The 144,179-nt window shown below is 45.0% G+C and overlaps 2 protein-coding genes across 3 annotated transcripts; one reads left to right on the top strand and one right to left on the bottom strand.

Annotated features, from left to right (window-relative positions):
- The first annotated feature begins 9,005 nt into the window (after window positions 1–9,005).
- On the top strand, window positions 9,006–10,870 carry LOC134338750 (G-protein coupled receptor 12-like). 2 transcript variants are annotated; one of them, XM_063034793.1, is made up of 2 exons: window positions 9,006–9,134; window positions 9,562–10,870. In XM_063034793.1, the coding sequence occupies exon 2, from the start codon at window positions 9,574–9,576 to the stop codon at window positions 10,549–10,551; it is 978 nt and encodes a 325-aa protein (XP_062890863.1). In that variant the 5' UTR covers window positions 9,006–9,134; window positions 9,562–9,573; the 3' UTR covers window positions 10,552–10,870. The 2 variants fall into 2 exon arrangements, with proteins under 2 accessions (XP_062890863.1, XP_062890864.1); XM_063034794.1 differs by having other exon boundaries at window positions 9,099–9,153.
- Window positions 10,871–35,152: 24,282 nt separating this feature from the next.
- On the bottom strand, window positions 35,153–107,926 carry wasf2 (WASP family member 2). Its single transcript, XM_063034827.1, has 9 exons — window positions 107,812–107,926; window positions 74,300–74,465; window positions 58,846–58,980; window positions 49,223–49,376; window positions 46,662–46,779; window positions 45,065–45,195; window positions 42,208–42,366; window positions 39,266–39,780; window positions 35,153–36,482 (listed from the first exon to the last, which is right to left on the bottom strand). Exons 2-9 carry the CDS (start codon window positions 74,430–74,432, stop codon window positions 36,328–36,330), a joined length of 1,500 nt encoding a protein of 499 aa, XP_062890897.1. The 5' UTR covers window positions 74,433–74,465; window positions 107,812–107,926; the 3' UTR covers window positions 35,153–36,327.
- Window positions 107,927–144,179: the final 36,253 nt, after the last annotated feature.

The raw sequence follows: 144,179 nt of genomic DNA, 5'->3' as shown, positions 1-144,179 counted from the left end.
AATCAGCCAGCATTGATGGATTCCAGTTGCCCTGATACTGTTTCTCCATGACCACAATGTCCTGGTGAAACCTTTCACCATGCTCGTCACTGACAGCGCTAAGATTTGCAGGGAAGAAGTCTAAATGGGAAAGCAGAAAAAGAATCTTTAGTGACATGTTGCACCTCATGGTTTTGTATGCTTGAAGCATGTTGTCAACCAGCTGCACGTAGTTTGATGCTCTGTAATTGCCAAAAAAAATCTCACAACATCCTTGAATGCCTTCCATGCGATTTTCTCCCATGCTACCTGAAGTTCTTTGAATTGCCTGTCATTGATGACCTGTTTGTGGATCAGAAAAAAATGCCTTCCTTAATCTTGGCATCAGATATTCTGACTTGAAGTATGAATTGAAATAATAAACAGAGGTGGTTTCAAAAAATGGTGTGTGGTGGGGAAATTTCATGATGATTCTCATGATCAGCAGGAGGCATGCAAAGGTATTCAGGAAGCAAAATTTTTGTTGTCCAGTGTTATTAATTAAACAACAACCTCTATAAAGATTTTAAGTTGAACTTCCCTTTTCTAAAATTATCACCTAATAATTTTGTGAATCCTATCTCTCACACAGTCCTAAAATAATTCTCTTCTCTGAGAAAGGGGTTCCTACTTTAATTTAATCCTCAAGTTAAGATCTTTCCTGATATCTCCCATGGTGACAAGTCATTTGTAGCATATCTACAAATAGAAGTTTTGATTTCCAGTTCCACTCTAGAGATATGAGCACAAATGTATCAGCTGTCACTCTGGACAGCTGATCTTCCTCCCACCCACGCCGCACGTTCTCCCTTCACCCTTCTCCTATCGGGCAGAAGATACAAAACCCTGGAAGCACGTACCATCAGGCTCAAGGACAGCTTCTATCCCGCTGTTATCAGACTGCTGGACGGACCTCTTGTGAAACAAGTCATGACAAGTTTATTGCCATTTACCTGTGGATGTACATGTATACTGCCAAACGAGGTAATGTTTCTCCGGACCAGTGTGTAAAGCACAGTAGGACACGTAACACACATATAATGTACAGTAACTTCGGAAAGTAAGAATTAAATTTGCAAATAAATTATGCATAAGTAAAGTGCATACATTAAATATCATAGGGTATGTTGCAAATTATCCAGTGACACTTCAAATACGGTGTTGCAGGGAGTTCTGAATCCTAATGGCCTGAGGGAAGAAACCATTTCCCAGCCTGACTGTTCTTGTTTTTATGCATCGGAGTCTCCTGCCTGATGGATGAAAGTCAAAGAGGATGCTGGATGGATGGGTGGTAAGGGCCCCACGTATGCAGCGCTCCTGATAAATGTCCCCGATGGATGGTAAGGAGCCTGTCCTCAATCAGAAACAGGATCAGGTTTAATATCACCAGCACATGTCATGAAATTTGTTAACTTTATGGCAGCAGTACAATGCAATACCATGATGAATAAATATAGAAAAAGAAAAAACTGAATGACATTAACTATATATATATATGTCTATTAAATAGTTATGTTCAAATAAGCAGTACAAAAAATGCTAATGTAAAAGGTAGTGAGGGAGAGTTCGTGGGTTCAATGTCCATTCAGAAATCGGATGGCAAGAGGGGAAGAAGCTGTTCCTGAATCATTGAGTGTGTGCCTTCAGGCTCCTGTACCTCCTTCCTGATGGTAACAGTGAGAAGAGACCATGTCCTGAGTGGTCGGGGTCCTTGATGATAGACCCTGCCTTCCTAAGGCACTGCTCCTTAAAGATACAGTATCTTGGATACTATGGAGGCTGGTTCCAATGAAGGAGCTGACTAAGTTTACAACTTTCTGCAACTTAGTTAGATCTTGCGCAGTAGCCACCACCCCCCCCCCCCATACCAGACGGTGATGCTCCCCAAAGTACTTCTGTAGATGCTTCTGAGCGTTTTAGTTGACAAACCAAATCTCCTCAAACTGTTAATGAAACATCATCACTGTCTTGCCTGATTTATAGTTGCATTCGTATGTTGCACCCATGTTAGATCCTGAGAGATATTGATACCCAGGAACTTGAAATTGCTCAATCTCTCCACTTCCTCATTTCGATCTTGCACTTTATTGTTTACCTGCACTGAACTTTCTTGGTAACTTTTACACTTTATTCTGCGTTGTTCTTGCTCAATGATCTGATCTGTATGATCAGTATCCAAGACAAAGTTTTCACTGTAAATCAGTACACGTGACAATGATAACTCAGTTCCAATGTTGATAACAGTACCATATCAGGGCGCACCTACATACACAAAGGAAGAACCTTTCGAATGAGCTGGTGAGCTGAGGCTCCATCTGAACTCACAGGCAGACAGAGGACAGAATGGAATAGAGTTGCTCAAGGCAACAAGATCGCTGTGCTAGTCCAGTCCGTGCAAAACAGATATTTACAATGCGTGTGGTACAACTTAATTTAAAAGAAAATCCCATACTTACATGCGACAAGTGACTTCAATAGTCCATACCACTCAAAGCCGGGGTGTTGCATTATTCAGCTGCACACAGCCCTGGGGAAGAAGCTGTTTTCCAATCTGACTGTCTTGGCTAAGATGTTTCTGTATCTCCTACCAGATGGCAAGAGATTGAACAGACAGTGTTCTGGGATGGGATGGGTCTTTAATGATGTTACAAACAGCTGTAGGCATGGAGATTTGCAGATTGTCTCCAGGTTTGGTAGTTTAGTCCCAGTGATGTGCTGAACCGTCCTAATCACCCGTTGCAGTGCTTTGTGATCTGCCTTGCTGCAGCTAAAGTCCCACACTGTCATTCCGTATGTCAGTATGCTCTCTGTCGCACATCGATACAAGCTGGCCAGCAATTTTTGGGGCAGATTAGCTCTCCTTAAGCGCCTCAGATAGTACTTACTTCCTGCCCATTACACCACTGGTGATTAGGGCAGCAATAAATCTCCCTCCATCTCTGATCAGGGCTTCCTTCATCGTGTCAGTAGCTTCCTCTCGTTTTTACTACTGTCAGTCATGCAAGTCACAGGAGACTCAAGAATACCATCACACTCGGATGTAGAAGGATTCTTCATTGCAGTTTCTGTAACAATTTTGGTTGACCAGTCAGGGTTGTTAGCCCCGAACTGAACCCCTGAAGCCGGAGGACCGGTGGACCACTCTTAGTCTGTCCTCCACCCTTTGACCTGTTTGGCATGGGTGACCCTACCAAGAGCCAAAGCATGAAGCCCTGACTCCAGCCAGCATCGCTCTCCGGGTCATTGAGGCACACGAGCCTCCAAACCCAATGACAAGGTTGTGGTCCTCTTGGAGAATCCTCAGATGATATAGTCACATAAAATATTCCATGATATTAATCTCGAAGAAGAGCAGTAAATTCCGCACGCATCTTCAGGCTAACAATTATCCCTCACACTGCTGCTTATGGGAGCTTGCTGTGTACAAGCAATGTGGCGACAGTCCCTGGATCACATTTGTCTACAACGAAACATCCTGAATTCACAACAGGTGCCTCAGAAAGTAAAGCTTTGACAAAAAAATTAGTCAAAACAGAATTATTTTATGAAGGCGGATGGGATTTATTTAGTGAGCAGAATGTCAGTTACATAATTGCAATTTCCCTGACAGTTCAGTTAACTCAATAAGAAGAAACGTTCTGATAAATATGTATTTTGCAAAAATTATACAACAATACATACCACACACACATGTGAAGCAGGATGAATGATGAGGGAATGCATTTGTTGACTGGAGCTGAATGAGGAAAGGTCAGTGCAACCTTGCTCAGTTTGTTGTCTTGCATATTCATCTGATATTCCTGCCTCGCTTTGATCACAGACCCACACGGGGCTCAGAGCTCGGTCTCGGTCTGATCACAGTACCACAGACCCACACAGGGCTCAGAGCTCGATTTGTTTCAGTACGTGATTCACCAGGGAGCACTCACACAGCACAACAGGTGAACACACAGACACATACACACATACACATACACCTACACACACACACATATACATACACTGACATACACACACACACACACACACACATACACACAAACACACACACTGACACACAGACATAAACACATACACTCACAGCATGACAGGTGCACACACACACACACACACACACACACACACACTGACACACGACATACACACATACACTCACAGCACGACAGGTGTACACACACACACACACTCACACTCACACACACACACACAGACACATACTCACACACACTGATACACACACATACACACTCTCACACACACACACACACATACACACTCACACACACACACACACACATACACACACACACACACACACACATACTCACACACACCGATACACACACACACACACACACACACACACACACACACACACACACTCGCTACTCAGCAGCTCGGTCTCACACCTCTGCTCTGAATCACCTGGCCTCAGTGACTCTCTCAGAATCCACGTGCAGGCTACAAGCTGTGGCTCACTCAGCTTTTTGACAAGTTTCTCTCAATATCGTCCTTGCAGCTTTTACAAGAATGACAATAGAAGATGCTCAAGGTTGAAACAATTTACAATTTCCAGTGAGAAACTTCAGACTTCAGCTGAGGATTTCTTAAAGGACTTGATACCAGGGCAACACACACAAAATGCTGGAGAAACTCGACACGTCAGGTAGCATCTTTAGAAATGAATAAACAGTCGAGGTTTTGGGCCAAGACCCTTCTTTGGGGCTGAGAGGAAGGGGGAAGACACCAGAATAAAAAGATGAGGGATGGGAAGGAGGCTAGCTGGAAGGGGATAGGTGAAGACAGGTGGGTGGGAAAGGTAAAGGGCTGGAGAAGAAGAAATCTGATAGGTGAGGAGAGTGGACAATAGGGGAAAGGGAAGGAGGAAGGAATCCAGGGGAGGTAATATACAGGTAAGAAGAGGTAAGAGGCCAGAGTGGGGAATAGAAGAGGGAAAGGGAGAGGGAAACATTTTTTACCAGAAGGAGAAATCGATGTTCACTCCATCAGGAAGGAGGCTACTCAGGCAAAATATCGTCTGATACTAGAGAATACATTTAATACAAGAGGACATGCATTTAATGTAGGAATTGGAATTGCTGTACTGAGATACAATGAAAAGCTTGTCTTGCACACTGTTCATACAGGTCAGATCATTACACAGTGCGTTGAGGTAGGACAAGGGAAAACAATAACAGAATGCAGAATAACAGCTACAGGGAAAGTGCAGAGTGGGTAAACAATACGGTGCACAGTCTTCATGAGGTAGATTGTGAGAACAAGGGTTCATCTTTATGATACAAGAGGTCCATTCAGTAGTCTGATAACAGAGGGATAGAAGTTGTCCTCAAGCCTGGTGGTACGTGCTTTCAGACTTTTGTATCTTCTGCCTGATATAAAGTCTGGACATACATCACTACAGAGGAAAGGAACTGAATTTCAGTAGGTCCTTACCCATCCTTTCCAGGGCACCTCAAAGGGACTGCAGTCTATGAAGCACTTGCAATAATGGTGACCATTATGGTAATGGTGCAGAGGTACAGGGTTGAAATAATGGTGACCATTATGGTAATTGTGTAGAGGTACAGGGTTGCAAGTGTTGTAGACTCAGCCAGCTCCATCACGGGCAACACTGAGGTCATCGTCAAAAGGCAGTGCCTCAGGAAAGTGGCTCCATCATTAAGGTCCCTCACCTTCTGGGTATTGTCCTCTTCTCATTGTGACGGATATTCGCTTCCTGGGCGTAGCTCGGCTTTGTAAACAGAGCCGCTGCCACTTGTAAGGGTCAAAAAGTGTAAGTTAGACATCCAGCTATATGCATTGTTTAGTTTCTGATCATAAACGGGAGCCATTTTTCAGTTCTTAAAAGGTAAATGGCAAGCAGTAATCAGTTTGCAGTTTGAAAAGACAGCTTTGCAAACAAGCAGATGCATTATCCGGAGAAAACAGGACGTTAGACAGTGCACCTGGCTTATTACTGCTTGAGAGGCGCTATATAAGACAATCGTTCGTTCATTCATTATGTGCCGTGTCATATGACATGGGCAAAATCAGTGGTTTGCTATTGTTGCTTCTGGGCAGTGACTTTACAAGACTGGTGACCCCAGCCATTATCAACACTCTTCAGAGATTGTCTGTCTGGCGTCAGTGGTTGCATAACCAGGACTTGTGATGTGCACCAGCTGCTCGTACGACCATCCGCCACCTGCTCCCATGGCTTCACATGACCCTGATTGGTGGGGTGGGTGGGTGGGGGGGTGCTAAGCAGGTGCTACACCTTGCCCAAGGGTGACCCACAGGCTAGCGGTGGGAAGGAGCGCCTTACACATCCTTTGGTAGAGACCTTACCGTCCATAAGACAGTGGGTTATTTAATTTGGCTTGTTTCCAAGCAGACAACATACACTAATTTGCTTAATGTAATGAAACTTAGAAAACCAAGTTGATATCAACGCTTACCCTATTAATAATTGATCTATAATAAGCACGGAAAATTCTGCAGACACTGGAAATCCTGGGCAACACACACAAAATGCTGGAGTCAATGTTTTGGGCCAAGACCCTTCATCAGAGCTGAAAAGGAAGGGGGAAGATGTCAGAATAAAAAGATGGGGGGAAGGGAAGGTGATAGGTGAAGTCAGGTGCAGGGAGCTGGGAAATGTAAAGGGCTGGAGAGGAAGTAATTTGATAGGCGAGGAGAGTGGACCATAGGAGAAGGGGATGGAGGAGGGGATCCAGGGGGAGGTGAAAAGCAGGTGAGAAGAGGTGAGGGGAGGAGGAGGGAATTGCTTTTTCTGGAATGAGAAATTAATATTCATGGCATGCTGTTGGAGTTTAACCAGATATGATATAAGGTGTTGCTCCTACACCCTGAGGGTGGCCTCCTCATGGCACAAGAGAAAGGCCATGGACCTTTTGTTGGAATGGGAATAAGAATTGAAAGTTGGCCCTTGGGAAGTTTTGCTTTTGGTGGATGGAGCAGAACTGTTCGATGAAGCAATCGTTAGTAAGTTTTATGTACTCAAGGAAGTTAGCTTCACAGCATTAAACATAGGTAGCTGGGAGCTGTGTCTCTGAGAAACCTTTAGACTGTTTGTGTAGGAAGAGCATCTGAGGAAATACCACTTGCATGTGAAGTCACCCAAGTGGCAAAGAAACTGTACAAAAGTAGAGAGGAGTCCGGGCTTATTAGGAAGGGGAAAGGAATATCAAGAATTATGAAAGAAACACAGGGTGAAGCATTGCTCTGCCTTCGATCTCTGCGATGGATGATTCATTCATCAGCATTGTCGGTATGTCTTTTCAGATTTCAGGAATTGTACTTGTGCTTTGGAAATCCTTAATGCTTAATCTTTTGAGTTTAGGAAACGCTTTGTGTTTGAGCAATCCTTTGTGCTGAAGAAATGCTTTGTGCTTCGGAAATGCTTTGTGTTTTAGAAATAGTTTGTATTTGGGAAGTGTTTAAGATAGCAATCCATTGCGAGTTTTAAATGTGTTATAAGAATGTTGTTTGGATTTAAGTGCATATCACTGAAAATAAAAGAACTGTGTTTAAATTACCCTGTTAGCTGGAAGCATCTTCACCATTGGTAGGGAGCATGGACCCACATCATTCAGATTGTGGGTATTGGCAGCTAGACCCTCCAAGGAGAATGAACAGGGAGGTGAACTGGTCTTGAAGATTGGATAGTTATTGTAGAAACTCCTTTTAGTGAGGGTAGCCATTTAGAACTTCACGGTCACCAAACCCAATATCATTTCGTCATCACCTACCATCAGGAAAGAGGTACAGGAACCAGAAGACCCACACTCAAAGATTCAGCAGCAGTTTCTTCTCCTCCAGCATCAGATTTCTGAACAGACATTGAGCCCATAAACATTACCGCACTATTCTGTCTTCTGCCCCTTTCCTTTCTTGGGCCTGTACTCACTGGAATTCAGAAGAATGAGGGGGGATCTCATTGAACCCTATCAAATACTGAAAGGCCTTGATGGAGGGGATGTGGAGAGAATGTTTCTTATGCCGGGAGAGTCTAAGACCAGAGGACACAGCCTCAAAATAGAATGGAGATGAGGGAAATTTCTTTAGCCGACAAAGGTGAATCTGTGGAATTCGTTGCCATAGGTAGCTCTGGAGGCCAAGTCATTGGGTATATTTAAGGTTGATAGGTTCTTGATTAGTCGGGGCATGAAGGGATACTGGGAGAAGGCAGGAGATTGGGGCTGAGAGGGAAAATAGAATAGCGGAGCAAACTCGATGGGCTGATTGGCCTAATTCTGCTCCTATATCTCATGGTTTTATGATCTTCCTATTCCTGATGAAGGGGTCCCGGCAGGAAACGTCCACTGTTTATTCCCCTCCCGATGCTGCCTGTCCTAGTGAGTTCCTCCACCATGATGTGTTACTGAACACCACTACATTTCTTTTTTTTATCTGCCGGTTTATTTTGGTAATTTATAGTAATGTTATGTCCTTGCACTGTACTCATGCAGCAAAGCAACAAACCTAAAGACCCATACTCATGGATTCGGAAACAGCTTCTCCCCCTCTGTCATGAGATTTCGGAACGGGTCGATGAACGACACCTCATTATTGCTTTATTCTGCATTTTTATATATTTTGGAATTTATGTTAATTTTATGCCGTTGCCACTGCAGAACAGCGCATTTCACGGTGATAATATATCAGATTCTGAATCGATTGGCAGGCAGCGACCTTCCACAAACAGGGAATGCTGAATGCACGATAGAGTTCTGACCTAACGTTCGGGTCGGTGGACCCCGGCCAGTTTGCATGCGGTGCGGTGCGGTCAGATCGGACCCCGAGGACCCCGCCGAGGGCGGGAGTCCCGGCTCGACTTTATGAATGAAGCCTCATTTGCATGCAGCGCGCGTCCCCGCCCCTGCCGGGCGATGACGTCACCGAGGCGCTGGAGCAGGCGAACGTTGCTGGATCAATGTGCCACTTCCGGGAGCCGTGAGTCAGGGGCTGCGATACAAAAGCACTCGGCAGCCACGGATGAGGCAGAGAGGCATCGGCGAGAGCCCGGAGTCCCCTCACGCCGCAAAGCCCCCGCTCTGCAAACTGGCTCCGATGTGCAACATCTGAACCAGCAGGTAAAGGCTCAGATTTCAAGTAAGGCGATGCATCGTTTGCCAATAGGCAGCGAGTTACTCTTAGTATTTTGATTCCTGAACGGTCCGTGAACAATATCTCGTGTTCCCTTTTTTGCATTATATATTGACTGTTTATATATATATAATGTTTTGTGTCCTTGCACTGTACTACTGCCGCTAAACAGAAAATTCCACGTCCTATATCAGTGATTATAAACGCGATTCTGATTTTTGTTCCCAGTGAACCGTTTTCAATTGTAAACAGGCTGTACCTTGTGCGTTGCAATGCTCCTGGTGTGCTGCTGCAAAATAGACATGAGGCGAGCATATATCATCAGAAGCTTTGCAAACTAGACGGCGGGGTAGACTGGGGTTATAATATTCGTGGCAGACGGTTAAAGCTGATTCGCACTTGGGTTTGTTGCAGGTCGCTCCCGCAATGAACGAGAATATCTCCAGGAGCTCGGCGGATGCTCTGCCCGGCTGGTTCGCTGCCGGCGAGGAGCGGGCGACGTTAGACCTGGCGGCCCAGGAGCCCTCTCTCAATCCCTGGGATATTGTGCTGTGCGTCTCCGGGACGGTCATCTCCTGCGAAAACGCCGTGGTGGTGGCGATCATCTTCTACACGCCGGCCCTGCGGACCCCCATGTTCCTGCTGGTCGGCAGCCTGGCCACGGCGGACCTCCTGGCCGGCCTGGGACTCATCGTTCACTTTGTATTCCTGTACTGCCTTCAGTCGGAGCTTGTCAGCCTTGTCACCGTGGGTCTGTTAGTCTGCTCCTTCACCGCCTCTATCTGCAGCCTACTCGCCATCACCGTGGACCGCTATCTGTCCCTGTACAACGCACTCACCTATTACTCGGAGCGGACGGTCACACGGACTTACCTCATGCTGCTGCTCACCTGGGGGGTCTCGGTGAGCCTGGGCTTGCTGCCCATCCTGGGCTGGAACTGTGTCAGGGACGCCTCGCTGTGCGGCGTGGTCCGCCCGCTGACCAAGAACAACTTAATCATCCTCTCCGTCTCCTTCTTCATGGTGTTCGGCATGATGCTCCAGCTCTATATGCAGATCTGCAAGATCGTGTGCCGGCACGCCCACCAGATCGCCCTGCAGCGGCACTTCCTCGCCACCTCCCACTACGTGACCACCAGGAAGGGCATCTCCACCTTGGCCGTCATCCTGGGCACCTTCGCCGTCTGCTGGCTCCCTTTTGCCATCTACTGCCTGATGGGGGACTACAGTTACCCGAGGCTGTACACGTACCTCACCTTCCTGCCGGCCATTTATAACTCCATGATCAACCCGGTTATTTATGCCTACCGTAACCAGGACATCCAGAAGATCCTGTGGACCGTTTGCTGCGGGTGTTTCTCGTCCAAGCTCCCCTTTCGCTCCAGGTCGCCCAGTGACGTCTAGCTGCTCAGAGGGGTAAGAGGGAGAGTGTCCCCGCCGCGTTGTTGAGCCAAGGTCCGGTCCCCGGGAGCTGATCCAGTGTGAAAAAAAAACAATTGCACTACAAACCAAAACCGACATTGGGAAGCGAACGAGGGGTCTTAGCACTGCCTTCGTGTTTGCACAGCGGACAGTACCGAACCACAAGACCGAATGCAATGAAGAGACTTTGTGTACTGTATCCGAATTTGCACATTAGTTTAAAACAAACTGTACCACATGCACTTTCAATTCAGTCCTTATCTGCACAACAAAGTTTATTAAAGATAGTCGTTCGTGATTTTTTTTTTGGAAGATATAAAATGTAGTCTTGTTTATAATCATCAATAAAAAAAAGTCATTACTTTGTGATAGAAACGCGATGGTTTTGTCTGTAATTCCACTGTACTCCAATGATTCATCGTACAGGCCATAAGACATCGGAGCAGTGTTGGGCCGTTCGACCCATCGAGTGTGCTCCCGCCGTTATCCCTCCCAACCCCATTCCCACCTTCTCCCCTATAAGCTCTGATCAGAATCAAGTTTAATATCACCGGCTTATGTCGCGAAATATGTTGAGTTTGCGGCAGCAGTACAATGTAATACTGAATATTAAAAACTGAATTACAGTAAATATGTGTGTGTGTGTGTGTGTCTGTGTGTGTGTGTGTGTGTGTGTGTGTGTGTGTCTGTGTGTGTGTGTGTCTGTGTGTGTGTGTGTCTGTGTGTGTGTTAAATAGCCAACTGAAATAAGTAGTGCAAAAACAGAAATAAAAAAGTAGTGAGGTAGTGTTCATGGGTTCAGTGTCCATTCAGAAATCTGATGGCAGAGGGGAAGAAGCTGTTCCTGAATCGTTGAGTGTGTGTCTTCAGGCTCCTGTACCTCCTCCCTGATGGTAACAATGAGCAGAGGACATGTCCTGGGTGATGAGGGTCCTTAATGATGGATACCACCTTTTTGAGGCATCGCTCCTTGAAGATGCCCTTACTAATGAAGAAAATGTAACATACGGTCAGTATATTACTTGCTCGCTTATGTCCATTGCCCCTACTGGCCGCCGACAGCAACTCGCCAGAATCCTCTGTCCTAACTCCCAGGGGTGAGGTCTTCAGTTGGTGTTTCGGTAGTTCTGGGTTTATTTTTTAAACGGAGTGGGATTGCTAGCACCGTGCCCAAGCCTCCTCCCTTTCCAGCCACGCTGGGGGCTGACCATGGCGGAGAGGGCCACGCACCGTGGGGCGGAGGGGTGCCGTAGTGGTTAGTCCTATGCCCGCCGCTGCCCGTGAGGCATTGCTGTGATCTCCCCGTGACTGTGCCGGTCTCCTCCCACAGTCCAAGGGTGTGTAGGTTGTAAACTGTAAATTGTCCCGTCGTTAGGCTAGGATTAAAATGAGGGATTGCCGGGCAGCGTGACTTGAAGGGCTGGAAGGTCTATTCCGCGCTACATCGAAATAACCAAACAAACAAATAAATAAATAAATGCAGTGGAACTTGGTTTATTATCGTCACGTGTACCGAGAAAAACTTTCGTTTACGCCATCCGGACAGACCAAAATCAGGTTTATTATCACCGGCACGTGTCGTGAAATTTGTTAACATAGCGGCAGCAGCTCAAAGCAATACATAATATAGAAGAAGAAAAAAATAAAATAATAATAATAAATCATGCCGTCCGCAAGTAGATGGAGGCAGTGAAAAGGGAATGAAGGGTTTCAGTTGCAGACAAAGCGGGTGGACAAACAAAACGCGAGGGAGATTGGGAGACCTCTCAGCTTCTGTGCGTGAAGTCAGTTGAACATGCCACAATAACACGTGAGTCAACTAAAACATTTTGTTAAATTGAAATATTAGATCTATAACATAAATGCTCAGGGTTTTGGATTTTCAGCTTCTGCGGGCTATTTTTAACTTCAACTTCAAAATAGATTGATTGATGTTGTTTATTGATTGATTTAGAGATTCTAGGAGGAGTAGACCCTTCCAGCCCGACGAGCTGTACAGCCCAGACAACCCAGCTATTTGTAACACACAAGACACAGGAGTAGAATTAGGCCATTCGGCCCATCGAGTCTGCTCCGCTATCTCATCGTGAATGATCCATTTCCCTCTCAGCCCCAATCTCCTCCCCGTATCAATAGACAATAGGTGCAGGAGTAGGCCATTCAGCCCTTCGAGCCAGCACCACCATTCACTGTGATCATGGCTGATCATCCACAATCAGTACCCTGTTCCTGCCTTCTCCGCATATCCCTTCACTCCGCTATCTTTAAGAGCTCTATCTAACTCTTTCTTGAAAGAATCCAGAGAATTGGCCTCCACTGCCTTCTGAGGCAGAGCATTCCACAGATCCACAACTCTCTGGGTGAAAACGTTTTTCCTCAACTCCGTTCTAAATGGTCTACCCCTTATTCTTAAACTGTGGCCTCTGGTTCTGGACTCCCCCAACATCGGGAACATGTTTCCTGCTTCTAGCGTGTCCAATCCCTTAATAATCTTATATGTTTCAATCAGATCCCCTCTCATCCTTCTAAATTCCAGTGTATCCCTTCATGCCCTGACTAATCAAGAACCTATCAACCTCTGCCTTAAATATACCCCATGACTTGGCCTCCACAGTCATCTGTGACAACGAATTCCACAGATTCACCATTCTCCGGCTAAAGAAATTCCTCCTCATTTCTGTTTTAAAAGGACTCCCTTCAGTCCTGAGACTGTGACCTCTGATCTCAGACTCTCTCTTTCCCACCACCCATAGGAAACATTCTCTCCACATCCACCGTATCGAGGCCTTTCAACATTCGATGGGTTTCAATGAGGTCGCCCCTCTTCTGAATTCGAGTGAGTACAGGCCCGGGAGCCATCAAACACTCCTCATGTTCAATCTATTCAATCGTGGAATCATTTTCGTCATTTTCGTCAGCACATCTCCTCTAAGATAAGGGGTCCAAAACTGCTCACAACACGCCAAGCGAGGCCTCACCAGAGCTTTATAAAGCCTCAGCATCACATCCTTGCTTTAATATTCTAAATGTAACTGTCCTTGGCCCCGGACTCTCGCATTCGCAGATATTCAGTCGGGACTCGCAGATTTGCTGTCGACAAAACGTTTGGACATCAGTCAGCTGAAAGCGTAGAGCGGGTGCCCGGCCTGTATTCAGGTAAACCGACAGATGGCACATGTGGCGGTGTCTGAGGGCGGCGGAAATAACTCATCTTGCAGCGGCGGGTGGAAGCGCTCCCTCCGAGCAACCCCGTTAGCCCGAGAGACCGTCCCCACACTTATAAATCTTTGTACGTGATTCCTCAGCCGCCGCCTCTTCCTGTAAAAGCCTACCTGTCCACAGCGATTACAAAAAACATTTTCCACGGTAGGGTTCGGTGCCAACTCGCATTCCAGCCTGATTTTGAACGTGCATATTAACCGAAGGGAGAGAAGCCGCCACATCTGGTGATCTCCCCCCCCCCCCACCACCTCCCCACCACATCTGTAACCCTGCCCCAGATGTTGACAGCTGTGGTCTCGTTCGGAGTAGCCGAGCCAGACTCTCGCTCCCTCTCTCTGCCCCGACTCCCCGCCGATGGCAGAGGCAGGTTCCCGTTCCCTGTGCCGTCTCGCACACTCCCCGGTCTCCCGGTGGGAGCAGCTCTCTCCCTCCCACTGAACAGCCGGCATCTTCCTTAACAGCCAAGCTTCAACGAACCAACCCACACAAAATGCTCGGGGAACTCAGCAGGTCCGGCAGCATCAACGCTCGAAGTAAATGTTATTCTCAGAGTTCAATGACGTCACCATGTACAACCCTGAGATTCATTTTCCTGTGGGCATACTCAGCAAATCTATAGAATAGTAACTACAACAGGATCAATGAAACATCAGCCAGAGTGCAGAAGACAACAAACTGTGCAAATGCAAGTATAAATAAATAGCAATAAATAACGAGAACATGAGATAGTGAGATAAAGAGTCCTTAAAGTGAGATCATTGGTTGTAGGAACATCTCAATGGAAAGGCAAGTGAAGTTGAGTGTAGCTATCGCCTTTTGTTCAAGGGTCTGATGGGTGAGGGGTGGTAACTGTTCTTTAACCTGGTGGTGTGAGTCCTGAGGCTCCTGAAGAGATGCAACACAGAGCGTCATAGGAAGTCAATCCTGCCTGTGGCCATCAAACTTTACAACTCCTCCCTGACACCCTGAGCCAATAGGCTGGTCCTGGACTTATTTCCTGGCATAATTTACATATTACTATTTAATTATTTATGGTTTTATATTGCTATATTTATACTCTATTCTTGGTTGGGGCAACTGTAATGAAAATCAATTTCCTTCAGGATCAATAAAGTATGACTATGACTATCAACCTTCTACCTGATGGCAGCAGTGAGAAGACAGCACGGCCTGGGTGGTGGGGACCTCTGATGATGGACGCTGCTTTGCTGTGACAGAGTTTCATGTAGATGTGCTCAATAGTTGGGAGGGCTTCACCCGTGATGGACTGGGCCAAATCCACTGCCTTTTGCAGGATTTTCTGTTCAAAGGCACTGGTGTTCCCACACCAGAGCAATGGAGGGGAATAAACAGTTGACGTTTTGGGCCGAAACCCTTCATCAGGACCAGAAAGGAAGTGGGAGGAAGCCAGAATAAAAAAGGTAAGGGGGTGGGGAAAGTGAAGCCAGGTGGGGGGAGGAGGGGGATGAGGGGATGAATGTAATTTCATGCGGGGGGGTGAGGATTTCATTGCTCGCCGAGGTGAGGGGGCATCTCCCGTTGTCCTTCCCTGTTCTCCCATATGCCCAAGCTCCTGGCATGCCAGTGAGAGAAGCTGAAACTAGTCGGAGCAGCCCCACTCCCTCACCATCGGACACAGGAGGCAGGGGACGCCCAGAGGAAGTGGAGGGAGATGAGCAGTCCATGTTATGGGTCCGGGACAGAAAGAGGGGAGAGGGGGCAGGAGAAAGGCGTGGAAAAGAGTGGGGCAGCATGGTAGCGAAGTGGATAGCACAGCACTTTACAGTACGGGCGACCAGGGTTCAATTCCCACCACTCCCTGTAAGGAGTTTGTACGTTCTCCCCGTGACCACGTGGGTTTCCTCCCACAGTTCAAAGACGTACAAATTTGTTAAGTTAATTGGGCATTGTAAATTGTCCTGTGATTAGGCTTGGGGATTGCCAGACGGTGCACCTCGAAAGGCCTATTCTGCTCTCTATCTTAATAAAGAAAAAGAGCTGGCAGGTGATCCAGGTGAGAGTGGAAAGTTCAAAGTGGACTTGTTACCAAAGGTCATATACTGACCTGAGATGCAGGTTTTCAAAGAAGCACAATAGAATCAGTGGAAAACTTCTCGCAACAAAGATGGACAAGAAAACCCAAGTGGGAAAGATAGGAAACTGCAAATACAGAAAGAATAAAAAGGCAAAGCAATAATATTAAAGAAGTAAGCAATAAATTTAGAGAACAGGAGATTATGAGATGAAAAGTCCTTGGGAGTGAGTCCACAGGTAGAGTTAAAGGGGTCAGAGCGAAAAGGGAAAATAGATGATGGGGTGGAAGTTGGAGACAGAGGGGAGTGGTTTCAGCAAGTTCCCGAAATGGATGAAAGTGCTGTCAGGTTGGGGATTCGTTAACCCTTTTCTTCACCTCCTCCTCACCCTCACGATCTGCCCTTCACTTTGCATTCCTCCCTCTGGTCTTGACTTACGTGTGGTTCTTAATGAATACTTTACTTCAGCATTCACCAGTGACAGGGACCTTGAAGAAGGTGAGGTCTGAGCAGAAAAAGCTAATGTGCTGCAACGTGTTGCGGTAAGAGAAAGAAGGTTCTGGAACTTTGGAAAAACATTGGACGCCATGGTCGTGTAGAGGTTAGCACAACACTATTTCAGCTCAGGGCGATGGAGTTCAGAGTTCAATTCCAGTATTGTCTGTAAGGAGTTTGTACGTTCTCCCCGTCAAGGTGTGGGTTTCCCCCGGGTGCTCTGCTTTCCTCCCACAGTCCAAAGAGCTACCAATTAGTAGGTTAATTAGTCATTGTGGGTTGTGAGGACAAAGAGGTATACAAAATAATGAGGTGTATAGATAGATAGGGTAAATTCAGTCAGGCTTTCACAAGGGAAAGTTTAGGTAGGTTAAAGGGTTAGCACAATATTGTGGGCCAAAGGGCCTGTACTGTGCTGTAAAGTTCTATGTTCAGAATATCCCACCACTCCTTCAAAAGGGGGCGGGGGGGAACAATTCTTGAAGCTTTTGTGAGATGACATCTCCTCTTTCTAACTGCTTCATAAACTCTATAGTCCCTGGATAGACCACACTTGGAATTTCATGTTCAGCTCTGGTTGCCTTATTATAAAAAGGATGTGGAAGCTTTAGAGAGGGTGCAGAGGAGATTTACCAGGATGGTGCCTGGATTAGGGAACATATCTTATGAGGAGAGGTTAAGTGAGTTAGGAGTTTTCCCTTTGGAGTGAAGGGGATGAGAGGTGACTTGATAGAGGTGCACAAGATGGTAAGAGGCATAGATCAAGTGGATAGCCAGAGACTTATTCCCAGGGTCATCATCATAATTATGTGCCATTTTGTGGGAAATTTTATTGGCAATTTTTTTTTGACGGAAGTGGTTTGCCATTGCCTTCTTCTGGGCAGTGACTTTACAAGACAGGTGACCCCAGCCATGGTCAATACTCTTCAGAGATTGTCTGCCTGGCGTCAGTGGTCACATAACCAGGACTTGTGATATGCACCAACTGCTCGTATGACCATCCACCACCTGCTCCCATGGCTTCACATCACCCTTATCAAGGGGGGAAGGGGGGCTTAGCAGGTGCTACACCTCGCCCAAGGGTGACCTGCAGGTTGGAGGAGGGAAGGAGCACCAGGAGCACTTTACATCTCCAGAGGGGTGTCTCCATCCCATCTCCAGAGAGGTATCTCCATCCCACCACCCTAAAGCAGAGTGACACAAACAAAGTCCTGGAGGGACTCAGCAGGTCAAGCAGCATCTATGGGGGAGGGGGTTAAGCAGGTGCTACATCTTGCCCAAGGGTGTCCTGCAGGCTTATAGAGGGAAGCTCCTTTACAACTCCATTGGTGGAGATGTGTCTCCACCCCACCACTCAGTGTAGAAATAGTTAATATGGGGGGGGGGTGGGAAGAGGGAAAGAAGGAAAGGAGGAATAATCATAGGGGATTGGAGAAAAGGATAAGGGGATGCCAGAGGTTGTTTTTTTACACAGACTGGTGGGTGCATGCAACACCCTGGCAGGTCTGGTGGTGGAGACAGATATGTTATGAACATTTAAGAAACTCTTACGCACATGGATGATAGAAACATGGAGGGTTATGTAGGAGGGAAGGGTTAGATGGATGTTGAAGCAGGTTAAATGGTCAGTGCCAAACTGTGGAGAGAATAAACAGACCAATACAGCACCCGGGATTCCAAATGTGATCTTATTGTCTTATTGTGACAAGAAGCCTCGGTGAGAATGGTAAGGACCCAAGTGCTGGAGCATCCGAGACTAGAATTGAGACATAATTTCTATACTGAGACGAGAACAGGTTTCTTGACGAGATGCTAGACAAGAACCTGACGAGACTAGACGAGAATCCAAACGAGACAGAAATCCTAAAGGCAGTCACAGACTGAACTTACGGAGCTGGTGACGGAGCACCGAACCTGAATTCAGGTGCTCTTTAAATATCCAAATCTTGGTGCCACAACCTTGTCGTAGGGTTTGGAGGCTTGTGTGCCTCAGTGACCCAGAGAGCCACGTCGGCTGGAGTCAGGGCCTCGTGCTTTGATTCTTGCGAGGGGTCACCCATGCCAAACAGGTCAAAGGGTACAGGCCAGACTAAGAGTGGTCCAGGTTCAGTGATATTAAACTTGGCTGGTCAAAAGCAGTTGTTATGGAAACAGCAATGAAGAAACTCTCTATATCTGTGTGGGATGGTATGGCCAAGGACAGAAAGAGATGGAGGACCTTCATTGTCACCCCGAGCACCATCTGCATAACGGACAGTAAGTAAATACACTGCACCACTGCCAAAAAACAACAAATTTCACAGCATTTGTCAGTGATTATAAACCTGATTCTGATTCTGAAAATGGTGTGTGCACGAGATTATTGAGGAAGACAATAAAAGAATCTTACAGCAAAATATAACAATTAAGACAATGAAAAGATGATATTTTAATGCTTTGATGGAATTACATTTGCACGCGACATGACAGGCCAGTCTCAGTAGGTACACGTGGCATTCCCTTTACCATGGTGAAGTGACACCAAACTGTTCTCGCTGGAGATCAGGACTGGGTCAGAGCAATTATTGATTAGTATGTGAACGCGAGAAAGGCTGTAGGTGCTGTAAACCCAAAGCAACACACGCAGAATGCTGGAGGAACGCAGCAGGTCTGGCAGTGTCCATGGAAACGAATAGACCTCTCGGCCTGAGATCCTCTTTCAGGACTGGAAAAGAAGGGGGAAGCTGCCAGAATAAGTAGAGGAAGGAGGTTAGCTGGAAGGTGATGGGTGATAGGTGGCTCTGTTAGTGAGTCTGGGTGAGTACATGATCAAAGAGTTGGAGGGCAGTAGATATCACCAAGGGGGAGCATTGTTTGTTCCTTTCCGTAAATGCTGCCTGACCTGCTGAGTTCCTCCAGCATTTTGTGTGTGTGTTTTACTCTGGATTTCCAGCATCTGCAGAATCTCTTGTTGTTTGTGATTTGCTGCTCCACTGCAAAGTCTCTTCAAGGGATGGCTACCCTGAAGAAGTTTAAATCTTCTGTTCAACAGGAGTTCAGTGAGACCCTCCCTCACTGCTTTCCCTCAGCGATCTCTTTGACCATGGGCTCCTTGACCCAGACCTGCTACCACAGCCACGCATCCTTCCTGGAAACTTGTCTTCACCACCCCCTCCTCCTTCCCTTTCTCCTATGGTCCGCTCTCCTCTCCTACCAGATTCCTTCTTCTCCAGCCTTTCCAACCCACCTGACTTCACCTCCCACCTTCTAGCTATTTCTCCTTCTCCTCCCCCCACCTTTTCATTCTGCCATGTCCCCACTTCCTTTCCAGTCCTGAAGAAGCATCTTGGCTCAAAACGTCAACTGCTTATATATTTCCATAGACGCTGCCTGACCTGCTGAGTTTCTCCGGCATTTTGTGGCTGTTGCTATTGACTAATATGTATTATTTTCATCTGTAAGCAAAGCCTTTTAAAGGGTCTCGCTGCTTCATACAAGAATCATCCAAATGGGAACACAAGATTCCTATATTATCAATACAGCATAGTTAGTTATTCTACAGAGATCAACTCATATTTTTGGAAAGACTGCTTGGGAAATTCAAAGCCAGAAATCAAAGTCGGGTTTATTGTCATCTGCACAACTACACGTGTGCTCAGGTTCAGTGAAAAACTTACTTGCAGCAGCATCGCATTCATACCGCTTCAGATAAGCAGCATTCACAAGTAAAACATCAATTAAATATAAATTATAAAAAGGTTTTACTAGAAAGAACACAGTTAGTGGAAAATAAAGCTCAGAGTCCATTATAGTGCAGAGTGATTAAGTTGCCATCGTGTTGCTAAACTATGGTGATTCACATTGTGCCGATTGAATCAAAAGCCAAATGGTTGAAGGGCGCTAACTGTTCTTGAACCTGGTGGGATTGGACATCAGACTTTGGTTCTTCCTGCCCGATGGTAGCTGTGAGAAGGTGGCATAGCTCAGATGGCAGCATTCCATTTCTGCTGCTGTCTATAAGGAGTTTGTATGTTCTCCCCATGACCACATGGGTTTCTTCCAGGTGCTCCGGTTTCCTCCCAGATTCCAAAGGCATACGGGTTGGGGTTAGTGAGTTCTGGGCATGTTACGTTGGCACGGGAAGCATGGCAAAACTTGTGGCTGTCCGCAACGCAATCCTCGCTGATTTGATCTGATACAAATGACACATTTCACTGTATGTGACAAATAAAGCTAATCTTTATCTCTGCCCCTTTTTGATGTGTCAACATATGTCAGTAACATAATTCTAATTCTGAAAATGTATGAGATGTGTGGCAGCATCAGACTGTCTGACAATGAAAGAGGACGGCCACAAAGGTGCAGAGTTGGAGTGTGACACGGTTTAATAAAGGAAGTCTTGGATTTGAGGATGGAGGTGTTTGTAAATCAGGTGTGTTTACTGTCAGCAAATGCAAATCCAGACATACAAGTCCAGAACGTTTCATTCATATCGTCCCTCCTCACTTTCTCTATAACTTAAAAACTTGCTTCTTTTCTAGCTTTCTCGGCACGAAACGTCGACTGTTTGTTATGTCCACAGATGCACCTGACCTGCTGAGTTACTCCAACATTTTGTGTGTGTTGTTGAAGATTTCCAGCATCTGTAGAATCTCTCTTATTTGTCATTTTTGTAAGGGCCTACTCCACGCTATTTCTCAATCAATCAATACATACATAAGCTTATGACAGAAAGATAGGTAGACAGATAGATAGATTGATAGATAGGCAGACAGATAGATAGATCCATAGGTGGCTGGATAGATGGATAGATAGATAGATAGATAGACAGATAGATATATGGATAAATAGGTAGATAGATGGATAGATAGACAGACAGATAAATAGGTAGACAGACAGACAGATAGATAGATAGATAAATAGATAGATAGATATGCAAATAAACAAACAAATAAATAGATACCTTTTCTCATTTCTGAGAAAGGGCAGTGCCCTGACACGTTAACTCCATGACTTCTCACCAGGTGCTGCCTGGTTCCAGCACTATTGGTTTTGATTTCACAATTCCAGCACCTGCAGTATTTGGCTTGTGGCTGAATAATCATTTGAGTTTCCTGAATGGCAAGTTGCCAAGCTGAACGGATCAAAACACTTGGAGACAGAATATAAGAAATTGTTGGATATCTGAGAAGGTTTTACCAGGTGAATGGTGGTGGGTAGGTACAAGCCGCTGGCTGATGAGGAGTCATTTTCCACCATGAATCCTCAGCTTGTTCGTTCACACTCTCTTTGGGATTGTTTACATGGAAGACACTTAAATTATTCCAATTCGTCACGTGTGGAAGGCTTTAACTCGTTCCCTGGGGATGAACACCAGACAGATTCTGCTGAGAACAACAAGTTGTGTTTGTATAGTGCCTTTACTGTATCAAAATGCCCTTGTTCTTTACTGGAAAATTATCAATGAAATTTGAACTGAGTGACTTCCGGATACATTAAGCCAAATTGACCAAAAACTTGTTCAAAGTGTTTTATATAGAAAATAGAGTATCATACAGTACAGAAAAATACAGGTCTTTCAGCCCACAAAGTTTGCCAACCTTTCAAATGACTCCAATATCAATTTAAGCCTCCCCCCCACCCCCCGCCACATAGCCCTCCATTCTTCTTTCATCCACGTGTCCATCTAAGAGTTTCCTTCATTTGGAGCCTCCCTGTTGGAATCATTTTACCAAACCCATTGACTCTGGAATTCCATCCCTTAACATCTCCACTTCAAAGTTCAAAGTAAATTTATTATCAAAGTAGGTATACATCACCACATACATCCCTGAGATTCATTTTCTTGCAGACAGTCACAGTAGAAACACACTCGGAGAATTCAGGCTCCTGATTGGACGCAGCATCAAAGGTTACCGGGAGAAGGCCAGGGAGTGGAGCTGAGGAGGGGAGGAAAAAAAGAATCAGCCATGACTAAATGGTGGAGCAGATTCGATGGGCCAAATGGCCTAATTTTACTCCTATGTCTCACAGTCTTATAGAACTGTGTTCAGTTCTGGTCATCTCATTATAGGAAGGATGTGGAAGCTCTAGAGAGGGTGCAGAGGAGATTAACCAGGATGCTGCCCGGATTAAAGAGCGTGTCTTATGAAGGTAGGTTGAGTGGGCTTTTCTCTTTGGAGTGATGGAGGATGAGAGGTGACTTGACAGAGGTGTATATGATGATTAGAGGCATGGACAGGGTGGCAATTGCTAATACGAGGGACATAATTTTAAGGTGATTGGAGGAAAGCAAAGGGGGGTATCTGTAGGCCGTAGTGGTAAAGACACACTCAATAGAAACAGTTATCGCTTCTGAAACTACACTGCTGTTTGTTTTCTATACAGCAACAGGAAATGGTGCGGAGTGTTCATCATTACATATTCAACATCTTTCCCTCTTTAGAAGGAAAAGAGGAAGGGGGAAAAGGGGGAAGAATTATTTATTTAAGAAGCTGTGCAAGATGTGAGCTGGCTGGCCCTCCTTGCCAGTTTTAAAGTTTTGTAAAAGTCTTAGATTAAAATAAACCCCAAGCAGAAGGAAATGTTCTAGAGTGAATGATGGCATTTCTTGTTTTCCTCCAAAGAACCAAACCTGAAGTGTGGTGAATGAGTCAGGAGCCAGATTCAGCCTCTTGAACTTGCCCTGCCACTCTGGTGTTGGTCTTTTTTTTGATTGGGTTCTTTCGGGTTTCTTTGTCTTGTGGCTGTCTGCGAGCAGACAAATCTCAAGATTGTATAATTTATAATCCCTTGATAATAAATGTACTTTGAATCCATTCAATAACCTTGTGACTATTTGATGGTAACATTAGCCATATGTCTAGCTGCCATTCTGTCACTGTTTGCCCCTTTGCTTATCAAGAATTTATTTACCTCTGCCCCAATAATATTTCAGTCTCTGCTTCCACTGGCCTTTGAAGAAGCAATTTCCAGACTCACAATCCCCAGAAAAAAAAACTTTCTCCAACTTTAGTTGGTAACCATTTATGTTTAAACAGTTTCCCTGATGTGGAACATTGAAACAGCGGGCAGATAAAACCCAACGCACAGCTCTCAGCTCTAAAAGATCAGTTAAGTACTCCAGAGAGAAGTTTAATATTCAGACGATATGTAATTCAGGGTGGCTGATGCTTGGGTTGAGTTGTCCTCCAACCTTGGCAATTTACTTGTGAATGTTTTATCACCACGTGGGGAGATATCGTTAGTACTATTAACCGTGCAGTAATGATGTCTCCTTGTACGGTGACGAAATGTTAGCAAGTAAATTGCCAAGATCGGAGAACAACTCAACCCAACCAGAAGTTTAACATCTTAAGATAATAAGGCCATGAGATATAGGAGAAAAATCAAGCTATTTGGCCCATCGAGTCTGCTCCTCCATTCCATCGTGGCTGATTTATTATCCCTCTCAATCCCAATCTCCTGCCCTCTCCCCACAACCTTTTACACCGCAACTAATCATGAACCTGTTAACATCCATTTTAAACATACCCAATGACTTGGCCTCCACAATTGTTCGTGGCAATGAATTCCACAGATTCACCACCCTCTGGTTAAAATTCCTCTTCGCCTCCGTTCTAATCGGACATCTCTCTATTCTGAGGCTGTGTTCTCTGGTCCTAGACTCTCATACTGCAGGAATCATCCTCTCAACATCCACTGGTTATACCACCATCTGGCATACAGGATTGGAAAAAGCCCAGCATTGAAGACACCTTCAAAAGCTGATGCTTCAAGAAGATGGCATCTATCATTAAGGACCCTAATCACCCAGGATATCCCCTCTTCTCATTGCTACCATCAGGGAGGAGGTATGTGATCCTGAAGACAGACACTCAGTGATTCAAGAACAGCTTCTTCCCCTCTGCCATTTGATTTCTGAATGGACGTTGAACCCATGAACACTACCTCACTATTTTCATTGCGCTCTCTTTTTGCACTACGTACTTAATTTTATATATATATATTTATCTATTATTGTAATTTATTGATTTTAAAAATTATGATATACTGCAATGTACTGTTGCCGCAAAATGCCAAATTTCGCGGCATATGCCAATGAAATTAAACCTGATTCTCTATCTCGACCTTTCAATATTCAATAGGTTTCAATGAGATCCTCTCCATTCGTCTAAACTCCAGAGCCATCAAATCTTCTCATATGTTAACCCTTTCATTCCCAGAATAATTCTTGTGAATCTCCTCCGAATACTCTCCAATGCCAGCACATCTTTCAGATAAGGAGCCCAAAACTGCTCACAATATTCCAGGTGCGGTCTGATCAATGCCTTATAAAGCCTCAGCATCACATTCTTGATTTTATAGTCTGGTCCTCTTGAAATAAATGTTAACATCCCATTTGACTTCCTTACCACTGACTCAGGGTGACAGGGTGGAGACATGTCTTTACCAAAGGAGGTGTACGGTGCTCCTTCCCACTGCTAGCCTGCAGGTCACTCTTGGGCAAGATGTAGCTCCAGCTCAGCCCCTGATCAGGGCCACATGGAGCCATGGGAGCAGCTGGTGCACATCACAATTCCTGGTTATGTGACCACTGACGTCAGGCAGACAGTCTCTGTAGAGTGTTGATAATGGCTGGGGTCGCCCATCTTGTAAAGACACTGCCCAGAAGAAGGCAATGGCAAATCACTTCTGGAGAACAATTTGCCAAGAACCATCATGGTATGGAAAGACCATGATTGCCCACGTTATATGACTGGGCACATAATGAGCAAATGAGCCACCAACTCAATTTGCAAGTTAACCTTTACAGAATCCTACACGCAGACTCCCAAGTCCCCATGCACTTTTGATTCTTGAATTTTCTTCCCATTTAAAAAATAGTCTACACCTTTATTCCTTCTACTAAAGTGCTTGACCATACATTTCTCTACACTTTATTCCATCTGCCATTTCTTATACCACCCCTCCACCCACCTTCATATCATCTGCAAACTTGGGCCACCACGAAACCATCAATTCTGTCATCCAAATCATTGACATATAATGTGAAAATAAAAAAATCTTGCACAAAGGAAATGAAGCTTTTTACCATCAATCTGAAATAACCAAGTAAATTTAATTGTACTTAAGCATCTCAGTCCGATCTTACTTGATAAGTATCAGCTGTCTTTGTCACACTTATACACCAGAACATCGAAATATACTGTGAAATACGTTGTTTGAATCAAGAACTAGCAGAGTCCGAGGATGTGCTGGGATCGGCCCACAGATTTAAGCCATTCAGCCCTTCAAATCTGCTCCACCATTTCATCATAGCCAATTCATTTTCCCTCTCAGCCCTAATTTCCTGCCTTCTCCTTGTAACCCTTCATGCCCTGACTATTCAAGAATCGATCAACCTCTGCCTTAAATATACCCAAAGACTCAGCCTTCACAGCTGCCTGTGGCAACAAATTCCACAGATTCACCTCTCTGGCTAAAGAAATTCCTCCTCATCTCTTTTCGAAATGGATGTCCCTCTGTTCTGAAGCTGTGTCCTCTGGTCTTAGACTCTCCCACAATATCCACTCTCTCAAGGCCTTTCAAGGTTCAACAGCTTTCAATGAGATCCCACCTCATTTCTTCTGAATTCCAGTGAGTTCAGGTTCAGAATCATCAAACACTCCTCATATGACAAGCCTTTCAATCCCAGAATTGTTTTCATGAATCCCCTTTGACCCCTCAATGTCAGCAATCCTTTCTTAGATAAGGGGCCCAAAGCTGTTCTCAATACTCCAAGTGAGTCCTCACCAGTGCTTTATAAAACTCAACACTATATCCTTGCTTTTATATTCTTGTCCTCTCAAAATAGATGCTAACATCACATGTTCCTTCCTCACCACAGACTCAACCAATCACCGAGCTTCCATCACCACCAGAGGATGCCCACAACTTACCAACCCTCACCCACGCATGTTTGGACTGTGGGAGGAAACAGGAACACTCGGAGGAAACCCACGCGGTCTCGGGGAGAACGTCCTTACAGATAGCGGCAGGAATTGAACCTGAGTTCCTGGCACTGTAAAGTGTTATGTTAACAACGACGTTACTGTGCTGCCCTGTTTGAAAATCTGGCTTAGAGAAGTCTATCACAACATTTCCCTCCAGTCATTTTCACATCTTAAATTCTCCCCTGCCCTGTCAAACAAAGTCAGTCAGTCAGTGGGTGCCGTCCCGAATCCAGGGTTGGTGGCTATGCACCTCCATCTTCTTCGATCTTATGACAGCACCGAGTACAGCCTCTCCTCCAGTTTGTTCTCGCTGGCCGCCTTGGCACTGCCCGCCAAACTCGAGCCCGAGACCGTGTCGGCCTCCAGCCGCGGCCACTTCTTCGAGCTCGGCCCTTCCTCAGGCGGAGGCCTTGGGCAGGTCCAGGCACACGGTGCAACGCCCAAGTTCATCATCTCTCTTCTAACTAGGTGCATCGCATACGATTCGTAGATACGTGGTGAGGCTTTAATCTCTTCCATGGAAGATGGCCGTTGGCTCACAAGGAGCTCATCCGTCCTTTGTCAGGTCTTGTTTTTTTTAGTCCTGCTGGGTGTCCTCACACCCTCCTCACCAGACCAAGTCCGGTGGGGGCAGCCGGCCAAGTCGCCGACCACTCGACCACGGCCCCCGGCTGAGCGCTGGGCACCCACCCCCGTTGAACAAAGACATGCCATTAAATCATGAACGTGTCACAAGTCTTTCATTTTTATTTACTTATTGAGTTACAACACAGAATAGTCCTTCCGGCTCTTCGAGCCACACTGCCCAGCAAGCCCCGTTTTAACCCCAGCCTAATCACGGGATAATTTACAATGACAAATTAACCCTCCAACCGGTACGTCTTTGGACTGTGGGAGGAAACCAGAGCACCCGGAGGAAACCCTTGTGGTCACAGGGAGAAGGTACAAACTCCTTACAGGCAGTGGCGGGAGTTGAACCTGGACTGCTGGCACTGTAAAGCGTTGTGTTCACCACTACCCTACCCTGCTGCACCAAGTCACAGAGTTCCACAGTTCAGAAGCAGATCCTTGGATATCTGCTAGTCCCTTTCCTGTCCAAATGTTATATAAGATTTTCAGGAGCGCTCTAGAATGGTGCATCTGCGGGCTCCTGTGTCTCTTCCCCGATGCTGCTAATGAAAGGAGAGTATGTCACCGCTTTACCAGATCTACAAGGATTGTGTCCGGATCAGAGAACTTGTCTGACATGGAGAAGTTGAGCGAGTTTGAGCTTTTTCCTTTGGAGTGAAGGAGGACGTGAGAAGGGTTGACAGAGGTGCACATATGGTAAAGTTCAAAGTAAATTTTATTATCAGCGTATATATATATGTCACTATATACAACCCTGAGATTCATTTTCCTGCAGGCATACTCAGCAAATCTATAGAATAGTAACTATAACAGGGTCAAGGAAAGACCAGCCAACTAGGGTGATTAACAGGAGTGCGAAAGACAACAACTGTACAAGTGCGAATATAAACAAGTAGCAATAAATAATGAGGACACGAGATGAGGAGTCTTTTCTTCCAAGTGAGTCCGTTGGTTGTGGGAACATTTCCATGATGGGACAACTGAGGCTGGGTAAAGTTTTCTCCTTTGGTTCAAGATGGTTGAGGGGTAGTAACTGTTCCTGAACCTGGTGGTACAGGTCCTGAGGCTCTTGTACCTTCTTCCTGATGGCAGCAGCGAGAAGGGAGCATGTCCTGGATGGTGTGAATTCCTGATGATGGATGCCACTCTCCTATGACAGCGTTTCAAGCAGACAAAGGGGGCTTTACCCAGGACGGACTGGGCTGAATCCACTACATTTTGTTGGATTTTCCATTCAAGGGTATTGGTGTTTCCATACCAGGCTGTGATGCAGCCAGTCAATATACTCTCCACCTCACATCTATAGAAGTTTGTCAAAGTTTTAGATGTCATGCCCAATCTCTGCAAACTCCTAAGGATGTAGAGGCACAGATTTGTACTGTACCCAGCAATATTTAATTTAGAGACAGACTTTTCCCATGGTGGAAATGGCTAATACGAGGGGGAAGAATTTTAAGGTGATTGGAGGGAAGTATAGGGGGAGGTAGATTTTTTGCTCACGAAGTGGTGAGTGTATGGATTGCATTCATTGCCGGGGTGGTGGAAAGGTAGGAAAGGGAGATACCACAGAGATAGGCAAATAGATGAAATTAAAATGGAGGGCTATCTGGGAGGGAGGGTTTAGACTGATGTTGAAGTAGGTTAAAAGGTCAGCAAACAGGTGAGTCGAGGTGTCTGTATTGTGCTGTAACGTTCTGCGTTTTATGTCAAGTTCTGTTTCAGTCTAAGCGTTCCTCGCGTCCTTGCTAGTTCACCGGTTGTCAGAAGAATCAGTGTGGTGTTACAGCGGTGCCCTCCAGAGGCAGGGAGAAGACATGACCATAACTGCGCCACAACCGTGAATCATGTTTAACGTCAGACTGGAGTGCCGCAGCAAGGAATTACAAGGGCAAATATCAGACAGAGCACAACATGCAAGGATATTGTCATTAGTGTAATGAAGGACTACTTTTCAATGACAGATATAAATCTCTGTCTGAAAAGCAGCTGAACTTCAGAAGTTGAATTTAAATCACTCCATGATTGGCTAGAATCAGAATCAGACGCAGGGTCATTATCAAGTCAAGTCAAGTTTATTGTCAATTAACCAGATACAATCAAGACAATGTTTCTCCGGACCAGAGTGTAAAACACGGTAGTACACATATAACACACAGTAACTTAGGAAAGTAAGAATTAAATCTACAAATTAATACGCACGTATAAACAAAATGAAGTGCATAAATTAAATATTGTTGGGTACAGTACAAATTAACCGATGACCCTTCAAATGCGATGTGACAGGAAGTTCAGAAGCCTAATGGCCCGAGGGAAGAAACTGTTCTCCATCCTGACCGTTCTTGTCTTTATACATCTTGTCTTGTATCCTGCCTGATGGTAGAAAGTCAAAGAGGATGCTGGTTGGACAGCTGGGATTTACTGAGTATGCCCGCAAGAAAATGAATCTCAGAATTGTATATAGTGACAAATATGTACTTTGATAATAAATTTACTTTGAACTTTGAACTTTAATGGCACCTAGTTGTGACTCCTTTGCTGGCATCTTCGGAAACTGCTCCATTTCCATCTTTAATATCTCTATTTTTCTCTTTCAGGGTTATTTTGAAGACCCTGACCTGGAGTTACGCGCTGACTTTGGTTCTTTACGGGAATGGGACCCGTTCTCGGGGTTTCACAACCGGCCGTTGTTGTTTGGAACGCCTAACAGTCCAGCTCAAATTCGGAAGCCTAGGATCTTGAGGCTCTGGAGACGGGCGGATTGAGGTCGGTGTCACGGCAGGAGACCCAATTGTGTTCCTGGAGACCCGGGATCTTTGCAATCTTCAGGCACAGCGCTCGAAAAAAGCGACGTGGTGGACTTTTAATATTGTAATCCAGCGACTTTGTCCTGTCTCACTGCTCACCGTGAAAACGGAGACATCTCTTTCTCCCCTATTAGGGAGCGAAAACTTGTGGTATGTCGAATACTGGGTGAAACGCAAAGTCTTTCGGGAAACTGCAAGTCTGTGTCTTAAACACAAAATAATCTGCAGATGCTGGGGTCAAAGCAACACTCACAACACGCTGGAGGAACTCAGCAGGTCGGGCAGCATCCGTGGAAATGATCAGTCGACGTTTCGGGCCGGACTCATCAGTCAGGACTTTGTCAGTCTGTGTCTTTGCTCATGCTGAGTGCTCGGTGGGGGATGTCGTTGCTTTGCTGCTGTTTATGCATGGGAGGGGGGAGCTGGGGGGGCGCTTTGGGGTTCTAACATTTAACTGTCATTCATTCTTTGGGGCACACCTCTGTTTACGTGGATGTTTGCAAAGAAAAAGCATTTCAGGATGTATATTGTATACATTTCTCTGACATTAAATTGGACCTTTGAACCGTCTGCAGCTTTTTCAAATGTGCACATCCACTTCTGCTTAAATAATGTTTTGCTGCCTTTTTGAAGCAAGATTTAAGTTAATTTAATTTTATTTGATGCAAAGGAGAGGAATAGGTTTAAAGGGGATCGGAGAAATTATTTTGCCCAGTTGGTGCCTTCAGTCTGGAACACACTGCTTGAGTGGATGGTGGAACTAACAATATTCAAATATCTGGATGTGCATTTAAATCAAAAAAGAATCAGAATCAGGTTTAATATCACCAGCATATGTTGTGAAATTTGTTAACTTTGTATCAGCAGAACAATGCATACGTAGTAATAGATCAATTGCAGTCAGTAGATAGATGCGTGTTAAGTAATTAAATTTAAAATAGTGCAAAAACATTAAAAAGTGAGGCAGAGGTCATGGGTTCAGTGTCCATTCAGGACTTGGATGGCAGAGGGGAAGAAGCTGTTATTGAAATACTGAGTGTGTGTCTTCAGGCTCCTGTACCTCCTTTCTGATTGTAGCAATGAGAAGAGGGCATGCCCTGGGTGGTGGGGGTCCTTAATGATGGACACTGCCATTTTGAGCGGTCGCTCCTTGAAGGTATCTTGGATACCTCAGAGGCTAGTGCCCGTGATGGAGCTGACTAATTTCAGAACTTTCTGTAGCTTCTTTCAGTCCTGTGCCGCACCGCCCCCCCCTCCACCCTCCACCATACCAGACAGTGATGCAGCCTGTCAGAATGCTCTCCACCATAAATCTGCAGAAGTTTTCGAGTGTTTTAGGTGACAAGCTAAGTCCCAAACTCCTAATAAAATATAGCCTCTGCCATGCCTTATTTATAGCTGCATTGATATGTTCGGACCAGGTTAGAATCTCAGAGACATTGACACTCAGGAACTTGAAATTGCTCACTCTCTCCAGTTCCGATCCCTCAGTGAGGATTGGCTTGTGTTCCCTTCTTGAAGTCCACAATCAGCTCTTTCGTCTTGCTGACGTTGAGTGAAAGGCTGCTGCTGTGACACCACTCATCTAGCTGGTATATCTCGCTCCTGTACGCACCATCTGAGATTCTGTATCATCAGCAAATTTATAGATGGTGTTTGAGGTACGCCTAGACAGACAGTCATGGGTGTAGAGAGAGTAGAGCAGTGGGCTAAGCACACACCCCTGAGGTACACCAGTGTTGATCGTCAGCAGGGAGGAGATATTATCACCAATCTGCACAGACTGTAGTCTTCTGGTTAGGAAGTCGAGGATCCATTTGCAGAGGGAGGTACAGAGGCCCAGGTTCTGTAGCTTTTTCATCAGGATTGTCGGAATGATGGTGTTAAATGCTGAGCTATAGTCAATGAACAGCATCCTGACATAGGTGTTCGTATTGTCCAGGTGATCCAAGGCCATGTGAAGAGCCATTGAGGTTGTGTCTGCTGTAGACCTATTGTGGTGATGGGCAAACTGCAGTCAGTCTAGGTCCAAGTGTTAATTCCAGCCATGACCGACCTCTCAAAGCATTTCATCACTGTAGATAAGGGTGCTACAGGATGATAGCTGTTAAGGTAGCTCACACTACTTTTCTTGGGCACTGATATAACTGTTGCCATTATGAAGTGGGTGGGAATTTCTGACCATAGCAGTGAGAGGTTGAAAATGTCTTTGAATACACCTGCCAGTTGGTTGGCACAAGTTTTTAAACTACCAGGTACTCAATCAGGGTCTGCCCACCTTCCTGAAAGTCAGTCTCTGAGACAGATCATAGGGTTACTGGGTGCAGCACGGATCCTCACAGCTGCAGTCTTTCAAAGCGGGCATGAAAGGCGTTGAGCTTGTCTGGTAGTGAGGCATCACTACCAAAGGAGGTGTAAGATGCTCCCTCCCTCCGCTAGTAGCAGGTCACCCTTGGGCAACTTGCAGCACCTGCTTAACCCGCCCCGCCGATCAGGGTCACGTGAACCCATGGGAGCAGGTGGTGGACGGTCGTATGAGCAGCTGGTGCACATCACAAGTCCTGGTTATGTGATCCCAGATGCCAGACGGACAATCTCTGAAGAGTATTGATAATGGCTGGGGTCACCCGTCTTGTAAAGACACTGCCCAGAAGGTGGCAATGGCAAACCACTCCTGTAGAAAAGTTTGCCAAGAATGGTCATGGTCATGAAAAGACCATGATCACCCACATCATAAAACATGGCATATAATGATGATGATGGTATCTCTGGGGATATCCTGTTTTGTGCAGGGTCCTATGTTATGCAGCTGCTCAGAATAAACCTCAACAAAGACAATGGACATGGCACATTGCACACTCATCCGACCATCGGCAGTATCTGCAGAAGACATTGACCCATGAAGATCTCCACCATCTGGTCCATGCCATCTTTCTCAATGTACTCAGGATTGTTTAACACCATTTCCAGTACACAGGGGTAAAGGAGAATGAAGTAATTGTTACTCTGGATCTGATGTAGTACAAAAAAAACCATGAAAGACCACGACAATAATCTTATATACATAGATTGATTGTATGTCCATAAAGTGATGCTCGGCACAAGAACGTACATCAGGTGACTCTGACAGGAAGTTATAAAGTAGTGGTGGTTGGGGGTGGGTTAGTGGGTGGAGGTGTTGATCAGTCTTACTGCTTGGGGAAAGGAACTGTTTTTGAGTCTGGTGGTCCTGGCGTAGATGCTATGTAGCCTCTGCCCTGATGGAAATGGGACGAACAGTCCATGAGTAGGCTAGGTGGGATCCTTCATGATGTTACTGGCCCTTTTCCGGCACCTTTCTGTGTATGGCGGGTTGGCTGCTGCCGGCGATGCGTTGGGCAGTTTTGACTACCTGTTGTGGAGCAGTCCTGCCCACTGCAGTGCAGTATCCGTACCATGCAGTGATGCAGCTTGCTCGCGTGCTTTCTACTTGGCTCGTGTGGAATGACTGAGTCAGCTGATTATGGTTGCACTGTTTACTCACCTGGAACGTGGGAAGCTTGCTCTCTCATTCTTCAAATTCCAATGAATTCCCTGTATTTCCCACCACATAGACCTCGCTGTAGAATCGTGTTTGAAAAACTAGCCAAACCTGGGGAATGTTAAAGTTCAAAGTAAATTTTATTATCAAAGTACATTTATATCACCATATACAACCCTGAGATTCATTTTCCTGTGGGCATACTCAGCAAATCTATAGAATAGTAACTATAACAGGATCAGTGAAAGATCAACCAGAGTGCAGAAGACAACAAACAGTGCAAATGCAAATATAAATAAATAGCAATAAATAACGAGAACGAGATAATGAGATAAAGAGTCCTTAGAGTGAGATCACTGGTTGTGGGAACATCTCAATGGATGGGCAAGTGAGTGTAGTTATCCCCTTTTGTTCAGGAGCCTGATGGTTGAGGAGTAATAACTGTTTTTGAACTTTGTGGTGTAAGTCCTGAGGCTCTTGTACCTTCTACCTGATGACACCATTGAGAAGAGAGCATGACCTGGGTGGTGGGCTTTCCTATGAGTGTTTCATGTAGATGTGCTTAATGGATGGGCGGGCTTTATCCGTGATGTACTGAGCCAAACCCTCTACCCTTTGTAGGATGTTCCATTCAAGGCCTTTGGTGTTTCCATGTCAGCCCATAATGCAGCCAGTCAGTATGCTGTTCACTACACATAACTATCAGTTAGTTGCTATGCAATAAAAAAAATTAGATTTAAATACTATTTGCAGCATTTTTTTAAAATGAGAAATAATTTGAATCTGGTGCATTTAGTTTTAATTAGACACAATACCGACCATTTTAAACTTGGATCCATTTTAAGGGTAGTAGTGATATTATACGAGGGGTTTAGATAGGGTGTCATATGGCGTGGGTGATCAGAGGGGTTTAGATAGGGTGTCGTATGGCTTGGGTGATCAGAGGGGTTTAGATAGGGTGTTGTAGGGTGTGGGTGATCAGAGGGGTTTCGATAGGGTGTCGTATGGCGTGGGTGATCAGAGGGGTTTAGATAGGGTGTCGTATGGCGTGGGTGATCAGAGGGGTTTAGATAGGGTGTCGTATGGCGTGGGTGATCAGAGGGGTTTAGATAGGGTGTCGTATGGCGTGGGTGATCAGAGGGGTTTAGATAGGGTGTCGTATGGCGTAGATGATCAGAGGGGTTTAGATAGGGTGTCGTATGGCGTGGGTGATCAGAGGGGTTTAGATAGGGTGTCATAGGGCGTGGATGATCAGAGGGGTTTAGATAAAGTGTCGTAGGGCGAGGATGATCAGAGGGGTTTAGATAAAGTGTCGTAGGGCAAGGATGATCATGCTCTTTCCATGACCATGATTGCTCTTGGCAAATTTTTCCATAGAAGTGGTTTGCCTTTGCAAGAGATTGTCTACCTGGCGTCAGTGGTCATGTAACCAGAAGTTGTGATATGCACCTGCTGCTCATACTGCCAGGTAGGTGACAGTAAATCATGTGTTGCTGTCACCTTCCTGACAGTTTGAACTAGTCTGACCATTCTCCTCTGACCTCTCTCAACAAGAAGCATTTTTGCCCACAGAACTGCCACTCACTTTTCTGTCTCTTACACCATTCTCTGAACTCTAGAGACTGTAATTGTGAAAATCCCAGATCAGCAGTTTCTGAGGGAGTCAAACCACTCAGTCAGGCACCAGCAATCATTCTATGGTCAAAGTCAATTAGATCACATTTCTTCCCCATTCTAATGTTAGGTCTGAACAGCTGAACCTCTTGACCATGTCTGCATGCTTTCAGGCATTGAGTTGCTGCCACATGATAGGTTGATCAGATACTGCATTAGCGAGGTGTACAGGTGTACCTTACAAAGTGGCCACTAGTGTGCGTGTTGGAAAACAAAATCAAATCAATTAAATTTTACATCGTTGGTAAATCATTTATTTCAAGGCTTTGATATCCATAGCAAACTTTAGTTACATAAAGTTCTAATTAAATACATTTCTGGCTGCACATTTACTTGGAATAATCCAGGAAATCAAATGCAATTCCCCACTTCTTAGAAACATCAAAGAGGGGAGGAAATTATAAAATTGCAACCCAGCTATGTGATTACGAACACGTTATTACAAAATTTTACCCCAAAGCAGAATGAAAATAACCTGATAAATTTAGATCAGGGCAATTTGAACCCTACTGTGTTAAAAATAATAAAACCAGTTAGTCTAACTAGTGCTAAATTTGCATAGTTTGCCAGTGAAGCTGTCTCTCTTCACAAAAGATTATTAATTGATTGCATAAGCAAGATTTAGAAACACCCATAAACTGATGTAAACAAAGCAAAGATTTAATTGCAGCACTCTCATAACATGTAGAGTCATTTTTTGGTTGGCCAGGTTCCTTACCAGGCAATTAATACAAGTAATTGGTATCCTGTTTTGGCACCAGTATGCCATATTCAAAAATTAAAATGGTTAAAAGTCAGGAGATTTCTACAAAGACAGGTTCCATGTAAATTTCCCCCCCCATAATGCACTTTGGTGATGCTAATTACACAACAGGCAAATTGGTTTGATTACTTGGAGATTTATTAAGTCTATAGCAATGTCTTAAAAATATATATAAACCTTTCAGCACTGGCAAATGTGTGAATATGGATTCATTATAACCGCATATACATATTTACTGTGTGCAGATTACAGAATCTCATTCTAGCTACTGTACTTGATTAAAAAGCAGTATACCATTAATAAAAATATTGGCTGATAAATACATTACTCCAATTACTGGATAATCGTGTGCACCACCAATCTAAAACAAGGCAGCAAACTGCTTCCATTTTAATAATCCAGTGATCTGTAACACACTTATCTATCTTCCTGCTGAATCATATACATGGCACTTCATTTGATATCTGCCTGATTATAATACCGAGTGTTTTCCTTGTCTGACATCTTCCCCAACACATTCACAGCCTGTGCAAATAACACGTTAGAGTACTACGCCTATGTGGAGAGGCGTTGTTGGGAATGGTTTGGCTTTTTAAAACAAGAATTTTGGCTGCTGGTGACTGGTGTGTTGGTGTTGCTCAGCTCAGTCAGACCACTCCTCGTCATCGAATTCTGATTCTTCGGAATCGCTGTACTCGACTGCGATACGCCGTGACAGGATTGTGGCCACATCATTCCCAACACGGTCCCGCTTTTCCTCCTGTTCTCTCTGCTCTTCAACTTTACGAAGCTGGAAGCCTATTGAATACATAATAGGAGTGAGACGTCAGTGTAGGAGCCATGTATTCTGTATTATGGTAACTAGTCACATGACTGAAGGCATGGCAAAAGCGAAGGGAATAAGTTTCGTATTCTTGCTTATTTCGTGGCAGCTTGTAACTCAGGACCGGTGGAGGTCATATATTTGCTGACCACTTAATATCACTGAATAACACTTAGCTTACACTTGGATACGTTTAAATTCATTGCTTCAAGATTGTATGTTTACTAATTGCTAATAAAGATTCAAAATAAGGAATTCGACACTTTGAAACAATCATTTCATTGGATGAAGGAGCTGAGGGAATAATGCAATAATAACAACCCTGTGGCAGTTACAGGCTAGTGGCAATTGTTTTGTCTTGATTTTGGATTAGTTTTGCTGCTCCAATCAGGTGTATCCTTTGAACACGTTCAATCCCACTCGGCGGAAGCTGAGAGGAGATCTGATAAAGGTTTGTAAGATCATGAGAGGCATAGATGAAGTAGACAGGCAGTGTCTTTTTCCCTGGGTAGAAATGCTTAGTACCAGAGGGCATGCATTGAAGGCAAGAGGGGTGTGAGGGGCAAGTTTTTTTTAAACTCAGAGTAGTGAATACCAAGAATGTGCTGCATGAGTGGTGGCAGAGGCAAATATATTAGAGGCTTTTAAGAGATGTTTGGATAGGCACATTAACATGAGGAAGATGGAGGGATATAGACATTGTGTAAGTAGGAGGGATTAGTTGTTGGGGTTTTTTGATTTTCTTTTTAGTAGATTTCGCACAACATTGTGGGTTGAATGCCCCATTCCTGTGTTGTACGCTTCTATGTTCTATGTTGATAACTGAGCACTCAGTTACATCTATAAAACCATAAGACATACAAGCAGAATTAGGCCATTCAGTCATCAAGTCTGCTCCACCATTCTATCATGCCTGATTCATTAACTATCCCACCTTCTCCCAGTAACCTTTGACGCCATTACAAATCAAGAACCGATCAACCCCTACTTTAAGTATACCCAATGACATGGCCTAGACAGTCATCTGTGACAAAGAACTCCACAAATATAACACCCTCTGGCTAAAGAAATTCTTCATCTTCATTCTAAAGGGACTTCCTTCTATTCTGAAGCTGTACCCTCTGATCCTAGACTCTCCCACTATACTAGAGGTTCCCAACCTTTGTGATGCCAAGGACCAATACCATTAATCAAGGGGCCCATGGAGCCCAGGTTGGGAACCCCTGAATACTATAGTGACTATAGGGAACATCCTCTCCACATCCACTCAATCGAGGCCTTCCAATTTTCGATAGGTTTCAACTAAATCCTCCAGATCCACCCCAACCCACCGAGTTCCTCCAGCAGATTGTTTGTCACTCTAACCTTCCGAGATCTTCAGTATAACCCAATGAAAGCAGAGTGGCATGTTTGTAAAGTTGTGGGGATGATACGTCAGCGCTGGAGACGTGATACTTGCAGGCTTTTCCTAGCATATCCTCGACTGTATCGGTTATTGACACAAACAACGCATTTCACTGATGCAACAGATTCTGCAGATGCTGGAAGTTCAGGGTAAAAGAATTCTGATAAGGGGCTATGGCCTGAGAAGTTGATTTTTTTTTTTAATTCCTCTCTTTTAGGGCGTATTCTGGAGTTAGAGTGTATACCAAATATTAATTTCACCAGCAGTCAATCTTTAGATTGAATTGAGATTGCAGATTGAATTTAAAACGCAGCTTACAACAATCAGACTTGAGACCACACCTGGAGTACTGTGTGCAGTTTTGGTCTCCAAATTTGAGGAAGGACATTCTTGCTAATGAGGGAGTGCAGCGTAGGTTCACAAGGTTAATTCCCGGGATGGCGGGACTGTCACATGTCGAAAGATTGGAGCGACTGGGCTTGTATGCTCTGGAATTTAGAAGGCTGAGAGGGGATCTTATTGAAACATATAAGATTATTAAGGGATTGGACACGCTGGAGGCAGGAAGCATGTTCCTGCCGATGGGTGAGTCCAGAACCAGAGGCCATAGTTTAAGAATAAGGGGTAGGCCATTTAGAACGGAGTTGAGGAAAAACTTTTTCACCCAGAGAGTGGTGGATATATGGAATGCTCTGCCCCAGAAGCCTGTGGAGGCCAAGTCTCTGGATGCTTTCAAGAAAGAGATGGATAGAGCTCTTAAAGATAGCGGAATCAAAGGTTATGGGGATAAGGCAGGAACTGGATACTGATAGTGGATGATCAGCCGTGATCACAGTGAATGGTGGTGCTGGCTTGAAGGGCCGAATGGCCTACTCCTGCACCTATTGTCTATTGAGATGCCTGCATATGCATGAATGCAGCCCAGAGTCTGTGAGGGTTAACATTCATTCTGGGTGTCTGGAGCGTGGGTGCGAAGAAGATAGCGTTTGAAAACTATATGTAATTCAAAGAAAGCATTGTAGATACATTGTAACTGTGGAATTGTCTTGTTACCTTTGATCTTTAGCATATAAAATGTCATTTAATATTGTGTCGAGCAGACCTCTTCTTCCAAGAGTGTCCCAGTATGATGCCTGCTGCTTGTTTTTGCAAGAATAAACACTTGTATATCTATTAGCTTCAGTGTCTCAGCTGACTTTGTTCAGTTATTACATTAGGGGGCTCGCTCTCCCATAGGTGCTGCCTCATCTGCTGAGTTCTTCCAGCATTGTGCGTGTCACACTGCAGTTCACCGTAATTTTTGATGCTCATGGGACAAATAATAAAAGAAAATGTCTTTACACCCAGTTTTACCTTGCCGAATGGCTGAGAGCAGGTCAGTCCGGGCATCACTCACAGGCGGCAGAGCTGCTTTCGGCTTTGAGTCAGAGGACTGCGGTGGGGGGGGTGGCACCGTGCCACCTCCAAATGACATCGTGGGCCCGGGAGGTGGTGGGCCAGGGGGCGGCGGAGGAGGAGGGGGAGGAGGAGGAGCAGCCCCACCTCCTCCCGGTGCTGGGAATTGGGCAGGGGCGGCAGGGAAGTGATCAGTGGGAGGAGGGGGAGGAGGAGGGACTGAGGGGGCATCATTGGAGAAATGCTGGTTAAACTGCATCGGGGAAACTGAGGGAGGCGGTGGTGGGGGAGAGATAGGAGGCCCCTCGAGCCCCATGTATGGGGGTGGCGGGGGTAGTTGAGTTGGGGCTGGTGGCGGAGGTGGTGAAAGTTCACCTATCGGTGGGCTGGAGGGAGGTGCTGGAGGAGGAATAGTCGGGCTGACAACACTGGTCCTTTTAAGGGCTGAAGTGTCCTGCTTGTCCATGGCGTAACTACAAATAGAAAAGAAAACACAGTCAGGCGAGATGTACAATCTGAACACTCACTGGAACAACCTTGCAACACTCCACATTCTCTGAACTGTTACCACCACGTAAAACTATCAATAAATTTTCTAGACACTGGAGTAATAATGATTTACAAGCATCTTCAAGTTTGTTTGGTCCTGGTGGTCAGAATGAGCTTTATCATCGACGTCCACTTTGTTGTTTTGTGGCAGCAGTACAGTACAAAGACAAATTGCTATAAATTACAAAGGTTCAAAGGTTTACTGTATTATCCAAGTATCTAGGCAGAATACAACCAAGTCCAATTCCTGACCTTCACCTGTGGTTTAGCTGCTAAGCCCAGCTGAACCGTCTCTATTGAGAGGAGAAAGGGGAAGGGCAGGGTGCTGTCACCTTAAGACCAGTTACTTCGGGTAGATGGAGCTCACCAACCATGGTTGGCAGCTCATTTAGTAAGGATAACTCTAATCTTGAATTTCCGCTGCCTTGCAGCCATATCCACTCACAGGGAGGGCTTCAGAGGTAAACCCCATGGCCATAACCGGTGATGAGATCCCTAAGGCAGTCCTGTGTTGCGTTCAGTGCTGACTGGCAACTCCCACAATGCCACTGGTGCCAAACTGTGTCAGTCTCTGCCACTCCTTTGGATTCCTCAGCCGCGTGGAGAGCGGGAGCCTGTTGCCGGGGCAACAGCTTGCTCGCCATTGCACTGCCCGGGCACGCGTATAACAGACGGCTAGGATGCAACATCCACAACATGCTGGAGGAACTCAGCAGGTCGGGCAGCATCTTGATCCAGGTCGGGTTGATGCTGCCCGACCTGCTGAGTTCCTCCAGCGTGTTGTGAGTGTTGCTTTGACCCCAGCATCTGCAGATTATTTTGTGTTTAGGATGCAACATCCACGGTTGACCCCGAGCAACTGAGGGCCTCCCTAGTAAGTTGCAGTATCAATGTCCAAAGTTCAAAGTAAATTATCAAAGTACATACACCTTACCATATACAACTCTGAGATTCATTTTCTTGCAGAATTCACAGTAAATACAAGAAAAACAATATCATTGAAGAGCAGTGCAACAGGACGCTGTTCAAACTTGCTAGAATAACCATAAGGCTGGTACGGTCGCCGGTGCTGGCAAGTAACATGTTGCTACTCCTCATGTCCATCACTCTTACTGGGGCATGGGCAGCCAACAGCAGCTTGCAGGAGTCCTATGTCCTGCAACAGTCCTTCAAGTTGTCCCCAGATGTAGCTCATCTCTGAAGATCCTACCCTGCCCAGGGATGAGGTCTCTGGAGATTCTGTAGGCATTTCTGTAGCTCTGAGCCTTTATGGGATGGGGCTACTAGCCGCACGCCCAACCCTTCTTTTGCAGCTGCTCATGTTGTTAAGCTACTGGGGTTAAACCCCTGCTGCCCCAAGGACTCCGTAATGTATGCTCTGGCCCTGACCTTGTGGGTTTCCTCCGGGTGATTTGGTTTCCTCCCACACTCCAAAGATGTACAAGTTAAGACGAGTAAGTTGTGAGCATGTCATGATGGTGCTGGGGTGACACTTGTGAACTGTCCCCAACATGTTCTCTGTGTTGGCCATAGACTCACAGAGAAGTACAGCACAGCAACAGGTCCTTTGGCCCATCTTGTCTGTACCGAACCATTTAGACTACCTACTCCCATTGACCTGCACTGGGACCATAGCCCTCCATACCCCTACCATCCATGTACCTATCCAAATTTCTCTTAAATGTTGAAATTGAGCTTGCATACGCCACTTGCACTGGCAGCTCGCTCCACATCCTCACGACCCTCTGAGTGAAGTTTCTCACATCAAAGTTGCTGGTGAACGCAGCAGGCCAGGCAGCATCTGTAGGAAGAGGTGCAGTCGACGTTTCAGGCCGAGACCCTTCGTCAGGGTCTCGGCCTGAAACGTCGACTGCACCTCTTCCTACAGATGCTGCCTGGCCTGCTGCGTTCACCAGCAACTTTGATGTGTGTTGCTTGAATTTCCAGCATCTGCAGAATTCCTGTTGTTTGAGTGAAGTTTCTCCTCATGTTCCCTATAAACTTTTCGCCTTTTACCCTTAACCCATGACCTTTGATTGTAGTCTTGCTCAACCTGTGGAAAAAGCCTACTTGTATTTACCCAATCTGTACCCCTCATAATTTTGTATACCTCTATCAAATCTCTTCTCAATCTTCTATGTTACAAGGAATAAAGTTCTAACCTATTCAATGTTTCTTGACACAATGGCATATTTCTGTTTCGATGTGTATGGGAAAAATAAATCTAAACTTCCTCTGAATAAATGAGCAAATTTTACTTCACACCTTTATTTGGTTGAAAAGAAAACTATTCATTATCGGATGCCAAAGCGTGTACTCTACCCACTCGTATACCTGTTAATTGATCTTACCCAAAATCAGGCGGTGGTGGAGGCAAGTCAGCTCCTGGTGACATTGGAGGAGAAGGTGAATTGACTGAATCACGATATGTTCCATGCGTTCTGTAAGCAAGCTCCTCGTTGGCATTTGAGCCTATACTTCCATTAGAACAGATTTCATTGGCGTTCGAGCTGAAAGGCAGTTCAAATAACCATAAATACACAAATGTAAAAGTCTGCTCCTCCAATGTTGCAGCTGCATTTTATCATGTTCTGCAATCAGATGTTCCTCCAAGAGGACCATAACCTTGTCGTAGGGTTTGGAGGCTTGTGTGCCTCAATGACACAGAGAACTATGTTGGCTGGAGTCAGGGCTTTATGCTTTGGCTTTTGGTAGGGTCACCCATGCCAAACAGGTCAAAGGGTAGAGACAGGCTAAGAGTGGTCCACTGGTCCTTTGGTTGAACAAGTTGGGTCTTTATTCTTTGGAGCGTAGAAGGTTGAGGGGGGACTTGATAGAGGTATTTAAAATTATGAGGGGGATAGATACAGTTGACGTGGATAGGCTTTTTCCATTGAGAGTGGGGGAGATTTATGAGTTAAGAGTTAAAGGGCAAAAGTTTAGGGGTAACATGAGGGGGAACTTCTTTACTCAGAGAGTGGCAGCTGTGTGGAATGAGCTTCCAGCAGAAGTGGCTGAGGCAGGTTGGATGTTGTCATTTAAAGTTAAATTGGATAGATATATGGACAGGAAAGGAATGGAGGGTTATGGGCTGAGTGCAGGTCAGTGGACTAGGTGAGAGTAAGAGTTCGGCACAGACTAGAAGGGCCGAGATGGCCTGTTTCCGTGCTGTAATTGTTATATGGTTATATAGGTTGGGGGGGGGGGGGGCGGTAAACTCAGGGCCAATAAGCCTGACTGGTAAAATGAAATTGTTATGGGAACAGCAATGAAGAATCCTTCTACATCTGAGTGTGACTGTATTCCTGAGTCTCCACCCGGAACTTGCCTGACTGACAGTAGTGAAAACCGAGAGGAAACTACTGACATGATGAAGGAAGCTATGAACACCGTCAGAGATGGAGGAACTTCATTGCTGCCCTAAGTGGCATAATGGGCAATAGGTAAGCAAACGTTGTATTCATATGTTATTCACTGTTATGTAATCAATTTCTTCATTCACAGTATGTGCTAGCATTCACAGGATGAATGCAACAAATTAATTTGCATCTCCTCTGCCACGATGAGGTCACTCTCAGTATAGCAGCCGTGTCACACATTTGCAGGTGTGTTGTACGTTTGTTATGTATACTCTGCTAACCAGTCACGAGTGGGGGTATGGTAAAAGAGAAGGGAATAAGTTGCACATTTGTGGCAGTTTGTACCTTGGGACTACTGAGGCTACATCTTTGCTGAGATAACATTCAATAATGTTTAGTTGTATGTTTGCTAATAAAAGATAGGAATAGGGAATTCGACTCTGTGGAACAATTACTGGAGTGGTGGGCTGGTCACGCAAGTGTAACAAATCCGTGGGGTTGCAGGCTGGTGGCAATTGTTTTGTTTTGATTTTGGATTAATTTTTTCCGCTACACAGATTGAAGGAGTAAATTCTTTTGAGGTAGCCTCCAACTTGATGGCATGAACATTGATTTTTCAAATTCCCAGTGATCCTTTTCACCTCTGTCTTTTTCAATTCCCCATGCTGCCACCCTCCCCCCCCCCACATGCTTATCGTCTCATCTGGGTCCCCCGTTTCTTCTTTCTCCTACCTTGTACTCTCCTCTCCTATCAAAATCCTTCTGCTCCAGTTCTTTACCTTTCCACCCATCTCCTTCCAGCTAGCCTCTTTCCCCTCCCCCTACCTTCTTATTCTGGCACCTTCCCCCTTCCTTTCCTGTCCTGCCTTGAAGAAGGGTCTCAGCCCGAAACATGGACTGTTTATTTATTTCCATAAATACTGCCTGACCTGCTGAGTTCTTCCAGCATTGTGTGCATGTTTTGCTCTGGATTTCCAGCATCTGCAGAATCTCATGTTTAAAATTAATTTGCTTTATATTGTACTGTCTCACATTAACCATTCAAATTGAAGGAAAATGCTTATGATTTGGATCTGCCTCAAAAATATCCTTGATTACAAGTTCTTTGAAATGTGTTATCGGGTTTCTACACTGCAGTTGTCTGAGGCAGCATCAGCAGTTTGGTTCAATGCCCCTCAGATAAGCGACAGTTAGTAAGATTGTTTTAGTGTTATCCATGCCGGAAGCAAAGTTGAGTGGACAAAGGTGGCAGTTTGTAACACACACAAGATGCTGGAGGAACTCGGTAGGTTAGGCAGCATCGTTTTGGGCCAAGATCCTTAATCAGAACAGAGACCATCTATTGTTATTGGGCAACAGATAAAATACAATTTTCCGTACAGAGCAATGTCTACTAAAAATCTGAGAGTGGCTTGAATCCTGAAGGGATGGGGTTGAAGAAAATCACTCCGAGTTTGAATTCAGCAAAAACAAGCTGGAAAGGGAGGGGAAATTTGCTGAAGTAAGGTGGTGCGAGGGGAAGGCCGACAAGCTAGAAGGTGACAGGTGAAGACAGGTGGAAGGGGAAGGGGGGTGGGGAGAGGGAAGAAAGAAGCTGGGAGCTGATACATGAAAAAAGTACAGAACAGGAGGAGGAAGAATCTAATAGGAGAGGAGAATAGACCATGAGAGAAAAGGAAGGGGAGGAGAACTGGGAAGAGGTGATAGGCAGGTGACGAGAAGGGGTAAAAGGCCAGAGTGAAGAATAGAGGAGCTTGTCAACACTCAATCTATACTGTTTTGTCATAAACTGATTACCACTGCACAATGTCAAAGCACAATATCAGTTTCAAGTAACAGCAAAACTTACATGGAATCTTCAGTAACAGATTTTGCTTCCACGAATTCCTTGCCCATTTTCAACCGCTCCCATTCCTCTTTCCTTGTTCTAATTTTCCGTGGGTTCAAATTTCCTCTATTTGAAACTTCCCTTTTCTCTTTCTAGATGTCAAACAGCATTGAAAATAGATTTAGTTGTAATGCTTCGGAACACTGATCTTCAGACAACCCAGGAGGAAGCAAATTCATCATACAATGAAACATATATGTTTTTTAAAAGTGTGACCACAAGTGAGTAATGAATGACATCTCATTTGCATTCAATTATTTTTTATCAGTTAATTGCTTTGGAACAAAATTTATGCAATTAACATTGAAAACACAGATTTTAAATAATAGGGATGTACAATATAATCCCCTGCAGTGTGGGTGTTACAGGGGATGATCTATTAGCTATTGCTCTGCTGGTATGTTTCTGGTTAAGATAGCACTGGTGAAGCTCAGTTACTACTTGCTGGCAGCAAACAAAACACAGAAAACAACCATACACTAAATTAATCTGGGAAATGATCACTGCCAACAACAGTCTGTGCCTTCCCTGCCGGAGTTGAGCTTTTGAACTGCCTGTACAACCTGGCATTTTTACAGTGTGAACTGAAGTCTTGAAGGTGCAGGATGGTTGCACCGTGGCATGTAGGAGCCAAATCAGGCAGCGGGGTTTGGGCTGGAGAGAGGGGAATGAGTTAATGCACGACCATTGCTGGAGCAGATGTGGAGACAACTTGATGCGGTAGCAATGAGGTGAGGCAGAGTCAAGGTCCGAGCCTGAGTGAGGAAAGACACAAGGTGGCGGGCCTCAGGCCCGAGAGCGTATTGAAGCAGCAGGTCCCTGGTCTGAGGCTGAAGAACAACCTGAGGTTTGAATGATTCAGACACTGAAACAGAATGTAAAGGTCAGGGTGTCAGGGCCGGAGGCCAGGGGCAGGCCGTTTCAGCTCGCTGCTCTGCAAGGTTTATTTGTCTCTGCACTGAACCAGGCTGTGGCCTGCAACTAATGGGCTCCTGAATCGGTTGCAGTGACGACTGGCTTCATGGCTATGACTCACTGTTGTGAACTTCTGTTCTGAATGCTAGTTGCTTACTTTTTTTGTTTGTGCAATTTGTCTTTTCTCTCTGCATACTGGGTGTTTGACGGTCTTCTTTTGTTTTAATGGGTTCTATTGGGTTTCTTTGTTTTGAGGCTGCCTGTAAAGAGGCCAATCTCAAAGTTGTATATGGTATACATACCGATAATAAATATACTTTGAACTTTGAAATTCAGAGCAGGTTGACCGAGAGCCACCCAGTAACAGATTGGAAGAGCCACTGGGCCACCAAGAGCTTTAGAAGGTTATATAACAAAGGTGTATAGTATGTTGAGACAGTGTTCATTTAAAAGAAGCTTCCACCTGTCTCAGTGGTATAAATAGACCAGAGTTTAATACTGACAAGCTGCTCTCCATTTTAAATACCAGGGATAACTAAACAACTAAGTGAGAATGTTAATAGAGCAGTTCCTAACTGTAAAGAATTCAGATACTATGCACGAAGGGCACATTCACTCTTAAGGCTAAATAATAATACAGTACCCGGTGTTTCCTTTTCTCTTTCATGATATCCTTTGTGTCCTGCAACATTTTTTCTTTCCAGAGGTCAAAGAAGTAAGAAGGATCAGTGTAAAACTTAAGGCTGTCTTTTCCATCCTCTCTGTAACAAAAAAAATGTTAACATCATTAGAATCTGAAAGGCTACAAGGATTTCAACAGAACTGAATCAGAAACCAGGTTTAATATCACTACCACATCATGAAATCTGTTGTTTTGTTGTAGCAGTACAATGCAATACATAAAAATACTGTAAGTCACAATAAAAAATAAATATAGCTTAATAAAATTAGTGCAAAAAGTGTGTGATAGGGTGGAAATACGTCTCCACCAAAGGAGGTGTATGGTGCTCCTTCCTCCCGATATAAAGTGGATCTTTTACCAAAAGGCCCTGCTTAAACATCCCTCCAAGGCTTGTTTCTTTGCTTTCATTCCTGACAGGAAATGCAGCAGAGTTATGCAACTATGACACGTTGGAATTAAAGCTGTTGAGAAAATGATTTCCGTAGAGTCCACGAATTAAAAATAATTGCCTAATAATAGTTTTGTGATTTAAACTTTAATATGTAGATTTGGGTGGTGGGGTAGAGATACGTCTCTACCAAAGGAGGTGTAAGGCACTCCTTCATTCCACGAGCCTGCAGGTCACCCTTGGGCAAGATTAGCACCCTCTTCGTGCTCCCCTCCCTCACCAATCAGGGTCACGTGAAGCCATGGGAGCAGGTGTGGATGGTCGTATGAGCGGCCGGTGCAAATCGCAAGTCCTGGTTATGCAACCACTGAAGTCAGGCAGACAACCTCTGAAGAGTATTGATAATGGCTGGGGTTACCTGACAATTTTATTGTTGGCGATGACTACAGGAAGGGGATGAGGCAGCAGCTGGCAGACGATGAACGGAGCCAGGTGAGGAAGGGGGGTGATAAGCAGACACAGCCAAGTGGGGGACAGGAAAGTCAGAGGCTGGAAGGCGATAAGTAGAATACAAAGAGGTGCATGTTCTGGAATCTGATAAAGGAAGGTGAAACACAGTGAGACGATGAAAGTGTAGCTTGATTGAATTTGTCATTCAAGAGTGAATGAATCATTTTATGTATAAGCATCTACATTATGTCTTTGTTCTCAGTGAACAAAAAATATAGCAGGGCAATCCAAAGTCAGAAGGAACACCAGTCAAGATCAAATACACCTTTCTCCTGAAACACCTGTGCACTTCGACTGGCCGTCCTAGACGGGCTAATATAGAAGTGATTGTAAAGTAACAGGAGGCATAGAAGTAAATGAGTGCATGAATTCCAGTAAACAAATTCCCCCCCCCCCCCAACTTTCCTCTATTCCCCACTCTGACCCTTTACCTCTTCCCCCTGGGCCCTCTCCTCCTATGGTTCACTCTCTCCTACCAGACTCTTTCTTCTCCAGCCCTTTATCTTTCCTGTCCAACTGGCTTCACCTATCACATTCCAGTTAGCCTCCTTCCCCTTCCCCTCATCTTTTTATTCAGGAATTTCCTCCCTTCCCTCTCAGTTCTGAAGAAGGCTCTCAGCCTGAAACTATTCATATCCATGGATGCTGCCTGACCTGCTGAATTCCTCCAGCATTTTGTGTGTATTGCTTTGGATTTCCAGCACCTGCAGACTTCCTGCTGAAAATGTTTGTGACACAGAACTTCGATTTAATTAGCAATTGAACAATGCTGCAATCCATCACACCTGGAGGGAGAATCGGTAGAATACACCAGTGGACAAGGCGATCACAATAAAGGCAAAAGCTTGAAAGTGGTTTGCAAACACATGGAAGTTTTCAAAGCAGACAACTTCAGTCAATAGCCAGGAAATCATTGCTGCCCGAACAAAGGAATTGAGTAAACACAAGAGACTGCAGCTGCTGGAAATCCAGAGTGAAACACACAAAATGTTGGAGGAACTCAGCAGGTCAGGCAGCATCTATCCTCAGGATCTGATGAAGGGTCTTGACCCAAAGCATAAACACTTAGATGTTGCTTGACCTGCAGATTTCCTCCAGTGTTTTGTGTGTTACAAAGGAATTGAGGATGCAGTTTTCAGTTGAATTCTGAGAAATGTACTTGATGGCACAATGCAGACAGGAGATTAGAAATCCTTTTCAACACACACAAGATGCTGGAGGAACTCAGCAGGTAAGGCAACATCTTGAGCTGGGACTCTTCAAGACTGAGAAGGAAGGGGGAAGATGTCAGAATAAAAGGTGAGGTGGGAGGGGAAGGAGGCTGGAAGGTGATAGGTGAAGCCAGGTGGGTGGGAAAGGTAAAGGGATGGAGAAGAAGAAATCTGATAAGAGAGGAGAGTGGTTCATAGGAGAAAAGGAAGAAGAAGGGGACCCAGAAATCCTTTCATCGTGTTTTAACTTTTATCAAACCAATCCTGTGCGTTACAAGTCTGAGTTACAAATTACAAGAAATATTTCCCTTTCCTTGTTCATTTTTAAAGATTGAATTTCATGACAAAGAAATTCATTATGATTTTACTTCCAAAAAAAAATGACATTTAATCTTCTGGTCAGTTTTGCATACCTGTATGGAGTCAGAATATGAAGGGGTGGTGGCTTGTCACATGTGTTATATGTGTCATTGATAGGAATTGGCAGGGAGGTTCGACAAAACAATTGCTGGTCCTGATTTGTGGAGCTCTTGAAGGCTTTCCTCAGGTTAATAGTCTGCAGGGAAACTAAAAAGAGAGCAGAATGAAAAGTCAAATGCAATCATGTTCCTTTGTTCGTCAATTTTCACAATTCCCGACAATCAAAATTCTGTAATCTTCCAATGTGCAGTATTGTCCAAGTAACCATGTACAAACACAGCCAACATTTCCCTTGTGTTTTGGCTTGCTCTTTCACACACTTAAAAACCACAGACTTACTTTTCTCAAATGAGGGAATGACATTTTGGTTAACATGCTGTCTACTTGAGCAAAACTTTAGATTCAGGTAAAGTGATAGAAGATAAAACATAGTGATGCCAATAGAATAAAACCAAAATGGCTCCTGAATGCTCAGCACAGTGCAATACTGAAACAGTCAGGTTTCAAAACTCGAAAGTTCAAAGTAAGTTTTATTGTCAAAGTACATACATGCTAGCATATACAACCCTGAGATTCATTTTCTTGTGAGCATATTCAGCAAATGTATAAAATAGTAATTATAACAGAATCAATGAAAGATCAACCAGAGTGCAAAAGACAAAGTGTGCAAGTGCAAATACAGATACAAGGGGTGATTGGTACGTTCATGGCCTAAGGTAGGAGGACTCAATTTTGGAAAACCTAGCACATTGATTTTTCCTACACTTACACACTTAGTCCAGCGGTTGTGGTGCATACGGATCCCTTCTTTGTAGAAGTTGACGTCTTGGACCTCCAGAAGTGGTCCACAGCAGGGGTGATTGATAAGCTTGTGGCCTAAGGTAGAAGTTGAGTTATTAACTTCAAACTTTTTGCATTTTCACTTAAAGAGTTGAATTGCACGTGCATGTAATGAGAGCAGTATAACTCATCTCCTTCTACCACGAACTTATCAATCGCCCCTGCTATGGACCACCTGGAGGTCCAAGATGCTCTCATTACATGCACTCTGAGTGATAATGCAGAAAGTTTGAAGTTAATAACTCATCTCCTTCTACCTTAGGCCACAAACTTATCAATCACCCCTGCTGTGGACCACTTCTACAAAGAAGGGATCCGTATGCTCCACGACCACTGGACTAAGTGTGTACACGTAGGAGGGGACTATGTTGAAAAATAAATGTGCTCGGTTTTCTAAAATTGACTCCTTCTACCTTAGGCCACGAACTCATCAATCACCCCTTGTAAATAGCAATAAGTAACGAGAACATGAGATGAGATAAATAGTCCTTGAAAGTGAGATGATTGGTTGTGGGAACATTTTAATGATGGGGCAAGTGAGGATAGTCATCCCCTTTTGTTCAACAGCCTGATGGTTGAGGGGTAGAAACTGTTCTTGAACCTGATGGTGCAAATCCTGAGGCACTTGTACTTTCTACTGGATGGCAAGAGCAAGAAGACCTGGATCGTGAGAATCTCTGATGATGGACGGTGGTTTCCTAAGACAGCATTTCATAGGGATGTGCTCAATGGTTGGAAGGGCTTTACTCGTGATTTACTGGGCCGAATCACTACTTTTTGTCCGATTTTCCGTTCAAAGACATTGATTTACTTTACTTGTGGACATTTAAACAGATTGAGACTTTGGTAGCAGTGCCGTCTCAGCCACTACTCCTAAACTGGAAACCGTAATTCTGAAGATGGGTCAGAAGTTATCCAGTTTGGGGTAGTATGTTCAGTTCTGGTCACCTACCTTCAGGAAAGATATCAATAAGATTGAAAGAGTACAGAGAAAATTTACAAGAAAGATGCTGGGACTTCAGGAATTGAGTTACTGGGAAAGGTTGAATAGGTTAGGCCTTTATTTCCTGGAGTATAGAAGAATTCAGGGAGATATGATAGAGGTATAAAAATCATGAGTGGTATTGATAAAACCACACTAAACTGGAAGGAAACTTTCTCCACTGAGGTTGGGCGAGACTGGAACTAGAGGTGACAGGTTAAGGGTGAAAGGTTGTTGTTCAGACCAAACATCAGAATGGGGAAGAAATGTGATCTAAGTAACTTTGACCGTGGAGTGACAGTTGGTGCCAGATGGGGTGGGTTTGAGTATCTCAGAAACTGCTGATTGCCTGTGATTTTCATCCTGTCTCCAGAGTAGGAGTTCCCAACCCTTTTTTTATGTCATGGACCCCTACTGTTAACCCCTACCAAATGGGAAGCACTGCTCTAGAGCTTACAGAGAATGACACAAGAAACAAAAAAAGCATCCGGGGAGCAGCAGTTCTGTGGGTGAAAACAGCTTTTCATCGAGAGGTGTCAGAGGAGAACGGCCAGGCTGGATCAAGGTGACAAAAGGTGACGGTACTCCAAGTAACAACACTCCCAAAAGTGTGCAAAGGAACACAACGCGTCCACCCTTGAAGTGGCCGGGCTACAGCAGCAGAAGACATACGTTCAGTGGCCACTTTATGAGGTATGGAGGTACCCATAATGTAGCCACTGCGTGTATACCGCATTAACAAATTAGCCTACTGAGGCAACACAGTTAGCATAACACTGCTACAGTGCCATCGAGCTGGGTTCGTTTCTGGGTTTCCTCCAGGTGCTCCGGTTTCCTTTCACATTCAAAGATGTAGAGCTGATGAGTGTAATTGGGCAGGGCAGCTTATTGTGCTTTATGCCACATTCTCCCAAGGTGACTGATCATTTTAAATATGCTGCATCTACTAAGCCTGCACACCATTACCAATATAAGTGAAAGTACTTTTGAAACAGCCCCATAATATATTACAGTAAAGCACAAGTTTGGGAAATCACAACCCACTTAATATCTTTTACAGAGAGCTATAAAAACCGCAGTGGAATTGCATTACAAAAATTGGAGAGGAATTTGAACAACGTTACTGTTAGAAGCTCAGCCATCACAATCAATTTGCAACCAGAAAAATCTCATTCCTATTCTACAAGAGGTGCAATAGCAGGATATTAAAAATTATGATTTTCTGTAAAGGTTTTTATTAGAATAATAAATATTATTCAGTCTGTTATACTTTCAACCCTTCCTATTTTTATCGTCTGGCTCTTCTTTTCCATCTCTTGGTATAAACCATCTACTGATACCATAATCCCACTAGGGCAACACGGTATTGTAGCAGTTAGTGTAACGCTTTACAGTGCCAGTGATAGTGTGGGAATTGAACCCCTGTCTGTCAGGATTCTGTACATTCTATTCATGATTATGTGGTTTCCTCCCACAATCCAGTCAAAGGTACAGGTTATGACAGGCGAGTTGCAAGAATGCTAAACTGGCGCCAGAAACTTGGTGACACTCAAGGGCTGCCCCCAGCATATCCTCAGACTGCGTTGATCGTTGATGCAAATAAAGCCTTTCACTGTTCGTTTCTATGTACACATGACAAATAAAGCTAATCTTTTATCTTTACAGCTGATGTCACCCCGAGCCGGAAATGCTCATTTTCTACAGATACCTGGATTGTATCATTCTACATTTGGGCAGATGGGGCTCATTAGCTCATCTAGAAGCAAAACTCTGATCTCAAACCTCCGCACCCTTGTAGCTACACCCACTTATGTGGAAGGCTTCGGGAGTAAATCCAGAGGAAAAATTTAGACTTGGGAGTCCCTAAGACAGTCCTACATTGAGTTCAACACTGCCTTCAACTCCTGCGACATGACTGGTGCCAAACTGTTTCGGTCTTTGCCATTGCTTTGGATTCATCAGCCGTGTAGAGAGGGAAAGCCTGCTGCACGGACAACAGCTTGCTCTCCAAACTGTACTGCTTTGACTTGTATATCATGTAGATAGCCAGGACACAACATTCATGGTTAATTCTGACCAACACAGGGCCTCAATCATTCTACATAACCGAAATTTCAATTTCAATGAGCAGTCAACAATACATTACCAATAATTAAAGTAATGGAAGACATCATATCCAGTTATACTAATTTACTTAAGAGTTATGGAAAAGTACAGCACAGAATCAAGCCCTTCAGCCCATCTAATCCATGCTGAACCATTTAAACCGCCTACTCCCATTGACCTGCACCAGGACCATAGCCCTCCTATACCGCTACCATCCATGTACCTATCCAAACTTCTCTTAAACGTTGAAAGTGAAATCACATCCACCACTTGTGCTGGCAGCTCGTTCCAGACTCACGACCCTCTGAGTGAAGTCACCCCTCATGCTCCCTTTAAGCTTTCCATCTTTCACCATTGACCTCTGGCCTTAGTCCCACCCAAACTGCTTGCATTTACCTATCTATACCCCTCATATTTTGTATACAGCTATCAAATCTCCTCTCAATCTTCCATGTTCCAAGGAATACAGTCCTAACCTATTCAACCTTTGCTACAACTCAGGTCCTCCAGACCCGGCAACACCCTTGTAAATTTTCTCTGTACTCTTTCAACCTTGTTCACATTTCTCCTGTAGGTAGGTGACCAAAACAGCACACAATACTCCAAATTAGGCCTTGCTAACATCTTGTACAACTTCAACACAATCTTCTCCGTGGATTGTCACCTTGTCGTGGTGGAGAAGCTTGTGTGGTCCTGTGATCCTGAGAGCAATGCCGTCTGGAGCTATGCTCCTGGTGGGGTCACCCATGGCGGTAAGGTTGAGGGCGAGGTCCCCGACATAGAACAATCCAACCAAGACCTCAACGGTGGAACAGGCGGACGAAGTTACTTCGAACTCAACGGCTGTGAAGGTGGATGAAGGCTGCAACAAATCCATCAGCTCCAATCGTCGTGGTTTCCGTGCCATTGGAATCAGTTGGTTGATTTGTGAAGTATCGTGTGCTTCTTGGAGTGCAACATCAAGTACACGTTAAACAAATACACGGACAGGTGTCTTCACTCTGTGGGTCACTTCTTCAGAATGAAGACCATCATCCTCGACCTCCAGGGATAGCCACGACGACAACAATACTTTGATTTATGAAGGCCAATGTACCAAAAGCTTTCTTAACAACCCTACTTACCTATGTCGCCAATTTCAAAGAATTATGGACCTGTATTCCCACATCCCTTTGTTCTACAGTAACCCAGTGAATAGCATGGAATATTACTAGCTTGAAAAGTGCTTTGGAGAATTTGCATACAGTCTGTTTTCCATGCGTCAGGTCATCCATAACCCAGGAAGTCCCTGAACCCCCTAAGACCAGATTTCTGCCCCACCTCTGGCCCTGATGCCTACACCATTCCAGTGAAGCTTGGCACAAACAGCTTCATTTTTCTACTGGGAATGCTGCAGCCAACCAGTCACTGTTAACTCATTCAGTTTACTTTGGAATGTTCTTGATGAGAGAATGGTGCTCCTGTATGGCATCAACATTCATTCCATGCTCAGTCACTTCAATCACATTTCTTCCCCAGTCTGATGTTTGGTCTGAACAACAACTGAATCTCTTGACCATGTCTGCATACATTTATGCATTGAGTTGCTGCCACGTGATTGACTGATTAGATATTTGCACTAATGAGATGTACTCGTGTACCTAATAAAGTGGCCACCGAGTGTATATTATAAACACGAGATAGTCTGCAGGTGCTGGAATTCAAAACAACACACACAAAATGCTGGAGGAACTCAGCAGGTCAGGCAGTGTCTATGGAAGTGAAAAAAAAGTCAACGTTTTGGGCCAAGACCCTTCATTAGGACTGAGAAGGAAGGGGGAAGATACCAGGACATAAAGGTGGGGCAGGGGGAGTGGAGGAGAAGGCGGCTAGCTGAAGCCAGGTGGGTGAGAAAGGGAAGGGGGAGGGATGGGTAGGTGAGAAGAAGTGAATAGAAGGGAGGGGGAGAGAATTTTTTTTTTAAAACTGCAAGGAGAAATCGACGTTCATGCCACCAGGCTGGAGGCTACCTAGACAGAATACAAGGTACTGCCCTTCCACCCTGAGGGTGGTCACTTCATGGCACAAGAGGCGGCCATGGACTGACACATCAGAACGGGAATTGGAATTAAAATGTACATTCACATGTACTTATGATAATCTTGTCTTTGAAACAAAGACTGCTTCCTTTCATTTCCACAATAATCTGCTTCTGTCACTGCCTCAGCCTGCCTTTCACAAAAGCCTTTGTTCCTATCCTCATCTGCAAATGTCCTTAACAGACTGGATCTACATTATGCAGCTGATCTTGCTTATCTACAAATAAAAATTAGGCAAACTGAATTATTCTTTACCATATTTTACTGGTTGCTAAAAAATACACGATTAATCTTTTCTTTTCCTTTTTTTTTACAAGCACTGAAGTTTTATGATTTTAAGTACTTTTCATTTTCCAGAGGTACTGCATTTATTATAATAGAGACTCAAGATTTCTGCGATAATTCTGCAGAAACAAAGCTGATAGGGCACATTAAGCAGTTTGTCCACATTCATCGAAACAATTTCCTGCTTTTGCCTGCAGGCCTGAATGGTCAGAAAGAATGGGATGTACTATTTAAAATTTAGCTAAGGTACTTAATATGAAAATGGGTTATTTAATATTTTCAATGTTTGTACATCTAAAGGTTATTTAAAGTAGAGGTTGATAGATTCTTGATTAGGAAGGGTGTCAAAGCTTATGGGGAGAAAGCAGGAGTGGGGTTGAGTGGGAAAATTAAATCAGCCATGATGGAATGGTGGTGCAGACTTGATGGGCCAAATAGCCTTTTTCTGCTCGTGTCTTATGGTTTTATATGAAGTCTTATTAGCTACCATTAATTATACCTTTAGTAATCAAAAGGTATACAAGATTCTGAGGGATATAGATAGGGTAAAAGCGAACAGGCTTTTTCCACTGAGGTTGGTGGGACTACAACCAGAAGTCAAAGTAAGGATGAAAGGTGAAAAGTTTAAGGGGAACACGAGGGGAAACTTTTTCACTCAGACTCATGAGAGTCTGGAATGAGCTGCCAGTACAACTGGTGTATGTGAGCTCAATTTCAACTTTTAAGAGAAGTTTGGTTGGGTACATGGATGGCCATGGTCCTGGTACAAATTGACGGGGGCTAGGCAGTTGGTTCGCAACAGACTCGACGGGCCAAAGGGCCTGTTTCTGTGCTGTACTTTTCTACGTCTCTAAAATATTGGGCAGTTAGCATAATGCATTACAGCACCAGAAATCAGTGATCGGAGTTCAACTCTCTCCATTGTCTGCTCTCTCGATGACTGCGTGGGTTCCTCGGATGCTCTGGTTTTCTCCCACATTCCACACACATACGTTCCCTCCTTTCCCCTTTTCTTTCTCCCGTCCCATGACCCTCTCATATCCCCTTTGCCAATCACCTGTCCAGCTCTTGGCTCCATCCCTCCCCCTCCTGTCTTGCAGAATGCCCTCAGCACATCCTCATACTGCATTGCTCATCGACAAATATGACGCATTTCACTGCACGTTTCCAAGTATGTGTGACAAACAAAGCTAATCTCTATCTTTAAAGCTGATTTACATAGCCCATGCAACCTGCATATCAGTAGGATAACAGAATTTCCTTGCTACTTTTAGAACCAAATTTCTAGACAAAATATTTAATATATATTGTTTTTAAACACTTAACTTCTCCAGCAAGCAATCACAGTCAATATAGATGTCTGCTCATAAAATTCAAGTTTACTTAATATCATTTCCAGTACACAAGTGTAAAAGGAGAACAAAATAATTGTTACTCCGATCTGATGTAATACAAACAACTTCAATAAGATAAAGGACAATATTTGAAAAACAACAGACGTAAGCACACAAGATAGCTTATATACATGGATTGATTGTCTGTCCACAAAGTGACGCTAGGCACAGGAGTGTCTGTACATCAGGTGACTGACAGGAAATGATAAAGTAGCACTCACAATGTGCTGGAGGAACTCAGCAGGTCAGTCAGCATCAGTTGAAAAGATTAGTCGACGTTTCGGGCCGAAACCCTTCGTCAGGACTGAAGGAAGAACTTTGGGGAGGGTTTGAAGAATGCTGGTAGTTGAAATAAACAGTAACTTGAAAGACAAAGGGGTGGGGAAGGGGAAGCAGGGAGGTGATTGGCAGGAGAACAATGCAAAGTAGTAGGAGGCAGAACTATGAGGGAGGTGATGTGAAATAGGGATGCAGGAAGGGAGGGGGAGGGAATTACCCGAAGTTGGAGAATTCTATGTTCATACCAAGGGGCTGGAGACTACCTAGACGGTATACATGAAACCCGACGCAGATTGGGGGACCGCTTCGTCGAGCACCTCCACTCCGTCCGCCACAACAGACAGGATCTCCCGGTAGCCACCCACTTCAACTCTGCTTCCCATTCCCATTCAGATATGTCCATACATGGCCTCCTCTACTGCCATGATGAGGCTAAACTCAAGTTGGAGGAGCAACACCTCATATACCGTCTAGGTAGTCTCCAGCCCCTTGGTATGAACATAGAATTCTCCAACTTCCGGTAATTCCCTCCCCCTCCCTTCCTCTATCCCTATTTCACATCACCTCCCTCATAGTTCCACCTCCTTCTACTACTTTGCATTGTTCTCCTGCCAATCACCTCCCTGCTTCCCCTCCCCCATCCCTTTGTCTTTCAAGTTACTGTTTTTTTCAACTACCAGCGTTCTTCAAACCCTCCCCAAAGTTCTTCCTTCAGTCCTGACGAAGGGTTTCAGCCCGAAACGTCGACTAATCTTTTCAACTGATGCTGACTAACCTGCTGAGTTCCTGCAGCGCACTGTGAGTGTTCCTTTGACAACAGCATCTGCAGATTATTTTGTGTTAATGATAAAGTAGCGGTGGTTTGGGGTGTGGAGGGGCGGGATCATGGTGGAGGTGTTGATCAGACATTACCTGGGGAAAGTAACTATTTTCCAGTCTGGTGGTCCTGTTGTAGATGCTACACAGCCCCCTCCCTGATGGGAGTGGGGCAAACAGTACATCACCAAGGGAGGGGGGTGGGATCCTTCACAATGTTACTGGCCTTTTCCCAGACCTTTATAAAATGTCCTCGATGGTGAGTAGGTTGGTGCTGGTGGCATGCTGGGCGGTTCTGGCTACCTGTTATAGAGCCTTCCTGTCTGCTGCAGTGCAGTTTCCGTACAATGCTGTGACACAGCATGTTAGGATCCTCTCTAACAAAAAGAGAAGATGCTCTCTGCGGTTGTGTCCTGTTGATATGGCGTGCAGAGGTGAAGAATTTTATCCCATCTTAAGGAGCTAAAATCAGGATGAAGTATTTTTCTTTGCACAAGGATCATTTAAAATGACTCACCACACACTTATTTACAAAGGCAGCACAGTAGCGTAGTGGCTAGCACAACGCTTCACAGTATAAGTGACCCGGGTTCAATTCTTGTCACTGTCTGCAAGAAGTTTGTACATTCTCCCTGTGACCAAGTGGGTTTTCTCTGGGTGCTCTGGTTTCCTCTGATAGTCCAAAGATGTACTGGCTGATAGGTTAATTGGTCATTGGAAATTGTCCCATGATTAGGCTGGGATTAAATCTGGGGTTTGCTGGGCAATACGGTTTGAAGGGTCAGAAGCCCCTGCCACATCTCGATAATAAATAAATAAATACATAACATTCTTACCATCTTCTACTTTGGGATCAAGCTGTGTTACTTTAACTTGTAAACGGTCAATCCGTTCTCCAAGACTGTTCACTCTAAAAGCAAAGCTCCCCGCTTCCCTGAACAGCTCACCGAAGATATCTTCAGCATATTTACCTGAAGAAATAAAGAGAACAGATAGGCAGATGAGACTTACACGAAAATGCTCACCTCACAATGCCTGAATTGCAGTTCTTTAGCTATTTTATTGCACTTGGGTGCAAACATAGCCCAGTGTGTCCTGCCCTTTCAAACTCAGTGTGCCCTGTGTAGCCTGCCCATTCAAACTCAGTGTGCCCAGTGTGGCCTGCCCATTCAAACTCAGTGTGCCCAGTGTGGCCTGCCCATTCAAACTCAGGAGCTGCAAAGTGGGAATTCAAAGTGACTGCCAGGAAGAAAACTGAACACAATCTTCTGAGTACATAAAGAGAACTGAGACAATTTTGAAGGGCTGGTGGCAAGTAAAATAAGATGAGAATAGTTTTAAGGAGTACACAGATAATATAATTGTGTTACCAGAAGGCCTGATTGAATAAAATTTACGGATGGAGCTATAAAATGAAGACAACCAGTACAACTCCATGGCCATGTGTTAACATGGCAATGAAAGATACAGAATATTTATATTATATTATCTTGGCCCCTTATCCAAGAAAGGGCATGCTGTCACTGGAGAAGGTCCGGAGGATGTTCACAGAATGAACGGGTTAACTATGAGGAGTGTTTGATGGCTCTTTACCTGTACTCCGCAGTTTAGAAGAATGGTGGGGGGGTAGTTGAAATAAACCTATCGAATATTTAAAGGCTTATCTAGAGTGGATGTGCAGAGGTTGTATGCAAAAGTGTGGGGGACCTCAGAATACAGTGACACCCCCTTTAGAACAGAGATGAGGAGGCATTTCTTTAGCCAGAAGGTCGTGAGTTGTGGCATTCATTGCCACAGGTGGCTGTGTGGCCAAGGCATTGTGTATATTTAAAGTCGACGTTGACAGGGCTCTTCATTTGTAAGGACATCAAAGGTTACGGGGAGGAGGTCGGAAAGTAGGTTGAGAAGGGTAACAAATCAGCCATGACGGAATGCTGAGCAGACTTTATGGCAATCGTTTTAAGAGATGAAGCATAGATAGTGTTACAGGAAAGACTGATTCAGGGGGTGGGGGGAGACACTATAGAATGAAGCATACCATTCCAACTTCATTGTCCTGTGATGTAGTGTTAACATGACTATTAAAATTACAAAATATTTATATTAAACTACATTTACATTTATAAACACTTTGGAAGTGCATCAGTGTACTTTCATACAAATACACAAATATGTCAACATTTCCCCTGCTAATCTTCAAAGACAAAACTTGGGACTATGGAGTTCCATTTCTTCCATTTGAGGCAGATGGCCAAATCTGACACCACCTGTGATCCTCAATAGCTCCTTCATTCCAGATCACTGAACTCCTCTTCTTCGATAATACACTTATTGGGCGGCACCACGCAAATCTACTGCTGAACAAGATGAAGTGCTGTGACAAATGGACCATTGTCCGCAAGACAGAAAGCACAAATAGTTAGCAGACAAAGAATGGGAGATGCCATAGAGATTAAAGTCGCCCAGACAGATGAACAAATAAGAGTTCAGAACATTAGACACAAGTCTCCTTATTGTTGAGCAGATTTATCTTAAATGTCCGTTAGGTTTTATTTCAGAATCAGATTTATTATCACTGGCATACAGAAGATAGAACAGTACAGCACAGGAACAGGCCATTTAGCCCACAGTGATATTCGGAACCAGCTAAAAAGCAAATCAAGAACATACAAACAGCAATTCCTCCTACCTACACAATGTCCAGATCCCTTCCCTATCCTCACACTCATGTGACTATCCAATTGTCTCTTAAAAGCCTCTAGTGTATTTCCTTCTACCACCATACCAGGTAACATGTTCCAGGAATAAAAAACTTGCTTCTCATGTCCCCCTTTGAACCTACCCCGGCTCACCTTCAATGCATGCCCTCTGAAATCAGACATTCCTACCCTGGGAAACAGACACTCTGTCTACTATACCTATGCCCCTCATAGTCTTGTAAACCTCTATCAAATCTCCCCTCAGTCTCTGCTGCTCCACTGAAAGCAACCCAAGTTTATTCAGCCTTTCGTGACAGCACATGCCCCCTAAACCAGGCAGCGTCATGCTGAACCTCTTCTGTACCCTCTCCGCAGCCTCAACATCCTTCCTATAGTGCGGCGACCAGAAGACTGAAGATGTGGCCCATGTTGTGAAATTTGTTGTGATGCAGCAGTACATAATAAAAAATAGAAATCTGTATGAATAACAAACCAAAACCACTCAAGACTAAACACAGGGGTTGACACTGTATGACACACTATCCACAAAAGTGAAGCTTCAAGTCAAAGAAAGTACATTCGATCCTTTATTAAGAAACCAGCAAAGATGAACAATCTTGAAAAGATTAAAAAATTTATGAAACTCAAACTAGCGATGTAATGACATAAGTGGTCTAAATGATAATATTAGTAGTCTTAGCGTACTTATTGAGTATTTAAGCTTTCTCTAGCAATTAAAATAAATCATTCCAGTTGCCTCTCTGGATCTACCTAGACTAAACTGACACAAGACAAAGTGTGAATATGTAATGATACTCTTCGCTTCTACCACGCCCCATATCGTGACATAATAAACGCGCAACACAAAATACAATAGACAGCAATGAGATAAGTGGCTCCTAAAATGTTAAAAAAGTTAAGTAAGTCATGCAAAAAAGAAAAAATTGTTTCAAGCAACAACATTCCAGATTCAAGTTTATCTGGCATGCGTACATCGTTACGCATAGTGAAACACACTAACAACCAACACACCGAGGGACTTGCTGGGGGCAGACAGCAAGTGTTGCCACATATCTTGGCACTAAACTAGCATGCCCACAATGTTCACTCACTCCAAACACAGACAGGATGCAAAAACAGAGTAGACAATAGGATTATGTCTGATCCACATCTCAATATCATATCTAAGGAACAATTTTCATCACAGGCAGGTACGGCACAACGCTTTACCATACTGGTGACCCGGGTTCAATTCCTGCCACTGTCTGTAAGGGGTTTGTAGGTCCTCCCCGTGACTGTGTAGGTTTTCTCCGCGTGCTCCAGTTTCCTCCTGCAGTCCAATGACCTACCATTTGGTAGGTTACTTCGTCACTGAAAAATTGTACCATGATTAGGTGAGGATTAAATCCCGGGATTGCTGGGCAATACAGAAGGGCCTGAAGAAACTATTCTGCGCTGCATCTCAATCTATAAATAAATAAATAACCCCCCTCACCATTGAGAGGTTGTGCCATTTGACGGCAGCGTAGGAGCCAAGTATCTGTTTTTTTTAAATTTCATGTTGTGTGTTTACAATGTTTATTATGGGTAGCTAGTCACATGGGTAAAAATTAAACTAACTGAGGAAGCTTTAGCAAGTAGAATTGTAAGTGCTCGAAAGGAATATGAGACCATTGTGACACAGAGTGAAGATTTAATACCATTAATTAGAAGTTTTAGGCAAGCAAAAACTAAGTGGCTCGCAAGTGCAGTCTCATTCTAAAGATTTAAATTCTTTGTGAAGCTGTTGCTATGCAACATAATGTGTTGTCTTTAATTCATCTCTCAGAACAAGGTAAGCAAACAGAAAGCTTTGCAAATATTGAGGTTCTTATTAATACAGTCACAGCAGAGGCTGAACAATGAATGAAACAAACATGCAACGTCGAAGGTCATTTTGCTGAAGTAAGTGAAAATATTTATCAAATTCCAGGGCATGCTTTGACTACGTATAAAGCTGATGATTTACAGGATGATGCACACTCAGATGACAGTGCATCTAATGTGCGAGAAGCAAGTTCTATTGCGAGCAGAGTGTCTCATGTCCCTGATTCCTCCTCAGCATGCATTAGAATAGAGGCTGATTTAGCTCAGTTATTCGTAAGGCAACAAACGTTGCAGGATAAACATGCATTGGAAGAACAAGCGGAGCATTTACGAAGAAAGATAGAGCAACTCAAGTTGCAGGAAGAAATCACAGCCAAGATGGCCAAAGCAAAAGCAAAAGCAAAAGCACAAAGCTTCAGGAGCTGTGGGTGCCAACGGTGCCCCAGCAGGACAGTTCTATGGTGCGAGTTCCTATCTTGACATGGCACAGAGAAAATCCAACATACTCGATGTCAACACGGATACTTGTTCAAATGTCTATGAGTCTCGAGTTAGAACCGCAAGGGGTGGTTCAGCGTGTTCTCTCTCAACCTGCACCAAGGAGGTACTCTGAACCCATGTCATATCTACCAGCACATGGTGCTTCTGGGGACATTAATTTACAGTATGGTAACCCTCGTGTTTCAGAAGATAGAAGTCTAAATAGTGCGCTGGAGGCCACAAAGGCGCAAAAGAAAATAGAAACTTTAGTCATGCAATAACAACGCTTAAAAGAGATTCAAATCTTCAATGGCGATCCATTGCACTATCATGCATTTATGAGGACTTTCAAGAATAGCGTTGAAGGCAAGACTATGGAGACCGCCTCTATTTCTTCAAACAGTTCATTACAGGTCACCCTAAAGAGCTTGTCAAAAATTGCCAGCAAGCCAACCCAGAGCAAAGATATCTGAAGGCCAAAGCTTTGCTACAGGAACATTTTGGTAATGAACAGAAAATTGCCTCCGTCTACATGCAAAAGACTTTCTCAGCAGACTATTAAATCTGAAGATGAAAGGGCTCTTCAAGACTACAGACTTTTTCTGAGAGGCTGTTGTAATGCAATGGAAGATGTTCGGTATATACAAGAGCTGGACTATATCGATTGCTGTAAAGAAGTTGCCTTATATGCTTAGGGATAAATGGAGATGTGCTGCCTTTGAACTAGTTGATAATCATCAAGAAACAAGTGAGGATTTCTACACACCCAATATATGGAAATATATGAGATACTACATCACCTGCAGAAAGCAAAGGTATGAGTAAAACTAAGTCACAGATTTGTTCTAAGGCTAAAGTGACCTGCTGGAGGTATATAAGATGAGAGGAATTGACCGTGTGGATAGCCAGAGGCCTTTTTCCTCAGGGCTGAAATGGCTGACACGAGGGGGCATAGTCTTAAAGTGCTTGGAAGCAGATACAGGTGAGGGAAGAATGTCAGGGGCAAGTTTTTCGCACCGTGAATGGTGGCTACGTGGAATGCACTGCCAACGACAGTGCTACAGGCGGATACAATAGGGTCTTTTAAGAGACTTTTAGATAGTACACAGAGTTCAGAAAAATCGAGGGCTATGCAGTAGGGGAATTCTTAGATAGGTACACAGAGTTCAGAAAAATCAAGGGCTATGCAGTAGGGGAATTCTAGGCAGTTTCTAGAGTAGGTTACATGGTCAGCACAACATTGTGGGCTCAAGGGCCTGTAATGTGCTGTAGATTCCAATGTTCTATGTAAACAGCTTTGCTACTACTGTGAAAAGTAAAGCTAAAACTGAGCCTGCATCTAACAAAAGGGAAATGGTCTCGTCATTCAAAAGGCTTTGTCCTGTGTGGGTGAACATACATTGGATTCATGCTCTCAGCTGGAGAAAAAGGTTGATAATGAGAAGATTGCATTCCTAAAAGAAAATGGTTAGGGGGTCTGCTTTGGCTGTTTATGTACATCAGCAAGGATTGCAGGAAGCGTCTTTCATGCAAGGTATGTAGTGGCAAGCAACCCAGCATGCTTCATATTCACTCTGATGAAAAAGGTGTCCATTCAAAACAAGCTGTGAAAGAATCAAACACAGTAGCAAGTAATGCCCCGGTATCTAATGGCCTTTCAGGAGCTGGCAATCATGATTGTAAACTTCCTATAATTCTAGTTCAGGTGAAGTCTAAGAAGAGTAACAAGACAGTGGTTTCCTATGTTTTCCTAGATCAAGGGAGTACAGCAGTGTTCTGCACACTGAGCCATGAACAAGCTCAACGTGACAGAAAAAAACACGCACATCATATTATGCACCATGGGTCAAGAGAAGGTTTGAGTAGCTACATTGTTTTCAGGATTCAAAGTGGCTGGCTTAGATAGTGAAAACTATTGTGAAATGCCTAAACTCTATATATGGGAAAATATGCATGACCATAAAGGGATTATTCCTCGTCAGAGGGATCTGCAGGATTGGTCTCACCTGAAGCATATTTATTTGCCATGAATGAGCTGCTGATAGGGACACATGTACCAAAGGCATTGGAGCCATTGCAAGTGATTTGCAGTATTAAAGTTGGACCCTATGCAATCAGAACAACGTTGGGTTCGACTGTTAATGGACCATTCAAAGGAGACCAAGGTGACAGAGGAGACTATGCTCAGTCAGAGCCGACAGTTAACAGGATTTCAGTTTTAAACTTGGATGAGCTTTGACAGCGGCAATTCAAGACAGATTCCCCTGAATGCAGTCAGGAGGAACAACCTGGTTTGTTAAGAGAAGATCACAAGTTCATGGAGTTGGAAGCAAGTTCTGCAAAGCTGGTGGATGGTCACTACCAAATTAGTTTACTTCCGAGAAAGGAAGGATGGATGCTAACACGCTTACTAACAGGAAGATTGCTGAGCAGCCTGCTCTGAATCTAAGGAAGGTTCAAGAAGGATGTGTCACTTCACGCTGACTACACAACTTTCATGAAGGATGTCATCTCCAAAGGTTATGCGAGAGAGTGCCAGCAGAGGATCTGAAATGCAGCGACGGGAAAGTGTGATATTTCAAATCACAGTGTTTTATCACCCCAGAAAAGGGAAACTTCCGTGTTTGACTGTGGAGTGACTTTTCAGGGAACATCACTTAATGCTCACTTGTTACAGGGGCCAGATCTTACTATTTCATTGACTGGAGTCATAAAAGAACCAGTAGTGACTATGGCAGACATTGAATCACTGTTTCATCAGGTTAAGATAGACCTATTCAGGTTTCTTTGGTGGCCTGATGATGGCCTGGTGGACCTTAGAATGGTGATACAGTTCTGTGCAGCAACTTCAGCAGCGAGTTGCACCAATTTCGCTCTTAGGAAAAGCACAGATGACAATGAAGAACAATTTAGTCGCGAGATGGTGGATAAGATTTTACATTGCTTCTATGTTGATGGCTGCCTGGTGTCAGTGTCCTCTGAGGAAGAAGCGTGACATGTTCACCCGTGCACAGTGCTTTAATCTTCAGAAAATCTAGAGGAGCTTCACTGAAGTCAAGTTTCCATTCCTTGTATGGAGCTCATTGCTGCTATGACAGCTAGCTGTATGGACACACTGTGGAAGAAAGAGTTGCACATGCAGACTCACGACTCAGTTTTGGACTGATAGTACTTCTGTGCTGAAATATATCAAGAATGAAACTTCCAGGTTACGAATTTTCTTCACTAACAGAGTTTCAGAAGTTCATTAGGTCTCACAGGTATGTCAATGAAGGTATGTGAATACTTCAAGCAACCTAGCAGATGTGGCCACTGATTGAAGGTGAAGATTTTTCTGAAGAGAAAGACTTGGGTGTCAGGACCTCAGTATCTTTTTCAGCCTGAAAGCGAATGGCCTGTGAATCCTGATTATTCTGAAGAACTTCTGCTAGATGATGCAGAAGTCAAGGAAATTGCTACAATGAATGTCATGCAGATTGAAGAGGAGTTGGGCGCAGCAACACGTATAATCCATTACTTCTCATCTTGGATACATTTGAGGAAGAGTGACCTGGATGCTTAGATTTAAGACTCTGCTCTTATTTCTTAATCAGAAGAGGAAGCAACTGAATAATGTTTACTCTTGAATGAAGAACAAGGGTATTCTTTGGGGAGAGAGATGAAGGCCAAAGGTCAGATTGGCTGAGATTGTCTCTCAATGGAGGAGCTCAGAAATGCTCAGAGATTGTAGTTTTTTTGTCGTCAAAGAAAGATTTCAAGATGACTTATCAAGTTTGCAAAAGAGAAAAATTGTGTAAAGGAAGTCATTTTTAACTTAGTTCAGTACTTGCAAATGTTATCTTGAGGTTGGTGGAAAGCTTAGTAGAATGGCCATGCCTGAAGAGTCTAAACATCCTGTTATACTGGCAAAGGATCATCATCTCTCTGATCTCATTCTGAGGCACGTACATCAAGAAGTGGGACATGGTGGCCGTAACCACACGTTACCCAGGTTGCGACAAAAATATCGGATTCCCTCTGCTAGTACAGCTATAAGAATCCTGTACAAGTGCGTTGCTTGCCGACGGTTACACACAGCTCCAGGATGTCGGCACATGGTGGATCTACCTCTGCGAAGGGTCTCCCCAGATGAATCTCCGTTCACACGGGTGGGAGTGGACTACTTTGGAGCAGACGGAGTACAGTGAAGAGGTATTGGGTCATATTTGCTTGTCTAGCTATACGAGCTGTTCATATTGAAGTGGCATCTTCTCTGGATACAGATTCCTTTGTTATTGCACTTTGACGCTTTACAGCAGGACGACAACAGGTTCATGAACTGTGCTCTGGTAGTGTGACAAACTTTGTTGGAGCTGAGTGCAAGTTGAGAGAAGCTATTGAGGAGTGGAATCATTCACAAATCAATGACATACTTCTTCAAAAATTAAGTGGATTTTTAATCCCCTGCCTGGTTCACACCTTGGAGGTGCATGGGAGAGATGGATCAGGTCCATAAAAGCGGCCAGTGAAGAAGTGGAGCTTTGAGGCTTTGACTCCAGAGATTCTGGCAGATTTGGCAGTTGGTCTGTGCAATCAAGATTTGAATAGATCAGCAGAAAGCCGTTGATTAGACAATCAAGATTTGAATAGCTCAGACTCAGCGGAAAGCAGCTGATTGGGCAATCGAGGTCAGGTGACCAAGCATTTTGAAAAACTCAAACAAATAAATAGAGAGATAGCTCAAGTGAAGTGGCCAGTGAGTGAGCGGGCCAGTGAAGGAGTGGAGCTTTGAGGCTTTGACTCAAGAGGCTTCAACGAGAAGAGGCGGAGGACAAGCTTGCTCGCAGTTAGTCTTTACAATGCCTCCTGAGACGGTGATGTGCCTCTCATGTGAGATGTGGCAGTCTTGGGGGAATGCCCCTCTCCCACAGAGTCACATCTGCCAGAAGTGCAAACGGCTGGGCGATCTGGAAGACCGTGTAAGGAATCTGGAGCAGCAGCTGGGTGACCTTCCACTCATAAGGGAGAATGAGGCAGTCATAGATGAGAGCTACAAGGAGGTAGTCATACCTGGGCTGTCGGAAGCAGGTCGTTGGGTGACAGTCAGAGGGGGGAAAGCGAAGGTGAGCAGGCAGGTAGTGCAGAGCACCCCTGTAGCCATTCCCCTGAATAATAAGTTTACCGTCCTAGATACTGTTGGTGGGGACGACCGACCAGGTGTGAGCCACGGTGGCAGGGCCTCCGGCACTAAGTCTGACTTGGTGGTGCAGAAGGGTGGGACGGAGAAGAGGAGAGCTGTCGTCATTGGAGACTCTATAGTCAGGGGAGCAGACAGGAGATTTTGTGGATGTGAGAAGGACACCCGCATGGTTTGTTGCCTCCCGGGTGCCAGGGTCCGGGATGTCTCTGACCGGGTGCACAACATCCTGGTACGAGAGGGAAAGCAACCAGAAGTCGTGATACATGTTGGGACCAACGACATTGGAAGGAAGAGGGATGAGGTCCTAAAGTGTGAGTTTCGGGAACTAGGCAGAAGGCTGAAGAACAGGACCTTAAGGGTGGCATTCTCAGGGTTGCTGCCAGTGCTACGTGACAGTGATGGTAAGAATTGAAGGAGATGGCAGTTGAATGCGTGGCTGAGGAGTTGGTGCAGGGAGCAGGGTTTTAGATTTTTGGATCACTGGGATCTCTTCTGGGGAAGGTGAGATCTGTACAGATTGGATAGGTTGCACCTGAACTCGAGGGGGAGCAATATCCTTGCAGGTAGGTTTGCTAGCATGGTTCGGGAGGGTTTAAACTAATTTGCGAGGGGGATGGGACCCAGAGTGATAGAGCAGTGAAAGAAGTGCATGGAGTAAAGCCAGATCTAACATATAGAGAGGCTTTGAGGAAAGAGAAGCAGAATAAATGGTGTAAAGACAATTTAAGGTAGAAGGGCTGAAATGTGTGTACCTCAATGCAAGAAGCATCAGGAACAAAGGTGATGAACTGAAAGTCGATACATACATGGAATTATGATGTAGTGGCTATTACAGAGACTTGGCTGGCACCAGGGCAGGAATGGATTTTCAATATTCCTGGATTTCAGTGCTTTAAAAGGGATAGAGAGGGCAGAAAAAGGGGAGGAGGGGTGGCATTACTGGTCAGGGATACTATTACAGTTACAGAAAGGATGGGTAATGTAGCAGGATCCTCTTTTGAGTCAGTATGGGTGGAAGTCAGGAACAGGAAGAGAGCAGTTAATCTATTGGGGGTATTCTATATCAGCAGAGATACAGAAGAACAGATTGGGAGGCAGATTCTGGAAAGGTGCAAAAATAACAGGGTTATCATCATGGGTGACTTTAACTTCCCTAATATTGATTGGCACCTGATTAGTTCCAAGGGTTTAAATGGGGCAGAGTTTAAGTGTGTCCAGGACGGATTCCTGTCACAGTATGTGGACAGGCCAACTAGGGGGATTGCCATACTAGATCTAGTACTAGGTAATGAACTGGGTCAGGTCACAGATCTCTCAGTGGGTGAGCATCTGGGAGACAGTGACCATCGCTCCCTGGCCTTTAGCATTATCATGGAAAAGGACAGAATCAGAGAGGACAGGAAAATTTTTAATTGGGGAAGGGCAAATTATGAGGCTATAAGGCTAGAACTTGCAGGTGTGAATTGGGATGATGTTTTTGCAGGGAAATGTACTATGGACATGTGGTCGAAGTTTGGATGTTAGGGATGAATTTGTCCTGGTGAGGAAGAGAAAGAATGGTAGGGTGAAGGAACCATGGGTGACAAGTGAGGTGGAAAATCTAGTCAGGTGGAAGAAGGCAGCCATACATGAGGTTTAGGAAGCAAGAATCAGATGGGTCTATTGAGGAATATAAGGGAAGAAAGAAAGGAGCTTAAGAAGGGGCCGAGAAGAGCAAGAAGGGGGCATGAGAAGGCCTTGGCGAGTAGGGTAAAGGAAAACCCCAAAGCATTCTTCAATTACGTTAAGAAAAAAAAGATGACAGGAGTGAAGGTAGAACTGATTAGAGATAAAGGTGGGCAGATGTGCCTGGAGGCTGTGGAAGTGAGCAAGGTCCTCAATGAATACTTCTCTTCCATATTCACCAATGAGAGGGAACTTGATGATGATGAGGACAATATGAGTGAGGTTGATGTTCTGGAGCATGTTGATATTAAGGGAGAGGTGGTGTGGGGAGTTGTTAAAATACATTAGAATGTATAAGACCACGGGGCCTGATGGAATATTCCCCAGGCTGCTCCACGAGGCGAGGGAAGAGATTGCTGAGCCTCTGGCTAGGATCTTTATGTCCTCGTTGTCCACAGGAATGGTACCGGAGGATTGGAGGGAGGCGAATGTTGTCCCCTTGTTCAAAAAAGGTAGTAGGGATAGTCCGGGTAATTATAGACCAGTGAGCCTTACATCAGTGGTGGGAAAGCTGTTGGAAAAGATTCTTAGAGAGGATCTGTGGGCATTTAGAGAGTCATGGTCTGATCAGGGACAGTCAGCATGGCTTTGTGAAGGGCAGATCGTGTCTAACAAGCCTGATAGAGTTCTTTGAGGAGATGACCAGGCATATAGATGAGGGTAATGCAGTGGTTGTGAACTATATGGATTTTAGTAAGGCATTTGACAAGGTTCCACACGGTAGGCTAATTCAGAAAGTCAGAAGGCATGGGATCCAGGGAAGATTGGCCAGGTGGATTCAGAATTGGCTTGCCTGCAGAAGGCAGAGGGTCGTGGTGGAGGGAGTACATTCAGATTGGAGGATTGTGACTAGTGGTGTCCCACAAGGATCTAGATAATGTAGAGGATTGTCGAAGATTGCAGAAAGACATTGATAGGATGCAGAAGTGGGCTGAGAAGTGGCAGATGGAGTTCAACCCGGAGAAGTGTGAGGTGGTACACTTTGGAAGGACAAACTCCAAGGCAGAGTACAAAGTAAATGGCAGGATACTTGGTAGTGTGGAGGAGCAGAGGGATCTGGGGGTACATGTCCACAGATTCCTGCAAGTTGCTTCACAGGTGGATAGGGTAGTTAAGAAAGCTTGTGGGGTGTTAGCTTTCATAAGTCGAGGGATAAAGTTTAAGTCGCGATGTAATGATGCAGCTCTATAAAACTCTGGTTAGGCCACACTTGGAGTACTGTGTCCAGTTCTGGTTGCCTCACTTTAGGAAGGATGTGGAAGCATTGGAAAGGGTACAGAGGAGATTTACCAGAATGCTGCCTGGTTTAGAGAGTATGCATTATGATCAGAGATTAAGGGAGCTAGGGCTTTACTCTTTGGAGAGAAGGAGGATGAGAGGAGACATGATAGAGGTGAACAAGGTAATAAGAGGAATAGATAGAGTGGATAGCCAGCGCCTCTTCCCCAGGGCACCACTACTCAATACAAGAGGACATGGCTTTAAGGTAAGGGGTGGGAAGTTCAAGGGGGATATTAGAGGAAGGGTTTTTACTCAGAGAGTGGTTGGTGCGTGGAATACACTGCTTGAGTCAGTGGTGAAGGCAGAAACACTAGTGAAGTTTAAGAGACTACTAGACAGGTATATGGAGGAATTTAAGGTGGGGGCTTATATGGAAGGCAGGGTTTGAGGGTCAGCACAACATTGTGGGCTGAAGGGCCTGTACTGTGCTGTACTATTCTATGTTCTATAAGGAAGGTTCTCATCTCCATCATGAAGGTGCAGAATCTTGGTGAAGAGGATCTCCGCACAGTTCTTTGTGAAGTAGAGGCTATTATCAATGGTCGTCTAATTGCTAAAGAATCATCGGATCCCAATGGAATCCTACCGGAGGAAATATTGTATCATTTCTTAATGCATGCATTACTAAATGACAATAAAAGAGGACTACGTGTCTTCGTAATCTAATCTAATTTAGAAGCATTAACACCCAATTATCTGTTGCTTCTGAAGACCCCACCATCCTTACCCTCAAGGAAAGTTTCGAAAACAAACTTTCAAACTTGCTTTGGAAATGGTGGGTCAAGGAATTATTTACTCCAGCTACAGGAATGTCAGAAATGGTCAAGCATTAAACACAATTTTCTTCCAGGAGATATTGTACTTCTAGTTGATGACACAACGCCTTGAAACTCATGGATCATGGGAAGAATCATTCAAATTTTTTCACACAGAAAAGGATTTGTGTGGCAGGTACGCATCAAGACCAAGACCAGCTATCTGGATTGGCCTATAACCAAGATCTGTCTTCTACAGGAGTCAGAGGTTTGAGGAGCCACAGCTCTATAAGCTTCAAGCTTCTGTCTTGTCAGAGTGGCGGTAAAGATCACTCTGTACAGGGCTAAGTGCTGGTAACCTTTGGCCAAGATGAGCGTTGCACGACTTGTCTGGAAGAAGAGAAAGAAGAGAAAGGATGTTTGTGTGAATGTTAAGATTTCATGTCTCCTCTGTTTTAGGTAGTAAAGGAAAGGTACATTGCATCCAGAGTTTCTCCGGTTAGTGGATGATTTCCCTCCTCGCCTCTCTGATGTAGTGGGGAACCACGTACGAGGCAAGTTACAGCAGTGGTTTGCCTTGCCTTCTGCCAGTTGAGTTTCTAAAGAGATCACCAGCACATAACCCAGCATGGATGGAAAGCGTGCAGGGGAGCCGGCTAGATTCGAACTTGGGTCCTTTTGTCCCGAAGTCCGACACGACACCACCTGTAGTTGTAATTATTATAGTACAATAATTAGGGGGCTGGGATGCAAGAGCCACATATCTGTGTTTTTTTTTAAAAATCGGCATTGAATTTCGTGTTGTACGTTTATTATGGTAGTCATATGGGTGACAGTAATGGTAAAAGTGAAAAGTTTAGTTATATTAATGCTTTGCTTTTAGAATTTTAGTCTAGAGTGAGTTAGAGACCACCGGGAATTACATCTTCTTTGTTGACACTTAATTTCACTAGTTCTAGTTCCAGGCACCAGAGCGAATTGAAGCGATTGAACCAGACGATTGTATGTTAATTTAGGCGCAGGGCCAGAGTGAAAAGGTCAGGGTGTCGGGGCCCTGAAGTGAGGGATGGGCCTGTTCACCTCACCGCTCTGCAACGTTTACTCGGCTCTGCGCTGAACTATGGATCTCTACTCTGTGGACTTCAGTTCAGAATGCTAGTTGTTTGTGGTAATTGTTTGCATGATTTGCTTTTCTCCCCCTCTCTGCACAGTGGCTGTTCGACGGTCTGTTTTCATAGATTCTTTTGGGTATCTTTGTTTTGAAGCCACCTGCTAGGAGATGAATCTCAAGGTTGTATAACACATACATGCCTCAATAGTAGATGTACTTTGAACATGAGTTTAAATTGCTTCAAGATTGCTTGTTCTTCTACTAGTTTAATAAAGGATCAAATACATTTCTTCAACTTTAAACATTATTATTGGATTGGATCAGAAGGTGCGTCATAAGGGATAATTTCCTATGCTTGGTTTCTAACAGTGATGTTCCTTTGTTTGAGTAGCTACTACAAGGTGGTGTCCATTAGTAAGGAGATAGAGGCCCGAAGACCCACACTCAGCGATTCAAGAACAACTTCTTCCCCTCTGTCATTCATTTACTGAATGGTCCATAAACCCATTGGCACCAGCGTGTTATACCTTTTGTTTTCATTATTCATTTCAGAATCAGAGTTGGGTTCATAGGAGAGGGTTCAAAGGAGGTTCATGAAAATGATTCCGGGATTGAAAGGCTTATCATATAAGGAGCATTTGATGGCTCTGGGCCTGTACTCATTGGAATTCAGAAGAATGGGGGGAATCTTATTGAAACCTACTGAATGTTGAAGGCCGTGATGGAGTGGACGTGGAGAGGATGTTTCCTATGGTGGGGTAGCCTAAGATCAGAGCACACAGCCTCAGAATAGAGGCCATTTAGAAAGGATGAGGAGGAATTTCTTTAGCCAGAGATTGGAGTATCTGTGAAATTATTGCCACATGTGGCTATGGAGGTTAAGTCACTGGGTACATTTAAGGCAAAGGTTGATAGAATCTTGATTAGTCAGGGCATGAAGGGATATGGGGAGAAGGCAGGAGATTGGGGCTGAGGGGGAAATGGATCAGCCATGATGAGATGCAGAACAGACTCAATGGGCCAAATGGCCTAATTCTGCTCCTATATCTCAGTCTTATTCATGCATTATTTCTACATTTGTGCACTATTTTGTAATGCAACATCAAGTCCTGAATAGCAACTTCTGCAGACTCCACCAGCGGGCAAAAACAAACTGCTTTCAAAATGCAAGAATTTGAAACAGACGTGACTTACTCAAGCTGCCAAGTTGCCTGATGACATTTGAAAGTGTGATGTTTGTTACACATTCCAGTTCACTCAAAACGTTACTGGGCAAAGGCTGGCGACACAAGTGTCTTGGTTCAATGTTCCTTGTCACTAAAGGCATGATCGACGTTCAGGTGCTCATCAAGATACAGATCTGGAAATGCAAATAATAATTTGACATTAATAATAGTTTTTTTTAGGAGAGTACAATAATAGTATGACAACTTCAACCTTTTTTTTTAAACAGCAGAATCATTGGATGAAGTGTTATCAATCTGAAGCTGGTTCCTTCTGCACTAATGCTGTTTTACCTTGAGTATGTCTAGAATCTTAATTTCTGATAACTGCATTTTTTTTTGAAACATAGAACACTGAAGGATACAGCCATTTGGTCCACAATGTTGTGCTGAATCCGCTAAAAAGCAAATCAAAAACATCCAAATACTAGTTCCTCCTACCTACACAATGTCCACATCACTCCTTCTTCCTCACATCCATGTGCCAATCCAAACATCTCTTAAAAGCCTCTAATGTATTTGCTTTTACCACCAACTGGGTAAAAAACTTACCCCTCACATCCCCTTTGAACCCACCCCCTCTCGCCTTCAATGAATGCCCTCTGGAATTTTTACCTTGGGAAACAAATACTGTGTCCACGCTATGCCTCTCACAATCTTGCAAACATCCATCAGATCTGCCCTCAACCTCCGACACTTCAGATTAAACAACCCAAGTTTATCCAGCCTATCACAGCATATGTCCTCTCAACCAGGCAGCATCGTGGTAAACCTTTTAGGCACCCTCTCCAAAGCCCCAACATCCTTCCTATAGTGGGACGACTAGAACTGTACACTATACTCCAGATGGGGCCAAACAGGAATTCTATAAAGTTGCAACACAACCTCCTGATTGTTGAACTCAATGCTTTGACTGATAAAAACAAGCATTCCATAAGCCTTCTTAATCACCCTATCAACCTGTGTAGCCACTTTCAAAGAGCTAAGAACTTGGATCCCAAGATCTCTCTGCCCAGCAACACTGTTAAGGACCTCGCCCTGTACCGTCTCCCTGCATTTGCCCCACCAAGATGCAACACCTCACATTTATCTTGGTTAAACTCCATCCACCAATTCTCAGCTCATATCTGCAATTTGGGAGAGTTTTCTTAAAACAATCTTTCGGCTAAAACAACTTATAAATCCAAAAATACTCCACCCTTACTCATTCTAAGTGCATCCCACAAAAGAGCTGTTCTGGTAAAAACCAAGTTTACATTATAAATTCCAGAAGTTTTCTTCCTTCTTGTGCAAGTAACTGCCATTTTGCATTTGTGGCTTCAAATCACATGGAAACCAAAAGGAAAGGGAATGGGAAATACTTCCAAACATTAATTTGAACTGTGTAGACCTGAAGCAGGAATGAAATGTTCTCAATTGGCCACAAAAAGAGCTTCCACTTTTTAAAAATCATCAACTGAACCAATATTTATTTTTATTTATTTAGAACGGGCCCTTCTGGCCCAACGAGCTGCACCACCCAGTAACCCACCAATTTAACCCTAGCCTAACCACAAGGCAATTTATGACAGCCAATTAATCTAACTGGTATGTCTTTGGATTGTCTGAGGAAACCAGAGCACCCAGAGGAAACCCACGCACTCACAGGAAGGACGCTTAAACTTAGAAAATTGTGCATGTGCTCAGTGAACTCAAGGCTTTTGAGGATCGGCAGCCGGTAGGAGCAGGGCTTCAGGCAGGGGTTTTCATCAACACCGGTGCCTGCAGCGTAACTGAGGGATAATTGCGGAACTCCGGAAACACCGTGGCCCTGCAAACCCAGGTCAGTCCCAGTCCTTTCCCTCAGCCCCACGATCCGTACCTAGCCCCCGGGGAGCTTTTGGCTGACGAAAGGCGGCGCTGGTACCATTTCTGCGGCGCGTGCACAACAATGGTGCCGTGACAAATACGCAGGTCTCTCGCTCGTGGAGTTTTCAGGGTATAGAGGCAGCCATGATACTTCCAGCGCTTTCCTCGCCAATCCATAGCGAGTGCTTGGAAGTGCAGGTGGAGGGAATGGGAGTGGATGGATCTCTCAGACACTGATGAGCACCAGCTCAGGTTAGGAACTAGGAACAAAAATATAAGAGGACGATAGAACTGAACTCCAACGTCCCGAGCTGCAATAGCATCTCGCTAACTGCTACACTACCTTGGCACCCCTAATAAATTCAGTACTTTAGAAGCTATGGCTGTTCAGTTCATCTTTTTCTAAACAGAGGAATACCCACTTGTCATTAAATTCGATACAGGCTTAACAAAAAAAAGGCAATGAAGATGACTTGCTCATGCATTTACTCTAATATGTTACATTAGAATGAGATACTGTTAAAATGATTACCAGAATGCACCATAAGAATTCCAAATACTTCAGACATGAATTTGGATATCGCAGGAGCCGCACATTTATATTCTGCATCACATGATGACACAGAATACACCAATAAATCTCAGTTCATATAAGATATGTACCTAATATTCTGACCTCTGTACCAAGTTGAATATTTCAAACGTTATTTAAGATCTCCGATACCTTGAGCCAGGGCTGTCTGATTGCTACAGGTGGCAGGGCCCGCACTCGACAGCGAGGAACAAGCAGAGGTTTGACCGATTTAAGCACTGGGCTGAATTGGAAAGGTCGGGTTCGGGCTGAATTGAGGTGGTGGGTCCAGGGCCCAAGAGAACATCACAGTGGCAGGGCGCAGGTCCAAGAGCAAAGAACGACCCAAAGTTTGGCCAATTTCAGCACCGTGCCAGATGGAAAAGGTCAGGCTGTCTGGGCCAGAGAGAAGGGTGGACGGGCCAGTGCTCAGCTCGCTGATCTGTGAGGTTTACTCACTTTGTGCTGAACTGAGCTTGTCCTGCAACTAATGGGGTCCGGGATCAGTTGCAGTAATAATCGACACTGTGGCTGTGGACTCACTTTGTGAACTTCAGTTCTGAATGTTATTTGCTTACTTTTATTGTTTGCATGATTTGTTTTTTTTCCCTGCACACTGGGCATTTGATTTCTTTAAAATGGGTTCTGTTGGGGTTTGTCTTGCGGCTGCCTGTAAGGAGATGAACCTCAACATTGTACGTAGTACATATACTTCGATAATAAATGTACTTTCGACTTTTAAATCTGATGTGTCTTCCCATGAACCAAGGACATCATAAAGAGTGAATAGCTGAAACTCAGGGAAAAAAGAGTTTAATAATCTGTACATGTAGGCATAACTGTAGAAAGAAAGCCATGAACGGTCCTCACTCGAATGCTTGCCTTCTAAATAAAACTCAATTTACAGTAAAGCCATTGGTACATAAATAGCTGAGGTTATGCCTCAAATAATGAGGATGTCCAAACACATCAGCGTTTACTCAATTCCCACAGGAGCTATCTGTCAGGAAAATACGATTTCAAGATGATTATTCTTTAAAAAGATAGGGGTAAATTGAGAAAGTTATATTTTTTGACAAACAAATGATGAAAAAAATTTAACAATCAACGCACAAAGATCTGATAGAACTTGAGATAATTTGACTCAAGATGCAGCACACGAAGCATTAAAGTGAGTACTGATGAGTTCACTGATACAAGAGCTAATCTTGCAAACTTTATTTCTGTACGGTGTGCATAGACAATGGAAGTGTTCAGACCATTGACCCAGCACGTTTTAGCAAGACGTCTCACATACTTGTGCTCTGAAGCATTGGATTAATAACGCCCAGATTGCCAACATCTTACTCAGTGCAATGAAGAGAGATTTCCTATCGGAAGCACTGCAGTCCTTCTTGCACTTCACTTTGGAAACAGCTGTGGCAAATTTGCAAAGACTGTCAAAGTTTGTCTGACACATCCACAAATTGTATTCGCTCCAACGTGTACTGGCAACTATCCACCACCCCACTTCTTTATAGTTATCGTATCATTCCCCATGCATGTGGCAACCTGCTCCCACCCCTCACCATCTTCACCCAAGTTTACTGTCTTACGAATAATTTTATCAATTAGAATTTACGGGGGAAATATATGATAGACTGAAGACAACATGAGCATATCAAAGTTCAAAGTAAATTATCAAAGTACATATGTCACCATATACAACCCTGAGGTTCCTTTTCTTGCAGGGCACTTACAGGAAAATTAAGAAATACATTAGAATTATGAAAAACCAGTGGATTCTGGTTAATTAGGCCATTGGTTAATCAGAGCAGCACTTATATGGGACAACTCTTAAAAGAACAAACACTAAGATTGGAAAAATAGTTTATTTGGGACACTATGCTGCTTAACTGGGGCAGGAGACTGATGCCGAACAGTTTCTAACTAGTGTTAATCGCGTGCACTTGTGTAGCCATTAAACACTACACAGTGCTTAGAGCAGAGCGAACAATTTTTAAATAGCATCAGTTGCATGTTTGCATTCAAAAAGCAGTGACTTTTGTCATTGATAGCTGGCAAGAAATAAGCAGCAAGACAATTCAGAACTACTTTGCTCACCGCGGTTTCAGGCATTCAGGCTTGGAGATGCCACAAACGGCCAGGAATGAAAATGAAACGATCTCACTACTTCAACAAGTTAAGAATTACGAAGTAATCCAAGTGTCCCAATTAACCAGAATTCACTGTATAAATGAAGACTGACAAACAACCAATGTGCAAAAGACAAATTGTGCAAATTAAAATAAGTATTGCGAACATAAAAATTGTTCAAAACGAGTCCACAGGTTGTGGAATCAGTTCAGTGTTGAGGTGAATGAAGCTACCCATGCTGGTTCATGAGCCTGATGGTTGTAGGGTAATCACGAGGAACTCTGCAGATGCTGGAAATTCAAGCAAACACATCCAAGTTGCTGGCGAATGGAGCAGGCCAGGCAGCATCTCTAGGAAGAGGTACAGTCGACGTTTCAGGCCGAGACCCTTCGCCAGGGCCCGTAACGCCGACTGTACCTCTTCCTAGAGATGCTGCCTGGCCTGCTGCGTTCACCAGCAACTTGGATGTGTGTTGTAGGGTAATAACTGTTCCTGAACCTGGTGGTGTGGGACCCAAGGCTCCTGTACCTCCTGCCTGATGATAATAGAGAGAAGAGACACCAACATATCAACTGTGGAACCAGAGGAGCCAATACACTTGATCACTGTTATACCACCATCAAGAAGGCTTACCGTGCCAATCTACGCCCACACTTTGGGAAGTCCAATCACCTGGCTGTAGTTTTACTCCCAGTGTATAGACAGAGACCAAAGACTGCAGCACCAGTGGGGAGGACCACAAAAGTATGGTCAAGGGAGGCAGTGGGGCACTTGCATGGCTGCTCTGAATTGGTGGACAGGACAATATTCGGGGATTCATCTTTGAATCTGAATGAATGCACCACGGTTTTACCGACTTCATCAAGACCTGTGTGAATAGGCATGTACCTTCAAGAACATACAAGGCATACCCAAAACAAAAGCCATGGAAGGGCCAGAAGATTTGTAGCCTGCTGAGGCATTCAAGAGCAGTGATCCAGAACTATACAAGTAGTCCAGGTATGATGTACAGAAGGCTATTTTAAGAGTGGAAAACAAATAAAATTGAAGATAGAGATGGAATTAGATACACGTCAGCTCTGGCAAAGTTTGCAGGCCATTACCTCCAACAAAGCAGAACTTAACATCACGAATGGCTGTGATGTTTCACTCCCAGATGAGCTCAATGTCTTTTATGCATGACTTGAAAGAGAAAACAAAACTATAACTGTACGAATTCCTGCAGCATCTGGTGATCCTGTGATCTCTGTTTCGGAGGCCGACACCAGAACATCTTTCAAGATGCCAGGCCCAGATGATGCACCTGCCAGGGTTCTGAAAACGTGCCAACCAACTGGAGGGAGTGTTCAAGGACATTTTCAATCTCTCAGTGCTGCAGTTGGAAGTTCCCACCTGCTTCAGAAGGGTGACAATCATACTAGTGCACAAGAAGAGCAGGGCAAGATTCCTTAATGACCATCACCAAGTTGTACTCATCTACTGTGACGAGGTGCTTTGACAGGTTGGAAATGCCCACAACTCCTCCCAAAGCAAGGAACTGAACCTGCAGCAATTTGCCGATTGCAAAAATAGATCTACCGCTGATGCAATCTCACTGGCTCTCCACTCAGCCTTGGACAATAATAAAACCTACATCAGAGGCTGTGTTTGTTGAGTACTGCTCAGTGTTCAACACAACCATACCCACAGTTCTAATCAACAAGCTCCAAAACCTGGGCCTCTGTCCCTCCCTCTAAAACTGAATCCTCGACTTCCTCACCAGGAGACCATAGTCAGTATAGATCAGAAATAACTTCTACTCCTTGCTGTCAATCAAAACTGGCATACCTCAAGGGTGTGTGCTTAGTCCACTGCTCTACTCTCTCTATACCCACAGCTGTGTGGTTAGGCATAGCTCAAACGCCATCTATAAATCTGCTAACACCACAACGATTGTTGGCAGAATTTCAGATGACCAGGAGGTGTGTACAAGAGCAATCACCTAGTTGAGTGTGTCGTATCAGCAACCTTGCGCATATCATCAGTAAGACCAAGACACTTACTGTGGACTTCAGAAAGGGGAAGTTGAGGGAACACACACTGGATCAGCAGTGGAAAGGTCAGCAATTTCAAGTTCCTGAAGGTATGAGGACATATCTATCCTGGGCCCAACATATCGATGCAGCTACAAAGAAGGCACAACAGCGGCTATATTTCATTAGCAGTTTGAGGAGATTTGGGATGTCACCAATGACACTTGTAAATTTCTACAGGTGTACCACGGAGGGCATTCCAGCTGGCTGCATCACCCTCAGGTATGGGGGGACCACTGCACAGGATCGTGAAAAAGCTGCAGGACGTTGGAAACACTGCCAGCTCTATCACGGTACTAGCCTCCATAGCAGAGGACACCTTCAAAAAGCGATGCAGGACGTGCCTTGTTCTCATTGCTACCATCAAGGGAGAGCTACAGGAGCCTGAAGACACACATTCAACTTTTCAGGAACAGATTCTTCCCCTCTGCCATCAGTTTTATGAATGGACAATGAACCCATGAACACTGCCTCACTATTTAGTTTTTTTTATATAAAAACTCTTTTTACACTAGTTTGTTTTTATATATACTTATTGTAATTTAGTTTCTATTAATATGCATTGCAATGTATTGCTGCCATAAAACAAATTTCATGACATATGCCGGTGATATTAAACCTGATTCTCAGCACAGCAAGGACAGTGGGGATCCTGATAATGAATATATTCCTCCGGCAGGCCTCCTTGTAAACGTGTGATCACTCTAAAATAACATTTCATGTTGCATATTGTTACAGAACATTCATAAAGTCTGAAGGGCAAATAAAATAGGTTCAAATATTAATTTAGTGTGGTTACAGTGAAGATTTTTACCTCAAGATAAACCACGAAATTAATTCATGGAATGACAACAAACTAAATATTTCACTTTTGGTTCACTAAATATTATATTAATCCCTCTGGTACTACATGTTGCCTGGAATAAAATCATAGAGCACTAAAACACAGAAACAGGCCCTTTGATCCATCTAGTTCATGCTGTTTTCCTCTTTGACAACCTTGCCGTTTCCTCAGCATTTGTCTGGTCTTTTTTGAGAGGGCGAGTTGCTAGCTCGACATTCAACCCAACACAGATAGAAAGGGTGCAAGGAGCCGCCGGACCTGAACCTGGGACCACTCACCTCAACGTCCCGTGCAGATGTCACTACGCTCATCTAGTTCATGGCAAACTATTATACTACTTAGTCTCATTGACCCAAACCTAGATCATAGCCCTCCATACCCCTAAAACAAAGCCCAACCTTTTTTTTAAAAATGCCATGGACCCTTACCATTAACAGAGGGGTCTGTGGACCCCAGCTTGGGAATCCCTGCCCTAAAATGTGATAGCACAAAGAATAATCAAAACTTAATTAGTTATACTTTGCAACAATTGTTTGAAAATCAAAATAATAGTGCAGATGTCAGAAATCACAAATTAAAATGCAAGACATACTCAAGGTCAGAACGCATCAATGGAGAAAGAAACAGCTTCAGGTTGAAAACATTTCATCACACGTCAGCCCACTAATCTGTACTATGTTCATTCTTCAGATGTTTATTATTTGCTGCTCATCACAGGTTACTCATATCCATGTGCATCACTAAATCTACATCATGACGAGCCGTGTCATATGACATGGGCAATCATGGTCTTTCCACTGCCGCCTTCCGGGCAGTATCTTTACAATAGGGTATAATTATCAATACTCTTCAGAGACTGTCTGCTGGCATCAGTGGTTGCATAATCAAAACCTGAGATATGCACTGGCCGCTCATACGACAATCCACCCTGGCTTGACGTGACCCTGATCAGGGGGCTAAGCAGGTGTTACACCTTGCCCGAGAGTGACCTGCAGGCTAGTGGAAGGAAGAATGTCTTAACACCTCCTTTGTTAGAGACGATCTCTACCCTACACCCAAATCTACATATTAAAGCTTAAAAAACAAAAACAATTACAAACACGAGAAAGTCTGCAGTTGCTGGAAACAGTTCCAGGTCAGCTGATATGCCGACTGTTTATTCTTTTCCATAGATGCTGCCTGACCTGCTGAGTTCCTCCGGTGTTTTGTGTGTTTATTAATTATCTTTAATTCATGCACTCTAGGGAATTCATTCTTTTCCCAACAATAGAACCCAGAAACAATGCAGCTACCAACCTGCTCTTGTTATAATCTTACTCAGATTTAATTGCACACAATTCCAACAAGTCACAGTTGCATAACTCTGCTGTGTTTCCTCTCAGGAATTAGAGCAAGGCAACAAACCACAGAGGGATGTTTAACCAGGGCCTCGGTAAACGTGTTCATGCTCCCGCCCATTCTTTCTTGTCACAAGTTGGTGGATTGGACTTTGGGTGATCTGTTAAGTTTTCATGCGAGAGAAGGGGTTGGGGATGTTTGAAGTTTGCGAGTTTCTTGTTCTTTTCATGGGGGGGGGTGATGTCTTTTTTTCACATACTTACAGTTTTCTGTATTATATGGCCATCTGGAGAAGAGTTGTATTCTGCGTACAGACTTTGATAATAAAATGAACCTTTGAGATCCACTTTATACCAGTCAACAATGTGCCACGGGAACGCCAACACTAAGCAAGCCCATCAACACACAACTCTCTGTTTCGCCATTGAATCAGAACACAGCAAATTACTATCTCATCTCCATTCCCTGATTTTTGTTCTTTGAAAAATACCTTCTTAACACAAATCCAACATTTTTATTTTGAGACTGTCAAACTTGCTCAATATATAACTAAAAATGTGCTTCCCAATTCCACTCAAAAAAGATTCAGCTCTGATATTGTGACTTTCACGCCAGATAAACTGTTCTGTTAGCACTTTCACATTTTAAAACATTTAGAATAAATTAGCAAACAATTTGGATAAAAGTACTTGGGTCAATGCATCTTTCCTGAGGTATGGTTTCCAAGGCAGGTATGCATTTTATCTCATTGTTTTTACAACCACTGTCGTGAAATACTTCCCAATTGGAGTCACTACTGGAGGGTAACAACGACAAGCTACCAAAACAGAAACGTGACAATGAGCAGATGTGTTTTCTTCAGTATACTGATTGAGGAACCACAATGACCAAACATTTTAATTCCCATTCCTATTCTGACATACCAATCCATGGCCTCCTCTTGTGCCTTAGGGTGAAGGAGTAACACCTTATACTCCGCCTGAGTAGCCTCCAACCTGATGCCACAAATATCCATTTCCCCATCGACCCTTCCTCCCAACTTCCTCTACTCTCCACTATGACCTTTATCCTCTTCTCATCTGCCTATTTCTTCCCTCTGGGTCCCCTCCTCCTTCCCTTTCACCTATGGTCCACTCACCTCTCCTATCAGATTTCTTCTTATCCAGCCCTTGACGTTTCCCACCCACCTGGCTTCACCTATCACCTTCCAGCAAGCCGCCTATTCTGCCATCTTCCCCCTTCCTTTCTAGTCCTGATGAAGGGTCTCAGCCTGAAATTTCGACTGTTTATTCATTTCCATAGATGTTGGTGTGACCTGCTGAATTCCCGCAGCATTTTGTGTGTCTGTTGAGGAATAAATATTGTCCAGTACTATCTGCTCTGCATTACCAACATCCAACCTATAGATGCTATTTCTGAATAACTAAAGTTATTAAATTGAAAAGTCCAACATATCTGTATGCCTGAGTCCCAGCACACATTCAGACTGTGTTGGTCATTTGCACAAATGACACATTTCACTATATGCTTGAATGTACATGTGACAAATAAAGCTGATCTTTAAAACTAGCTTCTTTTGATTTAAATTAGCTTCTATTAAGCTAATCTTTATCTTCCAAGAGAACCAAAACCTTGTTGTAGGGTTTGGAGGCTTGTGTGCCTCAATGACCCAGAGAGCTATGCTGGCTGGAGTCAGGGCTTTATGCTTTGGCTCTTGGTAGGGTCACCCATGCAAAACAGGTCAAAGGGTAGAAGTCAGACTCCAACTGGTCCACCAGTCCTCCAGGTTCAGGGCTTCAGCTCAGGGTTAGCAAAACAAATTTGTGATGGAAACAGCAATGAAGAATCCAGAGTGTGATGTGACAGTAGTGAAAGCCAAGAGGAAGCTACTGACATGATGAAGGAAACCCTGAACACTGCCACAGATGGAGGATCTTCATTGCTGCTCTAAACATCAGTGGCGTAACAGGCAGTAAGTATGGAGAGATGAGCAGCTAAGATGTCTGTGATGATGATTTTATAATAAGGGCTATTAAAAAGTCAAAAGATAGAAGTTTGACAAAAGAAAAGGGAAGCTGACAAAAGAAACAGTCTGTGATAGGATCAAAGGCAGGAGAGAATAAATGACATCATGGTCAATGTGAAAGACAGAAGTGCAGACAGATGTTTATCTGACATTGCCTAGGCTGTTCTACTGAATCTAAAGGCATAATAAGTTATTAAAGAAATGATAGGGAAGATCACTGAACTACATTTACACAACATTGTTCAATGGAAAACAAAGGTGGCATTAAGCAGCAAACTTAGAAAAGTAAACAAAATAATTTGCTACTCACCCATGGAAAAGGAACATACTTTATGAAAGCTCCCTTCAATGCATTTCACTGCACCCCAAATTACAATTTTGAGTAAGAATACCCTACTAGCAAGTTGCTGAATAGAGGTGGTGCTGGCATTGCTGTGCAAAGTGTTGCAGCTGCTTTGGCCAGAGCTCAAAGTATATTTTATTATCAAACTGTACATGTCACCATATACAACCCTGAGATTCACTCTCCTGCAGGCATATTCAACAAATCTATAGAATAGCAGCTTTAACAGGATCAACAAAAGATCAGCCAGAATGCAAAAGATAATAAATTGTGCAAATGCAAATATAAATAGCAATAAATGACGAGAACATGAGATAAAGAGTCCTTCAAGTGTGATCACTGGTTGTGGGAACATCCCAATGGATGGGTGAGTGTACTCACTTATTCAAGGACCTGATGGTTTAGGGGTAGTAACTGTTATTGAACCTGGAGGCGTGAGTCCGGAGGCTCATGTACCTTTTCCCTCGTGGCAACAGTGAGAAAAGAGCACGTTGAGGGTCTCTGTTGCTGATTTCCAATGACAGTGTTTCATGTAGATGTGCTCAATGGCTGCAAGCCACCCAAGGAAAAAGGTGTCAGTAACAGTGCACGATCCAATGATTGGAGCAAAATGTTTTTGTTGTGATCACAAGGACTCTGCTGGATATTGGTAAAGTAGAATACTACCAGCCTCATTCACCCATCTGTTGGCGAGACTGATGGCAGGGGAGCTGCTGGCCTCTGTTGTGGCACATGCCTCACGATCACCTGCTGCAGCTGCTGGGGAAGGGAACGCCAGAGCTGGCTGTGTGCCAAATGGATCCTTTACTGGGTTGGGGGCTGGACCCTCCAGTGTTCGCTCAGCGGAAGATGAGCGGGATTGCATTCGTCTGCAGCTGCACTTGCACGAGATGAGGATCTGCTGCATGCTTGCAGAAACATAACTCCAGGACATCTTCCCTCTTCCTTTCCAGTCCTGAAGGGTCTTGGCCCAAAACATCGAGGAACTACTCACTTCCACAGATGCCGCCTGACCGGCTGAGTTCTTCCTGCATTTTGTGTGTGTTGCTTCGGATTTCCAGCATCTGCAGACTCTGTCATGCTTATGACAAAGACTATGTTTGAAAATAAGTTTCAAACAAATCAGGCCCAAAATCCTTAGTGACTTTCTTGAGGGGGGAAAAATACTAGGTGCTGGAGAAAATCAGTGAGTCAGGCAGCATCTACGTAAAGGCATTGTCGATGTTCTGGGCCAGAAGTGATGGAGATACAATCACAAAGGAGTCATGGCGTACCAGCGGCTACATTTACTTTTTATGTCAACAAAAACTCTATAGCAAATTTCTACAGATGTATCATGGAAAGCATTCTGACTGGTATGAAGTGGCCATTGCACAGGACCGGAGTAAGTTGCAGAGGGTTGCAAACTCAGCCAGATCCATCATAGACACTGGCCTCCCCACCTTCGAGGACATCTTCAAAGGGTGATCCCTCAAAAAAGCGGTGTCCATCATGAAGGACCTCCACTAAGCATGACATGTCCTCTTCTCATTACTACCATCAGGGAGGAGGTACAGGAGCCTGAAGACCACTCTTCTCATCACTACCATCAGGGAGGAGGTACAGGAGCCTGAAGACTCCCTCAACGTTTTAGGAGCAGCTTCTTCCCTACTGGCATCAGATTTTTAATGGATATTAAACCCATGAGCACCAACTCACATTTTCCTCTTTTTGCACAAGTTTGTTCTATTTCTTGTTGTAACTGTAGTAATTTTTATGTGTGTTACAATGCACTGAGGCCCCAGAACAAATTTCACAACGAATGTTAGTGATAATAAACCTGATCATAATTCGGCCTTCACAGATGCTGCCCGATCTGCTGAGTTCCTTCGGCAACTTGATTTGAGTTACAACACATGTACCTCAACTTTTATGAGGGTTGTCCTCGAGGAGTTACCTTAAACACCTCCGCTCCTCAGTGTGACCGTAAATCCTGCTCCAAAGTCAAGGTTGAGTTTATTGTTCACACATGCACAAGTACATGTAAGCACAGGTGCAGAGAAAAATGCACTGCAGCACCACAGGTGCATAGCATCAGATAAGCAGCATTCACAAGAGAAGTATAAACCTAAATCTACATAATTATGACGTATACACTTAGAACAAAAATGTCCAAATTTTAGTCCTAAGTGGTCACAGTGATGCTAAACTGTAGTGATCAGGGTTTTGCCGGATGCTTCAAGAACCGAACGGTTAAAGGGATGGAGCTGTTCTTGAACCTGGAACACTTTACAGTACAGGAGAGCTGGGTTCAATTCCTTCCGCTACCTGTAAGGAGTTTGTACGCTCTCCCTGTAACTGTGGGTTTCCTCCGGGTGCTCCGGTTTCCTCCCACGTTCCAAAATTGCTAGGTTAATTGGTCATTGCAAATTGTCCTGTGATTAGGCCAGGTTAAATCAGGGCTGGAAGGGCAGGAAAGGCCTATTCCACATTGTTTCTCAATTATCAGAAATAAAACACTGAGTCTGCTTCTTCAGGTTCCTGGACCTCCTGCATGATGGTAGCAGTGAGAAGAGGGCATGTCCTGGATGGTGCAGTAATTTCTTAGGGAATCAATGTCATACAACATTAAAGGATCCAAAGGATTCAAAGCACATTTATTATCGAAGTGTGTATGCAGTATACACCTCTTGAGATTCATTTCTCCCACAGTCAATGAGACAAAGAAACACCAAAGAATTCTTTCGAAAAAAACATCAACCCAACTCCCACACGCAAAAATCAAACCTCACAAACTCCAACAAGAACAAATGAACGACAACTCAAAATTAAACAAAAATCAAAGTCCATATTCCAGAACGAGGGGTCACAGTTTGAGGATAAGGGGGAAGCCTTTTAGGACCGAGATTAGGAAAAACTTCTTCACACAGAGAGTGGTGAATCTGTGGAATTCTCTGCCACAGGAAACAGTTGAGGTCAGTTCATTGGCTATATTTAAGAGGGAGTTAGATATGGCCCTTGTGGCTACGGGGATCAGGGGGTATGGAGGGAAGGCTGGTGCAGGGTTCTGAGTTGGATGATCAACCATGATCATAATAAATGGCAGTGCAGGCTCGAAGGGCCGAATGGCCTACTCCTGCACCTACTTTCTATATTCATTCCAGTTCAGTGTTCAATATCCACAGGCCGCCCCAATTCAAAGTCGTCCAAAATAAAGCAACAGTAGAAAAAGAAGTGACCAGGAACTAGTCTGATCCACAAACCACAGACCCAGAACATTGGTATCATTCTCCGGCAGCACTGAGCGAGAAAGAGAGACCTTTTAAATGCTCAGGAAGGACAAGTGAGGCAGGGGGAAGGGGCGAGAAAGAGAAAAAGAGGAAGAGACCGTCACACGCTGAACCTCCCTCCGGCAGACAGGCTGGTAGATGACGCTGAACACTTGCTCGCCTTCCATATTCGCCTCGATGATTTCAATCTTCCTCAACACTTTAGTCAGTGAGGAAGAGAGTTGACTGTGGTCTCTTGCCCCATCTCTAAGCTTCTAGGACTCAAGGCTCGCCTGCTGGAACTTTCTTGGAGACAGACAAGCGCCAGATCGCTCAATCAGCCCAAAAAACACACCATCGAACCGTAGATCACAGGCTCCCAACAGTACCAAAGCAACATTTAAAAGAAAAAGATGCAAAAGTGAGAGAAACAGTTTTGTGGACCATCTGGAGGATGTCATCCATGGCAGCGTTGTTCGCTGGCGCCATCTCTCAGGGCAACCAATAACAAGAAATCCACGCCAGTCTTACCAGAGCAATTCACCCCAGAATGAAGGTCCACTCATAGTTGTAACAGGATACCAAGTGGAAGGATGCCTCTGAACTTAGAACCAACATGGTCAAATGAAAAAATTTAAGGCAGTGAAAGATTTACAAGAAAATCATCTTGTGGCTTTGAGCAAAGTAACATTTCATGGGCTGCATGAATGCAGCCAAGTTTGTGCAAAACCAAAGGATCCTTCCAAAAACGCAATTTAAAACAAAAGCATTAACGGCATAAATGAGAAGGCAAGAAGTTGGTATTCTGTAGAATCAAACTTTCAATGTTTCAGTTAAGGTGTCAAAAACAACCTCAGTGGTTATTCACCAGTTGTGTGACGCGCTGCTGCTATTTCCTCCACACTGCAAAACTGAAGTTTCCTTAAATACCAGCCAGCTCCTACAGTCCCGTAGCTCCAGCCCCAACCAATAATTACAAAAATCCCACAGCTTTGCATTTAAAAGTAACAAAATGGTTTTGAAAATCTGTGGGAAAATTGGGGACATTTATTCCTGGTTTCCAGACATCTGAACGGATCTCCAAAACATTCAGGTTTTGATAGACAGAATTTGCCGTAAGCCGCTGGTAATGAATTTTCATTGCGTCCCTCCCAACCTACACAGACAGCTGACAAAAGCAATGAAGAAAGACCTGTTGTTTCCCTTCCCCCACACAGTTCTCTGCTCTGAACCGCCGGCACATTTACTTCCTGTTAGGAGAGTGCAGAGTTTTACTTGCCCCACCCATCTACAGTGCTGAAACTCTGGCATATGTTGGAGCACTATTTAAACTAACTAGACCACTATCTGTCAACCACCAAGAGTCAACTTGTAGCCTCTTGGTTAGCTACATCACTTGAAAGCAGAAAACTTGCAGCACTATACAGGCCGTTTGGCCCACAATGCTGTGCCAAACATGTACTTACTTTAGAAATTACCTCCGGTTACCCATAGTCCTCTATTTTTCTAAGCTCCATGTACCTATCCAGGAGTCTCTTAAAAGACCCTATCGTATCTGCCTCCACCACCGTTGCCAGCAGCCCATTCCACGCACTCACCACTCACTGCGTAAAAAACTTACCCCTGACATCTCCTCTATACCTTCTTCCAAGCACCTTAAAACTGTGCCGGCTTGTGTTAGCCATTTCAGCCTGGGAAAAAGCCTCTGACTATCCACACAATCAACACCTATCATCTTACACACCTCTATCAGGTCACCTCTCACCCTCTATTGCTCCACAGAGAAAAGGCCAAGTTCACTCAACCTATTCTCATAAGGCATGCTCCCCAATCCAGGCAACATCCTTGTAAGTCTCCTCTGCACCCTTTCTATAGTTTCCACATCTTTCCTGCAGTGAGATGACCAGAACTGAGCTCCGTACTCCAAGTGGGGTCTCACCAGGGTCCTATATAGCTGTAACATTACCTCTCGGCTCTTGAACTCAATCCTGTAACCTTTGACACCCTTACTACCACAGTATGTGTGCTTGCAACACTGTGTGTCCAACAGAGTGATCAACAGCACTGGGGCTCCACAGGGGACTGTCTTGTCTCCCTTTCTCTTCACCATTTACACCTCGGACTTCAACTACTGCACAGAGTCTTGTCATCCTCAGAAGTTTTCTGATGTCTCTGCCATAGTCAGATGCATCAGCAAGGGAGATGAGACTGAGTACAGGGCTACGGTAGGAAACTTTGTCACACGGTGTGAGCAGAATTATCTTAATGTGAAGAAGACTAAGGAGCTGGTGGTGGACCTGAGGAGGGCTAAGGCACCGGTGACCCCTGTTTCCATCCAGGGGGTCAGTGTGGACATGGTAGAGGATTACAAATACCTGGGGATATGAATTGACAATAAACTGGACTGGTCAAAGAACACCGAGGCGGTCTACAAGAAGGGTCAGAGCCGTCTCTATTTCCTGAGGAGACAGAGGTCCTTTAACATCTGCCGGACGATGCTGAGGATGTTCTACGAGTCTGTGGTGGCCAGTGCGATCATGTTTGCCGTTGTGTGCTGGGGCAGCAGGATGAGGGTAGCAAACACCAACAGAATCAACAAACTCATTCGTAAGGCCAGTGATGTTGTGGGGATGGAACTGGACGCTCTGACGGTGGTGTCTGAAAAAAGGATGCTGTCCAAGTTGCATGCCATCTTGGACAATGTCTCCCATCCACTACATAATGTACTGGTTGGGCACAGGAGTACATTCAGCCAGAGACTCGTTCCACCGAGATGCAACACTGAGCGTCATAGGAAGTCATTCCTGCCTCTGGCCATCAAACTTTACAACTCCTCCCTTGGAGGGTCAGACACCCTGAGCCAATAGGCTGGTCCTGGACTTATTTCCTGGCATAATTTACATATTATTTAATTATTTATGGTGCAATTGTAATAAAAACCAATTTCCCTCAGGATCAATAAAGTATGACTATGACAATGGGGGGAGAAGATGGCAGCGCAACAGCAGCGCGCGCGGTCACTTCGGTGATGAATATCTGTTATCTGTCAAGTAGGGACCGTGCACAATTCTGATTTGATGGAGACGGACGTGAGAGTGCGGAGGAACATCAGGCTTCGCTGCCACTGCTACTGTGTGGTAACCGGAATCTCCGGAGCTGAAGGCCCCGAAATCCTCGGCTTTGCATGCTTCAGCGGCCGGGGAGAGGTCGAAGGTGTTCGGGAGGCTGTATCAGAGAGGCTGGTCGGAAGCTCGGAGTTTTCGGACGGATGGACTCGGTGTCGGCTGCTTCTAAGGTATCAGCAAGTTGACGGTGCCTGGAGGTTTATGGGAGGGAATTTCTCCCTTTTGCCGCCTACTATCAGGGACTCGGGAGTCGATCGACTCGGGACTTTGAGACTTTTTTTTTTACTGTGCCCATGATCTGTTCTTCATCAAATTATGGTATTGCTTTGCACTGTTGTAACTATATGTTATAATTATGTGGTTCTGTTCGTGTTAGTCTTTGATCTGTCCTGTTTTCTGTCATATCACTCCAGAGAAACATTGTATCATTTCCTAATGCATGTATGCATTTCTAAATGACAATACAAGAGGACTGAGTGTTCTCATAATCTAATCTTGAACCACTCAACTTCTGCTTTAAGTATACCCAATGACTGGGCCTCCACAGCCACCTGTGGCAATGAATTCCAGAGATTCACTACCCCCTGACTAAAGAAATTCCACCTCACGTCTGTTGTAAAGGGACGTCCTTCTATACCAGGTGTTCTCAACATTTTTTAATCCGTGGACCAATACCATTGACTGAGGGGTCCGTTCTATACTGATGCTGTGCCCTTTGGTCCTAGATTGTACCACGATAGGAAACATCTTCTCCATGTCCCCTCTAACTAGGCCTTCCAATATATGGTAGGTTTCAATGAGAGTCCTCTCCACCTCCCCCCGCCCCCCAGTAATTCTTCTGAATTCCAGTGAACACAATGTTTTTAAATTCCATGCCATTTGATAAACAAGGCCTGGGCTGTTTGCTGCTTTATGGGGACTATGGTTAGAACTGTAGGCATTCATATTCATTCCTTGCTTTATGCATTGAGTTATATTTCACTGTGCTTGCCAATGTTGGAACACTGCTCTCTTGATTGGTTAAGTGCTCTCCAGTCGCTGGTCTCAAGAATAAAGAGCAACTCTGTGACATCTCCAACAATCCCTGGATTTTGCCATCCATCACAATTCAACAGAAAAAAATGTCATATGAAGTATGTGATGTTTTCCTAAGTACTGGATACAAGATGTCCAGAATATAACACATAACTTTATCAAAAGAACACAAGTATAGCACCTTTCCAAATAGTTTGGTGGGAAAAATAATTTGAGGTCCTTTTGCCTCTAATTAACACAGACCCTTCCATAAACACAAGAGATTCTTCAGAACCTGCCTGATATGGTGGTAGAGGCAAATATATAGAGGCTTTTAAATGACTTTTAGATAGGCACGTGATTGTGAGGAAGATGGATGGATGTGAACACTGTGTAGTTAGAGGGATTAGTTTTTTTTGGGAGGGTGGGTTAGATTTACTTTTTTGCTGGTTCGGCACAACACTGTGGGCCAAAGGGCCTGTTCATGAACTGCTACGTTCTATGCCGGAAATCCAGAGTAACACACACAAAATGCGGGAGGAACTCGGGTCAGACAGCATCTACGGAGGGGAATAGATAGTCCAGTTGAGGTTCTTCATCAGGACTGTATATTTCCCCTCCATAGATGCTGCCCAACCTGCTGAGCTCCTGCAGCATTTTGTGTGAGACACCTTACCATGAAATTGAATAAATAAATTATCTCTTTCCTCTAATCAAAAAATGTAGCTACAGAGCCCAAATTGGTCACATCTGTGTGGAAAGATTCTTGTCCTGACAAAGGGTCTCGGCCTGAAACGTCGACTGCACCTCTTCCTAGAGATGCTGCCTGGCCTGCTGCGTTCACTAGCAACTTTTATGTGTGTTGTCCCAATCCTATTTAGGATCCACCCTCACTATACCTGGTGCACTGATAGCTGAATTGCCTTCTGCTCCTGTAAATACACTGTCTATTTCCACCCTGCTACAATTTTGTAGGGTCCATCGTGGGCTCTTCCTGTGCCTTTCAAATTTCCCTCATCTCAGGAACCATCCAACAAACGTCCATTTTTAAAGCCATAAGCATCTTGATGGTACCTCCTCCGACCCAACTTCCTGATAGTATTTCTTTCTTGTTTCTCTTTCTCTAGTAACAAAACTTTATACACACACACACACACACACACACACACACACACACGTACTTCCCAGATATTCTCTCTTTTTATAACCACGGTTTCCACTCCTCCAGAACTGATAGGGATCAAGTGCCTTTTCCTGTACTTCCGCTCTCTCACACTCACTGCACACTGAACATAGCTAGATTCCTTGGATTCTCCTTCCACCCCACTAATCGCTATATTTGGTGAATTAGTTCCCAATTTCCACCATGTTCACTGCCACCACAAATACCTTCAGCATTCCCAGCTCACTCTTCTATTCCTCTCCCCACCCCCCGGGCGCCGCCCCCCCCACCATAGGAGAGCAAGAGGAAGCCAACTGAATTGTGACAGATCTAGTCATGGCCAATACAACACCCTTCCATTCTCTCACCATGCCCCTAGACTCCCTTGTGGCTTCTATATCTGCTAGTCTCCTTCTATACCTCCACCACACTGAGTATTCACACTGGGGGCGGCAGGGTAGTGTAGTGGTTAGCATAACACTTCACAGTGCAGGCGACTGGGGTTCAATTCCAATCATTGTCTGTAAAGAGTTTAGGACCATGTGGGTTTCCTCCGGGTGTTCTCGTTTCCTCCCACAATCCAAAGACGTACCAGTTGGTAAGCTAACTGGTCATTGTAAATCGTCCAGTGATTAGGCTGGGATTAAAATCGGAGGAATGCTCAGTGGCGTGGCTCGATTCTTCGATTCTTTTGTAATACCGAAACTTAGTGACGCTGCTAGGGAGAACTTGGATTCTGACTTCACATTGGAAGAAATAACTTCTGCCATTAAGTCATTTCTGTCCAGCAAGGCTGCTTGTCCAGATGGATTTGGCTGTGAATTTTATAAGAAATTCTGTGATATCCTTGCCCCACTTCTCCTCAGAATGATATCTTGCTGTAAGAGAGATAAAGTCTTGCCTAGAACATTGTACAAGGCTAACATTTCCCTCATTTTAAAGAAAGGTAAAGAGGAAACAGACCCGGCCAGCTATAGGCCCATTGCACTTCAGAATTTCGATAGAAAGGTAATTACTAAAATGCTGGCTAACTGACTAAATAAGTATTTGTCATCTATCATTCATCCTGATCAGACAGGATTTGTCCCAGGTAGGTTCTCCTTTCCCAATGTCAGGTGCTTCCTTAATACTATATATGCTGATCATGGGAAAACTAATGGGGCAGCAATTTTGTCCCTTGATGCACAGAAGGCTTTTGACCAGATTGAGTGGCCTTACATGTTTGAGTCACTGTACAGGTTTGGGTTCGGGGAGTCATTTGTATCTTGGGTAAAACTGATATACGCCAGCCCAATGTGTTCCATTATAACTAATGGTGACAAGTCAACTCTGTTTCCCCTACACCGCTAAGTCCAGCAGGGGTGCCCTCTCTCGCCGACCCTTTTTGCCGTCGCAGTAGAGCTCCTTGCCTTAAAAATAAGAAGTCACCCAAATATTCTGGGTTTGCAAGTGGGAGGTACTGAAACACTTATTAGTTTATATGCTGACGATGTGATACTCTACTTACAAAACTCAGAAAAGTCAGTCCCTCTTCTTCTAGGTTTAATCACCTCTTTTGGCAGACTATCAGGATACTCAATCAATTGGACGAAGAGTGACTTCAAGCTCTCCACCTTAAATGGGAGGTGGCTATTGTGATATTATTGTGAAACACAACATCCACCATCAACGCCCCTCAATCTTACATTTCAATGACATCACCTCTCATTTTCTGTACTCCAACAGTCATGGGTCCAACCTGCTCAATCTTTCTATGTATGTCAACCACGACACCCCAGGAATCAACCCAACAAACCGTATCCATCCTTCAGTGTAGAGGCAAGAACTGTACCTAGTTTCACATACAGTTTCATCAGTAACATGCAGGCTGTGCAAACTCCACACTGATATGTTCGAGATCCACCGGGGTATCTGATGACATCAACAAGCAACTCTATCAGCTGTATCATGGAGCTGCCTGATTTTTCTGTGCAGCATAGCAGGGTCTCCTCTACCCTTGAGAAGAGAAACACTGACTGGATGACCAAGTTACCCAATACCTCCTCTGGTGACTCAAAGCTTAAGACAAGAAAATACACACCAGTCCTTATAGAGGAATCAGAAGTGAAAAGAGTAAGCAATTCCAAGTTTCTGGATTCTCTGGTTCAGAGGATCTATCCTGGAAGCAACATATCGATGCAGTTACAAAGAAGATATGTCAGTGGCTATGTTCCATTAGGAGTTTGAGGAGCTTCGGTACATTACCCAAGACATTCACAAATTTCTATAGATGTACCGTGGACAGCATCCTAACTGGCTGTATCACTGGGGAATGGGGGTAGCAAATGCACAGGATTGAAATAAGCTGCCAGAGAGTTGTAAACTTAGTCAACTCCATCATGGGCACTAGCCGCCATAGTATACAGGACATATTTAAGGAGTGATGCCTCAGAAAGGCAACATCCATCATTAAGGACTCCCATCACCGAGGACATACCTTGTTCTCATTGCTAGCATCAGGATGGAGGTACAGGAGCCTGAAGGTACACACTCAGGAACAGCTTCTTCCCCTCTGTCTTACGATTTCGGAATGGACACTGAACCCATGAACACTACCTCACTACCTTTTTTTTTATTATTTCTACTGTTGCACTACTTATTTTAATAATTTTATATATACGCACTAAAATTCATGTTTTTTACCTCTATTATGTATTGTATTGAACTGCTGTTGCAAAATCAACAACTTTCACGACATGTATCGATAATATTAACCTCATTCTGATTCAGTTGTCTCACTTTGATTCCTCATTTCTCCTCACCTTCCCTGCCTTTGACCTCTTCCACCATTGCACAAAGTCCAATTATATGCCTGAGAAATGCCAATTGATTTTCTGAATGTGTTCATTTATCAACCTGAGATTTAACGATTCAAACAAGTTCAGGCAGGTAACCTTACATGATTACTTAAATCAGGGGTCCTTTTATGCCGAGGGGTTGGAAAATCCATCAAGCTTGCAACAATATGGACTACAGGCTGATTTACACTTCTGCATCAAATGGACACCGTAACCTACGCAAGTGGCCTACGTGCATTGTGATCAATTATACTTGTGCGTTGGTGTGTCTGCATTGCTCTGCATTTCGGGCACGCCGTGCATGCGCACACACCTGTCCATGCAAGGCTTCATGGTCATGGTAGTCTTTCTCGGGGTAAACAAGTTTAAAGCGAGCGTCTTTTTTCATAAAAGCGAAATGTGTCCTCCATAATTTCGGAGGTCTGTAAAGCTTTATGGAAAGTGTTGCAGCCAGAGTTCCTTCCCAGCCCTTCAGTCACCCAATGGGAAGCTATTGCAGCGCAGGAGGAAATGCGATGCTACCAAGCGGCCCAATCACACTTGTTGTGGTCTGCGTTGCCGCGACATGTAGTTACATTTTGGGAGTGGTGCACGTTAGGCTACGGCGTAGGGATCCGCGTAGGCTCTGCGTAGGGTTCGCGGCTACACCATACCTACAGCCTCGATTTGTGTGGACCAAGTATGTCCAGAGGGGCAGATAGTCAGACAGTGTATACATATCTTGCAAACCCTTCAGTAGTTGCATAGACACCTGAAGAGCAGACTATCTGTTGGATGGAAGTGACTGATAGAGGCAGATGCCAAGTTTTTAAGCTCATCAGTGGGAGGTGGTGCTTTAGCACTGCTGGCCCACCACCTCGAGGGAGTCTTGATCATAAGCGGGCCGAAACTCCTGAAGACAGGTGGCAGATCAACTGATGATCCCATTGGTGATAGCACAGGACAGTTAACATCTTAGTCTAAATGTACTTTTAACACAAATCAGCCTTAATTCTGAAGATGATCAACCCGTAACTGTAGTTTTCTGTTTCTTCCTCCACAGATGCTACTTGACAAGCTGAGAATTTCCAGCATTTTATTTCAGCTTTCTAGCTTCTGCAGTGCTTTATATCTGACACTTCCGCTATCCCCTTCCCTGCAACTTGTCAGGATGCTCTCAATTGTGCTTTTAACCGAATATTACAGGAGCACCATTGAGAGCGTCCTGACAAGTTGCCTCTCCACCTGGTATAGGAAGAGTCAAGCATTGGACCAGTTGTTCCAACAAAGGAATGCGAGAACTGCTGAGAGGATCATAGGGGTCGTCCTATCGTCCATCAGGAACGGTTATCAGCAGTGCTGTGTCTGCAGGGCCCTTAGTATTATCAAGGATTCCTCCAATCCATCTGGCACCCTCTTTGACTTTCTACCATTATATAGAAGACTCCATTGCATAAAAACAAGAAGGCAGGATGAGAAACAGTTTCTTCCCTCAGGCCATTAGGTTTCTGAGCTCCTTGCCGCATCGTATTTGAAGTGTCACCGGTTAATCTGTACTGTACCTTACAATATTTAATTTACGCACTTTACTTTGTTTACTTATGCACAATTCATTGGTAGATTTTATCCTTACTTTCATAAGTGATTTTGTGTTATGTGTGCTACAGTGCTTTACATCGATTTGGTTGGAAGTGTCTTGTTTGACGACATGCATGTTAAATGACAATAAACTTGACTTTTATTTCCTACTTCTCCTGACAGATCAGTTTAGTTTGAGAAATCTTCACCACACTCTGTCAGCCAAGGACTATCGCCTGCATCATTCAGTTTCACCCTATCACACACCTTTCCTCCTAGGTAGCCCATACATTCCCCATTCCCTGTAGCTCGAAAGATGCAGTATGGCAGCGTAGTGGTTAGCTCGGCACTTTACAGTACCAGTGACGCGGGTTCAAATCCTGCCACTGTCTTTAAGGAGTTTGTATGTTCTCCCCACAACCGCATGGGTTTCCTCCCAAAGTACAAAGACATACCGGTTGGTAGGTTAATTGGTCACATTACACTGTGCAGTGATTATGCAGCACAGAATAGACCCTTTGAGCTCTACTAAATGGCCATAGATCTGTAAACTACTTAATGACCTTCTAACAGATGACCCATGAAGACATGTTCAATTAAACACCTACAAGGAGATGACAAAACAATTTCTGAATATTCTGAACTATTCCAATTCTTCAAGTTACTGATGCTAGAAACCTTTTCAATGGAATATTTAGCACCTATTTAAGTATAATACAACTGAGAATAAATGGTCAGAAGTGTTTCTGCCTTCATCATGATCCTTTGGGTTAACATGGTTATTAAAGTAAGGTTGAGTTAAGAAATCATGCACTCAGCTTTTGCACTGAAAACGTTACAGCCAGATACCGAGCCTCTATTAAGGATAAGCGGTTGATGATACGTCTCTAACAAAGGAGGTGCAAGGTGCTCCTTCCCTCCACTAACCCGTGGGTCACCCTTGGGCAAGGTGTAGCACCTGCTTAGCCCCTCCCCACCTCCCCCTCCCAAAATCAAGGTCACATGAAGCTGCGGGAGCAGCTGGTGCATGTCACAAGTCATGATTATGCGATCACTGACGCCAGGCACACAATCTCTGAAGAGTATTGATAATAGCTGGGGTCACCCGTCTTGTAAAGACACTGCCCAGAAGGTGGCAATGGCAAACAGCTTCTGTAGAAAAATTTACCACGAACAATCACGGTCATAGAAAAACCATGATCGCCTACATCATACGGCATGGCACATAATGAACGAACAAGACTACGAACACAACTGTAGCATGCAGGTTAGTGTAATGCTTTACAGTGTGCCAGCTATATGATCAGGGTTCAATTCCCACTATTATCTGTAAAGAGTTTGTACATGACCTCGGGGTGCTTCAGTCCCTCTCACATTACAAAGTCGCAAGGCTTAGGGTTGATAAGTTGTGGGCAGGCAATGAAGCATGGCAATAATTGCAGGCTGTCCCCAGCACATTACTGATGCAAGCGGCACATTTTACTGTATGTTTCAATGCATGTGACAAATAAAGTTAAAACAATTTAATTCCATTAAATTCTACTTCACTTCCACTTTGCAGGACAACAGTTCAATGGTTCAATTTAATACCAGAGAACGTATACAATCCAAAATTCTTACTCTTCACAGACACCCACAAAACAGAAAAAGCCCAAAGAATGAAAGACAGAAAAATGTCAGAACCCCAAAGCCCCCCTCACCCCCCCTTAAGCAGCAGCAAGCAACATATGCCTCAGCCCCCCCAGCACCTGCCATGCAAGCAATAGCAACATCCCCACAGAGACCATCATCTAGAGTCCAACCCAACATTGACACCCCACAGGCTCCCTCTCTCACACAAAAATGTACAGTTTTTCATATCTTTCTCGTCCAAACAGTATTTTTCCATGAAAGGGTTGACAGGTCTCCAAGGATCAGTATGAACCCAGAACATTATTCTCTCTTCTTTCGGTAGTTCTGGTCCAGAATATTTCCAACAATAAGAGAAGTCTGGATAAGTACATGGATGGTAGGGTGTGGCAGGTCATGGCCCCAGTGCAGGTCAATGGGACTAGGTAGGGCAGCACAGACTAGATAGGCTGAAGGGCCTGTTTCTCTGCTGCACTTCTCTATGACTCGAACATTTTATGATTTTATTTTCGCCTCTATTATTTGCCAAGATGCACCCAGAAACTTGGTTTCATTAAGTTCATTTCATACCCTTATTAAACAAAAGTAACATTAAAAAACACAATAAGAATTTGTGCATGAACTCATTCTGCTTTGAATGTTAAAATATAATTTAATGACCTTTTCTTTGTCTTAACTAGTTTGCATGCAACTCCTTTTTACATGGCACGGTAGAAGAGATTAACATAACACTTTACAGTACAGGCGACCCGGGTTCAACTCATGCTGCTGCCTGTAAGGACTTTGTAAGTTCTCCCCATGATCACGTGGGTTTCCTCCAGGTCCTCCAGTTTCTCCCCACAGTCCAAAGACGTACTGGTTGGTAGGTTAATTAGTCGCTGCAAACTGTCCTGTGGTTAAGTTAGGGTTAAATCAGGGAGATTGCAAGGCAGTGTGGCTGGGTCAGAACAGCCTATTCCTCACTGCATTTCTATGAATAAATAATTGCCAAGGGCCTGTGTCAATGTTGTTAACCCCAAATCATAACTTCAAAGTTCAAAAAACTCCAAAGTAAATTTTATTAGAGTACACATGTCACCACATATAACCCTGAGATTCATTTTCCTGTGGGCACAGGAATGAAAGATCAATCTGAGTGCAGGAGATTCAGAACAAATGCAAATATAAATAAATAGCAATAAATAACAAGAACATGAAATAATGAGATAGTCTTTGAAAATAAGATCATTGGTTGTGGGATAATGGGGCAAGTGAAGTTGGGTGAAGTTATCCCCTTTCATTATCTGTGGAATTCTCAGCCCAAAAAAGCAGTGGAGGCTACCTTAGTAAATATACTTAAGACAAGGTTGGATAGATTTTGCATAGTAGGGGAATTAAGGGTTATGGGGAAAAAGGCAAGTAGGTGGAGATGAGTCCATGGCCAGATCAGCCATGATCTTAGTGAATGGTGGAGCAGGCTCGACAGGCCAGATAGCCTACTTCTGCTTCTATTTCTTATGTTCTTATGTTAAGAACCTGATGGTTGGGGGGTAGTAATTGTTCTTGAACCTGCCAGTGCAAGTCCTGAGGCTCGTGTACCTTTTACCTGACGGCAGCAGCGAGAAGAGTGCGTGACCTGGGTGGTGGGGGTCCGATGACGGATGCTGTTTTCCTACAACAGCATTTCATGTAGAATGTGCTCATTCAACTCAATCCAAACAATAGTACATCTTTCACGACTTCAGGTGGCCCCGAAGCACATTGTCAAAGTACATTAGAGGAGCAGTCAAAGATAAAGTACGGAAAGTGGCCCTTTGGCCAAGACTGCAGGATGACCATCAAGCACCCATTTTACACCAACTCTATAGATTGATCCTATTTTTTATCCTCTTTGGGTTCTTTTCAACAAGATTCTACCCCTCCCTTCCATAACGGGGGCAAATTACAGTGGTTCATTAATCTATGGACCTCCATGCAACCACTGGGAAGGAGGCATGGACTTTCATTACCCTTCAACCACCAGGCTCCTGAACCAGCGAGGATAACCTCACTCACCTCAACTCTGAAGTGACACCACAACCCATGGACTCACTCTCAAGGACTCTACCCATGTCCTCAATACTAGTTATTGTTATTATTTGTTTTTGTATTTGCAATTTGACTTCTTTTGCACATTGGTTACCCGATGCACACTCTGATAATAAATGTCTGTCTTTATTTCTGCACAGGTTTTCATTGATTCTATTGTAACTCTTTGTGCTACTGTGAATGCCTGCAAGAAAATGAATCTCAGGGTGGTATATAATGACAGATGCGTACTTTGAAAATATATTACTTTGAACTTATTCAACCTGTATATCTTGGGGATGTGGAAGAAAACCACAGCACTGAACAAAGCACACAGGTTACCCACAAGACGACGACAATGGCCAACCACTTCTGCAGAAATATTTGCCAAGAGCAATCATGGTCGTGGAAAGAGCATGATCACCCACATCATGTGACACGGCACATAACTTTGATGGGAGGGTTGTGGAGGGAGGCCTATGGACTAGGTAGAGGTCAATGGGACTAGGCAAATTGACAGTTCGGCATGGACTAGATGGGCAGAAGGGCCTGTTTCTGTACTGTAGTGCTCTATGACTCAATGATTCTGTGGCTCTTTGGAATGTGGGAGGAAACCAGAGCACCCAGTAGAAACCCACACGATCACAGAGAGCACTAGATTGAGTGAAGGTTACGGAACTGTGAGGCAGTAGAAACATAAAAGCATAGAAAATAGGTGCAGGAGTAGGCCATTCAGCCCTTCGAGCCTGCACTGCCATTCAGTATGATCATGGCTGATCATCCAACTCAGAACCCTGTACCTGCCTTCTCTCCATACCCCCGATCTCTTTAGCCACAAGGGCCATATCTAACTCCCTCTTAAATATAGCCGATGAACTGGCCTCAACTGTTCCCTGTGACAGAGAATTCCACAGATTCACCACTCTCTGTGTGAAGAAGTTTTTCCTAATCTCGGTCCTAAAAGGAATCCCCTTTATCCTCAAACTGTGACCCCTCGTTCTGGACTTCCCCAACATCGGGAACAATCTTCCTGCATCTAGCCTGTCCAATCCCTTTAGGATTTTATAGGTTTCAATAAGATCCCGCCTCAAGTTTCTAAATTCCAACGAGTATAAACCTAGTCGATCCAGTCTTTCATCATATGAAAGTCCTGCCATCCCAGGAATCAATCTGGTGAACCTTCTTTGTACTCCCTCAATGGCAAGAATGTCTTTCCACTAGTAGTTCCACTAACTGTGCCACTCGTCACCCACCCTGTGCTTGGTTTTTAGCTTGCTGTGGAAGTGAGACTCACAAAGGTAGTAGTGGGTCTTTACCACGTTTCACTAATTAAACTGTTAACTAAAGCAAGCTTCCCCAACAGCTGAGAGTGCGATAATATTAGCAAAAGAGGAAATGGGCAGTTAAAACAACTCTGCACTGGAATCAGACTTTTATTTTTGGACCTAGTACCAAAGCCAGCCTCACTCTACCGTAGAAGACATGCAGTCACCATGGAAACGTGTGGCGACACCAGAGACTGGAATGAAATAATTTTCAATGCAAGAGAAACAAACTCCTGATTACAATCATAATCACAGTACTGACTGGAAGTTTGCTTTGGCAGATAACGACAATGGCTTTTTCTCGATGTTGCCTGGGGGAAAAATATTGGCCAGGTGCTCATAGCTCCTTGATTCTTCAAATAGTTCAATTTAATATCAGAGAATGTATACAGTATACAACCTGAAATTCTTGCTCTTCACAGACATCCATGAAAGAGAAAGAAACCTAAAGAATGACAAATGATAGAACCCCAAGGCCCCCCCCACACACAACCAGTAACAAAAGCACCAACCTTCCCCCCACTTCCTCCTGCAAAAGCATCAATCCTCACCACCCACCATGCAAGCAACAGCAAAGCCCCTGAGACCACGATCGAGAGTCCATCAAAAAACTACTGTCCATTCCAACACTTCAACAGCTCAGACAGGCTCTCTCACTAGAGAGGGAGAGACTGTCATCGCTCCTGCAACTTGACACCTTGAGTTCTTTACATCCAACTGTGGATAGAGACAATTTAACAACATCAGCAAAAGGTGGCACCCTGCACTGCTGGTTTTCTGTAATTAACTGAGGTTAATTTGAAACTACAAATGTTCGTTCATTATGTGCCATGTCATATGATGTAGACCATCATGGTCTTTCCACGATCATGATTGTTCTTAGCAATTTTTTCTACAGAAGTGGTTTGCCATTGCCTTTTATGGGCAGTGACCCCCAGATATTATCAATACTCTTCAGAGATTGTCTGCGTGGCGTCAGTGTTTGCATACGAACATCCACCACCTGCTCCCATGTCTTCATGTGACCCTGACTGGGAGAGCTAAGCAGGTGCTACACCTTGCCCAAGGGTGACCTGCAGGCTAGCGGAGGAAGAAGCGCATTACACTTCCTTTGGCAAATCTCCACCCCGCCACCCATTACCCAGTATGGCACGTGAAATGCTAGCAATCCAACTCACTCCACAGCGCTGTACCTGACATGTTGAAACCGTTTAACATAAGGGCAATCAAACAATGAAAAGTTTGCATTGTTAAGAAGGCCCCGAGTTTGCTTCATACCAAAGTCAGTTTCACTTTGAACTCAATGTAAGTGTGGCTAAGTTTGAAACCCCCCATTTCACTGCAGAAATCAGGCGTTGGTTACTAAGTACAAGCTTAGTACCTGAAGTATTTAGAAACACACAAAAACCTCACAAAACTACTCAAATAGTGAAGGAACTTTAAAAATACACTTAAATTAAAAGATTGTTAAATATACTAAAAAAATTACTTCAGTCCCTCACAGCCATTCTTCTCCATAATACTTCTGACCTACAATCAGGGTTTCCAAATGTTTTTTTTAAAAATGCCATGCACCCCTACCATTAAGCTGATCATGGTGTAATGGCATTCTTGAGATCCTTACTCTTCGCAGGGACATCCACAAAAACAAGAAACCCCAAAGAATGAATGATTATAACACAAACAGGAGAAAAATCTGCAGACGTTGGAAATCCAAGGCAACACACATAAAATGCTGGAGGAACTCAGCAGGCCAGGCAGCATCTACAGAAAAGAGTGAGCAGTCGACGTTTCAGGTCACGACCCTTCGTCAGGACTTTCTTCAAGTGATAAGAAGCCCAAGGTTGCCTCTCACACAGTAGCATTGATGCTCCCCCACTTCCTACTTGAACCAGCAGCATCCCACCCCCCCCCATCCCGACCATGCAAGCAATAGAGAACTTGATCTAGAGTCGATCAAAAACTGCAGTCCATCCCTGCACTCTGGTATCTCGCCCAGCAGCAAAGGAGAGATCGCCCCCGTAACAGTGAGCGAGACCAGCGACTCGCTGTTGCAACATTACACTCCTCCGTGTCGCTTTCACAAGCCCCCCGACTTGGGGACCGAAGGGCAAACAGCGAGAGACAGATGGCTCCGAAGGTTTTAGTAGGCCCAGGCGACTTCCAGATATATTAGAATCATAGAGAAGTCAGCAGAGAAACAGGCCCTTCGGTCCATCTAGTCCGTGCCAAAACCATTTAAATTGCCTTCTCTAATCGATCTATGCCGGGACCTTAGCCCTCCCCACCCTTACCATCCATATGCCTATCCAAACTTCCCTCAAGTGTTGAAATTGAGCTCGTATGCACCACTTGTGCTGGCAGTTCATTCCACACTCTGAGTAAAGAAGTTTCCTCTCATGTTCCCCTTAAACTTTTCACCTTAACCCATGACTCGAATTGTCGTCCCACCCAACCTCAGTGGGAAAAAACCCCATTTACCCTATTGATACCCCTCATAATTTTTGTATACACGAATCAAATCTCCTCTCAATCTTCTTTGTTCTAAGGAATAAAGTCCTAACCTATTCAATCTTTCCTTATAACTCAGGTCCTCCGTAAGTAAGTAAAGACATCCGTTAGTCTTCTGAGACCATGGATCTGCACCTGGAAAGTCTTCACTCTCCAGGGCACAGGCCTGGGCAAGGTTGTATGGAAGACCAGCAGTTGCCCATGCTGCAAGTCTCCCCTCTCCACGACACCAGTGTTGTCCAAGGAAAGGGCATTAGGACCCATACAGCTTGGCATCAGTGTCGTCGCAGAGCAATGTGTGATTAAGTGCCTTGCTCAAGGACACAAAACGTTCCCTCGGCTGGGGTTTGAACTCACGACCTTCAGGTAGCTAGTCCAATGCCTTAACCACTTGGCCACGTGCCCACAATACATGGTCCTCTATACATGGTACCATTTTCTCTGTACTCTTTCAACCTTATCTACATCTTTCCTGTAGGTAGGTGACCAAAACTGCACACAATATTCCAAATTAGGCCTCACCAATGTCTCATACAACTTCAACATAACATCCCATACTTTGATTTATGAAGGGCATAATCTAGCTGAAGAAAGGTTGCTATTTAGAGTGCTAAGGGAACACATTGAAAGCCAGAACAATGCACAGTGTTTGCTCAAAAATAATTACGCAGTTCCATGCTGTTTACTTTGAATTATCTTTGAGACAATATTAAAAGCAGCAAGACGAGTTTTCCTCAAACTGAGAGCTCAATCTGGAAGTAAAAAGTTTCCCTTCCTCAAACAAGGTTCAGTCTGAGAGTTTAAATAGCAACCACAGCTGATCGGGTCTCCGTTCTGTTTCAGCAAAACCATTTTGGTGAAGTTGCAATTAATTGTCCCAGACACACACAAGCAGACCCAAAGACCAGATATTGTAAGTGGCGCTTGAAGGATAAACAGTTATCCAACGACCTGTATCTGTAGGGAGATCCTGTCCATTGTAAAGGAAGGTTATATAACGAGCTATGGCTTAAGAGACGTGAATGGGCTCCAAGGCTTGAGTCCAGGGTGGAGGGAAAGAGTGTTGGGAGGATGGCGCAGTGGGAGAGATGGGAGGGAGAGGTGGGTGTGGGGTGGATGGGTTGAGGTAGAAGTGAGGGCGAGGGGTGAGGTGGGGAGAGGAAGGTAGTTAGAGAAAGGTCGGGGATGGGAGGGAGGAGGATACAGGAGGATGAGTTGAGAGGTGAAGAAGGGACGGTAGGTGGGGATAGGGCAGATGGGTTGAGGGGGATACATGGAAGATGCAGAGAGATGGAGATGAGGAGAGGGTTATGAGAGGGAGATGGGCAAGGTAGAGAAAGTTGAGGGGGTGGAGAGATGGGAGGAAAGGAGGGGTGGGAGATGAGGAGGGGGTTACAGGAGGGAGAGGTGGGAGGTGGATAAATTGACTGGTGGAGGAGAGGAAGATAGGTGGAGATAAGGCGGATTAGTTGAGGGAGGTGGGGTGGGAGATGAGGAGGGGGTACAGGAGGGAGGGATGGAGGAGGGGAAGGTAGATGGCGATAGGGCGGATGGGAGGAGGAGGTTGAATGGGAGGCGATGAGATGAGGTGGAGGGTGAGACAGAGGGGGTGAGGAGAGGAGTGCAAGGGTTGAGGGATTGAGAGCGGAGAGGGGGTGAGGCGAGACAGGGAAGGAAGGGAGGGAGGTGAAGAGGCTGTGAATGAGTCAAGGAGAGGAGATGGGGGAAGTTACAGAGACGGTGGGCCGACGGGCCGCCAAGGAGTTGCCGGTCGGGTAAGGAGGAAAGAACGGGCCTCCCCGAGCCCTATAAGCGGGGCCCAGTCACGGTGAATCCCCCAGTGCCGCTTACCTGTCCGCCCGCTCCCGCCTGGGATCCCGAGGCCGCCGCCCAACGCCTACAGCCCGTCCGCCATCGCCCAGCAACGCCCGCTCCAGAAGACCCGCCCAGCCGCAACAACTTCCGCCCGCTCCCACACCTCCATTGGCTGTCGTGTCTGTCAGTCCAAGCCTCGAATTTCCGCCTCCTGTCGGATGACGTATGTGTGGTGTCGGGGCAAAGAAATCGCTGGTTTGTAGTTCGGGGGTGATGAGCAAAATTGTAATCTTACGGATCTATTGCATTTTTACACTTCAGAACTTGTCCATCATAACCACTATAAATTATACTCGAAACCGCTATCTAATACTTGATAAGTGAAGAAATAAAACAGATTCTTCTGTTTATAAATACATTATATTTGAAGGCCCCTCTCTGAACTTGTTGGTGTGGTCCGTGATGGGGAACCCTCCCAATGTTGCAAAGTTCAGGGGTGCATTTGAGTTGACGCTTAAAACATTAAATCGAAGTGTTTATTTTATTAAATGTATTGGAAAAATACAGTAAAAATACAAAACGCTTTACACCGTTTATTCTTTTTTTTAATTATGAATGACGCTTAGCTTTGAAATTTTATCTAAAACTATGTGAATTTACAACTCAACTCACATTGAAATTATTGCTCCAGGCAGCAATTATTCACAAATCGGTCATTTAAACCAGAAACACTTGTTCTAACCATGGGGAGAGATTCAGTGGGCTTGGCCCGGAAAGGAGGTTTGAGGGGTGACGTTCTAAAGGTAAAATCAAGGATTAAGGTTATTTGCCTTATTCATTTACGTGCATCAGGAATCTGCTGTAGTGTGTTGGCGCGATATGCAACAGAAATAAAGCATTCGAGTTATAAAGAATAAAGATCGAAATAAAAATAAACTTAAAGGTTAAAGTGCAGATATGAAATTCAAAGCAACACACACAAGATGCAGGAGGAACTCAGTAGGTCAGGCAGCATCTATGGAAATGAATAAACAGTCAATGTTTCAGGCTGAGACTCTTCTTCAGGTAGGGAGGGGAAAGACGCCAGAATAAAAAGGTTGGTGGGGTGTGGGGGAGGAGGTTAGCTGGAAGGTGATAGGTGAAGCCAGATGGGTAGGAAAGGTCAAGGGCTGGAGAAGAAGGAATCTGACTGAAGCACCTTCAATTACTCCAAAAGACTGAGGTTTGGTAAAATACTGAAAGGCTTTTATTCGCTGTACAATACGACCTCCACAGTGAGTATCTGCCCTGGACTGAGGGGGAGGGGCAAGGCAAACACCTTTATACAGGACTCTGTGGGAGGAGCCACAGGGGCAGTCAGCAGAGGGGTGTGTCCAGAGAGGTAACCGAGTTACAACATATATACATGGTTTACCACACTGACAGGCGAGGAAAGTAGATCATTGGAGAAAGGATAGGAGGAAGGGACCCGGGGAAAGTAATAGGCCAGTGAGAAAAAGTGAAAGGTCAAAGTAGGGAATAGAGGAAGGAGGTTGGAAATCTATTGCCCGGAAGGAAAAATCAATATTCATGTCATCGGGTTGGAGGCTACCCAGTTGGAATATAAGGTGTTGCTCCTCCACCCTGAGGGTGGCCTCATCTTGGCACAAGGTTGCAATCCTCTTGGATGATTTAAACAGCATTATAAAAAGTGGTTTAAAGTGTGTTATAAAGTCTTAGGAGGCATAGAAAGAGTAGATAGAAAGTTTGTCCCACCTTGGGTGGGGCGGGATTAAAAAATAAGAGCTGGGGGCTGTAGGTGAGAGGATTCCCTCCAGTTTGCCTGCCGATACGGCAGGTGAAGAGCAGATGCCATTTCATTGGCTCGTCACTCAGCCCTGGAACATCTGGACAGTGAGGATGCGTACATCAGGATGCTCTTCGTTGACTACAGCCCGCTATTCAACACAATAATCCCCTCAAAACTAACCAATAAGCTCCATTACCTAGGTCTCAATACCTCCTTGTGCAATCGGATCATCATTGCAGACCCCAGTCAGTTCGGATTGGCGACAACATCTCCACAATCTCCATCAAGCACAGGTGTGAGCTTAGCCCCCTGCTCTACTTGCTTCACGGTTATGACTGTGAGGCAGGGCACAGCTCCAATTGCATAATTAAATTTGCTAACGACGACACTGGCATTGGCCGAATCAGAGGTATTGACGAACCAGAATGCAGGAGGGAGACTGAGAATCTGGCTGAAGTGGTGCCACAACTACAACCTCTCACTCCACGTCAGCAAGACCACGGAGCTGATCATTGACTGTGGAGGGAGGAGACCAGAGGTCCATGAGCAGGTCCTCACTGGGGGATCAGAGGTAGAGAGGGTCATCAACTTCAAAATTCCTTGGCGTTATCATTTCAGAGGTTCTGTCCTGGGCCCAGTTCACAAGTGCCAATACAGAGAAAGCGCCTTTACTTTCTTAAAAGTTTGCGAAGATTTGGCATGTCATCAAAAACTTTGACAAAATTCTATGGATGTGCAGTGGGGAGAGTGGGCACGTGGCCAAGTGGTTAAGGCATTGGACTAGCTACCCGAAGGTCGTGAATTCAAGCCCCAGCCGAGGAAACGTGTTGTGTCCTTGAGCAAGACACTTAACCACACATTGCCCTGCGATGACACCGGTGCCAAGCTGTGTGGGTCCTAATGCCCTTCCCATGGACAACATTGGTGTCGTGGAGAGGGGAGACTTGCAGCATGGGCAACCGCTGGTCTTCCATACAACCTTGCCCAGGCCTGCGCCCTGGAGAGTGAAGACTTTCCAGGCGCAGATCCATGGTCTCGCAAGACTAGCGGATGCAGTGAGAGTATACTGACTGGTTGTATCACAGCCTGGTATGAAAACTCCAATGCCCTTGAATGGAAAAGCCTAGATGGGCTGAAGGGCCTGTTTCTTTGCTGTATTTTCTATGACTCTATGACTTGTTGTAGGTAGTGTTTAATGGTTAGCGTGCTGAAATGGGCCCCGGCCGCTCCCTCGGGTGCTCGACTGATTATTTAGATCAGGGATTCCCACCCTTTTCGATGCCATGGACCAATACCATAAAGCAAAGGGTCCACGGGCCCCAGGTTGGGCACTCTGATTTAGAACATAAAACAACACAGCATAAACCTCTGACCTTTGACACGGTGCCACATATGAGGCTGCTTAACAAGATAAGAGCCCATAGTATTAAAGGAAAGGAACTAGCATGGATAGAATATTGGCTGATTGACTGGAGGCAAACAGTAGGAATACAGGGTTGGCTGTGGGTGACTAGTGGTGTTCCGAGGGGGTTGGTATTGGGACCGCTTCTTTTTTATGTGTAATGCACTGGTTAAGATTTGGGATGTAATGTTAAAATTGTACAAGGTATTGGTGAGGCCAAACTAGGAGTATTGTGTACAGTTCTGGTCACCGAATTATAGGAAAGATGTCAACAAAATAGAGAGCATACAGAGGAGATTTACTAGAATGTTACCTGGGTTTCAGCACCTAAGTTACAGAGAAAGGTTGAACAACTTAGATCTTTATTCTTTGGAGCATAGAAGGTTGAGGGGAGACTTGATAGTGGTATTTAAAATTATGAGGGAGATAGATAGAGTTGATGTGGATAGGCTTTTTCCATTGAAAGTAGGGGAGATTCAAACAACGAGGACAATATGAGTGAGGTTGATGTTCTGGAGCATGTTGATATTAAGGGAGAGGAGGTGTTGGAGTTGTTAAAATACATTAGGACAGTTAAGTCCCCGGGGCCTGATGGAATTTTCCCCAGGCTGCTCCACGAGGCGAGGGAAGAGATTGCTGAGCCTCTGGCTAGGATCTTTATGTCCTCGTTGTCTATGGGAATGGTACCGGAGGATTGGAGGGAGGCGAATGTTGTCCCCTTATTCAAAAAAGGTAGTAGGGATTGTCCGGGTAATTATAGACCAGTGAGCCTTACGTCTGTGGTGGGAAAGCTGTTGGAAAAGATTCTTAGAGATAGAATCTCTGGGTATTTAGAGAATCATGGTCTGATCAGGGACAGTCAGCATGGCTTTGTGAAGGGCAGATCGTGTCTAACAAGCCTGATAGAGTTCTTTGAGGAGGTGACCAGGCATATAGATGAGGGTAGTGCAGTGGATGTGATCTATATGGATTTTAGTAAGGCATTTGACAAGGTTCCACACAGTAGGCTTATTCAGAAAGTCAGAAGGCATGAGATCCAGGGAAGTCTGGCGAGGTGGATTCAGAACTGGCTTGCCTGCAGAAGACAGAGGGTCATGGTGGAGAGAGTGCATTCAGATTGGAGGATTGTGACTAGTGGTGTCCCACAAGGATCTGTTCTGGGACCTCTACTTTTCGTGATTTTTATTAACGAGCTGGATGTGGGGGTAGAAGGGTGGGTTGGCAAGTTTGCAGATGACACAATGGTTGGTGGTGTTGTAAATAGTGTAGAGGATTGTCAAAGATTGCAGAGAGACATTGATAGGATGCAGAAGTGGGCTGAGAAGTGGCAGATGGAGTTCAACCCGGAGAAGTGTGAGGTGGTACACTTTGGAAGGACAAATTCCAAGGCAGAGTACAAAGTAAATGGCAGGATACTTGGTAGTGTGGAGGAGCAGAGGGATCTGGGGGTACATGTCCACAGATCCCTGAAAGTTGCCTCACAGGTAGATAGGGTAGTTAAGAAAGCTTATGGGGTGTTAGCTTTCATAAGTCGAGGGATAGAGTTTAAGAGTCGTGATGTAATGATGCAGCTCTATAAAACTCTGGTTAGGCCACACTTGGAGTACTGCGTCCAGTTCCGGTAGCCTCGCTATAGGAATGATGTGGAAGCATTGGAAAGGGTATAGAGGAGATTTACCAGGATGCTGCCTGGCTTAGAGAGTATGCATTATGATCAGAGATTAAGGGAGCGAGGGCTTTACTCTTTGGAGAGAAGAAGGATGAGAGGAGACATGATAGAGGTGTACAAGATAATAAGAGGAATAGATAGAGTGGATAGCCAGCACCTCTTCCCCAGGGCACCACTGCTCAATACAAGAGGACATGGCTTTAAGGTAAGGGGTGGGAAGTTCAAGGGGGATATTAGAGGAAGGTTTTTTACTCAGAGAGTGGTTGGTGCGTGGAATGCACTGCCTGAGTCAGTGGTGGAGGCAGATACATTAGTGAAGTTTAAGAGACTACTAGGCAGGTACATGGAGGAATTTAAGGTAGGGAGTTATATGGGAGGCAGGGTTTGAGGGTTGCCACAACATTGTGGGCTGAAGGGCCTGTACTGTGCTGTACTATTCTATATTCTATGTTCTAAACAAGAGGACATGAGTTGAGAGTTAAGGGGCAAAAGTTTAAGGGTAACACGAGGGGGAACTTCTTTACTCAGAGAGTGGTAGCCCTGTGGAACGAGCTTCCGGTAGAAGTGGTAGAGGCAGGTTCGATTTTGTCATTTTAAAAAAATTGGATAGGTATATGGACAGGAAGGGAATGGAGGGTTATGGGCTGAGTGCAGGTCGGTGGGACTAGGTGAGAGTAAGAGATCGGCACGGACTAGAAGGGCCGAGATGGCCTGTTTCTGGGCTGTAATTGCTATATGGTTATATGGTTATAAATGCAAGAGACTCTACAGATGCTGGAAATCCAGAGCAACACATACAAAATGCATCTGTGGAGAGGGGGAATGCCCAGTTGATGTTTCAGGCCAAGGGCTGGAGAGGAAGAGAACAGAAGCCAGAACATGATGCTATATACATCAGTCTGGCTGGATATAAAGATGCAGTCTCAACCCACTGTCCAGACAACAGTTGCCACTAGTTGCCTTGATACCGCACTCATCAGATAATCAGAATCGGGTTAAATATCACCAGCATATGTTGCAAAATGTGCTGTTATGTGGCAGCAGTACATCATAAAAAAACTAAAAAAGAAAATTAAATTAAACAACTAGTGCAAAAAGAGGGGAAAAAATACAAGGTGGTGTTCATGGGCTCATTGCCCATTCAGAAATCTGATCGTGGAGGAGAAGAAACTGTCCCTTAATCATTCAGTGTGTGCCTTCCGGCTTCTGTACCTCCTCCCTGATGGTTGAGAAGAGGGGTCTTCAGGCTCCTGGACCTCCTCCCTGATGGTAGTGATGAGAAGAGGGGTCTTCAGGCTCCTGGACCTCCTCCCTGATGGTAGTGATGAGAAGAGGGTCTTCAGGTTCCTGTACCTCCTCCCTGATGGTAGTGATGAGAAGAGGCGTCTTCAGGCTCCTGGACCTCCTCCCTGATGGTAGTGATGAGAAGAGGGGTCTTCAGGCTCCTGGACCTCCTCCCTGATGGTAGTAATGAGAAGAGGTATGTACTGGGTAATGGGGGTCCATAGTGGTGGCTGCCACCTTTCTGAGCCATTGCCTTTTGAAGGTGCCCCGGATGCTGGGAATCCTGGTGCGCATGATGGAGCTGGCAGGCTTCACAACTTTCCGCAGCTTTTTCTGATCCTGTGCTGTGGTTCTTCCCTCCCATATCAGACAGTGATGCAACCAGTTACAATACTCGCCATAGTATATCTATAGAAATTTGCAAGTATCTTTGGTGACGTACCCATTCACCTCAAACTCTTCATGGAATATAGCCGCTTTCATGCCGTCTTTGTAATTGCATCAATGTGTTGGACCTAGGATAGATTCTCAGAGATATTAGATTATGAAGACACACAGTCCTCTTTAATTGTCATTTAGTAATGCATGCATTAAGAAATGATACAGTATTTCCTCCGGTGTGATATCACAAAAACACAGGACAGACCAAGACTGAAAAACTAACAAAACCACATAATTATAACATATAGTTACAACAGTGCAACAATACCATAACTTGATGAAGAAGTCCATGAGCACAGTAAAAAGTTCAAAGTCTCTCAAATGTCCCACATCTCACGCAGACGGGAGAAGGAAGAAAAACTCTCCCTGCCATGCCCGACCACAGTCCAACTCTGAGTCATCCGAAAACTTCGAGCCTCCGATCAGCCCTCCGACACCAAGTACCGAGCACCATCTCTGTCCGAATGATTCGACCTCAATCTCCGTCGCCAACAACAGGCAAAGCCGGGGATTTTGAGGCCTTCCCTCCAGAAGATTCTCAATCATACAGTAACGACAGCAGCGAACCTGCATTTCAGAAATTTCTCCAGATGTTCCTCTGTGCTTTCACGTCCATCTCCATCAAATCAGAATTGTCCACCAAATTGAAACTGCTCACCTTTTCCACCTCTGATCTCTTGGTGAGGACTAGTGTGTATTCCCTCAACTTCCCCCTCACGAAGTCCACAATCAATTTCTTGGTTTTATTGACGTTGAGTACAAGGTTGCTACTGCAACACCACTCAACCAGCTGGTCTGGCTCGCTCCTGTACGCCTCCTCGTCACCATCTGAAATTCTGGCACTGATTGTTGTGCTGTCGACAGATTTATAGATTTGAGCTGCACCTAGTCACACAATTACAGTGTAGCGCAGTGGGCAGTGGGCTGAAGCAGCATCCTCGAGGTGCGCCAGTGTTGACTGTCAACGAGGAGGAGATGTTACTTCTGATCCGCGCAGACTGTGGTCTTCCAAGGATCCGGTTGCAGAAGGAGGGACAGAGGCCCAGGACTTGGAGCTTGTTGACTAGAACTGAGGGTATGGCGGTGTTGTATGCTGAGCTGTAATCAATAAACAGCATTCCGACCTATTGTCCAGGTGATCCAAGCCCAGGTGAAGAGCCATTGAGATAGGCCAGCTGCAGTGGGTATGGGTCCTTGCTTATATAGGAGTTGATTCTGGCCAAGACCAAACTCTCAAAGCACTTCATCACAGTACATGTAAGTGCCACTGGTTGATATTCAATGAGGCAGCTCACCCTGCTCTTCATGGGCGCTGGTATGATTGTGTAGCCCCCCCCCACCCCCGGCCACCCTCAGGTTCGCTCGGCTCGCTGTCGTCTAGGGAAGCAGCCTCAGCCCCGCCAAACTGGGTAATAGTTTTGTGGATGCTGTGTGATGTACCCCACCCCACCCAAATAACAGACAATACACCAGTTACCATTAAATGATTTACAGTTTATAGATATTACTGGAACTATATAATTAATAGAGAATAAAATATAAAAGAGAAATAAAAGGCGCCACACTTATCAAAGTTCAATCTCTTCGTGCACAAACAGTTGGAGCTCAGGACCCTTCTACTTCACCCTGCGACCCCTCTGACCACCTCGACCGGCCGCCTGGGACCAACAACGGTGGTCGACCAGACGCTCCACACGAGTCCGTCTCCGTCTCCTCGCCGAACGCCCTCCTCGGGGTCCGACCCCGTTAGCGGACATCACAGCACCTGGTCCATCCTCCGTCTCTCTCTCCCGCCTTCTGCCCCCAAAACCCCACGCTTACAAATCTTCCAGATACACCAAAATCATAACAAATATCCCAATTGGTTCGTAATATCTTCGTATCACCACCTAACCCAAAACAAACTGCTAGCGCAAAACTTTCTCAGTGTTTAACATAACATAGAAGCATTCCCAAGTATAGCATAACAAAGAAGCCATTTTAATTAGCCTTCGCAGTAACATAAAGACGGAACCCCCTTACAATTGTCACCCTTTTGAAGCAGGAGGAACTTTTAACCGCAGCAGTCAGAGATTGACGATGTCCTTGAACACTCCTGCCGGGTGGTTGGCGCAAGTTTTCAGAGCCCTGCCAGGTACACCTTCAGGACTCGATGCCTTGCAAGGTTTCAGCCTCTTGGAAGATATTCTGACATTGACCTCTGAGACAGAGATCACAGGGTCACTAGATGCTGCAGGGATTTGGACACGGGTAGCTTTATTCTCCCTTTCAAATCATGCACAAAAGGCACCGAGCTCATCTGGGACTGAACCATCACAGCCATTTGTGATGTTAGGATTTGCTTTGTAGAAAGTAATGGCTTGCAAACCCTTCCAGGGCTGACGTGCATCCAATTCCATCTCTATCTCCAATCAGAATTGTTTTTCTCTCTTAAGATAGCCTTCCATACGTCATACCTGGACTTCTTGTATAGTTCTGGGTCACCGGTCTTGTATGTCACACATCTAGCCCTCAACCGACTACGGATCTCCTGGTTCATCCATGGCTTTTGGTTTGGGTATGTCTGATATGTTCTCAAACTCATCCACACAGGTCTTGACGAAGTCGGAGACAAGTGTGGCGTATTCATTCAGAATTGAAGATGAATCCCCGAATATTGTCCAGTCCACCAACTCAAAGCAGCCCTCCGCCTCTGATTGACCATACCCTCGTGGTCCTCACCACTGGCGCTGTGATCTTTAGTCTCTGCCTATACGCTGGGAGTGGAAGTACGGCCAGCTGATCGGACTTTCCAAAGTGTGGCTGTGCGGTGGCACAGCAAGTGATCTTGATGGCGGTGTAGCAGTGGTCAAGTATGTTGGCTCCCCTGGATTCACAGATGATATGTTGGTGGTGTTGTTCAGAGAAGCCACCAGGACTGGGTAAGCCATTCAAAATGGTTTGGAAATTGTCCCACATGTCACAGAACATAGACGAGTACAGCACAGGAACAGGCCCTTCGGCCCACAGTGTTGTACTGAACCAACTAAAGAGTTAATCAAAAACCCCCAAAAACTAATCCTTCCTACTTACAACATGTCCATAACTCTCCATCTTCTTCACATTCATGTGCCTATCTAAACATTTCTTAAAAGCCTCTAATGTATTTTCCTCCACCACCATAGCAGGCATCCACCACTCTCTGAGTAAAAAAATTTACCCCTCACATCCCCTTTGAACCTACCCCTCTCACCTTCAATGTATGCCCTCTGGTATGAGAGATTTCAACCCTGGGATACAGATGCTCTCTGTCCACTCTGTCTATGCCTCTCATAACCTTATAAACCTCTATCAGATCTCCCCGTAGCCTCTGGCACTCCAGAGAAAATAACCCAAGTTTATCCAGCCTCTCATGGTAGCACACGTCCTCTAAACCAGGCAGCATCCTGGTAAACCTCTTCTGCACCTCCTCCAAAGCCCCAACATCCTCTCTATAGTGGAATGACCAGAACTGTACTCAATATTGCAACGTCAATGCAGATGCCGGATATCTGAAGCCTCGACCCAAAACTTTTTCTGTCCGTTTCCCTCCATAGAGGTCATCTGATCCACTAAGTTCCTTCAGCTTTTTAATTCAGACGTAGTGTGGCTTCCTGACCAATGAATCATCCGAATATAGAGTAAAATTGCACGTAGTATTCTGGCCACGTCTGCAGGGAACCAGAGTCTGCAGTCTATTAGTCACGAGTTACCAGTCACTGTGGTTTGACACGTTACTGAAAGGAGAAAGAAAGTTTTTTTGGAAGGATTTTGGGGTTAGCAATGTGTTAATTTTAGCTGCTGCTTATTCATCGTACATGACCGAAGCTTGCTAAGCCAGTATAGATGCTCTGGTTTCCCGGTCACACAGCCTCTAAGCGAACCACAGTCTCATAGGGTTTGGAGGCTTGCGTGCCTCACTGACCTGGAGAGCGATGCTGGCTAGATTCAGGGCTACATGACTGGGCCTCAGTAGGGTCACCCATGCCAAACAGGTCAAAGGGTAGAGGACAGACTAAGATTGTTCCGCCGGTCCTTCAGGTTCAGGGAAACTGTCCACTTCCCTCCACCACTGACCCACTGATCCACTCAGCGAATGTAGCACCGACTTTTAATGTGCAAAATTGGCCACTGCTGGTGTTCAAGGTGTTCCAACAATATATGTTCTGCCAGCTGACAAAGCTAGAGAATTCTGCAGACTGTTAAGAGCTGAAATAAGTTAAAAGGTGATGTTAAAGAATCTTTTGAACTGAGGCTGAGGTTGTGGCCTGCTCTGGTCTACATGTCTGAGGACCCTGCGATGTTTGCTTGGCTCTGTGCTGAACTGAAGCTAAAGTTGTGGCCTACTCTGGCTGCTTCAGGCCCCATGATGTTGACTTGGCTCTGCGCTGAACTGCTTTGGCCTGCTCTCGCTGCTCCAGGCTCTGTACCTGAGGGCTCCGTGACATTTACTTGGCTCTGCACTGAACTGTGGCTGAGGCTTTGGCCTGCTTCGGGCTCCATGATGTTTACTTGGCTCTGCGCTGAACTGTGGCTGAGGCTTTGGCCTACTTCGGCTGCTCCAAGATCCGTGTCTGAGGACTCTGCCAGACATCCCACCCTGCAAAAACTAATTTCAGGGAGGTAGCACCCCCACCCCTTGCATCCCCATATCCCCCCCCCCCAGTCGACCTCCAAGGGTGTATGTAATACTTCGTTTAGTGATTTTGTCTAATCTGTAAACCAAGTTGGGTATATGCAGAAAATGTGACATTAAAATATGTACTTATATTATATTATATTATCATGGAGTCTTTTTTTAATCCTATTACAACTTTAAGCAAGTCTACAGGGAGTTTGGCCTCATCATGTAGGACATCAATAGAGTAGCTCCTTAGCACCCCCACCCCTTAGCTGTGCTAATGAACGAATGACACCTGTTAAACTCACCTCAACATGTCTTTTACATTTTAACCCACCATGGGCAATAGAAAAGTCACTGTTGCAAACAGTGCAGTGAGCAACACTGTCATTATATTTGAGGTCGACTGTAAAGCCCGCCCACAGAGAAAACTGATTGGTCTACTTAGTACAAAGAGAGACCAATCAGGATGCTCCCTCTCTCTCTCCCTCTCCCTCTCAAAAAATCGATTTCCGGGATATTGTATATAATTTGCGGGCATCGGGGAACTGCTGTCAATATGCGGGAGACTCCCGGAACTTCCGGGAGAGGTGGGACGTCTGCTCTGCGATAAATTTTTGGCTCTGTACTGAAGTGAGGCTGAGGCTTTGGCCTGCTCTGGGCTCCACTTCTGAGGGCTTTGCTCTGCGCTGAACTGAAGCTGAGGTTGTGGCCTACCCTGGCTGCTTCGGGCTCCATGATGTTGACTTGGCTCTGTGCTGAACCACGGCTGAAGTTTTGTCCTGCTTTGGCTGCTCCAGGTCCCGAATCTGACATTTACTCCTTTTTGAACTCACTTTCACTCTGAATGCTATTTGCTTACTTTAATTGATTGCATGATTTGCTTTTTTTCTTTCTGCACATTGGGTGATTGACGGTCTTTTTTATGGGTTCTTTTGGGTTTCTTTGTTTTATGGCTGCCTGTAAGACAACGAATCTCAAGGTTCTATAATATATACATACTTTGATAATAAATGTTCTTTGACCTTTTAAAATAAACCAAAACCAGCTTGGAAATTGTCAAATGAAATATTTTTCCTTCAGTTAAACTAACTCTGCCACAAACTACAGGAATTCTGCAGATGCTGGAAATTCAAGCAACACACATCAAAGTTGCTGGTGAACGCAGCAGGCCAGGCAGCATCTATAGGAAGAGGCGCAGTCGACGTTTCAGGCCGAGACCCTTCGTCAGGACTACATATTCTCTTTACCTTTGCTCTGTAACTTATGCATAATTTATGTTCATTTATGTCTATGTTTCAAAGGTACATTTAATGTCAGAGAAATATATACAATGAAATGCTTTTTCTTCTGATGTTAACTGATGTTTGCCATGTCTCTGCTTCATGGCGTTGAAACCCTGGGTCAACTTGAACTTGAGCAACGTTACTTCTGACATTGCAATGAGTCAGTCCATGTGGATAGTTCTGCGTTCATTGGGAGATTGAGGAGATTTGGTTAAGTCAATAGAAGTTTCTCCAGGTGAGCAGTGGAGAGCATTCTGACTGGCTGCATCACTGCCTGGTATTGAAGCTCCAATGCATAAAGATCTAAAGAGACTGCAGAGGTTGTAAACTACCCCAGCTCCATCACGGACACAACCGAGGACATCTTCAAGTGGAGGCGCCTCCATTACAAAGTACTCTCACCGTCTGGTAGATGCTCCCTTCTCTTCATTGTCATCCGGGAGGAGGCACAGAAGCCTAAAACCGTTGTGTATTTAATACTTAAGTAATACTTGAGTAATCTTGTATATATATTCTGGTACCTTCCCCCCTCCTTCGCAGTCCTGAAGAAGGGTCTCGGCCTGAAACATCGATTGTTTATTCATTTCTATGGATGCTGCCTGACCTGATGAGTTCCTCCAGAAGTGTGAGTGTGTGTGTGTGTGTGTGTGTGTGTGTGTTGCTTTGTAAATATATTTTGATTAAGCATTCTTTGCTGTTTATGTAATTTATTATCGTTATATGTAAAACTACGTGAATTGCATACGTCATCACGCTACCGCATCATGCGTGCGCACTTCACTTAAGTAAACACGAAAGTTTGACTCACGTTTCGGACTCCTGTGTCTTCCGTTGAATCAGTTTAATGTTCTGAAGTTACAAGACATAACATCAACAATATAGCTTTTTCCTCTCTGCCATCAGATTTCTGAATGATCCGTACACCACCTTGCTCTTCCTCTTTTGTACTATCCATTTACTGCTGTGGTTTATAGTAATGTCTACAAAGTACGTTTGCTATCAAAGTATGTATATATTATACAGCCTTGTGATTCATCTCCTTACAGGCAGCCACAAAGAAACCCAAAAGTACCCATTATAAAAAGACCTATCAAACACCCCAACGTGCAGAGAAAACACACACACACACACACACACACACACACACACACACACACACATCATGCAAACAATAAATGCAAGCAAACAGCGTTCTGACCTGAAGTCCACAAAGAGAGTCTGTCCCAAGATCCTCAGTTCAGCACAGAGTAGAGCAGCGAGCTGAATTGGTCCGTCCCTTGCCTTGGGCCCCAACACTCTGACGTTTTCAATCTGACCCAGTGCCAAAGTCGTCGTCCAAACGTCGGGTATCAGTCATGTTGGCACGCCCTGAGGCCCGGACCTTGCTGCCTCAGTTCGGCCTGTATCCGACCTTTCCGATTCCGCCCGGCACTAAAGTCGATCGAGCCTCGGGCCTTCCTCGCTCTCGGTGATGGGCCCGCTGCCTCACCTTGGTTCTGCCACGTCGAACTGCCTCCAAGTCCAAAGAGCAGCTACGGGCTATTGTTTGCGATGATCGTTTACCGGACACAGGGTGATTAACAAATTATTTTGCTGTTTTCCTTGTTTCGTCAGCCACCAGCCAGAAGTCACTGAGAGTCACCAATGCCATCTTAAAGCTCTATGTCATGAAAAACAACAAATTACAGGACACACCACTGTGTATGTCGGTGATAATAAACTGATTCTGAAAATGTTCCCCACGTGGCCAATGGGGTGATTTTTAAACTTTTTTCCCCAGAAATTTGCCCCAGTCAGTAGTGCACAACTCGCTGTACAAAATCCGTACTGTACTCTGCCTCCAACTTCAGTGGAGTGAATGCGCGGTAGTGTAGCAGTTAGGGAAACACCATTACAGCGCCCGCGACATGGGTTCAATCCCGCCACTGTCTTTACGGAGCTTGTACCTTCTCCCCGTGATGGCCCGGGTTTCCTCTGGGTGCTCCAGTTTCCTCCCACCTCCTGAGGTTGTATGCGTGAGTCGGTTAGTTGGTCACGTGGGCGTAACCAGGGGGTGGTCTCGTTGGGGTGGAGGTTTATGTTCCCCTGCTGTATCTCTGAGTCAATAAAAACGAAACTTCAGTGGCAGTGTTCAATCCGCTGACGCAACGTTCAGAGAGCAATTGGAGTCAATTTCCATGCAATATGCACAGGCAGCAGATTCAGTTTCATTCAAGGTTTCCCCTGCACGACTTCCCTTCCTCTTTCCTCACTCTCAACGTTCCCATTTCACTTTATGTTTCATATCAATGGGACCATTCAAAAATCTGCCCTGTTCGGATGCGTCACAGCTCTGCCCCAGACCACAAGAAACTGCGGAGAGTTGCGGACACGTCCCAGAAACCAACACCCCCCCCCATGGTCTCCCGACACCTCTCGCTGCCTCAGTAAAGAGATCTGATGGCAGAGGGGAAAGAGCTGTTCCTAAAATGTGCCCACAGCTTAGTGTCGTGGTTAGCACAATGCCTGACAGTACGGACGACCAGGGTTCAATTGCTGCCACTGCCTGTAAGGAGTTTGGACATCCTCCCCCGTGACCGCGTGGGTTTCCTCCAACAGTCCAAAGACATACCGGTCGGTAGGTTAATTGGGTATTGTAAATTGTCCCCTGATTAGGCTAGGGTTAAATTGGTAACAAGAGAAAATCTCCAGAAGCTGGAAATCCAAGCAATGCACACAAAATTCTGTGTACTCACTGTACACCCATGATTGTGTAGCCAAGTTTCCATCAAACTCAATATATAAGTTTGCTGATGACACAACAATTGTAGGCCGTATCTCGGGTAATGATGAGTTTGAGTACAGAGAGGAAATTAAGAACCTGGTGGCATGGTGCGAAGACAATAACCTATCCCTCAATGTCAGCAAGACGAAGGAATTGGTTGTTGTCTTCAGAAGGAGTAGCGGACCGCACGACCCCATTTACATCGGTGCTGCGTAAGTGGAACAGGTCAAAAGCTTTAAGTTCCTCGGGGTCAATATCACAAATGACCTGACTTGGTCCAACCAAGCAGAGTTCACTGCCAAGAAGGCCCACCAGCACCTTTACTTCCTGAGAAAGAAATTTGGCCTGTCCCCTAAAACCCTCACTAATTTTTATAGATGCACCGTAGAAAGCATTCTTCTAGGGTGCATCACAACCTGGTATGGAAGTTGTCCTGTCCAAGACCGGAAGAAGCTGCAGAAGATCGTGAACATGGCCCAGCACATCACACAAACCAATCTTCCATCCTTGGACTCACTTTACACCGCACGCTGTCGGAGCAGTGCTGCCAGGATAATCAGGGACATGACCCCCCAGCCAACACACTTTTCGTCCCTCTTCCTTCCGGGAGAGGGCTCAGGAGCTTGAAGACTCATACGGCCAGATTTGGGAACAGCTTCTTTCTAACTGTGATAAGACTGCTGAACGGATCCTGACCCGGATCTGGGCCGTACCCTCCAAATATCTGGACCTGCCTCTTGGTTTTTTTGCACTACCTTACTTTCCCTTTTCTATTTTCTATTTATGATTTATAATTTAAATTTTTAATATTTACTATGGATTTGTACTCCAGGGAGTGGGAAGCGCAGAATCAAATATCGCTGTGATGATTGTACGCTCTAGTATCAATTGTTTGGCGACAATAAAGTAAAGTAAAATGTTGGAGGAACTCAGCAGGCCAGGCAGCATCTATGGAAACGAGTACAGTCGACGTCCGGGCCGAGACCCTTCTTCAGGTTAAAATGGGGACTGCTGCATGTCATGGCTGGAGGGGCTGGAAGGGCCTATTCCATATTGTATCTCAATAAGCAAATAAATAAAATATTGAATGTGTTTCTTCAGGTTCCTGGACCTCCTCCCTGATGGTAGCAGTGAGAAGAGGGCATGTCCTGGGTGGTGCAGTAATCTCTCATAGAATCAATGTCATACAACATTAAAGGAGCCAAAGGATGCAACGTACATTTATTATCAAAGTATGTGTGTAGTATACAACCTTGAGACTCATCTTCTTCACAGACAGCCTCAAACAAAGAAACACCAAAGAATCCATTTGAAGAAAAACATCAACCCCCCCCACCTGTAAAAATTAACAAATCGCGCAAAGTGCAACCAAAAAAGAGCGGAAAACACCGAATATAATAACATAGAAACAGAAGAGTCCAGGCATACTGTATTCAGTTCAGCTTGATGCTCATTATCTGCAGGCCACCCCGATTCAGAATTGCCCAGAATAGCAACAAAAACAGGAGCGACAGAGTTCAAACTCCTGACCCAGAACCTCGGTACCATCCTCCCATCGAGGGAGAGGGATCATTCGAATGCAGGGACCTTCCTCCGGGGGCAGCGAGCGACAGGAGGAGAGAGAGAGACCGTTGCATGCAGCAGCGAGCGAGAGGCTGGTAGTCGGGCCAAGTCATTGCATATATTTAAAGCAGAGGTCAATAAATTCTTGATTGGTCATGGCGTCGAAGATTAATGGGAGAAGGAAGGAGGATGGGGCCGAGAGGGAAGATAAATCAGCTGTGGTGGAATGGTGGGGCAGACGCGATGGGCTAAATGGCCTAATTCTGCCTTATGGTCATATGACGCTGAATACCTGATTACTTTCCGCTCGCCTCGATGACTTCAATCTTCCTCAGTGCTTCAACTGGCGAGATCCGCGGGAAATGGTGTCAATCATGGGCGAGCCCCGCCATGGCCCTGACTCCAGGCTTCTTGGCCTCCAGGCCGCATACTTCACTCAAAGCCTCGTGGAACACCCTCGGAGGCAGCAAAGCATCACATCGCTCAATCGGCCCGAAAGTGCGCCGCTGAGACGTAGATCACAGGCTCCAGCAGTGTAGAAACACATTTGAAAGACAAAGAAGATGTAAAAGAAGTGAAAGGAGCAGTGCCATGAACTGTCCGGAGGATGTCGCCTTTGCTCGTGTGGCTCACTGGTGCCTTCTTTATTGGTTAAATTGCAATAAAATAACAAAAATCACAGGACGTGATTTGTGATCTGAGTCAGTGTCTTCCCCTTCCAGGGTTACATTCTTTGTTGAACATAGTCTTTAGGATGGGATATGAGTTTAAACCCTACTCACAGACACTCAGTGACCCCTTTATTAGGTACAGCCTTTCACCTGCTCGTCAAGGATGGTCTCTGGAGTTGAGGGTGGGGTGCTGTTTCGATGATTGGGACTGATATTTTCCCAAGACCCGCATAGGCCATCTGGTAGGTAGGCCCATAGCTGCCCGGCACAGACTAGATGGGCCAAAGGGCCTGTTTCTGTGCTGTAGTACTTTATGACTCTATAAATGGACTCCGTAAAAGATGATGACACAAGAAGGCGGCAGCCATCACAGACGTCCCTCGCCATCCAGGGCATGGCCTCTTCTCATCAAGATTGTTGGCCACCTTAGCCATTCCCTTTTCTCCGTTCTATCTTAGTACATAGGACCCCAAGACCATGAGACTTAAGAGTAGAATTAGGCCATTTGGCCCATCGCGTTTGCCCCACCATTCCATCACGGCTGATTTAGTTTCCCTTTCGACCCCATTCTCCTTCCTTCTCCCCATAATCTTTGATGCCATGATGCCATGACTAATCGAGAACTTATCAATCCCTGCTTTAAATATATGCAAAGACTTGGCCTCCACAATCATCGAATTCCACAGATTTATCATCCTCCAGCTCAAGAAATTCCTCCTCATCTCTGTTCTAAATGGACATCCTTCTATTCTGAGACTGTGGCCTCTGGTCTCAGACTCCACCACTATTGGAAACATCCTCTCCACATCCACACGATCTAGGCTTTTCAATATTCTGTACATTTCAAAGAGATCCCCCCCATTCTTTTAAACTCCAGTGAGTACAGACCTAGAGCCATCAGCACTCCTCATACGTTAACCCTTTCATTTCTGGGATAATTCTTTTGAACCTCCTCTAGACCCTCTCCAATGCCAGCACATCCTCTCTTACATATGGGGCCCAAAACTGCTCACATTACTCCAAGTGCAGTCTGACCAATGAATTACAAAGCCTCAACATCTGCTGGTTGGTTTTCTATGAGCAGAGAGCTGCCATGCCTGTTGAACTCTCTAGAGAAGAATGTCATGTATCAAACATTGTGTCAGGAGAGTGAGGTCCGCCTGGAATCTTTTGGACTCTTTCTCCTGAAGGTTTGCTGTGTGAACAAAGGCTTATACATTTCCTGTTCTGATGTTTGTCCATTTCCTCCTCTTGTGCCAAGATGAGGCCACCCTCAAGGTGGAGGAGTAAAACTTCATAGTCCATCTAGGTACCCCCCAATGAGATAGCATAAATGTAGATTTCTCCTTCTGGTAGACAAATTTCTCCACCCCCCCCCCCGTCTATTCCTCACTCTGATCTTTTACTTCTTCCCTGCCTATCACTTTCCCCCTGTGTCCCCTCCTCCTTCCCTTTCTTCAATGATTCACTCTCTTCTCCTATCAGATTCTTGCTTCTCCTGCCCTTGTCCTTTCCCATCTACCTGGCTTCACCTATCACCTTCTTTCTATCCTCCTTCTCCTCCCCCCCACCTTTTTTATTCTGCCGTCTTCCCCCTTCATTTCCAGTCCTGATGATGAGTCTCGGCCGGAGACATTGACTGTTTACTCCTTTCCATAGACACTGCCTGGCCTGCTGAGTTCCTCCAGCAGTTTGTGTGTGTTGCTCTGGACTTCCAGCATCTGCAGAATTTCTTTTGTATATATTAGATTATGAGGACACGCAGTCCTCTTTTATTGTCATTTAGTAATGCATGCATTAAGAAATGATACAATGTTCCTCCAGTGTGATATCACAGAAACACGAGACAGACCAAGACTGAAAAACTGACAAAAACCACATAATTATAACATATAGTTGCAACAGTGCAAAGCAATACCATAATTTGACGAAGAACAGACCATGGGGACGGTAAAAAAAAAGTCTCAAAACTCTCGAAAGTGCCATCATCTCACGTAGACGGGAGAAGGAAGAAAACTCTCCCTGCCATGAACCTCCAGCACCGCAAACTTGCCGATGCAGCACCCTGGAAGCACCCGACCACAGTCTGACTCCGAGTCTGTCCGAAAACTTCAAGCCTCTGACCAGCCCTCTGACACTGAGCACCGAGCACCATCTCCGCCGAGCGCTTCGACCCCGACCCCGGCTGCAGGCAACAGGCAAAGCCGAGGATTTGGGGCCTTCCCCTCCGGAGATTCTCAATCGCACAGTAGCAGCGGCAGCGAACCGGGCATTTCAGAAGTTTCTCCAGATGTTCCTCCGTGCTTCTCACGTCTGTCTCCATCAAATCAGAATTGTGCACGGCATGCTACTTACAAATACAATGTCATTCACCGGAGAGGTCGCGCGCGCTACGTCACACCGCCATCCTCTCCTCCCTCCTGATTCCCTGTTGCAGCTTCCATATGGTCCACTATCTTGGAGCTAAGACATTGAGGTCATTACAGGGGCTTCGCTGTCACAAGGGCAGGACTGGCTGCTGGACCTTCTGGGGTTTAGATGTTTCTAAAGGGACAAGGATGGAGTTAAAAGAGGTGGAGAGTGGTATTGCTAATCTGGGATAGCATCACAGCTGCAGAAAGGGAGGACGTTGTCGAAGGATCATCTGCCAGGGTAGGTGGAAGTCAGATGAAAAAAAAGGGAGTAGCACTCTATTGGGAGGCAGATTTTGGAAAGGTGCAAAAATACCGGGGTTGTTGTCATGGGTGATTTCAACTTCCCTAATATTCCCTCCTTATGCAAGAGCTTTAGATAGGGCACAATTTGTAAGGTGTATCCAAGAAGGATTCCTGCCAAAATATATATAGTCAGACCAACTAGAGGAAATTAGTACTTGTAATGAGTTCGTCAGACCTGTGTGGGGTGCTGGAGAGCATTAGACTCTATGGTTTTTAAAGCACCTGAATTGGTTAATTGTCGTTTAATCAGATTCAGGGTTCCTTGTGTGTTTCTCAAGTGACTTGCTGTTTGTAATGTGGTCTTCTGGTGCTTTCTGCTTATACTTGTTAAGTTTATTTTGATAGACTTGGGGATTCCACATTACTTGTATTATTTAAGTCTGATTAGCACTAATCGCAGGGCCCTAGTTTTGAGAGCGTTATGTCTCATGGTGTCACTCAGCCGAGGCACCAATGGCTTTTTTTTGGAATTATTATCAAAAAGAGGGGATAACATCACTCAACTTCACTTGCCCCACCCTTGAAATGTTCCCACAACCTTCCTTCAAAGACTCTTCATCTCATGTTCTCAATATTTATTCTTTCTTTCTTTATTATTATTATTTGTTTCTTTCTGTATTTGCACAGTTGCCTTTGCACACTGGTAGCAGTGTTTCATTGACTCTCTTATGGATTCATTGAGAATGCCCGCAAGAAAGTGAATCTCAGGGTAGCATATGGTAATGTATATGTTCTTTGATAATAAATTTACTTCGAACTTTGAACTAGTTCCTGATTTTGATTCCTTGGTGCAGAGAGCTGCTGTAACATTTTGGTCGACCAATAGAGGGCTCCTGTGTAACATGGTTTCTAGTTGGAGTTCCCAGGTGATATGCAATACTCTCTCTCTCTCTCTCTCTCTCTCTCTTTCTCCATCTCTCTGACTAATCCAGCCTCCATTCCACATTTCCCTGCCAAGGATTTGGTTCTGACGCCACAGCATGCTGCAGGAAGCATGAGACTCGGGAAGGAACGGGTACACAGTGGAACTTGCCTTGTGGGCCCTGGCATGAAAAGCCCAGACATTCCACAAAGACCTTGTTGGAATATTGACTCTTCAGACACACTCCTTGTAATAACAAATTAATTTTTAAATAATTCTTTTTCTTATACTTGCTCAGTCTGCACAGGAACTTCAGCTCTGTGTATTATAACACAGAGCTCAGTATAAAATAATCATGTGGCATCTATAAGTTAGGACTCACCTCCTCCTATTTACTCCAGGGCTGCTTGCTTTCTTCCTCATTAGAAATTCGTCTTCTTGTCCTGACCCGAGCACCGAAAGGTCAGGCAGCTGCACGCTCTGATCACCTACCCATCACGGGGAAACTAAAAACATCATTGTAACTTGGAATTCAACTCTTCCCCTTATACCGGGATTCACACAGAATCAAAATCAGGTTTAATATCACCGGCACATGCCATGAAATCTGTTGTCTCTGTGGCAGCAGTATAGCGCAATAAATAATAATAGAGAAAAGACTGTGACTTACAGTCAGTATATTTATATATAAAATAGTTATATTGAATAAGTAGTGAGGTGGTGTTCATGGGTTTAATGTCCATTCAGAAGTCTGATGGGAGAGAGGAAGAAGCTGTTCCTGAATCATTGTGTGTGTGTGTCTGTGTGTGTGTGTGTCTTCAGGCTCCCGTACCTCCTTCCTGATGGTAGCAATGAGAAGAGGGCATGTCCAGGGTGGTGACAGAATCTTAATGATGAGCGCCACCTTCTCCGGGCACCACCGTTTGAAGATTTCCTCAGTGCTGGGAAAGCTCTTGCCCATGACGGCGTTAGTTCAGTTTACACCGTCTGCAGCTTTCTCCAATCCTGTCTGTTGGTTGACCATATCAGACGGTGATGCAGCTAGTCAGAGTGCTCTCCATCAGAATGAGGTTTAACATCACTGGCATAAGTCATGAAATTTGTTGTTCATTGCGGCAGCAGTACAATGCTATACATAATAATAGAAAAACTGTGAATTACAGTAAGTATAGTTATATTAAACAGTTAAATTAAGTAAGTAGAGCAAAACATTTTTAAAAAGTAGTGAGGTAGTGTTCACGGCTTCATCGTCCATTCAGAAATTGCATGGCAGAGGGGAAGAAGCTGTTCCTAAATCATTATATTCTGATTGAAATGATAAACCAATCATTTCAAGTTCCCCAGGTGAATTCAGGAGTTTAAGTCATGCTAACGACATGATTCTTTTAATGGCAAGAACAGCTTGAAGGAGGGAGATTAATGAAAACAGCTAATGCAGTTAGGGAAGATTGAGACGGGGTAGACAAGCTCGATTGCATCCATCTGTGGCTGCATTTGCAAGAAATGAGGAACTGCTGTGAGCTTCTTGTTACAGAAACGTGGCTCCAGGACAAACATCTCATACACCATCATATAGCCACGACACTCAGGGACTTGTGCTCATTTTATTTTTTCTTTGTAACTGTATGTTTACTGCATCGTAACTATATGCGCTTCATGTTGTGTGCTGTTGGCACTGTGTTTGGCACATTGGCCCTGGAAGAACACTGTTTGATTCAGCTGTATGCATATGGTTGAATAACAATGAAGCTTGGACTTGAACTTGAGACTCAGGTTCACATAATGGTTAGCACAATGCTTTACAGTACAGGTGACTCAGGTTCAACTCCTGCCGCTGCTTGTAAGGAGTTTGTACGTGCGCTCCCTGTAATCATGTGGGTTTCTTCCAGGTGCTACGGTTTCCTCCCACAGTCCAAAGGTGTACCAATTAGTAGGTTAATTGGTCATTGTAAATTGTCCCGAGATTAGGCTGGAGTTAAACTGGGGGATTGCTGGATGGCGTGACTCGAAGGGCCAGAAGGACCTACTCTACATTGCATCTCAATAAAAAAGAAAATTAAACATTTATCTATCACATATAAACAGAAACATACCGTGAAAGGCACTGTTTGTGTTAACCAACAGAATCTAAGGATGTGCTGAGGGCAGCCCGCAAGGGTCACCACGCATTCCGGGACCAGCAGAGCATGCTCACCGTTTCACAGAACACAACGATTTGTTATCGGGGGAATCTCACACCAGCCCAGTCAATTCAAATCCACTTTCATTGATGTATTGTTCGTCCATCGTCGACGTCGATGAGGACCTTGACACCAGATGGTGTCGAGACTAGCGCATGATTTGGATTTAAGTGAGGGAGAGTTGCGCAGCGTCAGCCTCACTCTCTCTTCCCAATTCCCATCTGGATCCAGTGGCAAGACAGAATCGAGACGGCTGGAGATGGGACTAGGTGCAGTGGATGACCAGGGCGTCTTCTGTGTCTTGTCCAGCTCGACACGTTCCACGACGCTTGCAGAGACCGCTTCTTGACCGTTGATATATTACATGTACATCAAACACACGCACACACGTGCACACATGCACGCACACACGTACGCACATACAGACACACGCATGTACACACACACGCACGTAGACACAGACACGCACGTACACACACACACTTACAACAACAATCTCTGGTCTTGCGCAGATCTCTGATCTCTGACCCCTGCAGGTCTGTAGTTGACCATTCAAAGTTATGGTGCAGAAACACTTAGTAAGTTTCAGGAAAAAGTCAAACTTTCACAAAATGTCGGAATCAGAATGATCCCACTGGCGTATGTTGTGAAATCTGTTGTTTTGTGGCAGCAGCACGTTGCAATACACAATAACAGAAACTGAGAATTTGAATCGGTGCGGATAAAAGAAGAAAATCACATTAAATGAGTAGTGCAAAGAGAGGAAAATATTGAGGGAGTGTTCTTGGGGGGGGGGGATTCATTGCTGTTCTGAAATCGGATGGCAGTGGGGAAGAAACAGTTCCTAACATGATGAGCCCTCAGGCTCCCGTACCTCCTCCCCGGTGGTAACAATGAGAAGAGGGCGATGATGGATGCTGCCTTTTTGAGGCGCCCCTCCTTGAAGACGTCCTGGATGCTGGATCTGGCTGAGCTACAACTTCCTGCAGCTTATTTCAATCGTGTGCCGTGCCCCCTCCAACCTCCCATACCGGACAGCGATGCAGACTGTCAGAATGCTCTCCACGGTACATCTGTAGAAATTTGCAAGTGTTTTTGGTGACAAACCAACTCTCCTCAAATTCCTAACGAAACATAGTCACTGTCGTGCCTTCTTTGTAACAGCATCAATATGTTGTGCCCAGGATAGATCGTCAGACGTGTTGACACCCAGGAACTTGACTTGAGGTTGCTCACCCGTTCCACTTCTGATCCCATGACGAGGACTGGTGCTTTTTCTCTTGACTTCCCCTTTTTGAAGTCCACAGTCGGTTCCTAGGTCCTGCCGATGTTGGGCGCAAGGTTATTGCTGCAACACCACTCAGCCAGCTGATTTATATCGCTCCTGTGAGCCTCCTCGTCTCCATCTGAAACTCTGCCAAAAATTGTTGTGTCATCAGCAAATTTCTAGATGGTATTTGAGCTGTGCCTTGCCACACAGTCAAGGGTGTAGAGAGAGTAGAGCAGTGGGCTAAACACCATCCTTGAGGTGCACCGGTGTTGATTGTCAGCGAGGAGGCGATGTTATTTCCCATCTGCGCAGACTGTGGTCTCCTGGTGAGGAAGTCAAGGATCCAGTTGCAGAGAGAGGTAAACGGGCTTTGGTGCTGGTTGATTTGGACTGACGGTATGATTGTGTTGAATGCTGAGCTGCAATCAATAAACAGCAGCCAGAGGTAGGTATTGCTGTTGTCCAGGTGATCCGAGGTCAGTGGAGAGCCAATGAGAATGCATCCGCTGTAGACCTACTGTGGCAAAAGCCCAGTTACAGTGGGCTCAGGTCCCTGTTGAGACAGGGGTTGGTTCCAGCCATTACCAGCCTCTGAGAGCGTTTCATCACAGTAGATGTGAGGGTCACTAGATGATAGTTGTTGAAGCAGCTCACCCTGCTCGACTTGGGTACTGGTATGATTGTCACCCTTTTGAACCAGGTGGGAACTTCTGGCAGCAGAAGTGAGGTTGAAGATGTCCTTGAAAACTCCTGCCAGTTAGTTGGCACAGGTTTTCAGTACACCATCAGGGCCTGAGGCCTCGCAAGGGTTCACCCATTTGAAAGATTTTTTGACGTTGGCCTCCGAGACAGAGATCACAGGGGTGCCAGATGCTGCAGGGATTCGCCCAGGGGTAGTCTTATTCTCCTTTCCAAAGCGTGCATCAAAGGCATTGAGCTCATCCGGGAGAGAAGCATCATGATATTAGGTTTCGCTTTGCAGGAGGTAATGGCCTGCAAACCCTGCCAGAGCTGACGTGCATCTGATTCTGTCTCTAACCTGAAAAAGGATTTTTTTTTCACCCTTAAAATAGTTCCTGTAGGTAATACATGGACTTCTTGTATAGTTCTGGATCTTCAATCCTGAATACCACAGGTCTAGCCCTCAGCAGGCTACAAAACTCCTGATTCTTCCATGGCTTTTGTTTTGGGTATGTCCAAAAGCCATGGGAGCAGGTGGTGGATGGTCGTACGAGCAGCTGGTGCACATCACAAGTCCTGGTTATGTGACCACTGATGCCAGGCAGACAATCTCTGAAGAGTATTGATAATGGCTGGGGTCACCCGTCTTGTAAAGACACTGCCCAGAAGAAGGCAACGACAAACCACTTCTGCAGAAAAATTTGCCAAGAACAATCATCGTTGAAGACCTCGACCGCCCACATCATACGACAGGGCACATAATGATCGTGATGCCCTGTATGTCCTCGAAGGCACACACCCATACGCTCTGGTCTTGATGAAGTCGGTGACAACTGTAGTGTGTAGAATATCGACCATCAAGACCTGAGTGTAAGAGTGTGTGCTTTCGAGAACACACCGATTTGTATAGCAGTCCCATTGATGGACTCTGTATTTGCCAAGCGTTTTTAGCTTTTGTGGACGCTCTCATGTTTAATTTGTGCCAATGCTTTAAATCTTTAAAATGTCATGGTGCTGCTGGGGTGGTGGATGTCTATCATGTCCCAGGATGACAGGAAACCTGTGGGGGAGAGTTTTTAAAGTGGAGAAGACATTGCACTGGGGCAGTTCCACTCTCTCATCCTCGGGAGTCCGGGTCCGGTGGTACGAACAAGCGTCACAAACTGGGGTCTTTCTTGCTTGCAGTGGATGACCGTGATGTCTTGTCACACTCTTTGCTCTCCACAGAGCGTTGCAGAACCGCCCTTCTGTAGATCTCATCTGACCAGCCCGTCAGAGCTGACTTCACACGCCGGGACGTGCACGTCCCTATCTCATGACAGTATGTGGCGCACCGGCTACCCTCACCTGGTTTATCCTGCCTGTCGAAGCGGTGTACCGGGGTGTGGCTGCTGTCGCATGCAAACGGCTACCTGGAGCCACAGGTGAGAGCTGAGTGTCCGGTGGGGACCACAGGTGAGGGAGCTGCCCCAGAAGGGACACAAGACCCTGCACCAGAGGCTGTAGCCCTCCCTGGACACTCCATACACCACACCTGAGGGTAATACTTCTCTGGTGTTGTATTAATATATTCATGTCACATGCACAAAGCTACAGTGAAAAATTTGTCTTGCATACTGTTCAGAATCAGAATCAGAATCAGGTTTAATATCACCGGCATAGGATGTGAAATTTGTTAACTTTGTGGCGGCAGTACTTGATAATATACAGATCAAATCGTTACACAGTGCATTGAGGTAGAATAGAGATTGAGTGGATGATTCCTATGGTGGGGAGGTGGGGAGTCAGTGACCAGGGGACACAGACTCAGAAAAGCGGGACGTCCATTTAGAACGGAGATGAGGAGGAATTTCTTTTGCCAAAGGATGGTGAATCTGTGGAATTCGTTGCCACAGGTGGCTGTGGAGGCCAAGCTATTGGGTGTATTAAGGCAGGGGTTGGTAGATTCTTGATTAGTCAGGGCATGAAGGGATACGGGGAGAAGGCAGGAGATTGGGGCTGAGGGGGAAATGGATCAGACATGGTGAAATGCCAAAGCAGAATCGATGGGCCAAATGGCCTAATTCTGCTCCTATTTCTGATGGTCTTAACAAGGTAAAACAATAACAATGCAGAATAAATTGTAAAAGCCAATGAAAAAGTGCGGAGCAGGTAAACGATAAAGTGCAAGATCATAACGAGGCAGATTATGAGGCCAAGAGTCCATTTTGTTGGGCAGGAGGTCCACACAAGTCCGACAACAGTGGGATGGAAGCTGTCCTTGAGCCTGGTGGGACATGCTTTCAGTCCTTTGTATCTTCTGCCCGATGGGAGAATGTCTGGGGTCCATGGGGTCTTTGATTTTAGTGGCTGCAAGTGTAGACAGTCCACAGAGAGGAGGCTGGTTCCTGCGATATACAGAGCTGTACATTTGGGACAATATCTGAAATCAACTTTATCTGAGGTAATTAATTTAATTAAAGCTACCCGAAGACCCAAAAGGTTAAAGGTCAACACTTCAACATTTGCACTCCGCATCCCCTCATGACCATCCTAAAGGTTTTCCCAACCTTTCCTAGCTTCACTGATTTCATAGGAATGTCAGATTGGCACTTCTTCCACCATCTTTATCAGTCGTCCCCTCACCACTGTGGGTACCGAATGCAGCAGCCATGTGGTTTGCCAGGACTATCCTGAGTCCAAGACTTACCTCCAATGCCACAGAAAGACATGGGCAACAGGTCCATGGGAATGTCGCCACTTCCAAGTTTACGTTTTATCCTTCGTGGGAAAGACGGCGAAAGGCCACTTTATTAGCTACAGCTGCTCGTTAATGCAAATACCCAATCCACCAATCACGTGGCAGCAACTCAATGCAGAAAAGCATGCAGACATGGTCAGGAGGTTCAGTTGTTGTTCAGACCAAACATCAGAACAGGGAAGAAGTTTTGTCTAGGTGACTTTGACTGTGGAATGATTGTTGTGCCAGGCGGGGTGGTTTGATTACCTCAGAAATTGCTGACCTCCTGGGATTTTCACGCACAACAGTCTATAGTGTTTACAGAGAAAGGTGCAAGAAACACAAAAGAGTCCAGTGAGCGGCAGTTCTGTGAGCTAAAATGGCTTTGTAATGAGAGAGGTCAGAGGAGAATGGCCAGCCTGGTTCAAGCTGACAGGAAGGCGACAGTAACTCAAATAACCACACGTTACAACAGTGGTGTGCAGAAGAGCATCTTTGAGTGCACAACACGTCGAACCTTGAGGTGGATGGGCTACAGCAACAGCAGACCACACCGGGTCCCACTCCTCTTCCTAATGGAGTGGCCACTAAGCGCATATCACCGGTTCTTCATTGATGCCAGATCTAAATCCCGGATCTCCCTTCCAAAAGGAGCAGTGGAAACCCCTTCAGCTTCTAGACCTCGGCATCTCACCAGACCTCCTCAAGATTCGTTCTGAATGAACTATGAATGTCAGTCTTGCCAGGAATACCCATATCCTGTGCCATTCAGTGCATTGATGCAAACATATATGTATAGATGGTCCCAATATATCAAGGCAGATACAAAGAAGGCAAGACAGTGGCTATATTTCATTAGGAGTTTGAGGAGGTTTGGTTCGTCACCGAAAACACTCGAAAACTTCTGTAGATGTACTGTGGAGAGCATTCTAATGGGCTGCATCACCATCTGGTATAGTTGGGGGGAGGGGTCCTACTGCACAGGATCGAAGTAAATGTAAAATTAATCGGCTCCATCATGGGCACCAGCCTCCGTAGTATCCAGGACATCTTCAAGGAGCAATGCCTCAGAAAGGCAGCATCCATCGTTAAGGACCCCATCACTCAGGACATGCCTTGATCTCATTGTTACCATCAGGGAGGAGGTACAGGAGCCTGAAGGCACACAAGATTCAGGAACAGCTTCTTCCCCTCTGCCATCTCATTTCTGAATGGACATTGAACCTATGAACACTACCTCACTACTTTTTTATTTCCATTTCTGTCTTACTCATTTTAACATAACTATTTAATATATATGTATATGCTCACTGTAATTCATTTATTTAGTGTTTTCTTCTATATTGTCTTGTATTACATTGTACTGCTGCTGCAAAGTTAACAAATTTCATGACATATGCCGGTGATATTAAAACTGATTCTGATTTTGACGTAACGTGAAGGCAATGGCTGCCCTGCATTCATGGCCGTGTTCCTGAACCGTTCAGTGCTTTGCAAACGGCAATAGGAACCATTGCGTCAGCCCGACTCTTCGTCCCCAGTGCTTGGTTGCTGCTGTTATATGAACCAGCTGTCTGGCTGCGATCAGCTTACACCTTCATACCAGAAGGGGACATCTGACGCAGAATTCACACTGTGCATCTGGTCAGGAGAAATCAGAGCAGTATGCGCTTCCTCTGCATCTGCTCGGAAAAACTGATACAGGGAACTTTGGTTAGGAACATAAACACATCAGCAGAGTAACACTGATGCCTCTCAGTATATTAATCATATTTGTATCTTGCATTGTACTGCTGCCACAAAATTGCACAGCTAATGACCGTGACAATAAACACTCTGATTCTCATCCCTACAGCTCAGCGTTTAGTACAATCATTCCTACAGTTCTTATCCAAAAGCTCCAAAACCGGGGCCTGCGCAGCTGGATCCTTGACTTCCTCACCGGAGGCTCACAGCCCAAGATGGAGTCGGTATCACCGTTAGAGTTGGGGTGAGAGAGCTGGAGAGGGGTCGACGCGGCAGGTTTTCGGTGCCCGTCCCCCGTCCTCCTGCAAGCGCCGAGCCGATCTGGTGAGATCGAGGACTGCTTCGGGCTGGACGGCCCGAGTGTTTTGCTATGCCGGGGGTCCAGGTCCCAGAGTGAGGCACTACCCGGTGCTTGGACAATTTAAATGCCGGTCCGGATAGACTGAGTGTCGCGACTGGAGGCGGGAGTTGGGCTGATTGCACTTGCTCTCCTGTGATGTTCCTTCATCTCTTGGTGGTGAACTGCTCCGGCTCTCTGCTGCTGAGACCGAGGTTTGGGCCGACCCCGCCTGCTCGGGGGACTGAATCTAAGGACTCAATCTGGTTCGGAACGCTGTCACTTGCTCCTGTTCTTTGAATGTTGTGTTTTTTGTCTTTCCCTTCCTCTGCGCAGTGGTTTTGTCTTTATTTTAATTGGGTTCTTTGGGTTTCTTGCTTTGTGGCTGCCGGTAAGCAGACAAATCTCAAGGTATATAACTTATGCATTCTTTGATAATAAATTGAAAATCACCACCTCGCTGATAATCGACACTGATGCCCCTCAGGGATGTGTGCTTAGCCCAAAGCTCCACTCCCTCTGCACCCGTGACAGTGTGGCTAAGCACAGCTCAAACATCACCTATAAATTTACTAATGACAAAGCTATTGTTACATATTTTCAGATGGTTATGAGAAGGTGTACAGGAGTGAGATATATCGGAAGGTTGAGTGGTATTGCTGCAAAAACCTTGCTCTCAATATCAGTAAGACCAAAGAATTGATTGTGGTCTTCAGGAAGGGTAAGATGAAGAGATGTCTCATAGAGTGATCGGAAGTGGAGAGAGTGAGCAATTTCAAGTTCGTGCGTGTCAGAAATTTGCCAAGATCAATCATGGTCATGGAAAGAACATGATCACCTACGTCATACGACATGGAGAGGATTTATCCTGGTCCCAACGTATTCAAGCAGTTACAAAGAAGGCATGACAGCGGCTATATTTCATTCGGAGTTTGAGGAGATTTGATATGTCACCAAAGACACTCGCAAATTTCTAGAGATGTACCATACCCTCTGGTATGGGGAGGGGGGAGCAGTGCACAGGATCAAAATAAGCTGCAAGAGAGTTGTAAACTCAGTCAGCTCCATCATGGGCACTGGCCTCCATTGTATCCAGGACATCTTCAAGGAGCGATGCCTCAAAAATCATCATTTTGTTGAACTTTATTTGTATCCTTAACCATTTTGCTTGCCGATTTGGGCACCTCTCGACTGGCCTGAACCAAAGTGGAGACTTTCCAGTGGCTTTGGGGTAGCATGGCTGCATAACGCCTTACAGTGCCAGTAACCCAGGTTCAATTCCCGCCACTTTCTCCCCGTGACTGGGTGGGCTTCCTCTGGGGGCTCTGGTCTCCTGCTCTCTCTCGCTCTCTCTCTCTCTCTCTCTCTCCCCACTCTTTGGGTGCCTCTCATTTTCTTTTATCGGTTCATTTGGGTTTCTTTCTTGTGGCTGCCTGTAAGGAGACGAGCCTCAAGGTTGTATAATGAATACATACTTCGATAATAAATGTACTTTGAACCTCGAACTTTGTTTTTGAACATAATTAAACAGATAATGAATTACTTTTATTGAGTAGTGTTTGTAGTGCATTGACACTCGGTGTCGATTTGAAATTCACCCACCAGCATGAGCCCATGAACCTTCCTGCTGCTGTACAGGATTTAATCGCAGTCACACTGCAGGGGTTTCTGCAGCCAGGGCTGGAGAGATTGTATCCTGGTACTCTAGTTCAATTAACTCCCAATTTAATCACCACTAATCCAGTTATTTATTCAGATCAGGCTGTTAGTGACTCTCTCGGGTCAGAAGCTATTAGTTTTTCTCTGGTGGTGTTCCTGAATGCGTTTCTGTACAGTTACTCTTTGGGGGCTCTTCGTCTCCATTCGGAGTTTGGAGGGCCTGCTGGCAGCCTCTGCTGGGGTTGGACACCTGTCTGTGTGTGTGTGAGTGTGTGTGTGCGCGTGAGTGTGTGTGTGTGTGTGTGTTTTGTGTGTGTGTGTGTGTGAGTGAGTGGGTGACTGGGAGGGTGGGAAAGGGGCTTGTTGTTACCTCAGGGTGGAGGAGCAACACCTTATTTTCCGTCTGGGTAGCCTCCAAAATTCAAAGCGACTTTTATTTTCGGAGTACATACCCTGAGCTTCATTTTCCTGTGGGCAGACTCAGCAAATCTATCGAACAGTAACTGCAACAGGATCAATGAAAGATCAACCAGAGTGCAGAAGACAACAAACTGTGCAAATGCAAATATAAACAAATAGCAATAAATAACGAGAACATGAGATAATAAGACAAAGAGTCCCTAAAGTGAGATCATTGGTTGTAGGAACATTTCAATAGTTGGGTAGTTATCCTCTTTTGTTCAAGAGCCTGATGGCTGAGGGGTAGTAACTGTTCTTGAACCTGGCGGTGTAAGTCCTGAGGTTCTTGAACCTTCTTCCTGATGGCATGGATATCGATTTCTCCTTTGGGTATAAAAAATCCCTTTCCCTCCCCTCTTCTTCTGTTCCTCACTCTGGCCTCTTACCTCATCTCACCTGCCTATCACCTTCCCCTGGGTCCCCACCTCCTTCCCTTTCTCCTATGGTCCATTCTCCTCTCCCTTCAGATTCCATCCTCTCCAGCCCTTGACCTTTCCCACCCACCTGACTTTACCCCTCACCTTCCAGCTAGCCTCCTTCCCCTCTCCCCCCACCTTTTTATTCTGGCGTCTTCCACCTTCAGTCCTGAAGAAGGGTCTCGGTCCGAAACGTCAACTGTTTATCCATTTTCATAGATGCTCCCTGACCTTATGAGTTCGTCCATCATTTTGCGTGTGTTGCTTTGGATTTTCAGTATCTGCAGATGTTTTTGTGTTTTGTTTTGCTGTTATTGATATCCAGAGGAAGGAGGAGAAGATGGTGGCGCAACGCAGCACACGCGGCCGTTCCGAATGATATCGTATGTGTTAACTAGGGGGCCGTGCACAATCCTGATTTGATGGAGACAGACGTGAGAAGCATGGAGGAACATCTGGAGAAACTTCTGAAATGCCCGCTTCGCTGCCGCTGCTACTGCGCGATCCAGAATCTCCAGAGACGAAGGCCCCAAATCCTCGGCTTTGCCTACCACCTGTTGCCGGGGCCGGAGTCGAAGTGCTCGGCAGAGATGGTGCTCGGTGCTCGGTGTCGGAGAGCTGGTCGGAGGCTCGGAGTTTTCGGACGGACTCGGAGTCGGACTGTGGTTGGATGCTTCCGGGATGCTGCATCGGCAAGTTTGCGGTGCTGGAGGTTCACCGTCTGCGTGAGGTGATGGGACTTGCGAGAGACTTTGAGACTTTTTTTTGTGCCCATGGTCTGTTCTTATCAAATTACGGTATTGCTTTGCACTATTGTAACTATATGTTATAATTATGTGTTTTTTGTCAGTTTTTCAGTCGGTTTGTCATGTGTCTCTGTGATATCATTCTGGAAAAACATTGTATTATTTCTTAATGCATGCATTACTAAATGACAATAAAAGAGGACTGCGTGTCCTCATAATCTAATCTAATCTAATCTATTGGTGTTGTTTGAGTTGTTCTGCTGAGCATTGAGGGTATGTTTTGTTGGAGCCAGAATGTGTGGTGACCCTTGCGGGCTGCCCCCAGTACAGCCTCAGGTGTGTTGGTCGTTAACACAAATCACGCCCTTCACTGTATGTTTCAACATACGTGCAATCTACCTGAATGTATGTTCATGCTTCCTCTTTCATTGGCTGCTCCCACTCCATTTCTCCAGGCGTGGTGAAGCCAGTTCTGGAGCCAGGGCAGGAGGTGCCTGGCGGGGAGAATTGATGGGCACTTTGTGATGCAGAGTACAGGGATTGGAGACGTCCCAAAGGAGGTTCACGAGAATGATGCCAGGAATGAAAGGGTTAATGTATGAGGAGCATTTGGAGGCTTGGGCCTGTACTCATCAGAGTTTGGAAGAATGAGGACCTCAAGAATCTCATTGAAGCCTACTGTCAATTGAAAGGCCAAGATAGAGGGACGTGGAGAGGATGTCTTCAAAAGTGGGGTGAGTCTAGAACAAGAGGGCACAGCCTCAGAATAGGACGTCCCTTTAGAACGGAGATGAGGAGGAATGAATTCCACAGATTCACCATCCTCTGGGTAAAGAAATTCCTCTCATCTCCATTCAAAAGGGACAGCCTTGTATTCTGACACTGTGCCCTCTGGTCCTTGACCCACCTACTATACGAAACATCCTCTCCACATTCTTTCTATCCGGGCTATTCAATATTCTTCTCCATGGATGCTGCCTGGTCTGTGGAGTTCCTCCAGCACTTTCTGTGGTTTGCTCTGGTTTTCCAGCTTCTGCAGAATCTCTTGTGTTTATGCCTTCCGTCAACGAAGATCCAAAAGGCACAATGTGCAGAAGCACACGAGGGATCTTCAGATTTAGATTCATTGATTTGTTTACCACAGGTACATTGAAACATACAAATGTGTCATTTGTGTTAACAACCAACACATCCTAATGATCTTCGTAATTTTTTTCTGCACCCTTTCAATCTTGTTGATATTTTTCATGTTGCTAAGTGACCAGAACTGCACACAACATTCTAAATAAGGCCTCACCAACATCTTACACAATTTCAAAATGATGTTCCATCTCAGGTACTCAATACTTTTATTTTTGAAGGCCAGTGTGTCAAAAGCTTGCTTTATGACCCTATCTACTTGACATCTTCCAGTAGGTAGGTGACCAGAGTGTGGCCACACATTCTGGCACCAAGACAACTTGCCCACAATGTTCAGCAGAACAACAACTGGGAAAGAGGGAAGTGACTCACTTTGGAAGGTCGAATATGAAGGCAGAATACAGGGTTAATGGCAGGATTCTTAGCAGTGTGGAGGAACAGGGGGATCTTGGAGACCACATCCGTAGATCCCTCAAAGTTGTTGTGCAAGTTTGAATTGAAAGCCTATGGTGCGTTGGCTTTCATTAGTTGGGGGATTGAGTTCAAGAGTTGTGAGGTAATGTTGCAGCTCTCGAAAGCCCTGGTTAGATCACCATTCTTCTGCAAGAGGACCACAACCTCGTTGTAGGGTTTGGAGGCTTGCGTGCCTCGGTGACCCGAACAGCTATGCTGGCTGGAGTCAGGGCTTTATGCTTTGACTCTTGGTAGGGTCACCCATGGCAAACAGGTCAAAGGGTAGAGGACAGACAAGAGTGGTCCACCGGTCCTCCAGGTTCGGGGGTTCAGCTCAGGGTTAACAACCCTGACTGGTCAAACAAAATCATTACGGAAACGTTGAAGAATCTGTCTACATCCAAGTGCGACGGTATTCCTGAGTCTCCACCTGGGACTTGCACGACTGAAGTAGAGAAAACTGAGAGGAAGCTGCTGTCATGATGAAAGAAGCCCTGAACACAGCCAGAGACGGAGGACCTTCATTGCTGTCCTAAATGCCAGTGGTGTAACAGGCAGTAAACAAGTAAGATCACAGTTCTGGTCGTCTCATTAGAGGGAGGATATGGAAGCTTTAGAGAGGGTCCAGAAAAAATTTACCAGGAAGCTGCCTGGATGAGAGAGCACATCTTATGAGGATAGGTTGAACAAACTAGGGCTTTTCTCTTTGGAGAGAAGGAAAATGAGAGGATTTTTATAGAGAGAGTGGTCGGTGCGTGGAATGCAAGGGAGGTGGTAGAGGCAGGTACATTAACGGTATTTAAGAAATTCTTAGATAGGTACATAAGATGATAAAAAAATGGAGGGCTATGTAGGAGGAAAGAGTTAGATCGACGTAATCACTGACCTCCTCTCCCTCCCACTTGGACATAATTTCTGACCTGCTCTCCCCCTCACTTAGATGTAGTCTCTGACCTCCTCTTCCTCCCACTTGGTCATAATCTCCGATCTGCTCTCCCTCCCATTTGGGCATAATCTCCGATATCCTCTCCTCCCCACTTGGACATAATCTCTGACCTCCTCTCCCCCCACTTGGACGTAATCTCTGACCTCCTTTGCCCCCACTTGGTCATAATCTCTGACCTCCTCTCCCTCCCATGTGGACGTAACCTCTAACCTTCCTTCCCCCCACTTGGACATAATCTCCGATATCCTCTCCCTCCCACTTGGTCATAATCTCCGACCTACTCTCCCTCCCATTTGGGCATAATCTCCGATATCCTCTCCTCCCCACTTGGACATAATCTCTGACCTCCTCTCCCTCTCTTTTCTGAGGAGCAGTCTCTGACTGTTCATCTACAGGTTCATTCAACAAGGTGCATCATTTCGAAACCTTACTGGAGCTGACCCATTGTGACCCAGAATTAGACCAAGCTTTACTGGTGCACTGGCCTTCCATTAATCCAAACAATTCCCCATAAGGGCTTTCTTCTCGGGGATTTTATTTAGAGATACAGCACGGAACAAGGAGC

Source organism: Mobula hypostoma, chromosome 28 (genome assembly GCF_963921235.1).
Source record: "Mobula hypostoma chromosome 28, sMobHyp1.1, whole genome shotgun sequence".
In the NCBI taxonomy this organism is placed as follows: Eukaryota; Metazoa; Chordata; class Chondrichthyes; order Myliobatiformes; family Myliobatidae; genus Mobula; species Mobula hypostoma.
Note: the sequence above shows the minus strand (reverse complement) of the source record. Positions and strands in the feature narration are given on the sequence as shown.

Bases quoted from the DNA above. Each gene is read 5' to 3' on its own strand.
- LOC134338750 (XM_063034793.1), top strand. From the start codon at position 9,574: ATGAACGAGAATATCTCCAGGAGCTCGGCGGATGCTCTGCCCGGCTGG.
- wasf2 (XM_063034827.1), bottom strand. From the start codon at position 74,432: ATGCCTTTAGTGACAAGGAACATTGAACCAAGACACTTGTGTCGCCAG. The intron at 58,981-74,299 runs GTAAGTCACGTC...TTATTTCTTCAG, and splicing joins CAGGCAACTTGGCAGCTTGA to GTAAATATGCTGAAGATATC. The intron at 36,483-39,265 runs GTAAAACTGGGT...TGTATTCAATAG, and splicing joins GCTCTCAGCCATTCGGCAAG to GCTTCCAGCTTCGTAAAGTT.